The sequence below is a fragment of the Delphinus delphis genome, chromosome 5, assembly GCF_949987515.2.
Source record: "Delphinus delphis chromosome 5, mDelDel1.2, whole genome shotgun sequence".
NCBI classification, from domain to species: Eukaryota; Metazoa; Chordata; class Mammalia; order Artiodactyla; family Delphinidae; genus Delphinus; species Delphinus delphis.
This window is the reverse complement of record NC_082687.1, coordinates 134325839-134470017: the sequence shown is the minus strand read 5'-3', so window position 1 is coordinate 134470017 and position 144179 is coordinate 134325839. Positions and strand designations below refer to the sequence as shown.

Sequence of the window (144179 nt, the reverse complement as noted above, 5' to 3'; positions counted from 1 at the left end):
GACACAGGTTTGAGCCCTGGTCTAGGAAGATCCCACATGCCGTGGAGCAACTAAGCCCGTGCGCCACAACTACTGAAGCCCGAGCGCCTAGAGCCTGTGCTCCACAACAAGAGAAGCCACCACAGTGAGAAGCCCACGCACCGCAACTAAGAGAAAGACCACGTGCAGCAACAAAGACCCAACGCAGCCAAAAATAAATAAATAAATAAATAATTCATAGATGAGAAAAGCTGAATAGCTAATACATATATGAAAATATTCTCAGCTTTATTGGTAACCAATGAAAAGCAAACAAAAACAATAATATGCAAAAAATGCATACCTATCAGACTTGCAAAAATTTCAAAAATCTAATAACACCAAGTGATGTGTTTGTATATTCAATGTTTATTGGTAGATCCAATTCGAAAAGGAATTTGACAATAGCTAGTAAAGATGAATATACTCGTACCCTGTGACCCAACTATTCTATTTCTAGGTATATCTTTTAGAAATGGAAACCCTCACATGTGCTCTCGGTGATATGTACCAGAATGGTCACAGAAACACTGTAATAGTGAAAAAAGAGGAAAATAACCTAAATGAATCTCAATAGAAAATGGAAAAATAATTTATGGTTTGCTGGTAAAATTGTATCCTGGAAAATTGAGATTCTGCATGGATATTCATCTGTTTGAGTCCCTTATTATTTTTCTAGGAAAACAACTTAGTTATAAAGAGGGATACCCTTATCTATCATATATACTTTATATATCAATTATATATTCCACATTAATAAAAAGTTTAGGGAGTTCCCTGGTGGCCTAGCGATTAGGATTTCACTGGCGTGGCCTGGGTTCAATCCCTGGTCAGGGAACTGAGATCCCGCAAGCCACTCAGCGTGACCAGAAAAAAAAAGAAAAAGTTTAGTGTTTTACATTATCAGTCAGGTGATTGTGGTTAAATATGACAAAGTTATTGAGCAAAATTAACCTCCTATGCAAACATCATGTATAATTTAAGGTAAAGAAATAATTTTCTACAGCAAACATTTTAACCAATGTAATAATGACTCACTCAAGTAAACTTTTAAAGGTTTTTTTTTCTTTTTGCCATTTTTAGTAAACAAACTTAGAAAAGCAGTTTTCTGTTGATAAGATAGCAAAACTATATAGAGCTCACTTAAATTTTTGGTAACTGGTATGCAACTATAATATTAATCTTAACATTTCTTTCCAAAGAAAGAATAACTTGTTAATGTGGTGCTTGAAGTTCTCAAAATCTCTTGTTTCAGTAGCTTCTTAATATTTTTTACTAAATGCCATTAAAATTTAGGATCTATTATTTCAACTTCTCTTCTAATCAATAATGAATTTTTAAAATGGAGGATTATACATTTATATTTGTATAAGCAGAAAAGCAGTGGGGGGAAAAGATTGTGAATAGTATTATAGCAGTGAAAATGAAAGAAATAAAACTACACGTATCAACATGGATAAATCTCAAAAATATAATGTTGAATGGAAAAGGCAAGTTGTCTGTAGTGTATGATACCATATACTTAAAAATAAGAAAAATAGTCTATTGTTTATAGATGCCTATGTATATTATAAAAGTATAAATATAGGCATATATATTTCAGAAGAGTGGTTATCTCTGAGGAGGGAGGGAGAGGAATGAGGTAGGGGAAAGCTACATAGGGGAATTTTATATTTTTGTGGCTTTATTTCTTAGAAAAGATGTAAAGCAAAAATGGCAAAATGTTATGATATTTCAAAGCGAGATGGTGGGTAGCTATGTATTTATTATACTATTCTCCATCCTTTTCTGTGTGTTTGAAATATCTTGAAATTAAAATGTTAGGTAAGAGGCAGAAAAACCTCACTGTTTTACGCTTAACGTTGCACTGTATCCTTCTTTTCAAAGCTAGAAGAATATTAGCTAACTGGCCCTTCTGACACGGAAAGAGGATGCCTCTGGCCTATAGCACGGTGGCGAACTTAGAAGCCTGGGTTTTACTCTTCTTTGGCACTAAACTAACTGTGTGTCCTTGAACAAATCATATACCCTCTCTAGACCTCGCTCGATAAATGGGAAAATTGAACTAGAATGTCTTCTAAGTTTCCTCTGACACTAAAAATTTGGGATTATCACAGTACCTGTGAGACCAGATGGAAGAAAGAATCCTTGCTGTCCTAAGGACCTATTCTGAAATGAATGGCTGCCAGGAGACTGAAAACGCCTGTTGGCCTTAAAGGCAGACGCTGCATCTGATCTAAAAACTCTATAATGTGGGAATCCCCTGGCGATCCAGTGGTTAGGACTCTGCTCTTTCACTGCCCGGGGCCTGGGTTTGATCCCTGGTTGGGGAACTAGGATCCCACAGGCCTCGTCTGGCTTGGAAAACAAACAAACAAACAGAACTCTGCAATGCTACAATGCCCTCGAGTCCTACTGAAAAGGCTCGTTTACTTTCTCTGAACTTCTTGTAGCTCTTCTGCTATAAACAGTTACCCTTATTTACCAATCTAGTTGATTCTAGGTGGGCCCTTTTCTTACTAATCTTAAAAATCCTTCTCTCGGGCTTCCCTGGTGGTGCAGTGGTTGGGAGTCCGCCTGCCGATGCAGGGGACACGGGTTCGTGCCTCGGTCCGGAAGATCCCACATGCCGCGGAGAGGCTGGTCCTGTGAGCCATGGCCGCTGAGCCTGTGCGTCTGGAGCCTGTGCTCCGCAACGGGAGAGGCCACAGCGGTGAGAGGCCCGCGTACCGCGAAAAAAAAAAAAAAAAAAAAAAAAAATCCTTCTCTCAAATGCCACATCTATTGTCTTAGGCCTCAAAAATCCCACAGTGCCCTTCGAAATAAAGTTAAAGGTGTTGACTGCAAGCGCCCTCATTTTCCACCGGTAGACTCCAGCCTACTAGATAATGGCCTTCATTATTCGTCATTTCTTGCTGATTCAGTCTATGATTGCATCAGGTACTTTTCTTCCCTTATTTAAAAAAAATCATTCCCACAGTTTCCAGTCCCTTTCGGTCTCTTGGCCTTTTCAGGACATTCTGTATATTTAAAAACAAATTATTTTCTTCCTCTAATCTATTTCTGTTCTTCTTTTCAGTATTATCCCCCAAAGAAAATAAACTTGCATTATATGTTTATCGTATATCATCATATATTGCATTGTATATTTGTTGAGTTGACCTTTGTCAATTCATTAGAGCCTAGTGTCACACAGTGATATACAGTTGTCACAAAGAAAACTGGAAAACATGTTCGTCTCTGTACGTGACTCCCTTCTACATTTTCTGTGTAGATGTAATTACCGGGTAGAGAATGATGGAAATCAGGTGAGCCTTGTGAATCAGTTCCCCATGTATTCTAGTTACCTCTGCTCCGGTTCAAGAACAAAACCTAGATTCCCAGCTGTAAACGTTCAAGAAAATATACGCCATTAGTCAAAGAAAGGTTCACTTAGGAGAAGGTGGTTGGTGCAGCACAAACTACTGGGTAAACGTTACAAAGGTGATGCCTGACTTACAGTGGATTATCGTAAGTGATATCATAGGATATCACTCCTTATCCGAGTTTCTGGGTTACGGTCTACATGAGGACACAAAATACCTCATTAGCCTTCTTCCACAGTACACAGAACACTGCCAGGACACACACTCACTCAAAGTTAGTTCATGACGATTAAGGAAATGTAGTTGTATATTTGTTATTTACTTATAATATTTACCTACCTGGATTTCAAAGGTGTTTACAGTAACTTGCAACAAATCCCATTCATACTCTGTGAGAATTAATATAGAGAAATGTAAAAACAGGTAGAAAGAAGAGGCAATACTTATAGATTCATAAGTTTATTGAATACAAACTCTTCTAGTACTTTAAACTTTCCACTCAAAGTTAACCACTCACTACACTGACTTCATTTGTAATTTTAAAGGAGAATGAATATTACATTTCTTTAACATGGAAAAGAAATACAGTGATGAGAATACATTCAATTATGATGAGACTGAGTCCCACTTACAGAATCTTAGGACTTAGTAAAAGTCACAGAGAGAATCCTTTTCTGCCTCCCTGCAGGAGGCCCAGAAAACATGAATAAATGGCATTTCCCTATCGCATTCCCCACACTAAGAAAAGAAAAAACCAGCTAGGCACTTCCCCAGTGACTTCAGGCTTGGAAGCAGAGCTGCAAGTGACAGCCAAAACGTTCTCCACAGCCAAAGAAACATAGACAAGAAGTTGCCTTTTCCCCTCCTTCGGACTCCTGTAATGTAGGAGGTGAGAGAGAGTCCCGGTGGAGGCCCAGATACAAATGATAAAAAACTCAAAACGGAAGGGGTGCCTAACTATGGTGGCACAGATAGAGAGATAATAGTTTGTTTTTTTCCCCCATCTTTGGGATTTTAAGAATTAGATATTACTTGCTTTTTTTCCCCCTTTGGCAAGTTTTAATTTAAAAAAAATTCCTTTCCTCTGAATGGTTTGAAAATATTTTGATTTTCTTCCAGGCATTTTATTGGAGTAATTTCCTGCTTTATTTTTTAAAAATGTAAAATGTGGGTTGGGGATAAAGAAAGATCTACCAGACTTTAGAATAAATACTGCTTATATAAGGCCCTATCTAAAATATCCCGAGAAAAGTACACGCTTGCCGTTGTTTATAATTGGTTAAAAGAGACTGGACTGAAAAAAAAAAACACCTTAAAATCTGACACTTGATTGTCCTACAATTAATATGGAAAATGTTTCCAACTTCACTTTGAGGTTGCCCAGGCTATAGGACTGAATACTTTCCTATGGTTCCTTCCTGGGATCTGTTACAGGTTTCTGGAATTTGCTGACTGATCAAAGACCTGTGGTTATGCCCCTCTGCACTGTCAAATGGAAGTTTAAGAGCAATTTTTCTCCTTCACCATAGGTGTTGCAGATTTGAGGCTAGATTCCCATCTTTTGTTGTCAGCAGGGAATTGGGAATGTACCATCCTGAACTTGGAAGAGGAAGAAAGGGTCCAGATTCTCCAGAGCAATACTTGGTTATAATTTTTTTTTTTTTTTTTTTTTTTGCGGTACGCGGGCCTCTCACTGTTGTGGCCTCTCCCGTTGCGGAGCACAGGCTCCGGACGCGCAGGCCCAGCGGCCATGGCTCACGGGCCCAGCCGCTCCGCGGCATGTGGGATCTTCCCGGACCGGGGCACGAACCCACGTCCCCTGCATCGGCAGGCGGACTCTCAACCACTGCGCCACCAGGGAAGCCCGGTTATAATTTCTTGACAGTCATTTTCCCCATCATATAGCAAAAACCCTTACTGAAAATGGAAAGAAAGGTGATTATCCTCATTCTTAGATTTTTCTGAGCGTAAGAAGAGAGCCATAGAGAATTCATAGTGTCGTCTGGGAGAGAAGAAACTGAAAGAAAACCGCACAGTGCTTGTCAAGTTTTTCTTCTTTTGATGACCAGTGGAAAACTTTGCAGGATCAAGGCTTGTTGTTAGTAGAGTTTCCTAAGTGTAACCTCTTTTATTTGGTCAGATCAATTCACTGCTTTTCAAGACTCTGAATAACATTTACTAATGGGCATTTATTGAACTGCCGACGATGGTACAGGCATCGTACTAGGTGCGTGGATACTGAGAAGTTTACATTCTGGTCGGGGAGAAAGACAAAATGGGCTCTAAAATCTGTTGTGACACAGAAATGTGAACGTAGCTCTGGGAGCCTATAGGAGGGGTGGGGAAGTGAATCATGGTCACAGAAGGCTTCCTGGCGAAGATGATTTCTCACCTGAGCTTTGAAGGATGAGTAGGGTTAGCCAGATGAACCAGTGGAGACTTGGGTCAGCGGGCATTCCAGGAGAAGGGTGAACGTTCAGTCTAAAATGTTTGGGGAGCTTCCCTGGTGGCGCAGTGGTTGAGAGTCCGCCTGCCGATGCAGGGGACACGGGTTCGTGCCCCGGTCCGGGAAGATCCCACATGCCGCGGAGCGGCTGGGCCCGTGAGCCATGGCCGCTGAGCCTGCGCGTCCGGAGCCTGTGCTCCGCAGCGGGAGAAGCCGCAACAGTGAGAGGCCCGCGTGCCGCAAAAAAATAAAAAAATTAAAAAAAAAATAAAATGTTTGGGATCTGCGTTTGATTCCTGTAGGGGGCACTGTTACTGTTCTATTTAGGGTGGATGCCAGTGCATGCTGCATGAGTCTCAGTGCTTCCGGGAACACTAACGTGGAGGAATATAACCCTGATCATCACAGAGCGGGCACCTGTTTGGACAGGACCATCGTCTTCCTGGTCCTTTTACACATTTAATGCTGCCTTCATGCCGAAAGCATTTCCATGCTTTCACATGAACTTAAAAAAAATTTAATGTGGGTGTTATATAATCAGAACACCAGTACTTAGAGGCAACTCTTTTTGCCAGTAGTCAAATATTTTATTGACTACTCTTTGTCTCAGTTAACCCATGTGGGCTGCATTGTACAACTTTTCAATCACGACAAGTTTCCCTTTATTTTAAGGCAATAGAACATATGACAATTATGACATTCTTGGGCATTTTCTTGGTTCAGAAGAGAGAAATATATAATAAGGCATTTTATTAGATGTTTTGAATGTAGATTTTCAGTTCTCAGGAGGAATAATACATACATATGTAGCCTAATCATTAAATTCTAAATATGACCCATTTAAGAGATAGGTTTTTTTTTTAATCATTATTTTAAAGGGTATTTCCTGACATTCTTCCCATCTCTCTCCACTCCACTTTAAAAAAAAAACCCAAAACTCTAAGCAAGATTACAGCTGTGTTTCTGGACCACGCAAAGGATCATTTCTCTTTCTGTTGAGAACCCTGTCTGAAAGGTCTCTCTCTTGGACTGGAGTCACAATTTACGAGGGCACACATTACCGGGGAGAGAGTTAAATCATTCCTCGGCACCAGTGGGATGACACGACACCCTCACTCTTGACTTTCTAGAAAGAGCTTGTAAAAAGCTTTCCTGTTAAGTGAAATCACCCTTGACTCAGAGATCGCTGACTTCCAGCCCTCACCTGCCCTTCGCCGTGCCCTCCAGGGCCCTTGTCGCCCTCCCAGGACAGCTGTTGTGGTGCTGAAACCCAGACAGCACCACAAACCAAGGGTCTGGCTGGGTGCCCACTCATACATTCATTCTTTCAATCATTCATCTTTCCATAAGTATTGACAGTTATTGAGTGCCTACTACAAGTCAGGCAGTGTTCTACACAGACACCAAAACGGACACAAACCCTAGTCTTCGAGAGACTGAACGTGCTAAGGTACATGTCTATTAGCTCTGGTGCACTGCTTTCTGTTTCCGTAGCTACTGATATAGGTATCTGCCAGTATGGCTGGGATTCAGTGTTTCTTCCAGGCACTTTGCTCCACTGTCACTCTTAGGAGTGGCCTTCTCAGTACGGTGCTTCTGACCGATTTACATGCATTTTTTCCCCCAAGGCATTCCGTAGTATTTAGTAAGGGAGAAGTTCCTGCCTCAGTTCACATTGTGCGGCAGGTCGACATCTACCTCGGATGATTCAGATGCTGCGGAAGAGTTTGGATCATCAGCTAGATTGTCCCCTCCCTATAGCAATTTCCTCCCAAGGATTTTCCTCTCCCACTGTCATTTTAAGTGTCTGACTCCTACCAGGCTGCCCACAGCCCTCTTTGCCATCAGATATGGGCTAACAAATGTGAACCTTTTTTAAAAGGGAGGCTCTACATCCCAATCTCTAATCTCACAAAGGTATTTTTTTCCTCCCATCCCTATATGAATTTGTAGATGCAAACAAAAATGAGAATGGAATACCTTCCAGCTTCTCTAGACAGCATCCAAGCTCAAATGCCAGTAGATGTTACCTCTCTTAACCTAAGTAAATAAGCACCAGACTTTGCTGAGCTAGAGAATCTCCTATTATATATGAAATACAATAAACACTTTACTAAAGGTGACTTTTTAAAAAGCTATTTGAATATTTCCTGTTTTTTTAATTTTAAATTAAGCTCTTCCCGTTTTTTACTGTAAAAGTAATATATAATCATTTTCAATTACAAAATAAACATAGAAAGACAGGAATATAAGCCATTATATTTTATACATTGTAACTTCTTTTTTTCTTTTTTTAATGTTCACTTTTTAAAAATTTTTATTATTATTATTATTATTATTTTGGCTGCGTTGGGTCTTCGTTGCTGCGCGCGGGCTTTCTCTAGTTGCGGCGAGCGGGGGCTGCTCTTTCTTGCGGTGCGTGGGCTTCTCATTGCGGTGGCTTCTCTTGTTGCGGAGCACGGGCTCTAGGCACATGGGCTTCAGTAGTTGTACCACGTGGGCTCAGTAGTTGTGGCTCGTGGGCTGTAGGGCACAGGCTCAGTAGTTGTGGCACACAGGCTTAGTTGCTCCGTGGCATGTGGGGATCTTCCCGGACCAGGGATCGAACCCATGTCCCCTGCATTGGCAGGCGGATTCCCAACCACTGTGCCACCAGGGAAGCCCCATTGTAACTTCTTATCTCTCAAAAACGTTTTAAAATAATTTCTAAGTCAATTATTTCCCCCCAAAATACAGAAAAACATAGAGTATTAAAAAGTTTCCAGTTTTCTCCCACAATAGAATTTCTTAGTGTTAATCACTAAACAGTGGCTATCCGCCTAGATATTTCTATGCATACATAAACTTATATTTTCAGTCTTTTTGAATGCACAGGGTTTTGGAGGGGGTTTAACTTACAAAATGTTACTTTTTTTTCAACCACTTTGTTGAGGTGTATTTTACATATCACATAATTCACTCAAATGTACAATTCAATGATTCTTAATACAATTATTTTACTATTTTACATGTGCAACTATCACCATATATGCATTTTGTGGGGGTTTTGTTTCTTTGTTTGTTTTTTAATTTTTGGCCGCACCTCGTGGCACGCGGGATCTTAGTTCCCCAACCAGGGATCGAACCCGAAGCCCCCTGCAGTGGAAGCACAGAGTCTTAACCACTGGACCACCAGGGAAGTCCCAATACATGCGTTTTTAAAACGTTTCCATCACTCAGTAAGATGGTTCACACACATTTACTGTCAACCCCTGTTCCTCTGAGCCCCAAACCAGGGAAATATATACTAATCTACTCTCTGTTTAGAGCTTTGCCTTTTCTGGACATTTTATATAAATGGAACCATACAATATGTGGTCTCTTGTGTCTACTTTCTTTCACTTAGCGTAGTACATTTATTTTCAGAAAGTGAAGAAAAATGTTTATGAATACTTAATGAGTTTTATTTGAAAATGATCTCTCTCAAGTAAAAAATACAAAGAAGTTTTATGTACCACCAATGTTAGGGAAAGAACTAACAGCATTGATCAGCCATTGAGAACCCCTGCAAGACATCTAAATTTTTTGACATTCCACTCTCCCCTCTAGTGGCCAGGATGAAAAAAGGATATTGTGTTTGTTGCTAGTCAGAGCACATCTCAGATTCTTCAACTGCTCCTGCCTCTCAAAGGTAATGAGAGGCATTACCTTTGGGGATTTCATGTGAGAGATATTTCCTTTTTGTTTATTAGGGACCCCTTATAAAGCAAATTTCCTGGGAGGCATAATTTATCATTCCCCGCAGTTCTTCCCGCCATCAAATCTACCAGCCTCCCCATGTGGAGGGATTTAGTATAGTATCAAGAGTTCAAACTGTGGTGCCCAATTGCCCAAGTTCAAATCTCAGGTCTGCCGCTTCCTAGTTATGGGACCTGGGGCAAGTTACCTGCTCAGTGGCTGAGTCTCTTTTTCTTCTGTAAGATAAGGATGATAATCATACCTGCCTCATGGGGTTGTTGTGAGGACTGAATGAATTAAGATGCGTGGGACTCCTTAGAACGTCCTGGCACACAGTAGGAGTTGAATAAATCTTATGCATCCTCCGTTCCATGTTTTCTGCCTTCGTTCCTACCACAATAAACGCCCAAGCCAGCCCTTCCCTGTGCTCTGCTGTTATCCCACCCTTCCTCCCAATGACGTTGCCTTGGTGATTTTCTCATCTTTCTCCTCTGCTCATCTTTCCCTTCTCGTAAGGAAGGAAGTCATCCCACTTCCTTCCTTCTCCAGTACTGCCTTTTCAGTTCATGACAAAGACTGTTGCTGAAGTCTTCCCATCAATCCCCTACTTCTATCCCTCCAACCAGAGTATTTAAAAAATATTAACCAGGGGACTTCCCTGGTGGTCCAGTGGTTAAGAATCAGCCTTCCAATGCGGGGCTTGAGGGTTCTATCCCTGGTCGGGGAGCTAGAATCCCACATGCCACGAGGCAGCTAAGCCCACGCACCCTAGAGCCCGTGCGCCACAACTGGAGAGCCTGCACACTGCAACTACTGAGCCTGTGTGCCACAACTAGAGAAAAGCCCAAGCACCGCAACGAAGAATCCCGCATGCCGCAAGCAAGACCTGATGCAGTCAAATAAATATTTTTTTAAAAAAATTAAAAATATGAACCAGAATTTATTTGTTTCTGCTCAGAACTAATGTTTTGAGGGAATGAGTAATTGGCATGTTGTATGCGATGGATGCTCAAAGACTTTGTAGTCAAAAATGGCTCCCCTGTGGCCAACTGTTGATGGGTCCAGCACCCGGGAAACCATGGACTTCTCAGTTTTGGAGACAATCCTGATCAAGGCAGGCAATATATCTAGAGCCCGTTTTCACACACAGATCGCGTCTGAGATTAATTCTGCTGTTATCAGCCCTGCCTTACTGTCACTTCTGCACTTCCTGGGTGAGCTCTGGAAGCCTAGTACTGCCCTCTACGCTGCACCCTTCCGAATCACCTGCTGTGTTTGCCTAGGGGGTGGGCGTCGAAACTCTTCCTGCGGTGTCTGCCTTAGACACCAGGACCCTCTGCCGGAAGTCAAATCCTTCCTGACCACTAACATTGGATGTGGATACTTGTAAGACGCTTAGGCTTTGCCATTTTTCTTTCCAAGCGATTAGACTGGGCCTCCATCCCCCATAGCTTATCTGAGGTCCTGCTGGAGTCTAGAAGAATCACCCAACGCTGCCATTCACCTCACTCGGCATAACATCCCTCACTAGGAGATGCCTGTTGACATGTCCTGCCTGCTAGATGAGAACTCCTTGGATATCGTAGGGTGTGGAGATGCTCTATTCCCTCGGTTCTGACACATGCAACTGGCCAAGTTCCATGTCGCACATGTTGTTTGTTTTGCCACAAAAGCTGGGAATAAGTCTGCTCCTCTAACAGCCCTGTCAGTCCCAAGGCACTCCCACATGGTAAACTCACCAGAACAGGCTCCCTCCCTGCATTTCTTGCTGCAACAGGGGCTGAAAGTCACTGAGGCTAAGTCAGTACTGAGGCTAAGTCAGGAAAGTAGTACAAGAATTCAAGTGGAGGCCCACATACCACATGTCCACAGAAATACAGATTGTCAATCAAGTGGACAAATTGTGTAATAAGACCTATTCCATCCTCTAACCTTGAGGAATACACCTTCAGAGTAATAAAATGGAAATGTGTAAATCTATTTAAAGCTAGGTCTTTTACTGTGACTAAAAATTGGCAAAATATTAAAGATAGATGATTTTAATTATCACTGCGTGTCTGGGTGTTCTATCGATGAGTACGAAATAAAGGCAATCATAATTCTTAAACTTTTATGTACTTATTTCTCTGGCCTTCATGTTAGCAGATCATCAGTTATGATGTTATCATCAAGATTTTTATAATGATTAACCTTGACGTTCACTGTTTCATACTGTTTTGGGGAATGGGAACCCTCCTTTGCTCTGACTTCATGTCTGACACACCTGGCCTTTCTCAGCCCCGTTCACTGCCTGGTCCCTAGGGGAGGAATGAGGTATTTGAATGGCGAGTTTGGGAGAAGCAGCTGAACATGGTCAAGCTCTTCCTCCTTCTCTTCTTTGAGTTTTGCCTGCTCACAGGGTGCACACTGTCTGCTCTGCCTTTCCAGGTGGTTATCCAGTACCATCTATGAGGAGGTAGGTAAGTTCAACTTAAGGGTGAGCTATTAGGTAAGCCACTTGGCCGATATACCTAATCTATATATAATGGCAACACAGGTGATCTTTCGCTCTCTTGCTCTCTTTCTCTCTCGGTTCCACATTTGGGCAGGAAACAGAGCTCTCATTCATTGGGTCCCATCAATTCTGACATGCGTGGTGGATGAAGTTCACAGGGGCACACAGCCTGGGCATTGCGCTTCTTTCATAGGTTTGCCCAAATGTTGACCCAAATTTTTTTTGTTGTTGTTGCCAGGCAGCTTACGGGATCTCAGTTCCCTGACCAGGGATTGAACCCGGGCCGCGGCAGTGAAAGCCTAGAATCCTAACCACTAGGCCACCAGGGAACTCCCCAGTGCGGGCCCAACTTTTAACCAATTCTCCAAAACACAATTTAAGTCACCGGAGGCTCAAGGAAGGAGTGCAACACAGAAAATGCCTCACTACTACAGCCCAATGCCGGATCTGCCCTGGGGTCTCCGGTCAGGTCAGCTCCATGCCTGGCTACTGTAATTGATCTCAGACAGCTTGCTCTGTCACCCCGAGACTTGCTCCATCACTCCAATCTCGCACCTCTGCCTCAGAAACCCAGACACAACAATCCGCCTGCCCCTGCTGAGTCTCAGAGAGAAGAGGAAGACCTTCTCTCCTCTGTGCCACAGCCCACTTCTCCTAAGTCCTCAGCTGCTTCTGCGCCTGAACCGACTTTCCCCCAAGTTGAGCAACAGTGGGAACATAGTAGTTTGTCAGAGAAAAATCCACCCTCCTATATAGGTGGGAATCCTGGCGCTATGGTTCTTACAGTGCAGTTCAAAAGTACATTTTCCAAAGTTTGGGTTATATACGTGGTGTTAAACAATATCATGATTACACAATTCACAGTGAACTATATCAAGCCTAGCCTAGTTCTTTTGATTGATTGATTGATTTTTAAAACTTATTTATTTTTGGCTGCGTTGTGTCTTTGTTGCTGCGCACGGGCTTTCTCTAGTTGCAGCGAGCGGGGGCTACTCTTGGTTGCGGTGCGCGGGCTTCTCACTGCGGTGGCTTCTCTTGTTGCAGAGCACAGGCTCTAGGCTCATGGGCTTCGGTAGTTGTGGCGTGCATTCTCAGTAGTTGTGGCTCGCAGGCTCTAGAGCGCAGGCTCAGTAGCTGTGATGCACGGGCTTAGCTGCTCCGCGGCATGTGGGATCTTCCCCCACCAGGGCTGGAACCCATGTCCCCTGCATTGGCAGGCAGATTCTTAACCACTGTGCCACCAGGGAAGCCCCTAAGTTAGTTCTTTGTAGAGTCTTTCCTTCTGTCTGAGAGAAGATTAGGCTTGTACCTTTCTTCTGTACTCTTCTCTGAATTCTGCATCTCCAAACAGCTACTGCAAAAAAATGCAGGACTCCTTGGAAGCATGGGCGAGTCTAGTTGCTTAACACTCTAAGAAACTTTAGCAGACACTTAGTGAATTACCGCCTAGCAGTTATGGCCTTTGTGGAGATAATGTCATGGTTGATCAGATATCCTTCATCAGATATCCCTAACCTCATTACTTGTCAGGTGCGTCAATAGGTCCTAAGGAAAGCAGATAATGAGACAGAGTTAGGAGATTTATTGGTGAATAAAACCTATGAAAGATAAAGGGAAAGGATACAGGATTGGGCAGAGAGAGCCTTCAGATCATGACGCAGATCTGACGCTTGTAAAAGGAAACGGAGGAGGAAGCAGGATGGGGCAGAGAGAGCCTCAGGCCGACACAGATCTGATAAAGTGTCAGCCGACCATCCAGAGCAGATTGCCTGTTAGAGGAGCTCAGCTTTGGGCAGAAATGATCAGACTTGGTTGCCCTGCCGTGCACAGTCATTGGATGGGGCTGCCCAGGAGGACCGTGGCGTAAGCCAGACAGCTGAGGTGGATAATTCCTTGCAGCTGAACAGGATGTTCTTCCCTGAAAAGAGATCTAAGTATGGAATCTCCTTGGCTTCCACAGCAGGGAAATTTCTATCTGTCAGCTGACTTTCCATCAGTTAGAAGACCAAGTGAACCCTCGAAAATGTTTCGCTCATCACTTTAGCAAGATCCATTTCCTAACTCTTCTCTTTCTCTTTTACTTCTCTCCATCACTGCTGCCAGCACTCCACTCCACACCATTATTTCTTGTTAGGACTATTGCAGTAACCTCTACTGGTCTTCCCGTACCTACTCTTGTGGGTTCCAGACTCTTCTTCCCACTACATTCAGAGACATCTTTTCAAATACAAGTGTAATTAAAACCCCTAGTAGCTTAGCATTTCTCTTAAAAGACAGTTAAATTGTGAGCATCATTTTCAAGGTCCTGAGGGTCACTCCCAACTACCTCTTCAGCCTAATCTCATACTCTTCATCTGTTATGCTCTAATACAGTAGCCATCTTTCTGTTCCTAGGAAATGCGCCTTCTTTCTTTCACAGGGCTTTTGCATGTGCAAGTTCCTCTGTCTGGGATGCTTCTTGCATCCTTTCCATGTCTGAGAAATACAGCACGGTGCAGCCGGCGTTTGTTTATTTTCTCCCTGTTCAACATACTCTAGATTTCGTTTTAAAATTAAGCAAAATGTAGGTCAGAGGGCAGCATTTTTTATAAAAATAAAATGAAATATAGAGGGAGAGCATAAGTAGACATGTAAAATATTGAAGGACAGTATTACCACACAAGTCACATGTGGAAAAATTTGAATACAATGATTTAAAAGGATAATTTTCAATTATTTAAAATTATTTTTCAGATCACTGTAAAGAATAAATTTGCAGCCAATTATTTCTGTGGAACCATGAAAAAATTATGTAGTGTTCTGTGAGAAAAGCAAAATACAAACTGATAAAATACAGGACTTCCGTTTCTGGCAGTTCAGACAACCAGATAACGAAAAACTTCTTGCTGTGTAATACCCAGAAATTTTGAATAAAATAGAATAAATATTCCTTTAAATGCATAGCTGAGAAATATCTCCAAGGGAAAGAGAGAGAGTGAGAGACAGAAAGTAGAGAGAGAATATAGTAAAAATTGATCAAATTAGGTGAGTTGTATACGGGTGTTCTTTGAATTATATTTTTACTTTTCTGTGCACTTGAAATTTTTCAATTAAAATAATTAAAGTAAAACAATAACAAGATAGGCCCCAAATTCTGAACACAATATCAGGTGATAAAGGGGACAGGATGGGGGTGGGTGATCAAAATTATAGCATTTTAAGGTCATTGTGTTCTACAGAAGGGTAGAGACAACTACTTTCTTTTTTTAAAATTTATTTTATTTTATTTTAATTTTTTTGACAGTTTTTTGTTTTATTTTTTACTTTCATCACTTTGAATATTTTGTCCCACTACTTCCTGGAATCTCTTGTTTCTGATAATAAGTCATATCATTTCTTACTGGAACCCCCATATACATAATGACTTGTTTTTCTTTTGCTGCTTTCAGGATTTTCTCTTTGCCTTTGACTTTTTAATACATTAACAATAGTGTGTCTGAGGGTATATCTTTTTTATTTTTTATTCAAACAGAAAGTCACAAAAATTATAATCATCCTCATCAGTTCCCTCAGTCCCATGTAATTAATTTTTTTTTCATCTTGATCTTTTGTTAGCACTTTTATGAATTCATCAGTTTTCCATTAGAGTTCTGAAAATGCTTATTCACTCAGTTCAGCAGTATAGTCAGTCACCAGAAACCTGTACTTGTCAGAGTCTTTTCCATGAATTCCTTGAAGATGAAACTCTTTTATAGGAACATTTTTGCAAAAGCATCAGAGTACACCCAGAACTGTCTGTAAATGACAAAAGACTTAAAAAGAGACAACTGAAAGCATTGAAAGATATGCACAAGGGCGTTTATCTCAGCACTGCTTACATAGCTTCACAAATTGGAAACTGGTACGTGAATTATGACATATATACATTCAGGGTAATACTGTGCAATCATTAATAATGATGGTGATCCCCCATGTTTACTGACTTGAAAAGATTTCAGGCTTACGGCTGAGCAAAATAGGTCACAGAATACATGTAGAAGCTTGTTTACATAAAATCATTTTTAGGGCTCCCCTGGTGGTGCAGTGGTTGAGAGTCCGCCTGCCGATGCAGGGGACACGGGTTCGTGCCCCGGTCCGGGAAGATCCCACCTGCCGCGGAGCAGCTGGGCCCGTGAGCCATGGCCGCTAAGCCTGCACGTCCGGAGCCTGTGCGCCGCAACGGGAGAGGCCACAACAGCGAGAGGCCCGCGTACCGCAAAAAAAAAAAAAAATCATTTTTATACATCTATGATTATGACAATGGCTTTCTCAGTAATAAGTGACTAGATTATTTCACTTTGTGCTTTACACTTTTCTGCATTTGAATTTGTTAAAATGGGCATAAAAAATAAAAACAGTAAAGCTTTTCTTAAATGTAAATGATCCAATAAATTCCAAGTACTTTTTGCTCTGCCATTTCCACCTGGGCTCTGTTGGCAAAGACGTCTGAAATCACTGTACCCAGAAATGAAGAGAAAGCAGAGACTAGAGCACAGCTGCACTTTCTCCTCTCTTGTAAGCAGTTGAGTCTGCAGTCTATAATAGGACTTCAACATACACAAAAATGTGTCATGTATTCTTCTTGTCTGAAAGTTGGGAATATATGGCCTATTCCTGTCTGGCTAGGAGATACACACAGAGAAAGGGGTCATCATTTCCCTGGTCCAGTGAAAAAAGGGCTCCTTAAGGCTCACTGCCACTAGATTGGAAAAGCAGCTGTGATCAAATAAGTACCCTAAGGCTATGGAACTCAATATCAAAGAATTCTTCTCAATCCCATGACTCAAGATGACCCCTCCCTTCACATTCTTTCAATATTGCACCTAAGTCGTCTACCAGAAAACGTTCCAGCTCCTTCTCAGCAATTCGTTCCCATCTTTTCTAAACCTGGCACTAAGGCACTGCTTCCGTCAAGGATTTAGCAAAGCATATGCAGATTCACATGTGAGATTTGTTGAGTTTTGAGATCTGGTGCCTCTTGGCCCAAGATGGACCAAGGTTTGTAGGTGTCATAGGAAATGCATCTGAGAGTCTAAAAAGCATTTTTGATATCAAAACGTGTGTCCTGACCTAAGTGCCTTCGTTGAGCCTCCTGTTTGTACAGTTATGAACATTTATCCAACTCTGGAGGTTTGCAAAGTCCATTTTCAAAATAGAATATAGATTTGTAAACGTTAAACTCCTGGTGGGAGTGCCGGGTAGGTACTCTCAAGCACTGCAAGTGGGAGTATAAATTTGTACAATCTTTGTGAAAGACAGAAACATTGCTATGGAGTAAATCGTGTCTCCTGTTGAAGCCCTCACCTTCCCCCCACCCCCCAAGTGTGTCTGTATTTGGAGACGGGCCTATAAGGAGGTAATTAAGGTTAAATGAGGTCATAAGGGTGGGGTCCAATCCAATAAAGCTGGTGTCTTTACAAGAAGAGGAAGAGACAACAGAACTGGAAAGGCCATGTGAAGACACAGGGAGAAGGCAGCTATCTAAAAGCCAAGAAGAGCTCTCATCAGAAACCACATTTGCTGCCACCTTGGTGATGGACCTCTGACCTCCAGAATGTTCTGTTGCTTAAGCCACCCAGTCTGTGGTATTTTGTTATGGTAGCCTGAGCAAACTAATACAGGTACCAAAACTTAAAAAAAAATGCTTAATCTTTTACACAATTCTACTTCTAGGAATAATCTCTAAAGAAATCATCATGAATATACACAAAAATGTAAGTTCAAGGAGAGTCTATGCAGTCCTATTTATAATATGAAAAAAGTTAGAGGGCTTCCCTGGTGGCGCAGTGGTTGAGAGTCTGCCTGCCGATGCAGGGGACACGGGTTCGTGCCCCGGTCCGGGAGGATCCCACGTGCCGCAGAGCGGCTGGGCCCGTGAGCCATGGCCGCTGAGCCTGCGCGTCCGGAGCCTGTGCTCCGCAACGGGAGAGACCACAGCAGTGAGAGGCCCACGTACCGCAAAAAATAAATAAATAAATAAATAAAATTAGAAACAAATATCCAGGTTCATGTGATTGAATAAATAAAAGTAGATTGAACAAATAAATGATGAAACTCAGTCTTTTAATGTGCTGTGGAAAGATATTTAACATGAAAAGGAGTCATAAACATATTATTAGGTGAAAAAACAAGGTTATAAAATACTGACTACAATCCAATTATTAGGAAGAAATATTGTTATGCATAGAAAGAAGTGGAGGTGGATTTACTTATATAAATATTTATTTTTATACCAAAATATTAAGCATAATAAGGTCAGGATGATAAATTAACCAGCAATTTTTAGTTTCTTCTTTTTGTTTATACATATGGGTTTTCCAAAAAAATCACAGTGAATACGTATTAATAATTTTTGGAATAAGAAAGAAGCCTACAAAGTTCATTACATTCTTGCAGATATGAGTTTGATAGACTGAAACATCAAGCTGAAAAAATAGGTTGCATTTAGAGTCAAAACTGTAATTTTTCTGAAGGGAAACAAACTACTTGGATAGCAACCCTCAACTTTCAGGTGATGATAAACTCACTGAGAGCCAACAGGATGATATGACTGCTAAAAAGTTAATATAATCTTAGGTTGCACAATAGAAGTACGGTTTATCATACTTTGTTTAGTCCACACCTAGAGTATTACCACATCTAAAAAGAGTGCCACAATTAAAAACAGATAAACTGAGTCCATAGGAAAACAACTAAAACAGTGTAGGAGCACATGGCGGTTGAATGAGGATGCTTCCTGGGTTCCAGAAAGAGAAGAGGAAGGTTGGACATGGCAGCTGGCAAATAGAGGGCTAGCATATGGAAGATGGAATTGATTTTGTTTTCTATTATGCCCTTGAGAGAAGAACTAGAATAAATCATTATTGGTTATAAGGAGGTAGCTTTCATATTAAATACAAGAAAACTTTCTAGCAGTCATTGGTCTATGGTAACAGGATGGGCGGGGGTTGAGTAAGGGGTGAGATAAAGGAGATGTAGAAAGTTGTATATCCAGGTGGGAAATTAGACCAGGTAACCGGTCAGGTCCATTCTATACCCAGGGGTCCAGGTTATTTTTATTGTTTTAATTAATTTATTTTTTAATATTTATTTATTTAATATTTATTTATTTATTTGGTTGTGTCAGGTCTTTGTTGCAGCATGTGGGCTCCTTAGTTGTGGCAGGACGGCTCTTTAGTTGTGGCATGCATGTGGGATCTAGTTCCTGGGGATCGAACCCAGTCCCCCTGCATTGGGAGCACGGAGTCTTAACTACTGCACCACCACGGAAGTCCCCCAAGTTATTTTCAGAGCATGCCTCTGAACCCAGGGGATGGGTCTGTGCTCATAACAAAGAAACACATCTCATTGTGCTCAACAGTGACCTGTCAGGCAGCCCAACACCTGCAACTTCAGGCTCTCTCTCCCTCTCCAGACTGTCAGGCCTGTTTCTGATATATTTGTTTCCTCCTTTTTCCTTCCCCCATAGAAATAGTTTCACAAAAATGATTTTAAAAGTATATACATATCGGGCTTCCCTGGTGGCGCGGTGGTTGAGAGTCCGCCTGCCGATGCAGGGGACGCGGGTTCGTGCCCCGGTCCGGGAAGATCCCACATGCCGTGGAGCGGCTGGGCCCGTGAGCCATGGCCGCTGGGCCAGCGCGTCGGAGCCTGTGCTCCGCAGCGGGAGAGGCCACAGCAGTGAGAAGCCCGCGTAGCACACACACACAAAAAAGTACATATATGCTCACTGCAAAACCCCTGCAGGCTCCTTTCTACTCTCCATTTCAGTATTTTTATATATAAATGATACATCCTATCCCCAGTATGGGATAATTCTTCACTCAGTAATTATACTGGGTGCCTTTCAATGTTAGTACACATACTGGGTGTCTGAAAAGTTGGGAAGTCTAGGATAAATTTATTTTATTTTTTATTGTGCTAGATACACATAACAAAATTTACCATTTTAACCATTGTTAGGGGTACAAGTCAGTGGCATTAAGTACATTGACAATGTTGTGGAACTGCATTCATGAAGATACATTTATTCTTAAACGGTATGCTAGTTACAGTTTCAAAAAATATGCTCAGTGCGTTGTTTTCAACCTTCAGACACCTTTTCAGGTACATTTAAAGCAATGGGTCGAAATGTCAATGTGAACAAACTAACATGAATCTGCTGTTTTCCCTGTGTTTCCAAGCCTTGTAAACACTGTAGTGCCAGAGGCAGGCAGAAGGTAGAAAGGAGTGAACAAGGGTTCTGTAGTCTTGGCTCAAACACTACTGAATATATGACCTTGGGCACATTATTTAACCTATTACTCTGTCATCGTTTGACTCTTTTTTCTTCCGACATCCTAGTGACCTTCAGAGAGCTTTTCTCTTTTCTCTACTCCAGTAAATATAGCTTTACAAGTGGTTTCAACAGAGACTGGCCTGCGTGGCATAATTTGGAAGATAGCAAGAGAATCACCCGTCCAGACCATCTTCCCTAACGGCCTGCCGTGGTGCTTCACATTCCAACCTGGCATCACTGCTTTGCTGAGCTGGCCTCATGGGAGTGCAACCCGTGCGGCTGCAGGGTCCTCACAGTTAAAAGGGCCCTGTATTTGGTCTGATGGTCTGCTGTTCCTGTCTTGAAACTCTTAATTTTGAACAAGGTGCCCTGCATTTTCGTTTTGCCCCGAGACCCACAAATTACGGAGCAAGTCCTGTTCCTTTGGGTGAAAGTGCTGTCCTCAGAAGGGCTTTATTTTATTTATTTATTTTTTTGCGGTACGCGGGCCTCTCACTGTTGTGGCCTCTCCCGTTGCGGAGCACAGGCTCCGGACGCGCAGGCTCAGTGGCCATGGCTCACGGGCCCAGCCGCCCCACGGCATGTGGGATCCTCCCGGACCGGGGCACGAACCCGCGTCCCCTGCATCGGCAGGCGGACTCTCAACCACCGCGCCACCAGGGAAGCCCAGAAGGGCTTTATTTTAAGAGTGAGTAATTTACCTGAAATACATTAACACCAGTTAACACACATTTTGTCACTTTAATTAACATGTTAATTAATTAGTTAAGACAGCAGAGATCTGAAGGATTGAAGCATTGAGCCTCCAATTTTGGATGTGGAGAAGAAGCCTGCAGAGGTCCAGAGCATGAATACTGCCTGCACAGGATACCCTCAGGGCCTCTGAGAGGCGGGGTGGGAGGGGCAGATGAAGGCACTAGACACCAAGGACTTGATGCATTTTTGTTGAATGACAGTACAATTAAATGAGTGAATGAATGAATGAAGAAATGAAGAAATGAATGAATGAAAGGTGCTAAGGGAAAGAATGGAGGAGACACGGAACTCAAGTTTGGGTGTATGTATGTGCTCTATGAGGCATAGACTCAAACGCTGGCAGCTCCATCCCCAAGTCAGAGACTAAACGGTTGCCTTATCTCTGAGCTCTTCTGCCTGTGGTGTGAGCTTCGGGAGAAGCTAAGCGTGCTCTCCTAGTCACAGCAGACAACATCCAGGGCTGGAGAACAAGCTGGAGGAAGTGACCAAAGCCATGAGGAGGTGACCTGCCTCTGCGGCCACGTGGCCAGCACGCTGCCCCAGGATCATACTCCACCGTAAGTGGTGACAAACTGGCTCAAATAAAATCTCTCTTTGGGTAACTATAAATGCTAGATATCCCCAAAAGAAGGTGAGTCATTTTAGCGAAGGTCGCTGCTGTGGACACGAGTCCTGGTTCCTGTAGATCCTCTGACCCAGTCTCCCGAAGCAGAAGCAGCTGGGCGAGGCTGTATCTAGAGGGACCCTCCTTTCTTGTCCCCACAAGTTCCCACACATGCTTACACCAAGTCTTCTCGTTCGTTGAAGGTGGTCCATGTGTGGGTTCCTTCGATCTTAAACAAGCGAACCAATTCGGAGCACCCTACTGTTACAACAAACATCTTACATAGACGAGGTGGAAGCAAACTGAATGTCCATCGGCTGGTGAAAAGGATAAACCAAATGTGGTATACACATAGAGTGGAATACGATTCAGCCTTAAAAAGGAAGGAAACCTTGTCACAGGCTACAACGTGGATGAACCACGAGGACGTTACACCAAGTGAGATGAGCCAGTCACAAAAAGACAAGTACTGTAGGATTTCACTTACGTGAGGGACATAAAGTAGTCACGCGCACAGAAACACAAAGCAGGAGGTTGGTTGTCAGGGGCTGGTGGGGAGGGGAAGTTGTTGAATGGGTACAGAGTTTCAGTTTGGCTAGTTGAAAAAGTTCTGGAGGTCTGTGCACCACAATGTGAATGTATCAATACTTAACACTACTGAACTGTGCACTTAAAAATAGTTAAGATGGTAGATTTTCTATTATGTATTGATGACCACAATTTAAAAATTTAAACATTATTAGAACAAAATCTTACATAGACCGTTCAGATCCGGGGACCGTTTGATTTCACTGCAGCTGAAACTTTTCTCCTTATATGTCTCGATCATGATGGTTTATAAGGTGTCTGTCTCTAAGCCCTTGGGGACAGTTAGAGTGGTTACACTGCTGCTAAACTTTTATAACAAACAGAACCTTTTTACTATGTCAAACGTGAAATTGGGTTCCCAAATGGTTTCATTTTCAAATCCAGAAGGGATGGTTTAATTTTACATTGGTTAGTAACACCTTTGGCTTTCTAGGTTACAACCATTTTTATATGTTATCTCATTCAATCCTCATAACAACAAACTTCGGGGAAGATAAGGTAGATATTATAATTTTCATTTCACAGATGAGAAAACTAAGGCTTAGAGAGTATATGTGACTTGTCATAAGTCACAAATCCAGTTAGCAAATCTGAGTATGGAAACCTAGACCCCCAAACTCCCAGGACAGAGCTCTATGCTATGAAAGTAATGAACATAGTAGGTACCGGTTCACTTTCATTTTGGCGTCCTTAAAGTTGATATTTTGGTAAAAATCACAATTTCATGAGGAAGCAAATTTCCCTCTTCACCATGAGAATCATACCTCTGGAACTTATCAGTTTGGGGAACGTGAGAAATAACTAAGACACCTGTGTTCCACTGGTCGCAATATAATTTAATTGGGGTCAAGGTCAAGGACACTTTACAAACAAACTTTTGTAAAGTGATGGCGAATTTACCCTCACTTCTCACAGTACAGAAGGTCAGATCTGGGAGTCTGGGACTGGGCTTTGTCCATTTGGGTCTGGGTCACAGGGAACAGGGCTGAAGTTGAGGGTCAGCCTGGGAAAGAACCCTGAGTGGCCGTTCACAGTGTGGCCTTGATGTTACCCTCATTCTCCATTCTACGAGTGTCTCTGTCCCAAATGCTGCTTTTTTTTCTTTTTCTAAAAAATTTTATTGGAGTATAGTTGATTTACAGTGTTGTGTTAGTTTCAGGTGTACAGTGAAGTGACTCAGTTATACATATACGTATATATATTCATTCTTTTTCAGATTCTTTTCTCAGATATAGGTTATCAGAGAATATCGAGCAGACTTCCCTGTGTGCTACAGTAGGTCCTTGCTGGCTGTCTATCTTATATATAGTAGCGTGTGTATGTTCCTCCCACGCTTCTGATTTATCCCTCCCCCACTGCCCGCCCCGACGTTTCCCCTTTGGTAACAAGTTTGTTCGTGGTATCTGTAAGTCTGTTTCTGTTTTATATAAATAAGTTCGTTGGTGTCATTTTTTTTTTCCAATTAGATCCCACAGATGAGTGATATCATATGATATTTTTCTTTGTCTGACTTACTTCGCTTAGGATAATCTCCAGGTCCACCCAAATGCTTCTTAACTGGCATTTTCTCCCTTCCTACCCAGTTATAATCAGATTAGAATGCAGAAAGTTATCCTTGGTCCCTCTCTGCCCCTTCAGCAGCTAAAGAAGAAAGCAATGGAACTGTCATCAAGGACAGGGTACATATTTAAACAAACATTCCCTTCTGTTAAAACAACTTAAAAAAATGTCAACATTAGCGTAGCGACATGGATATACCCTGTCTACTGAGAAAGCAAGCGAACTTGGTTTTGTTGACTTTTAAAAGAGTGTTGATGTTCTCTAAATCAGAAATATTAGGAATTTAAAAGGTATTAGACATCGTTTGGGGAAAGGAAAGTGAGACAAATCTAATTTTCACAAAGTCCTTTAGAATTTGTTTGTTGACCCCGCATTTCTCAGAAGCTTCCGTTTACAAAATTTTCGACCTGCACACACACCTACTAGATTTGCTCCCAATAATGTCAAGCTCTTCCAGAGCTGGTTTTCTTTGAGAACTTGGTAAATTGTTCAGATGCGCACTGAAAGTTTTAAACAGAAGAGGGCACTAGGTCAGAGAGCATCCAACACCACGCTCACGAGAAATGCGAGAGAGCCGGAGAGGGAAGGAGGGGCGCGCGTGGAGGAGGGAGAGGGACAAAACCGAAGCGGAAGGATGGAAGGACAACTGATTGATGGGGATTCATAATCAAGCCCAATTGCAGCTGCAAGTCAGGAAGGAAGTGAATCTTCACGTGATTTCTCTTTCATGCTAGAAAGCAACAGGGATTTGGTGCAAGGCTTGGGGCTTGAGGTCTTGTGCGTGGTACTCAGAAGAGAAGAGGGTGGCTTGAGAGGACTGAAAGAGGTAGATAGCGTGCTGAACCTAAATGCTACCTGTGAACAAAGGGAACAAGTTATTGAAGAGATCCTGTCTGTGTATTCACTGTGTGTATAAGACAAAGGCTAGACTCTGATGAAACACATAGTTTTGGTCTTACTGCCAAATTAGCTCTATTTAAAAAATTTTTTTAACATGGAAGTGTTTCTGTAAATTTTGTAAAATTCTATCCTAGAAGGAAAAATACTATACTGTTTTTGTCCACGTTGGAACATTCCTTTTCAAGTATTTTGGGTAAATTATTGGGAGAAGTGTCAGAGGATTTAGCTTTTCTGGTTAAACCTAAAAAGGAAAACTTCATAAAATGATGGCTTTGGAACAGATATTGGAGTCATACAGTTCAAGATAAATATCCCAGTATCCCATCATAAGTATAATTTCTTGATTCTTAGGTTGGAGGTTTTCCTTTCCTGGGAAAATTGCCCACATTGTCCTTTACCCCCCTCTCCCCAGGATGTGCAGAAAAGGGTTAACTAACCTCTTCCTGCTGTAAGAAAGTCTGTCCAGAGCAGTACTGACCATCGATAATATAGTGCCAGTTATGAGTGTAATTTTCAATGTTTTAGTAGCCACATTAAAAAAAAAGGAAAAAGAAGCAGGTGAAATTAATTGTCTTAGTATATTTTATTTAATTCATTATATCCAAAATATTATCAAGTCAATAGGTCATCAGTAAACAAACCTATTACTGAGCTCTTTTACTGTTTTGGTGTAAGTCTTTGAAACCCAGAGTATTTTGCACTTACGGCATATGTCAGTGTGGACGAGCCACAGTGAAAGTGCTCACGAGCTGCGTGTGGCTAGAGGCTACTGTACTGAATAGTGCAGATCCGGAACATATTATTTTTTGGTCATGAAAAAATAAGCAACCAATCAGTGAAGTGGCAAATTTAATAATGTGTCTAAAAGATGCACTGCCAGGACTTCCCTGGGGGTGCAGTGGTTAAGAATCTGGGACACAGGTTTGATCCCTGGTCCAGGAAGATACCACATGCAGCGCAGCAACTAAGCCTGTGCGGCACAACTACTGAGCCTGTGCTCTAGAGCCCTGGAGCCACGACTGCTGAGCCTGTGTGCTGCAACTACTGAAGCCCGCACACCTAGAGCCCGTGCTCCACAGCAAGAGAAGCCACCGCGGTGAGAAGCCCGCGCACCGCAACAAAGAGTAGCCCCTGCTCGCTGCAACTAGAGAAAGCCCGAGCACAGCAACGAAGACCCAACGCAGCCAAAAGTAAATAAATATATAATTTTATATTAAAAAAAACACGCACTGCCTATCTATAAGTCTAATTCTACCTTAATGTTTTTCAATTTTTTTTTGTGGTAAAATAAACATAGTGTAAAATTTAACTAGTTTTAAACGTACAGTCTACCTCAACTTTTAAAATAATCTGTTGCACAGTTACTAGAATACCAAATATGTTTTTCACTCAGAACATTTACATAGGGAGCTTCCCTGGTGGTCCAGGGGTTAAGACTTCGCACTTTCCATACAGGGCGTGGGGTTCGATCCCTGGTGTGCCGCACCGTGCAGGCAAATAAACAGATATTTTTTTAAAAAAGAATGTTTACATAATTTTCCCCCTCCTGTGCATATAAGAACAAGAAAGTAAAGTTTCAGTGTGAAAGTAATATTTTTTTTCATTTTCAACAAAATTATTAAACTACTTTTGAAACACAAATTTGGGGAGTCATTTCCCCACTATCTAAGAATCTCGTAGACACCAAACTCAAAACCACTAAGGGAAAGAAGAAACTAACACACCATTGTAAAACAATTATACCCCAATAAAGATGTTAAAAAAAAATAAAATAAAGTAAATGAGAAAAACAAACCACTAAGGGAAAAGTCTAAGAGACTGGTATCTGAGGAACAATAGCTGCTTTCTAGACTAAAAACAGACATTAAGGAAAAAATTTATATTAGTTTTGTAAATATTGAAATAGTATTTTAATTATACTGATGATGCTATTATGGGTCTTACATTTCTCCATAAAGATCAACATTTCTCTCACTAATAGGGCTTCCTCTATTCTTCTTAAGTAATTAAATACAAATGAAACTAGAATATTCACAATAGTATAACTCAAACGATCCAGTGAACACAGTGTTTTAATTCTATTTTTCATTTCATCTACAATTTTACATTCAGAACGGAGTGAATTGTATATGAATAATGTGGTATTAACCCTTACTGGAAAAACTTAACTTTTATATTGTCTGAGTTGTATGAACTTAACTTTCCTAAAACGTTTGTATTTTTGAGCCCTCTCTCTGTAAGTTTTGCTACCTCATGTTGCTCTGTACAGATGACTACGGTTTTTATGGATTCTTTGAACTCAGAATGGTGAAGCAAAACAAGAAATGATTGAACATGCTTGTCTGCTGAGGACACTTTGGTGGTTGCCCCCGCCCCCCGCTCCCACCCCAGTCCTTTGGGCACACCTAGAAGTCAGGTCGCATCAGATTCTTCTGCCCTGGTTACTCCGCAGCCGGGGTCGCTGGGTTAAATACGTTCTCCCATTATCTCAGCTGGCTTGAAATAACCTACTGAACTTACACCTAAATACCAGAAAAGTCAGTCTAGAACCAGATCATTTCCTGCACGGCTGTTCATCTGCTTGGCTTTGCTGCCAAGTTACCACGTCTCCTTTTTTTCTAAGATGATCTTTAGACACTGGCCATTTCATGGATTTGCTCTCTTTGTCAATATTTATATTTACCAATGAGTTTTTATATTTGTTACTTCATAGAAATAAAGATTTTTAAAATTTTGGCTAAAGATTTCCCTCGGTAAAGAGAAGGGTATCCTACTCTCCCTTTAGGAGTTTCTTTACCCTCTACTCAGATGCACAGGCTCTGGACGCATAGGCTCAGCGACCATGGCTCACGGGCCCAGCCGCTCTGAGGCAGGTGGGACCTTCCCGGACCGGGGCACAAACCCGTGTCCCCTGTATCAGCAGGCAGACTCTCAACCACTGCGCCAGCAGGGAAGCCCTCCTTTCTTTTCTTTTTTAAAATTTATTTTTAATTTTATTTTTTCCAGTTTTATTGAAATATAATTGACATATAACATTGTATAATCTTAAGGTGTACTACATAATGATTTGATATATGTATATATTGCATCTTTCTTTTCCTACTCTCCATTCAATTTAAATGCCACTGAGTTCAATAATGTCCAAGCAGCCCTGGGAAAATTTTGGGCTCAGAAATTTACCACGTGGAAACAGCAGCAGTTGTACCCTATCTATAAACTTACAATTCTGCCCATTCAACTAGGATATTTGTAGACACAGAGAGCCTTAGTCATACCCTCTACAAAGCACCCTCCAAAGTTCAATGCTTTAAGTCTACAGACTTGCTATCCCTGTCCAGGAAGAAGCGGTCTGTGCTCTGAGTGTTGCTTTCTCAGTTTTCCCTCTTTTGAACATTCCTTCCTTTCGAAAGAATGTTTATCTTATTTTTTCCCCCACCCATGGTATATTTAGGTGCATTGAGGAGATCTAGGTTTATTGTTTATTTGTAAGTTATAAGGAAACGAGGCCCCCTCGTCCATCCTGATGGTGAATTGACATAACATAAAGATCCTGGAGCTGGGACAAGGATATGCGTGGCTACATAGTGGCTACACAAGGACATTTTTGGAATTGTACGTATGGGAAGAAGAGTATGTGTTTTAGTGTATGTGGTAGGGAAGGCAGCAAAGGATATACTGAAAAAGTTTTTTCTTCCAAAATTTTTCTATTCTTCTGGAAATAGCACTCGTGGTATTGGTAAGAATTCGTCCACTCTCTCATCTATGAGGCCCGTGCACACGGTGCAGATGTGAGCCTGAAGGCCACGGTATCTCTCATGCAGCAGCTGGCTTGAGAGAATAAAGTGAAACTGGCAAGAGAAGCAGAGAAGAAAGACGCAGAGGGAGCATGCTGAAAGTAAGAGGTCTTGATACAGTTGTCCTTCCCTGTCCTACAGTTCGACATGTGAGCCAATAAACTTATTGCCATATTTGGCTAAGCTGGCTCAAATCAGCTTCTGTCGTGTGTCACCAGGGGTCCAGCTAATTCAATGTGTAAAGTGAAAAGTTCTTTCTTCTTTTACCTTCTTTACCGAAGCTACAATGACAGTTCTATAACCTTCACCTCTAACTCACCCTCAGCATACGCTATTCCTACCATACTGAGAATGATCTTTGCATTTCATGGAGGCTGGAGATCAATTAACTTTATAATTTTAAAAAGGCGTGGACTTCCCTGGTGGTGCAGTGGTCAAGAATCCGCCTGCCAATGCAGGGGACACGGGTTCGAGCCCTGGTCTAGGAAGATCCCACATGCCGCGGAGCAACTAAGCCCATGTGCCACAGCTACTGAAGCCCGTGCACCTAGAGCCCGTGATCCGCAACAAGAGAAGCCACCACAGTGAGAAGCCTGCGCACCGCAACGAAGAGTAGTCCCCGCTCGCCGCGACTAGAGAAAGCCCGCACGCAGCAATGAAGACCCAACACAGCCCAAAACAAACAAACAACTAAATAATAAACAAATAACTTCCCTGAAAACCATGAGGGAGTTTGGGTTTTTTGTTTGTTTGTTAGTTTTTGTTTTGGGTTTTTAAATAAAATTTATTTATTTATGGCTGCGTTGGGTCTTCATCGTTGGGTCTTTGTTGTTGCTCACGGGCTTTCTCTAGTTGCGGCGAGCAGGGGCTCTTCATTGTGGTGCGCGGGTTTCTCAATGCGGTGGCTTGTCTTTGTTATGGAGTACGGGATCTAGGTGCACGGGCTTCAGTAGTTGTGGCACGTGGGCTCAGTAGTTGTGGCTCACGGGCTCTAGAGCGCAAGCTCAGTAGTTGTGGCGCATGGGCTAAGTTGCTCCGCAGCATGTGGGATCTTCCCCGACCAGGGATCAAACCCGTGTCCCCTGCGTTGGCAGGTGGATTCTTAACCACTGCGCCACCAGGGAAGTCCCAGGAGTTCGGGTTTTTAAAAAAATAATTTTAAAAGGTGTGGATTTATCCTCTTGTGTTTTAAAACTTTAAAAACAGCCATGTGTTATTTTTCTAATAAGAAAAAAGCTAACTTTATTCTAAAAAACTAAATCTTCAGATAAGAAAGGATAAAATTCAAATCTCTGTTTGAGGACCTTTGATTTCTGGATAGAATAAAACAAAACAATCTCTGCTTTAAAGTATTTTCCCACACTTTGCTCAAAATTGTTAACACGGCAAGGAAGTTCCCTTCTTATCATTTATTTCTGCTCTCATAGTAAAAGTGGTCTGCCTGGCTTTGTAGGCAAAGTGCTCTACTATTTGACTTAAAAGTACTTAAAAATGTTTTTCTCTTATTTTCCCTCCATTTTACTCAAAGATGCATAATGTTGTAAATAAGCTACCTTTATCTTACTATTACTACTAATGTAAACCAGATGGGATTGGGGCCTTGCCACCCTTCAGAGACTTAGGAAAACTTTGTGCTGGCACCCATGTAAATTGATGGACTGTCAGAGTCCGGATCCGGCTTTGAGATTTCTGTGAATCTCTGGAAGCTTGCTTCCTCAGGGCTCCCTGTGTCGCTGCCCTAGGCCAAGATGGACGTTAGGAGCACTGTCTTCACTGTTTCCACTGAATTCCTTATCTGCCAAGTACTGCGTGAGGTTAATAACTTTGCTAAGGGTTTGTGAGGTCGCTGGACGGATGCATCTCACAGGGCACAGCCAGCTTTCTGTCATCTCAACAGCTCAGCCTCCCCAAAGCCCTCTCCACTGCAGTCAACAAATCCCTCTCCTTGTTCTAGGCTGGGCAGTGCTTCCTCACACTTGGGTCTCAGCTTCCAAGCAGGCTCGCCATGGAATTTTCCCAACAGAGGTGGGTCTCATTCCTAAGAGAAAAGATCACACCAGTTGCTAGGAGAATAATGTTTTCCCATTTGTTAAACTAAGACAGAGGAGTATTTGACACCTACCTGGGTCCACAGAGCTCTATCTGGCTGACACCTCTGTCATCTATCTCATTCACCGGAAAGGTTATTTCGGTGATGCTGCCATCTGAGAGTCTCCCTTTCTCTCTCTCCACGTGGTCCCTTTGAAAGATGTGAGCTGTAAAAAGGGAAAAACCTTCCTAATAAGTACACGTATGGAAAGAATTATCTCTGATCATGGAGTCTTTTATTTTTAAATTAATTTTTACTGGAATGTAGTTGATTTACAACGTTGTGTTAGTTTCTGCTGTACAGCAAAGTGAATCAGCTACACATAAACACATATTGACAATGGAGTCTTTTAACTAATAGACTCTAGTCCTCTCGTCACGTTAACTTCCTAAGCATCAAGTTTATTATTCGTCACCAAGGTTTTGAGGTCAGTTGGTATTATTATCTTTAGTTAAAAGACAGGAGACCTAAGATAGAAAAAAAATTGTAATCAGTTACAAATCTAGGATTATATATTTCTTGGTGTCCTGGAATCATTTCCAAGGTGGTTTCAAACCACAGATCATGAATTACTAGCTTTAAAGATCAGTTTTTATGGCACAAATGTCCTCAGTAAAACTCAGAGAAGCCAAAGTCAACATTTGCCCCCCAGTAATTCACATTCCAACTCTGGTACGTGAATAAGTCCTTATTCAGGAAGTTCTTCAGCGCCCCCTGGGGGAGTTCTTGCGATGAAGCGTTGTGCTGCCCAAGATGGTAAAGACGGTTTCAGAGGGTAGGAGAGCCATTCAGGTATTCATGGATACACACTGCGTTTATTTCTTTATGAACTTGTAAAAATTAAATCCATGTAACAAGAATTTGGAGGGGGGAAACATTATCTGATTTTCGACTATCTTTTGAGTGACATATGCACCGGGCACTATTTTGAGTCACTGCAAGGACACAAAGCTGTGAAAGATAATGTCCCTGCCCCCAAGAAACTCACAATACGGAGGACACAGTAGTGAAATGATAATAACGATAATGATAATACCTAACCCTTACAGAGTACTTGCTCTGCGATACTAAGTGCTTCTCATCTAATCTTTTACAAGCAGCAGAAGAAAGTAAGACAGAGAGATAAGTAATAATAACAGGTAATATTTATAGAGAACAGACTTGTGGTTGCCAAAGGGCAGGAGAGTGGGGGAAGGAAGGACTGGGAGATTGGGATTAGCAGGTGCAAACTAGTATATAGAGGATGGATAAACAACAAGGTCCTACTGTAGAGCGCAGGGAACTATAGTCAATATCCTGTGACAAACCATAATGGAAAAGAATATGAAAAAGAATATATATGTATGTAAACTGAGTCACTTTGTTGTACAGCAGAAATTAAACACAACATTGTAAGTCAATTGTACCTCAATAAGATTTTTTTAAAACTTTTAAAAGTAGGTAATATTTATTGAGCACTAACATATGCCAAGACACTTTTCTAAGTGCTTTATATATGTGTAAGCGCATCTAATTTTCATGGAAAGCCTAGAAGGTAAATAGTATTATTTTACAGGTTAACTATCAACAATTTAACCCTTACAACAAGCTTATTAATGGGGCCTTATTACTGTTCCTTTTTGCAGATGTAAACCGAGGGGTAGAGAAAATAAGTGATTAAATAACTTGGCCATGGTTACATATCTAGTAAGTGGTGGGACCAGAAATCAGAATCCTATCACCTGTGCATTTAATTTACAGGAAGTCAACCATATGCACTGAGACTAAGGGAAGGATTTAAATGGGGAGTCACACGCTTCTCAGCTGCCACACGCTTTGGAGGGACTGTGTTATGGGAGATGAAGAGCTGTCCTGGGAACTGCCTGGCGGCCCAGGGGTTAAGACTCAGTGCTTTCACTGCTGCGGGCCTGGCTTGGGGAACTAAGATCCCACAAGCCTCGTGGCACCGCCAAAAAAAAAAAAAAAAAAGGAACTGTCCTGCTCAGTTCCTGTGTCTTTCACAGCTTGGACATTTCGCCAAGCCACGGCTGACTTTAGCTTTCTAGTGCTGAAGGAGAGTGCCCTTGACCTAGGGAGAGCAGTAATTGCTCTCTAAATTGGCACCTTCTTAGGAAATTTCGAGAGATCTTTTGCACGATAACATTTTTTGTCCTTGCTCGCTGACTTTGGAGCCTAACTCCTGTGTAAGATGTAAGGCTGCTGTATACAGTGATGATAAACCGAGGACAAATATAGCATCATTGACTCAGGAAAAACTTCATGGAGGGGCTTCCGTGGTGGCGCAATGGTTGAGAGTCCGCCTGCCGATGCAGGGGACGCGGGTTCATGCCCCGGTCTGGGAAGATCCCACATGCCACGGAGTGGCTGGGCCCGTGAGCCATGACTGCTGAGCCTGCGCGTCCGGAGCCTGCGCGTCCGGAGCCTGTGCTCCGCAACGGGAGAGGCCACAGCAGTGAGAGGCCCGCACACCGCAAAAAAAACCCCACAATAAAACAAAACAAAAAAACAACCAAATTTTAATATTCTAAGCTAGAGGAGAAAATTAATTCTTTGTATTCTCTCCATAAAAATAATATTGCAAAATCATCACATGAAGAAAAGAGGGAGTATGTGGCCAATGAACCTAAGAAAATTATTTTAGAGGCATGTCACGCAGTTGATTAATTAAAAATAGTACAGTATGTTTTAATTTTCTTTCTCCACTCAGGCAACCAAATAGAAGTGCAGCCTTTGTAAGTGGGCTCTGGGATTCTCTAGTAGAATATAAGCCACTTTCGGGCTTGTTGAATTGTGAACTGTGCTCCTTTGCCGACCTCGAATCACGGGAGAGCACAGAATAGGGAGAAGCCAGCCCGACCTCGCCCTCGGCCTTGGAGATGCTGTGGAGAAGGTACTATTTGTGAAAGCCAGCTTTCCTCCTTGAAAGGCGGATAGCAGTCCCTACTGCAAGGCCCAGACTGGGGGTTTCATGTGAGGGAGAGTTTATCTGGGCAGGCTGCGGAGTGTTGAGAGCAGGGAGTCTGGAGCCAGCCCGCTTAGGTTTCCTGCCTGGCTCCACTACTCACTTGCTGGTGGTCTTGGAAAAGTTGTTCTACCCTTTCAGTTGCCTCAGTTTCATAATCTGCAAAATGATGATAATACCTTCCTGACTGGGTTGTTATGATTAAAAAAAAAAGATTAAAAGGAAATACATGTTTGATCAACACTACCTATTAAGATGATGCCAGATTTCCCAAGCATTTTGTTGGTATTTAGGACTCTGATCTCATGTAAGTACAGATATTAGCAATTACTGTACTTATTCATAGACTCTTGAATATTAATTTGAACCACAGAACTATTTTTATTTCCCTCTCTCCTTTACGTTATGGGAGTTTCCAGTCTTTCCTATAGGTTCACAGTATTTTAAAACTCTCAATTCCTCTTCCCATCTATTCCATTCTTTCCTGTCTGGGATTCACATTTTAATTATGGTTCTCCTGTGACCTTTTATCCTCCATATTGATTGGCTTCTTGTCCTGGCCTTAAATTTCCCTCTTTCTTTTTGCTTAGCAGTCAGCGTCATCAGCAGATATGGAGAGCCTACTCAGACACAATGCGGCAGACAGGAAGAACAGGATACAGGAGCTACAGGGTGGAGTAGAGGGAACATGCCGGCAACCAGAGGAAAAGGGAGTGTCTGGAGAGGCAGATAGGGAGTGCGGCCAGAAACACTCAACCATCTGCAGCAGTGCCTTCTGTCACAGGCAGAACAGGGATGCCAAACAGAGGGGAATAGGGCTGCAAGGTGGCAGCAGTACCCGATGAATCTGGGGGGGAATGGGACATGAAGCTGGTGTCAAGGCTGAATCAGAGGGCAATACTTTTCATCCGTGATGTTTGGACATGAACAGTTGCAACAAGGCTGCATTTTAGATGTACGTGGTCAAGAGCACAGGCTCTGGAGAATTCAATCTCCAACTCCACTGTCTACTGTGTAACTTTGAACAAGTGGCTTAATCTCTCATAACTTCAGCATGAACTGTAGGATGGGATAATTATACAGAATTCATAAGATTTTTTTTTTTTTTGCGGTACGCGGGCCTCACTGTTGTGGCCTCTCCCGTTGCGGAGCACAGGCTCTGGACGCGCAGGCCCAGCGGCCATGGCTCACGGACCCAACCACTACGCGGCATGTGGGATCTTCCCGGACTGGGGCACGAACCTGTGTCCCCTGCATCGGCAGGTGGACTCTCAACCACTGTGCCACCAGGGAAGCCCAAGATTTTTTTTTAACATTTATTTATTTGGTTGTGCCGGGTCTTAGTTGCGGCTTGCGGGCTCCTTAGTTGTGGCAGGTGGGCTCCTTAGTTGTGGCACGTGAACTCTTAGGTGCGGCATGCATGTGGGACCTAGGTCCCTGACCAGGGATCGAACCCGGACCCCTGCATTGGGAGCTCGGGGTCTTAACCACTGCACCACCAGGGAAGTCCCAGAATTCATAAGATAAATGAACACAAAGTATCCAGTGGTATACTGATAGGGGCCAATATTATAGTCATTATTGCTGTTATTGTTTACTACTGCTAAAATAATGCTGCCCACTCTGATTAGCTGACCAGTAGGAAAAATCCCCAGAGAGGAAGGCAAATAAATAATGGGAAAAGCAAGGCTTTTGGTGTGCTTTTCTAATCTTTAGGGAAATGAACGGAAAGGAAAATTTCAATTAACTCATTTTGCCTTAGCAGCATGGAAGAAGCAGCTAAATGGCCTTGAAAACTAGTCAGCCTGCAGATATGGAAATTTATTTCGGATCTTTCTCCATGGAAGATATTTACCTTTGTGTTTTAATTAACTACTATAGCATTTATCCTGAATTTTATTAAGAAACCAATTTCATTCAGAAAATTTAAAGAGTAATGTAATCTTAAATCACTAATAAAATGTCTTCATGTACATTTCATTTGGACTTTTAATTTTTTTTTTTTTAGATGTTGGGGGTAGGAGTTTATTAATTTATGTATTTATTTTTGCTGTGTTGGGTCTTCATTTCTGTGCGAGGGCTTTCTCTAGTTGTGGCAAGCGGGGGCCATTCTTCATCGCGGTGCGCGGGCCTCTCACTATCACGGCCTCTCTTGTTGCGGAGCACAGGCTCCAGACACGCAGGCTCAGTAGTTGTGGCTCACGGGCCCAGTTGCTCCGCGTCATGTGGGATCTTCCCAGACCAGGGCTCGAACCCGTGTCCCCTGCATTAGCAGGCAGATTCTCAACCACTGCGCCACCAGGGAAGCCCCCTGGACTTTTAATTTTATAACAAAGATAAGGAGGCAAAATCTGCTTACAAAAATTGCTTTTGACATGGAACCTATTAGAAATCCTAACTAGAATAAAGTGTAATCCATCTTAAACACTTCAAATATTTTTAAAAAGCAATAAAATGTTCTTTTTTTAAAAAAATATTTTTGGCTGCACCGTGTGGCATGTGGGATTCTAGTTCCCCAACCAGGGATGGAAACTGTGCCCCCAGCATTCGAAGTACGGCGTTCTAACCACTGGACCGCCAGGGCAGTCCCCAAATGTTCTTTAAAAGTAACTTATTTGTGGGCTTCCCTGGTGGCGCAGTGGTCTTCCCTGGTGGCGCAGTGGTTGATAATCTGCCTGCCAATGCAGGGGACACGGGTTCGAGCCCTGGTCTGGGAAGATCCCACATGCCGCGGAGCAACTGGGCCCGTGAGCCACAATTACTGAGCCTGCGCGTCTGGAGCCTGTGCTTCGCAACGAGAGAGGCCGCGATAGTGAGAGGCCCGCGCACCGCGATGAAGAGTGGCCCCCGCTTGCCACAACTAGAGAAAGCCCTCGCACGGAAACGAAGACCCAACACAGCCATAAATAAATAAATAAAGCAAACTGTCAACAAGTAAAAATAAATAAACACTATTATATTTTTTAAAAAAGTAATTTATTTGTGGATGGAATTAATACAATGCTTCCAACTAAAGCACTATTCTAAAGAGACGACTGCTTTTAAAATATATCAAGAACTTAAATTATGAAATGACATTAAGTACTTATTTTACTAGAAAACATTACATGGTAAAATTACACCTGCAACTCATGATGATTTGGCTTCCCTTCTATATTAAAATCTTTATACTTTCTGCTTGTTTTACCTGATTGCATTTGACGGTACAAATGTCATTCTCAAGAATTGTTTCATTGGATTCTGGAAACTTCACACGTTCCTCCAAAATTATTTTGGTTTTCATCATTCTCTCAGGCAGGCCTCTTATAATTTGTTTAATATACAGTGTTTAAGAGATTCTGATTCGTAAAAGGCAAGATGGTACCTAAAACAAAACATGAGTTTGGGGACTGGGTTCTTTTGCAGACCCAGAATATGGGAGAGTTATGAATAATTATCTTTGGAGACGCCCAGAAAGGGGCCGTGAGAGGTGTGGATACAGTGGCTCACAAATAAGGTAGGTTAACACCGTAATAGAACTGGATAGTTGCCCAGAACCGCTTATTCTTTAAAGAGAGACAAAAGAAGAGATTTTTCTGGCTGTCCTTATAAAGTCTACATGGTTGTTGGTAATCTGGGATTTGCCCACCTGCAATGAGGGAATCCAACAAGTTTTTTTTTTTTTTTTTACGCGGGCCTCTCACTGTTGTGGCTTCTCCCGTTGCGGAGCACAGGCTCCGGACGCGCACGCTCAGCGGCCATGGCTCACGGGCCCAGCCGCTCCGCGGCATGTGGGATCTTCCCGGACCGGGGCACGAACCCGTGTCCCCTGCATCGGCAGGCGGACTCTCAACCACTGTGCCACCAGGGAAGCCCAGGGAATCCAACAAGTTTAAAGCCTGTGTCAGTCACTCAAAATTCACAGCTGCAGCAGCTCGTGTGACACACGGCTTCCGACGCGGCCCTACTGATCCTCCTCCTCAGGTGTCCGTGTCTTTGTGCAGTGCCCTCCCACGCTGAGTTACGAATGGTTTGTATGACCAGTAGAACAGGGCATGAGTCATGGTGCATGACTCCCGAGGCTGGTCAGAAAAGACAGCATGGCATTTCTTTGTTCTCTTGGGTTACCCGCTTTGAAATGTTTTAAGGGAATACAGCCTTATTTAATCAGCTATAACTCAAAGTGCTCAAGGATTTGCCCAGAAAGAGAATTTCCAGTTTGGGAGGGACAAATGATTTATTGGCTACCACTCAGAAAATTTAGTCTTCTCCTTCATTCCTCGTGTTGAGTATCACTCCTCCCCGTAAGGCAGGTGCTAAGGAGTCCTTCTTCCACTTAACGTTCTGATATAAAAGTGGGGACAACCTCTTCCCTTGGTTAGCCTATCATACTGAAGACAGGCTGAGTAGTCCTAGAAAGATCTTAAAAAGAGACTTTCTTAGATAATTAGAGAAAACAAAAGGGAAATAAACAGAGAAAAGTACAAAATTACTGTACTTAGTACATGTATTATATAATCTTACTAATATTTGGTCTCTATATATATGCATGTATATGTACATAAATGCACAGAAAAAAGTCTGGAAGCTTAAATGCTAAACTATCATTTATGGTTACCCGTGGAACAGTGGCGGTATGGGATGGCTGGGTATGTGTGGAGGGTGAGGCATGGAAAGGAAAGCAGAGAAGGAAAGGAGACTTAGCTTTTTTAAAAGTCTATTTTGTATTATCTGAAAATTGATGATGAGAATGTATCAATGAATCACTTGTATAATTAAAAAATGAACTGTGTAATATAAAAAACAGAAGCAACAGCAATCTAGTTACCACATAGAGCTCTCCTATTCTGTGATTATTCTAGGACTACTGGCCACATCAGCCCTTTCCTACTGAATTCTTTAGAATGCTTTGCTACAAACTTTCTGGGTTTCTTTCTTCACTGGCTTCCACAAGGGATGTGTCTTTCCAAGACCCACTGTCAAAGAGACATCAAATTTGGCACCTTCAAGGTCAAGAGAGCAGATTGTGGGACTTCCCTGGTGGCGCCGTGGTTAAGAATCCGCCTGCTAAGGCAGGGGACATGGGTTCGAGCCCTGGTCCGGGAAGATCCCACATGCTGCAGAGCAACTAAGCCCGTGCGCCACAAGTACTGAGCCTGCGCTCTAGAGCCCGTGAGCCACAAGTACTGAGCCTGCGCTCTAGAGCCCGCGAGCCACAAGTACTGAGCCCGCACCTGGAGCCCATGCTCCGCAACAGGAGAAGCCACCGCAATGAGAAGCCCACGCACCGCAACAAAGAGTAGCCCCCTGCTCGCCGCAACTAGAGAAAGCCCGCGCGCAGCAACGAAGACCCAACGCAGCCAAAAATAAATTAAAAAAAAAAAGCAGCAGATTGCTCCATTTCCTATTGTACCGGTCAGTGAGAGCAACACTAATTCCGGGTAGCAAAACACCCCAAAACACAGTGCTTAAAATAACAATCTTTTTTTTTTTTTTTTTTTTTTTTTTGCAGGTCACTGGCTTCAAGCTGGGGGTGGTTCTAGACCCCCCCCCACCATGTCTCTCATTCTTCTTGTACTAGCAGACTTCCCAGGCATGTTCTTCATATTGTGAAAGGCACATGTGAGAGAGGCAAGCAGCAACATGCAATACCTCCTAAGGTCAGGCTCAGAACTGTCACACTATCACCCATATTCCTTTGGCCAAAAGCAAGTGGAACGGTCTAAGCCCAACGTCTGTGGAGTGCAGAAACAGTCTGTCTTCTAATGAGAGGAGCTACAAAACCACATTTCAAAGGGTGCGCATGGAGCAGTGAAAAATCGGGAACACTAATGTTATTTACCACTGTTTCTTCCTGGGACTTTCCAGCTTACTTCCAACTGACGGTAGAGGAGATACATTTCTTCTCATGTTAGCTGCAAACAGGAATGATTTGCCCCAGCAGGTGAGATCTGTTCCTAACTATAGAAATCAGGCGTTGTTGTTGCATGCTCCTTAATATGCCATGCTAGGGTCATGGAGATGCAGTAGTGCTGATTATTAAGTCCTTACAAATATCAAAGTGGACAATGGTTCCCTTAAATGATAGGTTTTTTGTTTGTTTGTTTCTTAGCAGGAAATAGGGGATTAGGAATACTGCCCTAGAAAGGGTGCTGTTTGTAGTGTTCTGTTTAATGTGCATAAAAGGTTTCAATGTTATAAGGCTTTATAAATCTTTTAGTTCAAAAGAGTGGCAAGAATCGCTATGTTTTACATACAACTCAGGAATCCATAAAACTTCATCTGAGTTCAGGGGATCTCTCTGACTAACCCTATTTGCTATCCAGATTTCCCCTACGTTTAAAAGTAAAAATCTCTTAAGAAGTACCCAGAGTTGCTTTTTAGGATAGGAGAGAAAGAATGCCCCTCTTCCCCCCCTCCCCCGCCCCCGCCTCCGCTCCCTGGTAAATAAACAGGCATTATTAGCTTAAAAAAAGAAAGAGATCATTAAATTCTTCGGCTCTTCAGGGACTTCAATCAGTAGGGCCTTTGACGTTTGAGCCCTACTCTAGGGTTATCTCCATGGTTCCCACGTCACTTTCAAGAACAGATACCACTTGTATTCCTCTGGGTTTCTTCTACGCTCAGGACTGGCTGTGGAGCCGCAAAAGGAGTGAGTCTGGAGCCGGGAAACGAACCTGGCGAATCAGTACTGCGCCAGGTCCACCGGAGGGCGGCTGCAGGAGCCCGAGAGGGGACCAGAGTCGGTCCCCACGCGCACCGGGACAGTCACTGTTCTTTGTTAAACAAATACAAGCCAATGCGGCGCCGGCCAACTGTAGTGGTGGGGGAAGAGATTGAGGCGTTTGTGTGCAGAACTGGGCGTAAGAAAGATCATTAATGAGGCGCTCCAAATGCAGGACAATCCCGGGCACCGTGTCATTGGCTTTTGTGCACTTGAAGGCGCGTGAGTGCCCTGCTCAGAGGTTCCCCTTTGTGTGAAAGTGGGGAAACCAGAAGCATGCGGCTACAGCTGGGTTTTCATTTTCGAATTCGCAGGCACCAAAATCCTCCCGCGCTCACCCACTCCCTCATTCTCGCGCCGACGATCCTCGGACTTAGGGTACTTCTCCGTCCGTCGCCGACCGAGCGAGCAGCGACAATGGCCCGGGGCGGGCGCCCGCAGCTTTCGGGGCTGAGCCAAGGGACCGCCCGCCGCGCTCCGCAGCTGCGCGCTGAGCCCCGCCGCCCGCCCGTCAGTTAAAGCGGGCACCAACCGCCGCGCGGCCCGGCCGTTGGGCGGGTGGTAATTTCTGGGAATGGGGCGGGGTCCGCGGGGGTACTAGGCCGGGCGTTTGCAAGCGAGCAGGAGGAGCAGGAGGAGGAGGAGGAGGAGGAGCCGGCGGCCCGGAGGGGCGCTAGGCGGCCGGGGCGGGGCTCCACGAACGTCACGGGCCGGGGCGGGGCCGGGGGCGCGCTCCGGACCGCCCGCGGCCCCACCTTCTACTTAGCCCAGGCTTTGGAGTCCAGACGGGAGGGACCCGGGCTAGGAGTTTCAACGACCTCCGGCCCCCACTGACTGTCAGGCTGCCTGAGTGCAGAGCAATCCCTTGAGGAGAAGGGCGGGAGTCCGGAGCTGGGGATGGGGTGACAGCCGGCGCCCGCGTGGGACCTCAGAGAGTGGCGAGGGTGTGTGCGTGCGCTCCGGGCCGGCGGCCGCTGCAGGTGCACGCGCGCCCCTACACGCCTGCCCGCGCTTGGGAGCCCCCGCGCCAGTCCCGGGCCGGGGCCGGAGTCGGGAGCAGGATGGGGGAGCCCCGAGCAGGGAGCGGGAGAAGTGGCGAGAGTCTTTACCTGAGAAGGCGTGCTTGGGAGAAGTTGGGGGCTACAGGGCGGGCGAGATTCGAGAGAGCCATCGAGGCCTGGTGGGCCGGCTGGTGGGGGCCGAGGGCGGCGGGTCCCCGCGGGGTATAAATAGCCGGCCCGGGTTTGACAGGCGCGGCGGTGACTGGCGGTGCCGCCCCCCCTCGCCGCGTGGGGAGGGGAGGAGCGCTCTGAGCGGGCGGGGTGGGGGAGGCGGACTCGACTGTCCTGTTGGCGGCGGCTGGAGGCCGAGGGGGAGGAGCCGAGGCGGGGGGTGGAGGGAGGGAGGGGGCCGGGAGCGGGGCGAGGGCGGGGGCCACCATTGCTCCCCGCGCCGGGCTCAGTGTCGCCGCCGTCGCCTCGGCGGTTGGGGGGGCTCGGCGGGGCGGCGCGGGCGGGGGGCTCTGCGCGGGGCGGCGCGCCGCTGTTTTGTCTCCTCCTCTCCCAGTGGAGCGGCTCGGGCAGCCGGGGAGGCCCCGGCTCCCTCCGGACGCCCGGCCAACGGCGGCGGCGGCGGCGGCTAGTCCGCGGCCCTGCCGGGAGGGAAGGCGACGCGGCGGTCTTCCCGGGCGACGCGGAGAACAGGTAAGAGCGCGCGGGCCGCCGAGGCTGGTGCGAGGGAGCGCGGAGGGTGCGGCGAGAAAGGCTCGCCGTCCCGAGTGCCACCGCCTCCCTCCGCGCCCCCGCCCCGCGCCTGTGTTGTTGGCTCCGGGGTTTGCGGAGGGTTTTCCAGAGGCTGTGGCGGTGACACCGGCCGGGAGCTGGGGAAGGAGGCTGAGTGCCCCCGGGCAGCGGTCGGGGAGCGGGACTTGGAGAAAGGGGAAGGCGGGCGGCGCGCCCGCCCGCGGAGAGCGCGGGGCGCCGGGCAGGGCTGCGCGAAGAGGTTACGGACCCCGGCGGGGGGGATGGGCCGCGCGCAGCTGGTCTCGCAGTGTTTACACCGCCGCGCGAGTCACCTCTGCCGAGAAGCGGACTGAACTGACCCGCCTTATCCCGCGAGGAGGCCAGGGCGGGGGTCCGGCTCCGGAGGAAGCGCGTCCTGGGAGGGTCGGGGAGGGCGGGAGGCTGCGGCCGGCGCCGGGGCAGGGCGGCGAGCCCGGGGCGGGACCTGGGAGGCTCCGGCCGCGTGGGGTGGCGTGGAGGACTGGAGACCAGTTTCCTTCCCCTTCGGGCCTCATCGCCGCCTCTTACCTTTCCTGCCCTCCGGTGTTAGCTGGCACGGCAGGTTGTAGTCGGTCATTCTTTTATTCTCGCTCTGCACGCCGGCCCCCTGCTGCCACTTCCCCCTATCCCCCCGGGAGTGGGGAGGCTGGGCTCTGATAGGAATCTGCTTTTTAAACAAAACAAAAACGGGCTCTGTAACACGCGCGCCCAGTGACCGCCTTCTGGATCCTCTCTTCGCGAAGCTGGCCCTCAGGGACCTTGCTCCTGGATGCTGGCGGGGTGGGGGGGCGGGGAGGACGCGGGAGGGGGACGGTAAGGGCTCGGCCAGGGCTGGTACTGACTGCCCGAGCAGCTTTGCGAGCTTTGCGAGCAGGGCAGCCGAGTCCCCTCTTGCTCTACTTGGGCATTTTTATTCCATGTCAATAAAGGAAAATATTCCAGTACCCCAGGAGTAATCCAGGTTGCATAGTTCCTAGTGTTTCCCATGTGCCAGCGTCCCGGGCATTCTTTTTTCTAGGAGCTGGCTACGGTGCAGAATAGCCTTTCTTTACGTTCTTAGTACTTCATTAAAGGAGTAAGAGGGGAACACTTTATTGTAAAACTGAATTTCACCCCCTTTTTTGTCTTCATGAACATTTATTTCAGCCGTGTGGTTTAAATTTTAATCCGGTGACGATAGAACAGTAATCTGGTGTTTGGTAATCAGATTTGCTTTTTCTTTTTATCTGTGGGTCTATATCGAGAGGTAAATGATGTACTTTGTCTAGTGCCATAATCACAGAATAGTGACAGAATGCACAGAAGAATGTATGCTTTACTAAGATAGGTTTGGATATTTGAGCTTCAGAGTTTCTTCCTTTCTTCCAAAGGTAGAATGACTTTATATAAGACTGGAAACTATTGAATTACATTTAAAGGGGTTTAGGAATAAAGTTTAAATATGATGTAATACAGTTTACACAGTGAGCTCATATGAATATTGATATCTCCTAGTAAACACACGAAGTAGAAAATGATATATCTTGGGCATTTGAAATTTGAAAATTTAATATCAATCTGTTTTTTAAGCTTAGTGACTGAACTAATTGCTTTGATGAATCATTGCTTTTAATTTCAGACACATAAATTCATTTACAAAATAATCACAGTAGGTTGGAAAGAATTTGTAACTTTGAGATTCTTCTGTCCTAAGTAGATAGGTGGGTAACTGCAGCTGTGGTAGGGCCTTACCAGCGCTGATGGCTTCACCTGCTCACAGATCGTACACCGAGGTTTATTGCTGTTGTTGTTGATAACAGCTTTATTGGGATATAATTCACCTACCATTCGATTCACCAATTTAAAGTGTACAGTTCAGTGGTTTTTAATATATTCACAGAGTTGTGAAACTATCACCATCATCCATTTTAAAACATTTTCATCACCCCCCAAAAAGGAGCCTCATACCCATTAGCTGTCATTCTCAATTTCCCCCCAGAACCCCCAGCCCTAGGCAGCCGCTAACTACTTTCTGTCTCTGTAGATTTGCCTACTCTGAACATTTTCTATAAATGGAATCCTACAATGCGTGATCTTCATAATTGCATTCTTTGATTTAGCGTAATGTGTTCAGAGTTCATCCACATTGTAACGTGTCATTATTTCATTTCTTTTTACTGCTGAGTAATATTCCATTGTATGGATATACCACATACTATGTATCCATTAATTAGTTGATGGACATTTGAGTTTCTACTCTTTAGCTATTACAAGTAATGCTGCTACGCACACTTGTGTACAAGTTTTTGTGTGGATATGTTTTCATTTCTCTTGGATATATACACTTTTTTTAAAAATTAGCTTTTTGAGTTATCATTTAATACCAAAAAATTAATCCTGAGTGAAAATTCAATGATTTTTAATAAATATATTGAGTTCTTAAATTATCACCACAAGCCAATTTTAGAACGTGTTATCACTTCTGAAGATTCTCTCTAGCCTGTTTGCTGTTAACCCTTATTCTCACTCCTGGCCCCAGGCAACCACTGATTTGTGTTTCGTTTCTGTAGATTTGCCTTTATCTTACGCATAAATGGAAACGTACAGTATGTAGTCTTCTGCGTCCGGCTCCTTTCACTTAGCATAGTGTTTTGGAGAGTCATCCATATTGTAGCATGTGTCAGTATTTTGTTCCTTTTTATTACTGAATAGTATTTTAATGTGTGGTTATACCATATTTTGTTTATCTGTTGACCAGTTGATGGGCATTTGGATTGTTTCCAGTTTTTTGACTGTTGCAAATAATGAAGCTTGAAAGTTTGAGTGTGAGTCTTTATGTGGACATATGGTTTCATTCTCTTGGGTAGATGCCTAGGAATAGAATTGCTGGGTCATCTGTTTAACTTTTGAAGAAGCTGCCAAACTGTTTTTGAAAGTGGGCTTACATTTTATATTCCTGACAGCGATGTGTGAGAGTTAGTTTTTTCACACCTTTGTCAACACTTGTTATTGTCTGTCTGTTTTATTTTAGCCATTGTACTGGGTGTGAAGTGTTTAAGTCATTGTGATTTTAATTTGCATTTTTCCTAAAGATGTAAGGTGTTAAGCATTTTTTCATATGATATTCATTCATATATCCTTTTGGGTGAAATAGCTATTCAAATCTTTTGCCAGTTGTCTTACTATAATTGAGTTATAAGAGTTTTTTATACATTCTGGATGTAAGTCCTTTCTTAGATACATGATTTACAAATATTTTCTCCCAGTTTGTGGCTTTTTTCTTTTCTTCATTTTTACTGGAGTCTTTTGAAGCACAAAAGTTTTAATTTTGATGGAGCTTAATTTCCCAATTTTTCTTTTATGGATCATGCTTTTGTTGTTTAAGAACTCTCCCTCATCCAAGATCTTGAGGATTTTCTCCTTTGTTTTCTTCTAGATGTTTTATAGATTTTGCTATTATATGTAGATTTGTGATCTATTTTGAGTTAATTTTTGAGTATGGTGTGAAATAAGGGTCTAAATTCACCTGTTATATATGGGTTGTCTTAGCACCGTTTGTTGAAAAGACTGTCATTTCTCCATTGATTGTAATTGTAAATATTTAATTCTGGACTTTCAGTTCTGTTTCGTTATCTGTATGTCTGTCCTTTGGCTAGTACCACCCTGTCTTGATTACTGTGCATTATGGTAATTTATGAAAACAGGTAGTGTAAGCTCTTAAATTTTGTTCTTACCTTTGAAAATTGTGGCTATTGTGGGTTATATATAAAAATTTTAAAATCGACTTGTCAGTATCTGCGAAAAAAGTTTTGGAATTTTGATGGGGAATGCATTGAATCTGTAGATCAGTTTGGGATGAATTACCATCTTACAATATTGAGTCTCCTAATACATGAACATGAAATTTTTAAAAAATGTATTGATCTTTAATTTTTCGAAGTGATGTTTTAAACTTTTCAGTGTATAAATCTTTTACTTAAAAATTAAAAAAAAATGTTATTGTGGTAAGAAAACTTAACATGAGATCTACCCTCTTAACTTTTTAAGAATACAGTACAGTGTTGCTAACTATAAACAGAGTGTTGTATAGCAGATTTCTATACATGGTAGAAGTGTCCTTTTTAATTCTGTTTTGTTCAGAGTTTTTATCATGAATGGGTATTGGATTTTATCAGATGCTTTTTCTGCATCTCTTAGCAAGACCAGCTGTTGCGGTTTGCTCACGACTGTCCTGGTTTTAGTGCTGGAAGACCTGCATCTTGGGAAACCCTTCAGTCCCAGACAAACCAGAATGGTTGGTCACCTTAATGTCTGAGATGATCATGTGGTTTCTGTCCTTTATTCCGCTAATATAGTGTATAATATTAATTGATTTTTAGCAACTAAACCAGCCTTATATTCCTGGGATAAATCCCACTTGGTCATGGTATATAATTCTTATTATATGTTGCTGGATTTAGTTTGCTAATGTTTAATTGAACATTTTTGTGTCTATATTTATGGAAGATACTGGTCTGTAGTTTTCTTGTGATGTCTTTGGATTTTGTAATATAGTAATACATATTAATCCCAGAATAAATTCGGAAATGTTCCCTCTTCTATTTTCTGTAAGAGTTTGTGAAGGATTGGTATTGCTGCCTCTTTGAATATATTTGATAGAAGTCGCCAGTAAGGCATCTGGGCCTCGATTTTTCTTTTTGGGAAATTTTTAAACTACTAATTCAGTTTCTTTACTTGTTATAGATCTATTCAGATTTTTTGCTAAGTTTTAAATTATTAGTTTTGGTAGTTGTGTCTCTAGGGATTTGTCTATTTCATCTACGCTGTTTAATATTTTTGGCATACACTTTATAATATTCCTATATATGCTTTTAAGTTTGCAAGCACAGGTAGTATCTTTTGCTTTTTCATTCCTAATTTTGGCAGCATGTGTCTTCTCTCTTTTTTACTTGGTCATTTTAGCTAAAGGTTTGTCAGTTTTGTTGCTCTTTTCAAAGTAAAAAGTTATGGTTTAATTGTTTTTTTCTCAGTTGTTTTTCTGTTTTCTACTTCACTGATTTCCATTTTAATCTTTATAATTTCCTCCCTTCTTGCTTGAGATTTTGTTTGCTTTTCTCTTTCTGGTTTCTTAAGGTAGAAGCTTAGGTTGTTGATTTGAGATCTTTCTTCTTTTCTGATATAGGCCTACGTTTCCTTCCAAACGTTGTTAGCTGCCATATGTTTTTATATGTTCTGCTTTTTAAAATTTTCATTCATATTTCCTAATTTCCTCTGTGATTTCTTCTTTGACCCATGGGTTATTTAGAAATGTATTGTTTAATTTCCAATTATTTGGGGATTCCCTAAATTTCATTGTTGCTGATTTCTAATTTAATTCCCCTGTAGTAAGAGAATATACTTTGTATTTTTCTCATTTTAAATTTATTGAGACATTCTTATGGCCTAGTATGTAATCTATTATGAAGAATGTTCTGGACTTCCCTGGTAGTCCAGTGGTAAAGAATCCGCCTTCCAATGCAGGGGATACAGGTTCAATCCCTGGTCGTGGAACTAAGATCCCACATGCCGTGGGGCAACTAAGCCCGCAGGGCAACTAAGCCCCTGTGCCTCAACAAGAGAGGCTGTGTGCCGCAAACTATGGAGCCGATGCGCCCTGGAGCCCATGCACCACAACTAGAGAAAAAAACCCACATGCCGCACTAGAGAGAAGCCCGCGCACCACAGCTAGAGAAGCCTGTGCACGGCAACGAAAGATCCCTCATGCTGCAACTAAGACCCGATGCAGCCAAAATAAATAAATAAATAAATAAAATGAAAAGAAAAAAAAAAGAATGTTCTATGTGTGCTAGAAAGGTTTTGTTGGGTGGAATGTTTCATAGGTGTCAGGTCAAGTTGGTTCTTTGTGCTTATTTTCTGTCTAGCTATTCTATTAATTACTGAGAGTGAGATTCTAAAATCTCTATTATTATTGAAGTGTCTATTTTTCCTTTCAGTTCTAATTTTTTTATAAAGTTATTTATTTATTTATCTTTGGCTGCATTGGGTCTTCGTTGCTGCGTGCAGGGTTTCTCTAGTTGTGGTGAGTGGGGGCTACTCTTCCTTGTGGTGCGTGGGCTTCTCATTGTGGTGGCTTCTCTTATGGCGGAGCATGGGCTCTAGGCGTGCGGGCTTCAGTAGTTGCAGCACGTGGGCTCAGTAGTTGTGGCCCACGGGCTCTAGAGCGCAGGCTCAGTAGCTGTGGCTCACGGGCTCTAGAGCACAGGCTCAGTAGTTGTAGTGCACGGGGCTTAGTTGCTCCGCAGCATGTGGGATCTTCCCGGACCAGGGCTGGAACCCGTGTCCCCTGCATTGGCAGCCGGGTTCTCAACCACTCCACCACCAGGGGAGGCCTGTTCTGTCAATTTTTGCTTCATATTTTTGGGGCACTGGTGTTAGGTATGATATACATATATAATAATACACATACATACACCTTATAGTAGTATTTCGTCTGGTGTTAGTGTGGCTAATCCAGGTCTCTTGTGCTTACTGTTTGCATTCTGTATCTTTTTCTGTCTTTTTACTTTCAACTTATTTGTTTTCGAATCTAAAGTGTATCTTACAGTATATAGTTCAAATGCCTATTTAAAAAAATAGTTTGACCACTTCTGCCTTTTGATTGGAAGGTTTAATCTGTTCACGTTTAATGTAATAGTTGATATTCAGATTTATGCAGTTTTGCTAGTTACTTTCCATACATCTCATTTCTTTTTTATTTTTTTGATTGTCTTCTACTCCCTGTTCTGGAGTTACTAGATATTTTCCAGGGTATCATTTTAATTCCTTTGTTAGTTTCTTAACTGGATTTTTTAGTTATTTTCTTAGGTTGCTTTAGGGATTACAGTGTGTGTCTTAATTTATCACAGTTTACTTCAGAATTGACTAATTTAATTGTAGTAAAATATAGAAAATTTGCTCCATTTTCTCCCCCCCTCCTGTCTGTTAGTATTGTCACGCATATTAAATTTTTATGTTCTAGAAGCCCAACAATACAGTTTTATAATATTTTAATGCAACTGTATGTCTTAAAGATAGTTAAGGGAAGAACAAGTATTTTAAAAGGTTTTTTTAAAAAAAATATTTACCATGTATTTACCGTTTATGTGATTTTTATTTCTTTTTATGTATTTGAGTTATGGGCTGGTTATTCCTTTCAGTCTGGTGGACTTCCTTTTGGATTTCTTGTAAGGAAAGTCTGTTATTAATGAATTATCTCAGTCTTTGTTTTTTGGGATTGTTTTTATTTTGCCTTTATTTTTGAAGAATAGTTTTGCTGGATATAGAATACTTTGTTACATTTGTTTACTTTTAGCATTTTGAATATGTCGTCTCCTGCTTTCTGGCCTTCATTGTTTCTGATGAGTTATTTTTCTTTTTGTGCATTCAAGATTTCCTGTCTTTAGTCAACAATTTTTTTTTTTTTTTTTTTTGCTGTATGCGGGCCTCTCACTGCTGTGGCCTCTCCCGTTGCGGAGCACAGGCTCCGGACGCGCAGGCTCAGCGGCCATGGCTCACGGGCCTAGCTGCTCCGCGGCATGTGGGATCTTCCTGGACCAGGGCACGAACCCCTGTCCCCTGCATCGGCAGGTGGACTCTCAACCACTGCGCCACCAGGGAAGCCCCTAGTCAAGAATTTTACTGTGGTATGTCTAGGTGTGGATCTCTGTGTGTTAATCCTACTTTGGATTCAGTAAACTTAAATGTAGAGAGAACCATATTTTAAACATTTGGTAAGTTCTAACTATAGTTTCTTCAAGTATTTTTTCTATCCTTTTCTCTCTTTCCTTTTCTTCTGGGACTCTCATTACATGTAAGTTGGCATGCTTGATGGTATTCCTAAGTCTCTGAGGCTCTGTTCATTGAAAGGTTTTTTTAAAAAATTCTTTTCTGATTTTCAGAATTGGTAATTTCTATTGATATATCTTCAAGTGCATTGGCTCTTTCCTCTGTCATCTCCAATCTGCTTTTTGAACTCTGCTAGTGAATTTAAAATTTTGGTTCTTAATACTTTTCAGCTCTAGAATTGTTATACTTTTCAACTCCAGGATTTCCATTTTATTCTTTTTTAAAATAATATCTGTATCTTTATTGATAAGAGTTATATGAGTTACAGTTATCATACTTTCCTTTAATTCTTTAAACGTGGTTTCTGTATTTGGAGATAAAATTAAATTTTAGATAGAAAATGATATCTAAACTATGTGTTAAATCCTAAAATGGAGTTTGCTTTATTTCTAAATTATATTCAATATTTTCATCTGTATTTCATGATATGCATGAAAGTATATTACTCATAAATGCTAAATTTCATCTGATAGTTTCTTTTCAAACACAATTAACAATTTATTTATAATTATTAGTGTTTATTGGAAAGTAGGATCAGTGTACAATTTGAAAGACATGCCATTAATTCTGAAACCTTAGTTCATTCCCTGAACTGATCATACAGTATAAAGTCTACTTGTTTGTCCATATTTCTTGCTGCTTAATTCTCTCATGGTGGGTGCTAATTGGTAGGAAAAAATGGAAGAAGCCTAAGAGAGCAATATAATGAGTTAGAATGGTTATAAGATGTCAAAATCTTCATATGAGCCTGTACATTTAGTAGTATAGTATTATTCATTTTAGGTCCTTGAGAGATTGTAGTAAATAAGGTAAATGCAGTACTTGTTCTCATGGAACCTTATATTCTGTTAGAGGAGACATGCATTAAACATATAAACAAGATAATTTTAGAGAATGATAAATATAGTGAACAAATAAAAAAGGGTAATGCGATCTCAAATAGAGAACGATGGGGCAGCTACCTGGAAATGTGATATAATTTGGGGGAGGGGAGCCATGAAGGAAATGTCTCTCTGAAGAGGTGGTGTTTGAAGTGAGATCTGCATGATGTGTGAGGAGCATTCAATCTGTGGGTGATCTGGAAGACCCTGTAGCCTAGAGAAAAGGAGGTGCAGAATGAGCTTGGTGTGTTGTAGGAATAGGGCCAGTGTGGCTGGAGCTCAGCAAGCCAGTGAAAGAGAAATGAGGGATGAATGAGGTCAGAGAGGTGGGGTGGGCTACCCCTGGGTTGATCTTTATAAAGACCATGTTAAAGAGTTTAGATTTTTTTCTAAGTGTGGTGGGAAAACAGTGGAAAAATATTGCAGCGACCTTCATTCTTGACGCAAGAGTTAATTTACAGCCCAGTATATAATTTTATTCTTTTTTTTATTTTCACTTTTGGCTGCGTTGGGTCTTCGTTGCTGCGTGTGGGCTTTCTCTAGTTGCGGCGAGCGGGGGCTACTCTTTCTTGCAGCGTGAAGGCTTCTCATTGTGGTAGCTTCTCATGTTGCGGAGCATGGGCTCTAGGCGTGCAGGCTTTAGTAGTTGCAGCACTCAGGCTCAGTAGTTGCAGCGTGTGGGCTCTGGAGCACAGGCTCAGTAGTTGCGGCACATGGGCTTGGTTGATCTGTGGCATGTGGGATCTTCTCAGACCAGGGATCGAACCCGTGTCCCCTGCATTGGCAGACGGATTCTTAAGCACTGCGCCACCAGAGAAGTCCTATAATTTTATTGTTTAACAGCTTCTGAGTGTGAATAAATATTTCTAGGATTTTCTATGAATGATTTTAACTTTGTAAAGAATAGAAGGGAAAGTAACTTCTTCCTTGAAATTTAACTATCTAAAAATAAGACAAAAACCCATTATCTGTAAAACTTTGAATTTGTAGTACAGTTATAGCAGTGGCAGAGATTCTTGCCCAGTGATTAGAGCCGCAGGTACAATGGCAAAGATGATATTTAGTCCTTCAAATAAAAATAAGCATGCGTTTGTTCATTGATCTATTCATTATACATTCTACAGGCCCTGTAAGCACCCATGATCCGGAGCCTGTGGGGAAGGTATAAACCTTGGCTTAATTAGGCAAAGGGAGATAATCTCGGAAATAGTTATAGTTTAGGCCTCAGAGTGAGAGACTGGGTGCACATTTTCCCCTAGTTGCTTCTGCAGGGACCTTTTTATTTAACATTATGAGAAAGTTTATATTTTGGTTCCAGGTAAATATGGGTAAATCTTAATTAGCATATAAAGTCTATACCTGAGAATCTTTGTTTCTTGCTAATATAGAATTACAGGCCAACATTTCTTTCTAAAAAACAAATAAAAAATAAGCTCTGAAGTAAGTCAGAAAGAGAAAAACAAATACCGTATGCTAACACATATATATATGGAATCTAAAAAAATGGTTCCGATGAACCCTAGAGGCAGGACAGGAATAAAGACGCAGACATAGAGAAAGGACTTGAGGACACGGGGAGGGGGAAGGGTAAACTGGGACAAAGTGAGAGAGTGGCATGGACATATATACACTACTAAATGTAAAACAGATAGCTAGTGGGGAGCATCCTGTAGCACAGGGAAATCAGCTCGGTGCTTTGTGACCACCTAGAGGGGTGGGAGAGGGAGGGTGGGAGGGAGGGAGATGCAAGAGGGAGGGGATATGGGGATATATGTATATGTATAGCTGATTCACTTTGTTATAAAGCAGAAACTAAAACACCCTTATAAAGCAATTATACTCCAATAAAGATGTTAAAAAAAAAAAAGCTCAACCCTAAAGAGGCCAAAGGAGAAAGAATTTCTGATGCTGTCACTTTCTCCCTAAGGGCTACAGAACTTATATGAGAGAATTTGTGAGTTAAATAATTAATTCCCTCCTCCCGCCACCCCCTTTTTTTGGAAAGGGAAAAAAAATATGTATGCTTATGTAGATAAGGTAGATGTAATTCCCATTTAGCATATTTTAAGCCTTCTAATCAGCTCATGTTATGAGTCAATAAAGGAAGTAGGTAGAAAAATCTCCCAGGGGTGGGGTGGGAGAGGTTCTATATGATTCATTCACAGTTTCAATGTTAAAAACACTTGTATAATCATGAGGCAGAAAAACTTTAAGAGCACAGAGTCTGGAGCCAGACGGCTTAGGTTGAAATTCTGACTTTCTCATTTGTTTGTTTGACCTTGAGTAAGTTACTTAAAAAAAAAAAAAAAAAAAAAAAAAAATCGCCTGGTGCCTCAGTTTCCCCAAATGTAAAATGGGGAGTTATACCTGTTTTGTAGGATTGTGTAGATTGAATAGGTTAATACATGTAGTGAGTTTAGAATAATGTTGGCATAGAGTAAGTGCTCTATAAATGTTAACTACTGTTATCCCTTCATTGTTTGGAAGAAGAAGAAAATATACTCTAAGCTGAGCTAGTTATCCAGTTACCTCTAGGATAAATTCACATTAATGAATTCATATCCTGTCAAACCAGAATATTTAAAAAGGTTGTTGTGAAGAGCAGTTCTTTGCTTCCTTTTAAGTCACGGTAGTGAAGAAGTTGGCGAAGGTTTTAGAATTATCTGCACTAGGGTCTTTTTTTTAAAAAATAAATTTATTTATTTATTTATGTCTGCGTTGGGTCTTCGTTGCTGCGCGCGGGCTTTCTCTAGTTGCGGAGAGCGGGGGCTACTCTTCGTTGCGGTGTGCGGGCTTCTCATTGCGGTGGCTTCTCTTGTTGCAGAGCACGGGCTCTAGGCGCGCGGGCTCAGTAGTTGTAGCTCACGGGCTCTAGAGCGCAGGCTCAGTAGTTGTGGCACATGGGCTTAGTTGCTCCACAGCATGTGGCATCTTCCCGGAGCAGGGATTGAACCCGTGTCCCCTGCATTGGCAGGCGGATTCTTAACCACTGCGCCACCAGGGAAGTCGTGCACTAGGGTCTTGAGGATGGCAGTTGCTGCATTGGCAATTTATCTCTCCTTCAAAAAGAAAACTTTCCCCAGTTTGCTTTGCTGAATAGAACCTAAGTAGATTTTAGGCTTCCTGATGACTGGGAATCTGCCATATACCCTGATCACCTGTAGCTTCAGCTTCCTGTAAAGCAGTTGCTTGACTACCTTAAGCCAGTTGAAACAAGCCTTTTAAGTCTTTTATGTGTCTCTCTTTGCATGTACAAGAGGCTATTGTGACCATATTTGAGACTTCTTAAACGTCTGTGCAATGGTCAGGGGATAAGCCGGTGGCTTTGATCGCTACTTTTTGCCTAACCGAGCCTCCTAGTACATATTCTCCTGTCTGGTTCTTACTTGATTTGGAAGTGTGCTTATTCACAGAACATACAGGCTAAACATTTATTTCCACCATTTAGTATTTCTTACAAATAGTTCATAGAATAAGTCTAGAAATGAATATTCATATAAGTTTAGGGTTACTGATTAATAATGAGACCTTTGGGGACTTCCCTGGTGGTCCAGTAGTTAAGGCTCTGCTTCCGCTACAGGGGGCGCGGGTTTGATGCATGCTGTGCAGTGTGGCCAAAAAAAAAAAAAAAATCAAATCAGACCTTCGTTGCTTATCTTCATCCTCAAGATAGGTTAGATTCTAGGATGTGCTTAATGTGATCTCTTCCTCCATATACTTATTATGGCCTTTATTATTACGGCCCTACAATTTGAGCCAGTGTGAAATGGTAACCGAGTTCAGGAGGATCAAAATATTAAAGGAGTACAGATAGCTAGGCAGCAGTATCATTTTTAGCTCCAGAGGTAATTGTGGGTAGCGCAGTCAGGTTGATTTTGTCTTGCCATCTCTTTGCTCATCAGTTCTTTAAATAACTCTAATGTTTGATTATTCAGAGTATTTTAAGATGATAATTCCCTCTTAGATTTTCACCATCACAAAATAAATTGAACAAACCAGCATTTGTGAGGTTACGCCCAGGAACCTGGCCATTGTAGTTCTTTGGATGATGAAGAAAACTTTAACCAAAACATGCCTGGCAAGAAAAGCATCAAAATACCTTAAACAGAACTTAGATGAAATCACAGATTATCTAAGTTCATTTCTTATCTATGTGTTATTCTGTGACTTTGTGTGTCAGAACTCAGGGCCGTGAGTAAATAAGGATTTTAAGATATTATTATCCATGGTATGGGACTCTTGAAATGCAGAATTGTTTTATGGTTGGCAAGTTATCGATATTTTACTTAATTTTCCAATTAGCCTCTTCAATCTATTTCTTCTATAAAATGAGCTCTAAGATCTCTTCCAGTAATTTCATGTAATTTCTCTTATACTGTAAATTTCTAGCACGCAGTTGAAAATATCTAGATCAGTCACCTTGCCCTAAAGTAAGTCCTATGACATGACCACTTGCTGCCCAAATAATTTCCAGCCCTGACCTGTGGGCCCAAATATTTGTCAACTGTATACTGCTCAGACTTAGTTCCATTTTCAGAGGGGGATTCTTCTTTCTTTAAAAGATTCATTAGTTTACTTTTTATCCCTTTAAAATGTACTAATTTTTGTTTTAACAAGTTAGAAGAATGAACATCTCAGTTTTGCATGAGGAGCAGCTAGGTTTTAGGTATAATCATCTGTTACTGCTTTATTCTTAATAGGAAGGTTTGGCAATATGATACAGCTCTGATTGATGCTATAAAAGACATAATAATAATAAAGTTACATTCATTCAATACTCACAGTGTGCCAGGCACTTTATGTAAAGGATTAAAAGAACTAAACACACTGACTTCATAGAGTTGTTTTACTATCTTATTATGGGTGAGGATATTGAAGTTTAAAGAGATAAATAACTGCCCAAGATTATGTAGTTACAGGTAAAGCCAACATTCAACAAATATTTATTGAGTACCTACTGTATTCTGGGGATACAGTGGTCAGTAGGCTCTTAACTGTTAGTCGTACTAGCTCTTAAATGTAAAGCACACTGTTAAAATAGTACTCGTGTAACGGGGAATAATTATACCTATGTCACAGGGTTATTTTAAGGGTGAAAGGACAATGTATAAAAATGCTTGATTCAGTAACGTAGAAATAGAAGAATACATGGTTGAGACTATTATTATATTAGCATTATAAACTACATATATAATTCCTGTCAGACTTGGTAGATAATTAAAAAAATAGAACAATGAAAATATGAATCGGAAGTATTTCAGGAATTGAGTTCCAAATTTAAAAGCTTTAATTTTACCAATAAAGTGGCTAAGAATAATAAGGCTTTTTAGGGGGAGAATTTTCTGATTCCATAGGCAGGTACTAGTTGTGAGTCAAACTGTACATAAGTTTAGATTACAAGCTACAGTTCTTCTTAGTATGATGATAATGTTAATATTGAATAAGAATCTCTTTAATAGGTTAAATTCTAATTTGCAGCATTGTCCTCTCCTTCTTTTAAAGTCAAATTTATTTAAGTTTAGTTCACATGTAGTAAAATTCATCCTTACACTTCCATGATTTTTTTTTTTTTTTTGCGGTACGCGGGCCTCTCACTGCTGTGGCCTCTCCCGTTGTGGAGCACAGGCTCCGGACGCGCAGGCCCAGCGGCCATGGCTCACGGGCCCAGCCTCTCCGCGGCATGTGGGATCCTCCCGGACCGGGGCAGGAACCCGCGTCCCCTGCATCGGCAGGCGGACTCTCAACCACTGCGCCACCAGGGAAGCCCACTTCCATGATTTTGAGAAATTCATATCATTATGCAGTTACCACCACAGTCAAGATATAGAACATTGCTATCACCCCCCAAAAGTTCCTTGTGCCCTTTGAGATAACGCCTTCCCACTGACCTGTTTTCTGTTCCTATAGTTTTACTTTTTCTTGAAATGTCCTGTGAATGGAATTGCCGTTCCTCTTTCTGATCCATTAGGTTGTTTAGATATATTTGCTGCAATAGCAGGTAAGGTAACTGTGACCCCCTATGCTGACACAGCTTTCTTACAAATTAAGAATTGCATTAAGAAGAAATTAAGTCAAAAAATGAACACAGCCTGTTGGAAAATTGTAAATAAGTTTGTCAAAGGATTAGTAAATATTATTCAATTTACACAACATATTTAAAAAGAACCAATGCATGTGAATGGATTTCACACTTTAGATGGGAAACTAATAAAATCAGTTTTCAACCTCTCCTTGGACCCCAGTTGTAAAAATTAGATGAATCATAATCCTTGATTCATGACACAAATAATTTGCCCAGTAATGGCTGTTGTTTGTTTATTTTTAATAATATGATAAACACACATGAGTGCATCATTCAGCATGAGAACTAGAGCTGTTTTTTTTTTTTTTTTTTTTTTTTTGCCCGCGCCTCTCGGTTTGCAGGAGGGGTCTTAGTTTCCTAACCAGGGATTGGACTCTGGCCCAGGCAGTGAAAGCGCTGAGTCCTAATAACTACTGGACCACCAGGGAACTCCCGAGAACTAGAACCTTGACAAGAATTTATATCACATTTAGCCATGCATGACTTAATATAATTTATTTTAAAATCCTTAATAGATTTTGGTTGTGTATATTTCTTATTAATTAGTAGGAGTTCTTTTTTCCCCCTGTTTTGGAGGGAGGGGAATTACTTTTCCTAGTGTCTTGTCTTTTGGTTTTGTTTTTGGTTTGCATTGTTAGGAATTTTTTTTTAAAAATTGGTGTAGTCAACTTTAGTAATGTATTAAGTAATTAAGTAATGTATTAAGTAATTTTTCCTTAACTATGAGTTCATGAAGATATTCTATATTTCCTTCTAATTTTGAAAAAAATGTGTATATTTGGGTCTTTAGTACACCTGTAATTTACTTTGTGAATGGTGAGAGATGGTGATTTAATTTTTGTCTTGTATGGATAATCACTTGTCTCAGCATCATTTAATAGTCTTTTTCTCCCATTGATGTTAACACTGCCTCTTCCTACATTAAGTTTCCAATATGCATGGGTCTTTTTCTGGCCTCTATATTCTGTTCCATTGGTATATTTGGTTATGTCTACACCATTACTTACTGTCTAATTACCATATACTAGACTAGGTAGGGCAGTTCTTCTCCAGAGGGTTTTGGCTCACTTTTGCCCTTTGTTCTTGTACATCCCCCCCCTGCTTTTTTTCCTTAACTATCTTTGTCAAGGTTTTTGTAAAACCGTTGTGGGATTTTTGACTGGACATATATTGAATTTCTTAGATGAATTTGTTGAGCATTGACATCTGTAAGATACTGAGCTTTCCTATCCAAGACTGCCAGGGAATTCCCAAGATTTCTTTAATTTCTTTCAATACATTTATTTATTTTCTCCGTAGAGGTCTTTGTTAGATTGAGTCTTAGGTGTCTCCACGTGGCTTGCGGGATTTTTTTTCCCTGACCAGGGATTGAACCCAGGCCACGGCAGTGAAAGCGCTGAGTCCTCACCACAGCAGTTCCCTAACTGCCGGGGAATTCCCAAGTCTTAGGAGTCTTATATTTTTGTGGTTATTGTAAACGATATCCTTTTAAAAAATTACATTTTCTGTTTGTTGCGGGTACATAGAGAAACAGTTGATTTTTATATATGGTAAGTCCCCTACATACGAACGAGTTCCGTTCCGAGCGCACGTTTGTAAGTCCATTTTTTTCGTTAGTCCAGCAAAGTTAGCCTAGGAACTCAGCTAACACAATCGGCTGTATAGTACTTTCCTGTAATAGGTTTATAATACTTTTCATATAAATAATACATAAAAAACAAACACAAAAAATAAAACATTTTTTAATCTTACGGTACAGTACCCTGAAAAGTACAGTAGTACAGTACAACAGCTGGCATCCAGGGGCTGGCATCGAGTGAACAGGCCAGGAGAGCTCCAGACTGGAGGAGGGAGAGGAGGTGGGAGATGGTAGAGCTGAATCAGGATCGTCCGCAATAGGAGACGGAGGGCGAGCTGCAATTCCACTCACACCTGACGCTGATGGCCCAGGTTCTGGTTCATTGCTAGATTCAATTCTATCTACCCTCTTGAAAAAATGATCCAGTGATGTCTGGGTGGTAGCTCTTTTTTCCTCGTCATAGATGACACGGTAGCACTGGATTGCGTTCTGAACGGCTGCTGCAACCTTTGTGTACCGTTCTACATTTGGGTCCTGGGCTTGAAATAAAGATACCGTACTACTGTACTCTGTGCAGTACTGTACAGTAAAGTACACAAAAGCACAACCACTTGTAGAGGATGCACGCATGTGACAGTGTATGCCAGACATGTGAACTAACTTATGTGGTTGGACATGTGAACACACTTTCTCATCTTTGAAAGTTCACAGCTTGAAGTTTCGTATGTGGGGGACTTACTGCATTCATCTGTATCCACACATCTTGCAAACCCTCTTCTTCTAATATCTGAAGATTCTTTTGGGTTTTCTATGTAGAGAGTCTTAATATCTACAAACAATGGTAGCTTCATTTCTTCCTTTACATTTCTTTCTTCTTTTTAAATTTTACTTATTTTTTGGCTGCGTTGCGTCTTCGTTGCTGCACGCGGGCTTTCTCTAGTTGCAGTGAGCAGGGGCTGCTCTTCGTTGTGGTGCGCGGGCTTCTCACTGCGGTGGCTTCTCTTGTTGCGGAGCACAGGCTCCAGGCGCGTGGGCTTCAGTAGTTGCAGCACGTGGGCTCAGTAGTTGTGGCATGTGAGCCCTAGAGAGCGTGGGCTTCAGTAGTTGCAGAGCATGGGCTCAGTAGTTGTGGCTCATGGGCTCTAGAGCACAGGCTCAGTAGTTGTGGTGCACGGGCTTAGTTGCTCTGCGGCATGTGGGAATCTTCCCGGACCAGAGATCGAACCCCTGCCCCCTGCATTGGCAGGCGGATTCTTAAGCACTGAGCTGCCAGGGAAGTCCCTCTTCCTTTCCATTGCTTACGCCTTTTAATTTTTCCTTATCAAACTCTGCTGGTCAGGATTGCCAGTGTGGTTTTGAATTGAAGTGGCAATTGTAGGTATATTTGCTCTGTTCCCAGTATTGGGGAAAAGTTTTAAATATTTTGCCATTGAGTCTTGGCTGCTTTTTCCTTTCTTTTTTTTTTTTTTTTTTTTAGCGGTACGTGGGCCTCTCACTGCTGTGGCCTCTCCCATTGTGGAGCACAGGCTCCGGACGCACAGGCGCAGCGGCCATGGCTCACGGGCCCAGCCGCTCCGTGGCATGTGGGATCTTCCCGGACTGGGGCACGAACCCGTGTCCCCTGCATCGGCAGGTGGACTCTCAACCACTGTGCCACCAGGGAAGCTCTGCTTTTTTCTTTTAACTATAAAATTTATCAAGTGATTTTTATTGCATATACCAAGATGATGTGTTAATAATTATCTATTGCTGCATAACAGATTACCTACAACATGGGTTGATGGGGATGTCGAGAAATTAGGACCTTCATACACTGCTGATGACAATATAAAATGATGTAGTTTGGCATTTTCTCAAAATATTAAGCACAGAGTTACTATGTGTTCTAGCAATTCCATTACTAAGTATATACTAAGAGAAAAGAAAACATATGTCTACACAAAAACTTGTACATGAATTTTTATAGCAGCATATATATATATATATTTTTTGGCGGTACACGGGCCTCTCACTGTTGTGGCCTCTCCCGTTGCGGAGCACAGGCTCCGGACGCGCAGGCTGAGCGGCCATGGCTCACGGGCCCAGCCGCTCCGCGGCATGTGGGATCTTCCCGGACCGGGGCAGGAACCCGTGTCCCCTGCATCGGCAGGTGGACTCTCAACCACGGCGCCACCAGGGAAGCCCCAGCAGCATGATTTTATAATAGGCAAAAAGTGGAAACAACTTTGCACCGACTGATGAATGGATAAATAAAATGTGATATATCTAGGCAATGGAATATTATTCAGCAATAACAGAATTGAAATACTAATACATGTTACACATAGATGAATACTGAAAACGTACTGAGTGAAAGACACCCGTCACAAAAGTCCACATATTTAAAATTCTGTTTATATGAAATGGCCGGAACAGCAAATCTCTAGAGGTAGGAAGTAGATTAGCATCGCCCAGGACGTGAGGGTGGGGGAGGGTGGGGAGTGACTGCTGATGGACGTGAGGGTTTTTGGGGGGTGACGTGCTGAGAATGTTGTAAACTTAGATTGTGGTGATGATGGTACTTCATTCATATACTAAACCCTTTAAGTTATATGCGTTTGGTGGACTGTGTGATATGTGAATTACATCTCAATAAAGCTGTTTTAAGAGGTAAGTACATGTGTAGTTTTGTTAGATATTGCCAAATTCTCCTCCCAAAGTGTTGGGTCACCTTGCTTCCCACCAGCAGTGTATAAATGGACACAGTTTTACCAACAGAATATAATGTTATATGCATTTTAATTTTCACCAATCTGATAGATGAGAGAAATGGTATTGCAATTTTTAAAAACTTGCCGTTCTCTACGAGTGAATTTGAACATCTTTTCTTATGTTTAAGGGCTACTTTTGTATCTGGTTTTGTGAATTGTGTGTTCGTGTTTGTCACATTTTCATATTTTTTATACCACAGTTTTTTGTACCACAGTTTTTCATATTTTTCTCTTGTTTTCCTTTTTGGTCCCTTATTCTCTATTTTAAGCATTCCTTATGTATTAGTGATAGTAGCCTTTTGTAATGTAGTATCATATTTCGAGTATCATAGATTGAGTTTTCCTTGTTTTTGTACTTTATGTAAATAAAGTCGTACACGTAAGCTGTTTCTGATGAGAGTGTGGTCTGTATTCTAAGCAACTAAGTTATAATCTGAGCTGCATTTGCTTCTGACTGCTACTTAGGTTTGCTCTCATTTCTCAGTTTTTTTCAGTCCTGACAGTTCACTTAGTATTCATGATTCAGAATTGTTTCTCTTATTGTTATGCCGGTTTCCACCCCTTCTTCTAACCCCAGACCAAGCGGTGGCTCCTTTCTGAAGTCTTTTCTAGAATCTTCCCCTAGAATCCCCCCCCACCCCCGGGCCGACTGGGTGTTCCCTTTTTTAATGTTTCCACTGTACTTTGTAGTTTCCTTTATGGCGTTTACATTATGGTAATTGCTTCGAGTGCCTCTCCTTACTAGACTCTAAGCTGTTTGCAGGCTGAGTCCTAACTTTGTTTTTGTGTTCTTGGCATAGTGCTGTATTTGGTGTACAGTTAAGTGCTTAATAAATGTTATTGAAAGAACTGGTATAGTAAGAGAGAGGAAACAGGTGATGTTATTATAGGGGAAAAGTTGTCCATGAGGGGCAGGTAGAATCTGAATAATCAAAGAAGAGGGCACTCCTGATGAGAGAAGGGAACCAGCAAAGGGATAGGGATGGGAATGAGCATTGGTCTGTGCAGTGAAGAGTGAAGACATTTGTCTGATTGGAACATGTTTGTTTATCCGCGTATTCATCACATCTTTACTGTTTATCTGCTATATGAAAGGCAGTGGTTTAGGTGGTATCAACCACAGATTTTTAAAACCTGCATACACAGATGTTTAAAACTTGGTGCTTTGAGAAAGTGGTAAGAAGGTGAGAATATTAAGAAGGTAAAGTGAAGCAGGATTTTAGGGAGCACCAAAGAAAGGCATAGGTGTTGGGCTTGCTGTGGTTGATGGGAGGGGGCACCTGGAAGCTGTTATTTCCCTGATGTTTTTGTGAGGGAAGTATATAATGTGGATTGGGGGAAGAGAATTACAGAAAATGATATTGAGCCCTTCAGTGATGAGGTTGCTTTAGAGCTGAGACCTGTAAGACAGCTAGGAATTGGCCAAATGGGCAAACAGGGGAAGGGTGTCAAGACAAGAGAGAGAAGAATGTAGAGAACTGTAAACAGCTGTGGTGCAAACAACCAGGATGCAGGGAGTAAAGGAGAACGAGGCTGGGCCAGTGAGCGTGGATTAGATTTGTGGCTTCCATACCGGGGCATATCAGAATGAACATTTCATAACTTCTGAAAAAGAGACCTAGACCCCTTGCTCGTTTCTACTAAATCAGTATGCTTGCAAAGAGGTTGAAATTTCATCTTGCAGGTGATGATGAACTGCTGAAGAATTTTGAGAGGGGCCTGACATTATCCCATCTTGGATCACCCTGACAGTGCAGTTAGACGGACTGGAAGGGAGGGAAGATTAAAGGCCAGGAGGCGAAATCTGAGGCTCTTACAACTATAGAAAAGTGAGAATAAGGGCCTCAACTAAGGCAGAGGATATGAGATTACTGAGCAGGAGTCACGAGTGAGAGGGGATGATGGTGTTGATGGGGAAGGAGCCACAGACGACTGCAGCCTCTGCGGCTTTAGGCAACTTGTGTAGGTGGCAGGGCAGCTTACGGGGCTAATTCAGCACAGTAGGCGAGCTCATGCCTTGGGGGAGGTAGCAGAGAAACAGTTGAGTTTGGGACATGTTGGACTTGTTTCACACCGTCATTCATCCCATTTCATGGCTAGTCCAGGTGCGCTGACTGATTTCTCTGAATTCATTCTTGACTCTTCTCTTTCATTCACACCCCGCGTCCAGTTTGCTATCAAACTTTGTCCATTTTACCTACAAAAATTTCTAAAAAAAAAAAAAAAAAAAAAAAATTTCTAAAAGTTGACCACTGTTCGCTCTCTCCAGAACCCACCACTCAGTCCTAGCCAGTGTCATTTCTCACCTACTTATCCTAGTGGCTTCCAAATTGATCTCCCTGCTTCTGGCCTTGTCCCCTTGTCTGTTCTCAACCCAGCAGCTGAATGACCGTTAGAATAATCAGGTCATCTCTCTGCACAAAACCCTCCTTCTCCCGGGGTCAAGGTCAGAGTCCTCATCGAGGGCTTATGTGACCCCTTTCCTTACCCCTTGGTCATCGCGTCTGTTCTTCCTTCCTCTAGCTCACTTCGCTCCAGCCGTATTGGCCTCCTTGCTGATCTTTGAACTTTCAGGCTTATTCCCTCTTGAAGATCTTGAATGTTCTCTTTCCTTTCACGAGGGAGCTCTCCCCGTGCCCCCCGTCACTGGCACAGCTCCTTCCTACTTCCGAGTTTTCACTCATATGTCACTTTTTCAGTGAATTCTTCTCTGATTACCCAGTTTGAAATTGCAGCCCTCTTCCTTGCCGAATATTTTCTCCTTTTGGTTCATTTGCCTCCTTGGCCTTTATCGCCGTCTACATGGGTGGTAAACATATTTTGCTATTTTCATCTCTCCCCACTGGGATTTAAGATACATAAGAACAAGGACTTCTGCTTTTTTCACCATTGTACCTCTAGCGACCGAAAACTACTCGTATATAAAAGGTGCTCAATTAGTGTTTGTTGAATGACTGAATTAATTAATGGAGTCCTTGGGATATCCTGGAATAGATGCTTGCTATTTATTTATACCCTATTTAATTTCACAAGGAAGTACAGGAGCCCATACAATGGTTTAGACTGGAAGACAGACTTGAGTGAAGCCGTGGCAGTGCGTGAGACGGTTTAGACAGAGTGAAGAATCAGAAGAGGACTGTGGATGGGGTCCTGGAAACACCTACCAGGATTGACCAGAGAGTTGCACTGTCCTTAGTTATCCAAGCGGGAACGCTGCTCTGGGTTCCCTCATCTGGCCTTCCTGCAGCTAACCCCTGCTGATAGGATAGGTTGAGGATTTTGAGGGGCCAGTCCATCTGGTACCCATTTCTAGGTCAAGCTAAGAGTATTTGAATCCCAGAATTCCCTGCCCATGTAACCCTTCACAGGTCTCTTCCCTGATTCTCTCCTCTGTTAACTATACCACATGTATGGACTTCCCTCGGCCTAAGGGATGGCCAAGTGGCAGCTGTTTGCAGGCGTGTGGCCAGAGCTTAGACGTGTTGTCTGGGATGTCCACGTGTGTGCATGTGACGCTCCTTGTAGGCTGGAGGGGAGCCAAAGGTGGCATGAGAAAAAGGGGCAGGCTGCAGGGAGATGGGGGAGCACGGGCCTCCCATCCCCCCCCCCCCCAGCCGCCATAGATGTTGAGTCTGAGAATGCCAAATCAGAACTTAGCCTTTAGGTTGTTATAAAAGTGTATGTGTCAAGGTAGGAGAGTAAAATAAAATTCACTAGCTTGTTAGTTTGGTCTGTAACTTTAAAATACTTAGGCATGTGGTATACGGGCTGACATTTGTACTCTTCAAGCTCCTTGAAAACTAGGGGTGGGCCTGCAAGAGGGAATTGAAAAGGAATAGCTAGAGAGGGAGAAGATAAATTCAAGATAGAGTTTCAAGGAGGGAATGATCAACAGTGTCAAATGCTTCAGAGACATTAAGTCCTGTGAAGACAGAAATGGAGCCATTGGATTCGATAACCAGAATTTAGTAAAAATTTCAGTTGGTGATGATGGCTGCCAAACTCCCATAGAAGGAGTACCTGAGAAATCCGGAAGTGGAGACAGCGTATAAAAGATTTTTTAGGTAGAGCCTTATCTGAGAAAGGAAGGAACTAGAGTGGTAGCTGGAGGGGTATGCAGGGTCATGGAGGAGTCATGTTTACGATGAGAGAGTCTTGGGGCTTCCCTGGTGGTCCGGTGGTTAAGACTCCAGTTTCCACTGCAGGGGGCACGGGTTCCATCCCTGGTCCGGGAATTAGGATCCCTCATGCTGCACGCAGCACGGCCAAGAAATTAAAAAAAAAAAAGAAAAATGTTGAGAGAGTCTTATAAATGTTTAGATGTTGAGGGACAGAACCCAATGTTCAGGAAGAGAAGGTTAAGGAAAAAGAGGGAATAGTTGATGGAACAAGGCCTAAGCCGCAGTGCGCAGGTGAGCTTCAGAGAGGAGGAGGGCTGCTTGAGGAGGCTCGGGGTGTTAGGTTTGTGTGGGTGCAAAGTTTGGAGGGTGAGGCAGCAAGAAAGTGAATAGCGGGAAAGTTATCAGCAATAATATATCATTAGCGTCGTTCAACAGTAGTTTTCTGGGTTAGTCATTTTTTTCTAAACTTTAAAATTTTTTAGGTCTTTAAAATTAATTAACTAACGTATTTGTTTTTTATTGAAGTATAGTTGATTGGGTTAGTCTTCTTAAACTTGGTTTTATACTCCTGGGGATCTGGGGTTATACCTGCAGCCATGTGTTCAAATCCTGTTGGTTGATTGAAATATAGCCCATGATGTGGGGTATAGGCTATGTATGTTGGAATCTGTCGTTACTCAATACTTGGTATCTAGTGGTGACTTAAAATTTTAAGTTTGATAAAAACTTTTGATTCCTTAATAGCCCAGGAGTAATTTCTTTATTATGTTCATTATAAAACGTGTACCATCAGGCTTTGGAGATGGTTTGTTGTAATAAGTACCTACTGTCAGAATCACACCTATTTTGGGCAAAATATTTTTTAATAGAATTATATTAATACTGTCTTTTTCCCCCCACTAGTAGTTCCAGAGAACTGCTGGTTTATATTTTAACTCTTGCTACCTTGTGAAAATAGTGAAGGATGCTTAGACTACTTAACATTCAAATTGTAAGTAAAAGTTATTTCTGCTATTACTATCTATATGATTAGAAAACAGAAATTGAAAATAGTTGTCACCTTGTATGATAATAGTAAGCTTTAGTGTGATGGGATTGTGGATTTTTCTTAATTTTTATTCTTAAGATACAAATACTTGCTATCCCATTTTCTGTTGATAAGATCAAAAAGGAGACTAATAGTACTGAATGGGTCTCAAGTAGTGAGGTGAAATTTCTGCTTTTTTTTCAGGTATTTCTTTTTATTGTATAAGTTTATGGAAATTCTTTAATATTTTATTTCCATATCTGTATGGTACCAGTGTTCAAATTTAATATAGGCCACATATTAATGGAATGATTAATTAGAAACGGTTATTCTTTTCTCTTTAAATATGCTTAATTTTTCTGCATTCTTAAACTTTTGTGGGAAAAAATCCTGTCAGAAAGAAATTCTGTAATTTCTCTATGAAATATTTAACATACACAAAATCAAATGTAACTTTTTAGAATTATTAGAATAATCTAATGCATAAATCTAGGCGATGTACATACCGATATTCATCTCTAGTAGGGGAAAAAAGCTTTAATTATGTTTTCTTGAAACCCTTTGCTATACTGCATTTTAACCAATAGCAAAAAAATTATTGAGGAAAGAATGATAAAGTATATTAAAGTCATTCCAAGTCATTTCACTACCTTATTTTCAAACTACTTTGTTTGAAAGTATAAGTTACTCAAATTAATCTATTTTATAGACCTTGTATGAGTATTCAAAATGTGAACACAAAATGAGATTGCTACCATAGCAAAAAAAAGATAATTCTAATTAATTATTCATATAAACAAACCAAATGAGCCAAAGACGAATGAAACATTTACAAACCAGGGACTTCCCTGGTGGTCCAGTGGTTCAGACTCCGTGCTTTTGAACGGCGGGGCGGGGCGGGGTGGGGGGGCACAGATTCGATCCCTGGTCGGGGAACTAAGATCCTACATGCTGCGCGGCGTGCGGCGCGGTCAAAAAAAAGAAATATTTACAAGCCAATAAATCTTTTAATTTGTTAAATAGGTGAATAATTTTGGAAGTTGTCTCGGTCCAGCACGTTTTATGTTTTCAGTGCATAAATTTTTTTTTTAATTTCAGGAATTTTTACCGGAATATTTCAGGAATAATAGTACATCTTCATAAGGGGAGAAAGTTATAACATTTTATCTCTTAGAATGTAAATGTCATCAGGTCACCAATGTGCAATAGCTTGGTAAGAACTTATTTCAGATTGTTCACGAACTTGACAACTGTAAGCAGAATGTTCATTACTGCCCTCTTTTGACACAGGGCTGTATAAGCCTATCTCCTTTTAGTTTACAAAAGTGTTAAAAATTAGATGCAAAATAGGTTGTGCTTTGTATCCATTTTGTATATTTTTAATAATTTTTCAATTCTTCCTCTTTTTAGGCTCTCTGGTTATTCATCTTTAGAAGACGGGATTTCTGGATATCTACTCCACTCCTTCTCTATTGACTTTTAAAACATGATAGTGCAAACCTGTAACACTGGCAATCACCCATGAACCTTTAATTACGTCGACTGATTGCGTTTGAAGCTTCCTCAGGGAATAAACAATGACATCAGCAGTAGTTGACAGTGGAGGTTCTGTTTTGGAGCTTTCCAGCAGTGGAGTAGAAAATCAAGAGGTTAGGCATCCAATGTATTACATTTCTGTTTTGTTCATAGAAATCAATGCATGAACTGATTTTGAATTTAATGGGGAACAGGTATTTGAGAGGAGAAACGTACAATGCATGCGACTCTGTATGTTTGTCATGTGTCCTCATGTAATTAGGCAATAGAAGGTTGAGGAAGGGACTGCTGGGCCTGAGTTGTTGAAACATTGCATATATTGGAATGAACTGGGAGAAAAAATTGAAAGAAAGAACACTGTAGTACTAGTCGAGAGATTTAAATTCCTAACAAAATCCATTGTTTTGGATTTGAGAGTGTGTAGGCATACACTGTACCTAAACACCTAAGTTACATTCATCTTAATTTAGAATTTTGTATCTCCTTTAGCTGTTACCTTTGTCCTTTGGTTATTACATCTAATTCAGTAATTAGTAATTACATCTAATGGGAATCCATCATGTTTTAATCATGTTATTTATACTTAAGAATTTAGATAATTGGTAAATGAGAAAGGAAGTTCAGCATTTGAAATTTTATACTTGAAGAATTTTGCAGCTTTCGCATATTTGGTTATTTTTTTTGTTATTGATAACATTAAAGAATAAGAGATGGGAGTAGAAAAGTAACAGTACCAGAAATATATGGACTTCCAGGGCCTGGCTTCTGTTCCCACGATTCAGTAAAGACCGACTGTTGGGAAGTATCTAAATTAAAATGGAATAATGCCGTAACAATAATGGACAAATATTTGGTCAGAGATAAGATGAGAAAATGGAGAGCTTACTGTATTTAAAAAATCTGTTTTTTCTGTGTTCTGTGAAAGATACTGCTCTTACTGGTACTTAGTACCATGACTGAGAAACAAGTTAGGATGTCAGGCTGTGTGTTCTGGAATCTGGATTTTTCTTCTAGCTTGCTTGGTGTCTGTGCAGTCTTCCAGGATAGCTGTGGGCAAATTCAGTGGGTTTGTTTTCAGTGGACTTGGTAACTGAAAGGTTCCTGTTGTATTTGAATCTAAAACTGGTTCAAAGTCTTTAGCCACAGCTAAAGAACATGTTTTATTCTCATAATCAATTTCTACTTCTTTCTTAAAGATTCACTTTCTGTATGATTACTTCCAGGTATGATTCTCCAAAGAAATGAGGGACTCGGGATTTCTGTCCCCTCCTTTATCACCCAGACTAATTATTGCTTCTTCAAGTACTTTCTCTTTGCCCCATAGTTTTACTCCGTTGGTATTTAATTCTATGGGGGGAGCTGCTAAGAACAGTAGGCAGAATATATTTACCATATGCTGACTGGGTACTGCTATTATGAGAAAAAGAGTACGAGCTTGTTTCTGGAAGACTCTATACTTTTCTTCATTTACATGGAACCCCAGGTGTTCAAGGCTTGAAGAACTGATTATTATGGAAGAAAGAGTCTGATAAATGAAATAATTTTACCAGGGCATTATTGATTAATGATTTATGCAGTAGCCTTATAAGGTTGTCATAGGCATTTTAGGAAGTGTGGCACCAGAAAGGAGGAAACTATTCTTGGGGACTTTTTCTTCAAATTATAGCCAAGTAAGTGGGTGCCCACTTACTTTCATTCATTTGTTCCTTCAACAAACATTAGTTGACCACTTACTGAATGTCAGTTACTTTTCTGGGCACTGGGGATAAAGTATTTCAGAGTGGTTATGAAGAATAAATCAGGGCTAGAGAGAGATGGAAAGTTGGTAGCGGTATTTTAATTAGATGGACAAGGAAGGCTTCTCTGAAGAGGTGGCATTTTAGTTTAGACCTAAATAGCCTAAGGGATTGGGCTGTAGAAACACTTGGGGAAGAGAATTCCTGCAAGAAAGAAAAGCCACTAGTATCTAAAACATCTCCTGATTTTACAAAGTGAGTTTTGGGGATAGTGGTATTTGAAAGATAGAATTTTGTCTTACAAGCAGCTATTCAGGAATGTATGTATAATATATATCTAAACTGTACTCTAAAGTGTAGGGTGGGGTGGAAAAATGACCTGTCAAGATTTTATTACGACAGCTCCAGAATCTGAAGAAAAAATAAATGTTTAAAAAGTGGTGGCAACACATTTCAAATCAACTATACCCCATTAAAAAACATTTTTTTTAATTAAAAGAGAAGTGGTGGGCATTTGGAGAGTTGTTAGTGATTTTTAGGCTTTATTTTTTATAACTTTATTACTGTTTATAAAAGTAATACATTTTATTAAATTAGGATAATTCTATTTCTGACAAAGATACCAAAAGAAAGTAAATTATAATCTTACTAATGAGTATAGATACAAAAATCATAAATAAAATCATAATAAATTTATAAAATGCAGTCATATATTAAAAAATCCAATTACCAAATAGGATTTACGTACATAGGGGTAATTCAATTTTAAGAAAACCATTAATATAATATATACGCCTACTAATATGCCATATGATATGTTAGGATAAAATACTTGATGAAATAGGATTTTATGAAATTCAGTATTCATCCTGATAAAGCCTCTTAATAATACAGATGTATATTTCCTTAACATTATTAAAAAAACTTAAAATCAAGAGTTAGAATCCTATTTAATGGTGAAGTACTGGAGTATTTTCTCTAAAGTTGGAGAGAAAGTATGTGCACTACCATTACTATTATTTAACATTTTCCTGTAATCAGACCAGATAATGAAAAAATATATAAATATTATAAAGGAGACCAAATTATTATTTGCAGATAATATGATTTGCCACCTGGGAAAACCAAAGGGAATCCACGAAAACACATTAGAACTAATAAGAGTGCCCAGTAGTTTGGTGGGTACAAAATTAACATAAAAATATCTAGCTTTCTTTTGTAAGGACTGTAATTAGTTAGAAGAGATCATGGAAAATAAGATCCCTTTCAGAAAATAAACAAAAAAATGTAAAATGTTGAGGAATAAATGTAAAAGATATATGGGACTTGTTTGAAGAAAACTGATTAATGATACTTAAGTAGACTTCAGTAAACAGAGAGATATACTTCGTATTTGGGTAAGAGAAACGAGAAGGGTCAGTATTAGGCAGGATGTCAGTTTCCTCCAATTAATCTATATATTTAATTCCATCTCTATCAGATGCTAGGGCAAGTTTGGGGGAAGTTGGTCATATGGACCTAAAGATTATGTGGAAGAGCAAACATAAAGGAGGAGCCAGAGCAGTTTTTGCAAAGGAAATATATAGCAGGTAGGTCTCGTAGAAATGGGGAATTAATGCAGAAAAAATAAAAAAGGATTTAAGTATCTTTTTAAAAACACAATGAGTGCAAGTTTTAGAGGGCGTCTGCTTCCAAACAAGATTGGGAGTTCTTCCGCTTCACACTGTGATGGAATAACTGAGACCAGATTTATACTCCCACCATAAACAACTAGGAAAGTGAACAAAACATATGAAACCATGGTTCTGAGACATTCGGCTACGGTCTGAATGTTTGTGACCCCCACGAAATTCATATGTTGAATCCAGACTTCCAAAGATGATGATTATTAGGAGGTATTCGGAAGTAGGGCTTTAGGGAGGTGATTAGGTCACGAGGGGGGCACCCTTATGGGTGGGGTTAGAGCTTTTACAAAAGGCTCCAGAGAGATCTTTTGCCCCTCCTGTCACGTGAGGGTACACCAAGAAGTCTACGACCTGGAAGAAGGCCCCCACCTGGTCACGCTGCTGCCCTGATCTCGGGCTCCCAGCTTCCAGACCGTGAGCGATAAACTTCTGCTGTTGCTCAGTCACCTAGCCCGGCCTTTTGTTATCGTAGCACGAATGGACTAAGACAGCTGGACGACAGGCAGTGCGAGGCTGTGCCTCCTGAGAAGAGAGAAGTGGTTGCGCTGACTTACTGCTTGGAGCCACTTTCTGGACCACAGCGTGGGGAGGAGGAATCCAAGCAGGGTGTGACGGTGTCGCTGAGTTGAGGAAACAAAATTTGGAATTTGGAGAGGCTAATGCAACTAATTTGAGGGGCAGAGTATCTGAAAGGAAGAAGCTGCCCAGAGGAAGAATGTCGGAACTCAGCCTTGGGTTCCCCTAGTCTTTAGCTGAATGAGCCCCCAGGTGTAGTATGACACTCTGTGAAGCCAGGCAAAGAATGATCAGAATGGTGTAAACTCAGTAATTTACTGAAAAAACCTGCAGAATTCACTCAGGGCTGGGAGATCCTAGAGTTCCAGTCAGCTGGAGTGGAGGGTCCTTGTTAACTGCCCAGGGCATTCATGGGAGACTCTGGAAGAGTCATGCCTTACAGCAGAGCTGAACTAGCCCTAGAATAAAGGGGAGTCCAGACTTGCCCTCAAAAGGGTTAAAAACAGGCCTTGAAAGTTGATCCATAAGTAACGTAACTATCTGTCATAGTAAACGTTATTAAAATAAAACAATGTAAATTATACCCAACAATGTAAATTTTACATATGAAATACCCAATCATGTTAAATGCAAGGAAGCAGGAATAATATAACTTGGAGAAAAAATTATCAATGAAAACAGATACAAATGGTAGATATGATGAAATTAGCAGATAAGATTTCAAAACAGCTATTATAAATACGCTCAAGAAATGTAAAGAAAACATGAATCTCAGAGGAGAGGTGTAAATGACATAGAAGAACCAAATGAAACTTCTAGAAATGAAATATATACTATATGAAGAGAAAAATTACTGTATAAGATTAAAAATAAATTTGGTACTGTGTAAGAAAAGACCAGTGAATTTGAAGAGGGCAATAAAAACTACTTTATGAAGCGCTGAGAGAAAAACTGAAAAAAGAAAAAAAAAAAGAACAATGACTTGGTTACCTGTGGGACAATATCAAGTTGTCTAACATAATGTGATTGGAGTACCAGAATGAGAGAACAGAAAAGACATGTGAAGAAATAATGGCTATAAAAATTTCCAAGTTTGATGAAAAATACAAACCCATAGATCTGAGAAACTTAAACCCTAAACAGGATAAAGCAGAGAGCGAATAGACTGGTACATCTGTATCAGATACACTGGTACGTTATTAGGTACATCGTAATGAAACTGCTGAGAGCCAATTTCAGAAAGAAAATCTTAAAAGCTTCCAGAGAGCTTTTCCTTTGGGAGCCGCTGGGTTGAGAGGAGCGTGGCCGCCTCCTCTCCCCGCCGTGGCGTGTGCTCACCCACTGATATCCGTGTACTGCGAAAACGGGGAGCCATCTGGCACAAGTGTCACTTTGCCTGCTGTGTTCAAGCTCTGATTTGACCAGATATTGTGAACTTTGCACCAACTTGTGGAAAAACAGCACAGACCTGTGCTGTCGGTGAATTAGCAGGTCATCGAACCCGTGCTGAATCTTGGGATACTGGCAGAGCTGTGGCTCGAATTCCCAGAGTTCGAAGTGGCGGGACTCACCACTCTGGCCAGGGTGCTCTTGAAAATATGTGTCGTGGGGGCCACGTGTTTGCGCCCGCTGGCGACGCTGGCACCGCAGAGTGAACGTAATGCAGAAGCGAGACGCCATCTGCTCTGCACTGGCTGCCTCAGCGTTACCAGCGCTGGCTGTGTCTAAAGGTCATCGTATTGAGGAAGTTCCTGAATTTCCTTTGGTGGTTGAAGACAAAGTTGAAGGCTTCAAGAAGACCAAGCAGGCTGTTTTGCTTCTGAAGAAGCTTAAGGCTTGGAATGATATCAGAAAGGTCTACGCCTCTCAGAGAATGAGAGCTGGCAAAAGCAAAATGAGAAACCGTCACCGTATCCAGTGCAGGAGACCCTGCGTCGTCTGTACTGAGTGCATCATCAAGGCCTTCAGAAACATCCCTGGAATTACTCTGCCTAATGTGAGCAAACCAAACCTTTTGAAACTTGCTCCTGGTGGGCATGTGCTACGTTCCTGCATTTGGACTGAAAGTGCTTTCTGCAAGTTAGATGAGCTGCATGGCACTTGGTGTAAAGCTGCTCCCCTCAAGAGTAGCTACAGGGGGGCTTCCCTGGTGGCGCAGTGGTTGAGAGTCCGCCTGCCGATGCAGGGGACACGGGTTCGTGCCCCGGTCTGGGAAGATCCCACATGCCGCGGAGCGGCTGGGCCCGTGAGCCATGGCCGCTGAGCCTGCGCGTCCGGAGCCTGTGCTCCGCAACGGGAGAGGCCGCAGCGGTGAGAGGCCCGCGTACCGCAAAAAAAAAAAAAAGTAGCTACAACCTCCCCATGCACAAGATGCTCAGTACAGACCTTAGCAGAATCTTGAAAAGCCCAGAGATCCAAAGAGCCCTCCATGCACCACGCGAGAAGATTCATCACAGAGCCCCAAAGAAGAGTCCACTGAAAAACCTGAGAACCACTGAAGCTCAGAACCCGTTTGCAAAGACCATGCGCCGGAACGCCATTCTTTGCCAGGCCAAGAACCACACAACCCGGATGGATAGGGCAGCAGCAGCACTAGAAGCCAAATCAGATGAGAAGGGGCTTCCAGGCAGGACGCCTGTGGTGGGGAAGAAAGGAAAGAAAGCTGTTGGCATTAAGAAGCAGAAGAAGCCTTTGGTGGGAAAAAAGGCTGCAGTGACCAAGAAACGAGCAGTTGAAAAGAAGCCTGCAGGAAAGAAACCCACCACAGAAGAAAAGAAGGCTGCTGCATAAACTTAAATTTGTTTAATCTGTAATGGTCAAATCATTTTGGACAGCTAATTTTGAATAAAGACCTGATCAAAGAGGCACTGAGAAATATGGGGGGAGGGGAAGAAAAAAGCTTCCAGAGGAAAAAACTCATTACATACAGAAGAACAAAGATAATGACTACAGACATCTTTATTAAAACTATGCAAGTCAGAAGATAATGACTTTCTTAAATTGCTGAAAAAATAAAACTTGTCAGCCTACAATTATACATCCAGTGAAAATATCCTTCAAAGTGAAGCTTTTCTCAGACCCAAAGCTGAATTTATCACCAGCAGACGTGTGTTGTGAGAAATGTTCAAAGAAGTTCTTTAGGCAGAAGGTAAATGATACCAAATTAAAAGTTATATACACATAAAGCATTGAAAAGTGCTGGAGAAGTGGTTAATGTGTGGGTGAAAATAAAATACTTCTTAAAATCAGTTTTAAATTGTTTGAAAAGATAATTGTTTAAGACAAAAATAATAACAGTGAATTGTGGGGTTTACAATGTGAAGAAGTAAAAGAAGTAAATGTATGACAGCAGTAGAACAAAGGATGAGGGGCAGGACATGACAGAATACTGCTGTAAACTTTCTACATTATGTAACACTTTACAAAAATACTTCTGTGGGCTTCCCTGGTGGCACAGGGGTTGGGAGTCCGCCTGCCGATGCAGGGGACACGGGTTCGTGCCCCGGTCCGGGAAGATCCCACATACTGGCGGAGTGGCTAGGCCTGTGAGCCATGGCCGCTGAGCCTGCGCGTCCGGAGCCTGTGCTCTGCAATGGGAGAGGCCACAGCAGTGAGAGGCCCACGTACTGCCAAAAAAAAACAGAAAGCAAAACATAAAGTAACATTATTTGAATATAAACTGTGGTACGTTAAGAAACATATTTTAAGTTCTAGAGTACCACTAAAAAATAAAGCAAAGAAGTATAGATAGTAAGCCATTAATATCTATAAATTAAATGGAATTAAAATGGTTACTAAAAAATACTCAATTCAAAAGAAGACAGAGTAAAAGGAACAAGTAATAAATGAAACAAATAACAAAGAGCAGTTAGGTAGATTTAAACCCTGTTTTAGTGATAATATTAAATATAAATATTCCAAACAGTCCAATTAAAAGGCAGATATTAAAAAAAAAAGCAGATATTGTTTAAAATGCAGATTGGGTTTTAAAAAACTAAACCTATTTATGTTTCATAAAAGAAATTCATTTTAAGTATAACCACAGTTTAAAAGTGAAAGTATAGATATAGATAAGACCATGCAAATATTAATCATAAAAAAGTTTGAAGTGGTTTTGGGACGAGACTGTTACCAGGGATAACGGTAGACATTTCATAAATTATAGAAGGACCATCTTCTCAAGAAGAGTTAACAACCCTAAATGTCTATGCACTCAAGATTAGAGCTTCAAAATACATAAAGCATAAGCTGAGAGAACTGAAAGAAGAAATGGATAAATCCCCAGTATTAGAGTTTGCAGCATGCCTCTTTCAGTAATTGATAGATCAATTAGAAGATCAATGAGGATATCAAAAACCTGAATAACATTATCAACTAACTTCACCTAATGGACATTTATGGAACAGTGGGCCTAATGGCATGTATTCATTTCAAGTGCCCATGGACAGTAAGCCAAGATCATATGCTGGGCTACACATCTCAGTAATTTAACAAACTTTTAAAGGATTGAAATCGTATAGAGAAAGTTGTGTGACCAAAGCAGGATATATTAGAAATTAACAAAAATATGCTTGCAGTGTTTTTTTTTTTTTTTTTGGCCATACCACGCAGCATGTGGGATCTCAGTTCCCTGACCAGCGATCAAACCTTGGCCCCTTGTAGCGGAAGCGCAGAGTCTTAACCACTGGACCACCAGGGAAGTCCCTGCTTGCAAAATTTGTGAATATTTGCGTATTAAACAGCCCACTTTTATATAACCCGTGGATTAAAGAATAAATCACAAGAGAAATTAGAAAATATTCAAACTGAATGAAAATGAAAACGCATTTGAGGAACGCAGCTAAAGCAGTGCTTAGAGGGAAATTTGTAGCTTCAAATATTTATATTTGAAGGAAAATCAATCTTAAGGTTTCACCTCAGCAAGCTAGAATATGAAGATAAAATCAAACCCAAAGTAAGTAGAAAGAAGAGAAAAATAAATCAATGAAGTAGAAAGTGGGCAAACAATAGAGAAATTAAACCAGAAGCTCATCCTTTGAAAAGATCAATAAAATTAATAAATCTCTAAGTAGACTGCACAAGAAAAAAAACAGAAGGCAAAATTTACTAATATCAGGAATGAAAGATACATTACTATAGATACTAAATATTATGAACAACTTTATGCCAGTAAGTTGCCAACTTAGATGATATGGTGCAGTTCCTCGAAAGTCATTCCAAAAGGAAAAGCAAGCCTGAATAGCCCTCTATCCTTTTCTTTTTTTGTTTTGTTTTGTTTTGTTTTGTTTTTGGTGGCCATGCCAGTGCAGCATGCAGGATCTTCGTTCTCTGACCAGCGATCAAACCTGTGCCTCCTGCATTGGGAGCATGGAGTCTTAACCACTGGACTACCAGGGAAGTCCTAGCCCTCTATCTTTTAAATAAGTTGAATTTCTAGTCAAGATCTTTCCTGCGAAGAAAATTACAGAGCTAAATGGCTTTCTTGGTCTGCCAAGTGTTTAGGGAATATAAGTCCTTTTATATAAGGACTTATAAAAGGACTTATAAAAGAACATATAATAATAAGTTGGAGATAATACATTAAACTGGGGAAAAGATTTGAACAGATAATTATATGAGTGGCCAATAAGCACACTTTATTTTATTTTTTAAATATTTATTTATTTTATTTTTGGTTATGTTGGGTCTTAGTTGCCGCTCGCGGTCTCCAGAGCGCGTGGGCTCTGTAGTTGCAGCGTGTGGGCTTAGTTGCCCGGCAGCATGTGGGCTCTTAGTTCCCTGACCAGGGATCGAGCCCACATCCCCTGCATTGGAAGGCGGATTCTTAACCACTGGACCACCAGGGAAGTCCCAAGCACGCTTTAAAATGCCAGTATTATTAGCCATCAGGGAAACACAAAGTGAAAACGCAAGGAGATACTGCTACATGCTTATCATAGAGCGGTGAAAATTCCGGAGCGGTGGCATGTTTGGAGAGGATGTAGAGCAGCTGGAACTCTCATGCATTGCTAGTGGGGATGTGAAACAATATACCTGCTTTGGAAAATAATTCGACAGTCATTTTAAAACTACATGTACTATTACCATATGATGTGGTAATTTCATTTGTAAGTAGATATGGAATGGAAAGGAAGGGGGGGGATAGCAAGCATTAATAGGAGCATTACAGCCATACGAAGAGAGGTCTGTCAGCACAGTGGGATTCTCAGCAGTAAAAAGAAATGATCTACTGATACATGCAATGACATGTATAAATCTTAGCATTATGCTAATTTAAAGAACTCAGATACAAAAGAGCCCAAACCGTTCATTCCATACATACGAAATTATAGAAAAGGAAAATTTATAGGGATAGAAAGATTGGCGGTTGCCCATGTGGGTGGGTGGTTGGATGGGGGAGTAGGTGGTGGGTGGTGGTAGTTGTGAGAGTTTGACTGGTACGGGGGATGCAAGGGAGCCTTCTGGGGTGATAGAAGTATTCTGTTTCTTGATTGTGTTGGTAGTTACAGGGAAGTCCATACAGGGATTTCCATAAATCCTACATTTATGGAAATCCATAGAACTGTGTACTTAAAATGGCTGCAGTTTACTTACATAAAAATGCCTAAGTATTTTTGATTAAAAATAGGCGAAGTTGATTGAAAATAAATGACTTACTAGTTGAGATAGACTATCTCGCGAGTTTTATATTATGCAAATGTTATTTCTTTTTAAATTACCCGTGTAGACTTTAAGGTTTTTTTTTTGTCATTGTTATTTTATTATTATTTTTTCATTTATTCTCTTTTTTGTCACTGTTAGTTTTATTTTTATTTTTTTGCGGTACGAGGGCCTCTCACTGTTGCAGCCTTTCCCATTGCGGAGCACAGGCTCCGGACGCGCAGGCTCAGCGGCCATGGCTCACGGGCCCAGCCGCTCCGCGGCATGTGGGATCTTCCCGGACCGGGGCACGAACCCGTGTCCCCTGCATCGGCAGGCGGACTCTCAACCACTGCGCCACCAGGGAAGCCCTAACTTTTTACTTTAAGTATGTTCCAAATATTGCATGGGGCATTCTTGACGTATTATTCGTTTATCCGAAATTCACATTTAAAGGGGCGTCTTGTGTCTGTAGTTGCTAATTCTGACAGTCTTGGCTTATGGAGAGCTATGGGAGCTGTGCCAACACCTGCTGAAGCAGCGCTCACGCGTTTTAATCATTGCATATTTTGGTGACTTGAGCAAGTGTGGTGACCCTAAATAAAATAACCTGGTGGATGTAGGTTTTTAATATATTATTGTAAAACAAAGACCCCCCCCGCCGATTCGTTTCTTTTCCACCCTTCTTCCCCAGTAAAAATAGCTAACTCCGCCCTACAGTGCAAAGCAGTAATTACCTGCATATCTCTGTGCAGTGGCCACTGGCCCCTATCATTTGGCAGAAATAAGCTCATGAAGTTACTCGCCATCATAGATCAGCAGATGTTGAATCTATGAGTAACTGTTAATATTAAAATTTATTGAGCTTTACCTTTCTTTGAACCAAGCTACAAATACTTAAATGCCAGTTTAGTTTATATGAGGTGTGTATTGTTGAAGAGGATATAGAAGTTGACTTGATATAAAAATGGATTTGATATAAAAGTGGACTCTTGCTCTCCATCATCTTATTATCTTGTCAAGGAGTTGGATCTGTAAACAGGTAATTATAATACAGGGTAATGCAGAGTGGTAATAATAGGTAAACGACTTGTCATGGAAGTACTTGGTAGGGAAAAATTGATTCAGATTAGGGGATTGTAGAAGACTCCCTGGAACTGTGTGCTGAGTGGATGAAAAGGAGTTGGACAGATAATGGGAGGTAATTTCAGCAAAAATCATGGACACTTTCACTTTTGGGGACAGTAGATATTTGCTGTCTCGCAGTTCTGGAGGCTAGAAGTTTGAAAACAAGGTTTGGCAGAGCTGGTTCTTTTTGAGGGCTGTGAGAGAGACTTCCTTCCATGCCTCTCTCCTAGCTTTTGGTAGCTCCAGGTGTTCCTTGGTTTGTAGATGATGTTCTCCCTGTGACATTGTCTCCTCTCTGTATGTATCTCTCTGTGTTCAAATTGCCCCTTGTTATAAAGACGCAGTCATGTTGGATTAGGGCTCATCCTATGATCCCATCTTAACTGGATCATCTGCAAAGACCCTATTTTCAAATCGTCTCAGATTCACTGATTTGAATCAGTGAATCAGTATTTGGGGGTTAGGATTTCAGCATCTTTTAGGAGACACAGATCAACCCTTAACAGGTAGGTTGAGGGTTATATTTCACAGAATGTTAAAAACCGTTGTTTCGTATGTTCAACTTTCCTTTTAGACAAAAGGGTATTCATGAAAACTTTTTGTATAAAGAAGTAATACAAAAAATTCTGATTGTAATGTGAAAAGATGCCCTCCAAAGTTGAGAGCAAGTAGTGGGTTTAAATACTATTACTATGGTTACAGTGTAATGATGGACATCACTAATTGAGTTCTTACTTTGTGCTAGACACTGTGCTGAGCACTGTGTGGTATTTAATTTTCAAGGGACTTTGTGAGGTGTGAGTTATTATTGTAACCTCTTTTTTTAAATATGAAGAAACTGAGGTTTAGAGAAGAACACAGGGTGGGGGAACAGGGAGAGATGTTGATAATTTGTTCCATTTAGACATGTTAAGTTTGAAGTATTGGCTGAACATTCCTATAATGATGTTAGGTTGGTAGTTTAAAATTTGGTTCTGGAGTTCAGGAGATGGGCCAGAGTAGAAAATAGATATTTAGTAATTGTTAGTACAGACGTGCTCTTTGAAACCGGAAGAACGGGTGGACTTGCCTGGGAAGGTAATACAGAGTAAAGAGAAAGGAGGTGCTGAGGACAGAACCTTGGCAATGTGGCTACATTTGAGTCACTGGGAATGGAAGAAGAGTCAAGAGGAGAGGCTTAAAAGCAGCATGGTAGAAAGAGAACAAAAACGGTGCAAGAAAGAATTTTTAAAATGTGGTGCTGGTTGGACCTTCCCTGGTGGTGCGGTGGTTAAGAATCCGCCTGCTAATGCAGGGGACATGGGTTCGAGCCCTGGTCCAGGAAGATCCCACATGCCGCGGAGCAGCTAAGCCCGTGCGCCACAACTACTGAGCCTGCGCTCTAGAGCCCGCAAGCCACAACTACAGAGCCTGCATGCTACAACTACTGAAGCCCACGCACCTAGTGCCCGTGCTCCGCAACAAGAGAAGCCACTGCAATGAGAAGCCCACGCACCGCAACGACGAGTAGCCCCCGCTCGCCGCGACTAGAAAAAGCCTGCGCGCAGCAACGAAGACCCAACACAGCCCAAAATAAAATTAATTAATTAATTAATTTTTAAAAAATGAGGAGCTGGTCAGTGTATAAGAGTCTGCAGAAAAATGTAAAGGAGGATGAAAACTGAAATAGAGTGTGGTCCTTACCTTTTGAGAGAGTAGCATCAGTGAGGTGCTAGACTCTAGAATACAGGTACATGTAGATAAGGAGTCAAGGAGTCAGACTGTTTTTTTCAGAGGCGTGTACGGGAATAAGAGGCAAAGATCTGGAGTGCATTTAAAAGAGAGAAGAGTTGAACACTTTTAATAGAGATGTTTGCTTTTTTTATGGTTAAAGGCAAGGAACCATAGAAATATTGAAACAAGACAAAACCCAACTAAGGAATGGGTCCACAATCCTAGTTGGTGGGGAAGAGAGTATAGATAGAGGGATTGGCCTGTACAGAATTCTAGTCCTCAAGTATTTCACGGTTTAGAAAATTTATTTCCTACCAGTTGGGTATGGGTGGGGGAGTTCACAATAGAAGATAATCTGAGATTAATGTTACTATTAAAAATACTATTAGATTTTGGAAGAATGAAAGAAGTTATAAGTCCCTTGCACTATATATAAATATTCATTGCTTGGGTCAATACTAGTTTAAACGCTGCTTATGATGTTGCCTCCTGAGTTTCTGATGAGTGGAGACCTCGTCAGTTTTTACCTATCCCATGCTTCTCTTTGATAGCTGTTGTTTAGCTGGGTGGTACTGACTGTGGGCTGTGATTGTAAAGCTGATCGAGGAGCATGAATGAAGATTCAGCTGTCAGTGTACCCCATTTGTGAAAAAGAATTTTTTTCTAATGTTCGCAAGTTGGACTCATCTTTTGCCTTATACAGAGTAGGAAATTCAAGGTTAATATTCAGTGCGTACTGGCTTTTTTAAAAGTCACTGTATCTTTGTTTTGTAGTTTATTTAAAAATTTTGTGCAATGTGTTATACAAAACAAGAGTGTATCAAATATGTATGTTTCAACTTAAGAATAACAAAAAGAGGACATATTACCTATTGCTTAGGTTAAAAAGTAGAAATTATTAGTATTTTAGATTATTAGTATTTAGTATTTTAGTATTAGTAATACTAGTAATTATTAGTATTTTAGAAAACTAAGTGTGCCCCAGCTCCTATCCCCATCCCTGTTCCCAGAGGTGCCATTATCCTGACTTAATATGTTTATATTCTTTTACTTTTCTTTACAGTTTTATTGTCTGTGGATATTTCCTAAGCAATGTATCGTTTACTTTGAAAAAATGAATAGTGTACTAAGCTAACTGAGTTAGGAAGGGGCAGCATTACCATAGTTAGACGAAAGCTTCCAGGAAACAAGCTGACTAGTCAGCGTCAGGTTCACTGAGCTTGAAGAGTTTCTGCTCAGGTAATCATTAAGCAGTGTAATGAGTTAATTTTGGAAACATAGGCCGCCATCTTGGTCAGGTATCTGTCATTGCTCTAGTATGGGCCGGGTATTGCAGGCTTGTTCAGCAAGTATATGGTCACACGGGAAGAGTGCTGTTCTTTATTTTTGAATTCTGAGCCCTTTGTGGTCTTCCAACACTTAGCAGTTGATTAAAGCAGAATCTTTACCTCATCTGGGAGGTGAAAATGAGTGGTCTCAGCTGATCCAGGAAGTAAGGCAAGGTGGAGTGAGTAGGTACATCAAGACAAGCCAGATATAAATAAAAATCTGGAGCAGGCCTATCTGGGCATCCTGTCCTTAGGAACAATGTCAGTGGTTGTCTTGGTGATGACAGTTTCAGGAGTCACGTCACTACAACTGAAGTAGTGGCCCTTTAAATCCAGTGCACAGCTGGCATCCTGGAACTTCTCTTCACAATCCAGTCCTCAGAAAGATTACTATCGTCTCCTCCCATATTGGATCTTCTATATTCTGTACCCTAAGTTATTGTCTTTACTAAAAATTTACTTTTTTGGTGGAATACTCTCTCCAGTTGCTTCTTGAGAAAAGATGCATGGAAGGTAACCATTTTGAGGTCTTTTATGTCTGAGAAAATATCTTTATGTTACTTTCATAAGATGGTTTGGGTGAAGAATTCTTGGTTGGAAATAATTTTCCTTCATAATTTTGAAGAAATGTCTCCATTGTCATCTTCCTTCCAATATGACTGTTGAGAAGACTGAAGTCTGAGTCCTGATTCTTTGTATGTGACCTGTATTTTCTTTCAAGAGTCTTGTGGAATCTTCTTTTTGTTCCCTGATTGTGATATTTCACAATGGTGTGCCTCAGCGTAGGTCTCATTCTTTATTTGTTTATACTAAACACTTGGTAGACCCGTTCAAATGGGCAGCTCACATCCTTCAGCTCTAGGAAAATTTCTGCAATTCTTTCATTTCCTTCCAACCTCCCCCGCCCCCGTCTCTGGAACTCCTGTTATTCAGATATCGGTCCGCCTGGACTGGTCCTCTAATAGTGTTCCTGTTTCTCTCCCTGTGACTTTTTGGTTTTTTTTGCCCCGAGGCATGTGGGATCCTAGTTCCCTGACCAGGAATTGAACCGACACCCCCTGCATTTGAAGAGCAGTCTTTTTTTGTTTTTTAATGTATTTATTTTTGGCTGCGTCAGGTCTTAGTTGAGGCACGCGGGATCTTTCACTGTGGTCCGCAGGCTCTTCATTGTGCCGTGTGGGCTTCTCTCTAGTTGTGGCACACGGGCTCAGTAGTTGCTGAGTGCGGGCTCTCTCCTTGTGGGGCGTGGGCTCAGTAGTTGCGGCGCGGGCTTAGTCGCCCCGCGGCACGTGGGATCTTAGTTCCCCGACCAGGGATTGAGCCTGTGTCCCTGGCATTGGAAGGCAGATTCTTAACCACTGGACTGCCAGGGAAGCCCCCAGCTTCTCTCCTATATCTTTTTTGCTCTGGTTCCTGGAAGACTTGCCTCAATTTTATTCTCCATGCCTCTTTTTTCATTTCAGCTATTGTGTTTTTAATTTCTAAGAACTCTTAATTTTTTTAATGTTCTTTATTAAATTGTATTCTGTTCCTGTTTTATGGATATAGCTTCTCTTACCTCTGTGAAAAATATGAATATATAAATGTATATGTACGTAAATGATATGTTTTGTGTTAGAGGCGTTGCCTTGGAGGTTTCCTTGGGTGACAGTAATACTTGGCTGTCTGCTCATGATTAAAGGTGGAGGACGAAAAAGCTGATTGGGAACTCTATTTTTGGTACAGCACTGATACTAGCAAAGATGCTCTTGTTTTTCTCTCTCCAGAAAGTAACTCTCCAGTCTTCTGCTGAGGTGGGGAAGGGCCCGTTGCCTAGCATCATGGAGGAGGGAGCAGGTCTAGGAATCAAAGTGCTTTTCAGACAACTTTCCTGGAATCTTCCTTGCTTTAACCCCCCTCTTCTTTGTCCGTTACCTCCTGCTCCTCTGTTTCCAGAAGGAAGTGGCACTGCCTTCTGTGGATTCTCCAGTGTAAAGTGTGTTGTGTCTCATTTAGTTTTTGCTGCCAGGCTATGATTTGGCTTTCCTGGGTCTGCTAAACCACTTAACAATATTCATCCATCCACTCTCAGTCTTTCAAGATTTTGTTGCTCTTATCCCTTCTTACGAGTTTATGTCTGAAAAAGTCTTTTATAGCATTTTAGTGGGCTTTCATGAGAGAGTGAAATTATATGCATGTTTTTAATTTGCCATCTTAATCCTAAAGCCCTGATTATTTAAAATGTTTAATATATGTCTCACCTCTTGAGACGTGAAAAGATTATTAAAATTAGCCCTTCTCATCTCTCGCTTTGGTTTTTACATTCATATTTATAATACGTGACACTCGTTTGAACTCCTTGAGACTATATGAACTCAAGGATTTATAAGTGAATCCAGAATTTGTGAATAAAGAGGTTGATTGTTTTTTAAATTTGCTCTTGTAGGAGAGTGGAAAGGTTTCTGAATATCCAGCAGTGATTGTGGAGCCAGTTCCAAGTGCCAGATTAGAGCAGGGCTATGCAGCCCAGGTTCTGGTTTATGATGACGAGACTTATATGATGCAAGATGTGGCAGAAGAACAAGAAGTTGAGACCGAGAATGTGGAAACAGGTAGACATCTCATTAAATGTTCATTATTTATAACTTTCTCATTTTGTAAGTGTCAACATTACTATTGCCAATTGAGTAATATACCGAAAAACCTCTTTTTAATGCTATTTAGTATAGCTTGGAAACAAGTGAAATATCTCTTGTTTAAGGGAATTTATATATATAAAGTTCTACATTATAATTCTTTGAAGTCCAACAGAGTCTCATATCACGGACCCTAAGGACAAAATTACAGACCCATAATAATAAAACTATTTTTGTCATTTTTTTTTTCTGGGAGTGGAAATACTGACTAGTTGTTATTTATTTGTAGAAGTCAATAGACTAGTATACTAGATTTCTTTTAATTCAAAAAATAAGTACAGTATTCTCATTCCATAGTAGATTAGAGTTTCTTTTAACCAATATCGGAGCAGTATGATTTCTTTTTTCCTAGGTCAGAAGCATCTTTGTAGTAGTCTATCAGATTCCTCTTCCCTTTTTGTCTTCTTAGAAATTTTGGTATTTCAATATGTCTGTGGTGAGATAACTGTTTGTTTAATTGGGCATTAGTATGTATAATTCTTGGAGAAACCTTTTCATTTTTGCCATTGACCATAAAGAAAAAAGAGTTTTTTACCAGAAGGATTATAGTGACAATTTTATAATAATAAACATTAAATTTATCTTTATCAGTTAATAGAGAAAAAGAATCCTTATATTTGGTTTACAATCCTAATAAAAATTCTTAATACTTTAGATAAATTTCTTTAAATGTAGCAAAGTCTCATGATTAAAAATTTTGTGTATTTGATGTCTTTCTGCTTGTTGAGGCCCAGTAGCACTCCCTAGTTCTTTTTTTTTTTTTGGTTGAGCTGCGGGGTTGGAAGTTACCTTGCTCTTTGGAGCAGTGATGACAACAGTGCCAGCAAACCCCACGTGCAGTGGTAATCAAGTCATTTTTATCGAAACAGGTAGCTAAACACATCATAAAGTCTTTGTGACTGTAGTCTGGAGTGGTACTTGATTTCCAGTGCAAGTGGCAGGAAGATAACGTATGTTTTCTTTTGAGAGTTTGGACAGCTTTCCAGTCCGAAGCTAGAAGGTTAGTGGTAGAGATGAATTTTCTTCTTGAGGAAAAGAATAAGAAGAACTCACAAAAGTATTACGCAGGATGATATCTTGAAGTAGATATTGTAACTGATTTTATTATAGGAGCATAACTGAATAGAAAACTAATGGGACAAGAAAAAAGTATGATAGCTTAAGCTGAATGAAGAAAGTAGAACTGATTGAAATTTCTGGAAAATGTTTTGATCAAAAAAAAAAAAAAGGGAAGACTGATTTTGGTAGCAAATTGGAAGCTTTGAAAACTGAAAACTACAGTGCCACGTTTGTGTCAGTAGAAATTTAAATTCACATTAAAATACCAGAGCATGTTGACCAAATCTTACTCGTTGTACACTTGATGGTCAGCAGTTCATTCATTTAAATTAATCTGGTAAAAACAATTCCAAATAGGAAGCGAATAGAATCCATTTAAGGGATTTTATTTTCTTCGTCTTCTTGAACTCTCTGAAGGTGATGATATCATTTGCAGGGCAAAGATATGAGTGATTATAATCTTGAAAAAGAGGATGTACAAAGTCTGGATAAAAGAACAATTACTTTTGTGGTATTTTAAAAGTAGTTTTCGAATACTTGATAATGTTTTTTAGGTTTATTTTTCTTCAACACTAAAAGGAAATTTTGGTAAATAACTTACCTTATTCTAAAATAGTCTAAAAGTAACCTGAGAAGTTCATCTTACATTTTCTTTTTAATTCCATTCTGGCTCACGAATTTTTTAAAACCCACTTTACCTCTAAAATCCATATTACTTCTAAAAATAAGACTAGTATAGTGTAGCTATTCTTGGCTCTCCTTATAGAAGAACACTGTAAAATGCAGAATTCAGATACAGCTCTTTTAAAGGCAACGCCAAATTCAGACTGAAAACTACTTGCCCGTACATCCGTAATCAGAACAGTTTAATACACTCACACTTATTCATCATAAGGCCTGCAGAACTTGGAGACTACAATATACTAATTTATTTTAAAATAGCATGGCTCATAGTAACTTAGTAAGATTGTTAATATACGTAGTTTAGTTTAGAATCAGTTAATCTGAGCTTAATTTTGTTTCTACTTAAAGATTAAAATGCATTTTTAAATGAGTTGAAATATAAATAAATTTTCATTCTCCTGATAGCTAGAACCTATGTAGATGAAGAAAGATTGTTATGACTTAATGTAATGCATATTTCCTTTTAGGTAGTGGATTAGGATTGGGTTCATTTCTTGTGGTGATAATAAAATTTTAAGTTAAATCCCAGATATATGTAGGTTTTGGAGAGGAAGATGACTGGGAAGTAAAGGAAAGGAATATTTATAAGATGGCTACAGCAGTTTCTGTTTGGTGAATTGGTGGAAGTGAGATCTGTAGAGAATAAGATTTCCTTTTGTACGTCTAGGAAATACTTCCTGGAATGCTCCTACATTATGATTTAGATTATATTAGTCTAAAAAGTGTTCATAATTATATTTATTGATCTGTTATATCAGTGCTCTGCATGTTCTCATTGAAGTTTTTTTTCTTTTATTCCTGTATACCCATGCATATATATCCATACCAGAAGCAGTATTCATGGTGTCATCCAGGCAGGAGTACTAATGTCATATAATGACGTACATCTAGCTGTCTTCATTATTTTGTGTATAAAATGATTTCCCGTTTTGTTAGTAGTAATTATAGGCTATCTTGCTTCACTTTTTTATAGACTGAACATCTACATTTCCCTCACAGGGCTCGTGTGTAATAGTAATCCTCTCTTAAATTATATGGGAAAAACCAAGTATATTTTAAAACTTTAAAAATAGACATATTCATCTAAACCTGTGAATTGCTTTTTGATAATAACTGAAGTTTAGTAATCATCAAGAGCCTTTGAGGAGTAGTAACGAAGTGTGCATGAAGGGTGGTCTCAACTCCGGCAGGCCGAAGTACCTCTGCCAGTGGCTGCAGAGTCCAGCAGTTTCTGGAGGCCTCTGGAGTCTCTTGGATTCCCTACTAAGATGTGGAAATTCAGTTTTTATGTTCACTCCTTAAATATATATATATATATATATATAATATTCATATTATATATATATAAATTTTAATGAGTTATTACAGAGTACCATGTAAAAAGTAACAAGTTTATACCAATGCAATCAATAATAGGTAAGTTTTGCTGGAAATCTTTTAAGACTTGGCTGCAAAGATTGAGCTGTTGAGAATCTGCTTCTTCATCTTGCACCTTAACTTAAACTATATTTATCCTCATCACCTTCCACTTTAATTTATGAGACTATATCAATAAATACTTTGTATCTGTTATGTGCTGGGGCACTGTGTTCAACATGCTTTTTTCCCTCAAGGTGGTAGTAATTTATATTTTGTGGAGATAAAATATATATATTATAATCAAAATGTAAAGCAGTGTAGAATCAGTTGAGCACTACTTACAAATTCAAAGAAATTTTCAGAAGAGGAAAGTTCAACTTACAGCATTAGGGAGTGTTTTAGAGAAAGGAGGAGGACAAACGGTAGGATTTGTTTGGGCAGATAGCAGGTAGGCGAAAGGCACGTAGACTGAGGGAAATATAGTTAACAAATGGGTAGGGTGTAGAAATTTGAGATATGTTTAGAAGATACTGAGTAAATAAGATATTAATAGGAGGTTCCGTTAAGAACTGTGACTAGATTGTGATTTGAATCTAAGAGTTAGTAATTAGCCATATAAGAGACAAAGATTTGGAAGGTTTTGAGTAGAAAGTACTAAGTGATCAGTATCTCAGTAGATAGAGAATGAATTGTAGGGAAAAGATGTGGCAGAAAGACTAGCTCTTGTAGTATGTATGACTCAGGGATGGCTTGAGAAGTATTAAAACAAGGTAGAAGCAATAGGAACAGAAGGGGCTTATATAAGCACTTCTACTGTGTATGATCTAATAAGACTAGGCATGATAGATTAGGGGGAGAAACATAGATAGGTAAGGTATTACTCAGTTTTTTGACCCTAATAATGGCAAAAGTATCATAAAGGGTTTTGAGGAAGGCAAGACTGGGGAAGCAGATAAGTTTGATAATAAGCATGTTGATTTTGATTTGAAGCAGAGCATCTAAGGGGAAATAATTAGGTATTTAAAGATGTACAAATGTATGTTCAGTGCCCCATCACAAGAGAGGGCATATTCAAATTAGGATAATTTAAGGAATGTTTTAATAAATGGCTAGTTACAAATGTGTCGGCAAGTGTAGGGTAACCATAAGTGATGGGGGTGGTACTCCAGAACTAGCAGTAGCAGAGCTGTTTCTGTCCTTTGGCCCAAGGGCCAAACAGAGGGAAGGGTTACTGGAACCCAGAAGGAGAGCCCTGGAGAGAGGGTTACCTTGAGAGAATCTGGGACCTTTGGTCAAAGGACATAGCTGACTTGAGGGCAGTGCCACAGAGAGGGAGCCAGGGAAGTCAGCCTCCTGGGAGAGAGTGAAGGGTGGCGTATAGGTCCGTAGGGGCAAATGGAAGGTTATCTAGTACAACTGAAGCTTAGTACAGAAAGGTCAAGCAGAGACCAATTTGGGATCATCCTCACTGAAGCCATGGAAATAAATGAAAACTCCAAGGGGAAAGGAACTTGAGAGATTTCCCCAAGGGGAAGATTTTTAAATTCTATATTTGTCACTCCGTGATAGAGAACAAAGGACACAGAATTAAGAAATTAACTTTAGGGAGTGTTTACAGTTTGAAGACAAGAAGAGCCAAAGAGTAGTCAAATATAATAAAAAATCCTGGGTGACTAATCCTGAGCTTAAATTTTTTCTTTTTTCTTTCGCGCCTTTTAAGTGGCTCTCTTTACTTAGGAAAGGGAAGAATATTGATTGGGTTAGTTAGTCGTGGTTTCAGGTTCCCACTTTATCACTTACTTGGCAGTATTTAACTGTTTCAGAGTCTATCTCACTGTCGTAAAATAGGAATTCAGTGTTGTGAGGATTATATAAAATAAACCTATAAAGCACAGCGCTTGTGATGTAAGTGCTCTGTAAGTGTTCCTTAACTTCATTAAGACCTTTCCTTGTGCCTTGAGATATGGAGAAGGTCTTTTATACATTAAAACAACATTTGTTTAATACTTCTCTGTTGTAGTTTTCTCTTTCCGTTCACTTTGGCTTTTTAAAACGACAAATGTTTTATACCTTAAGTCTGTTCTTTTTCCTCCTCATTCCTTCCTTAACTTACTGTGCTCTGGGATCTGCATTTATCATTCTCCTGAAGCTCTTTGTCTATCAGATTTCTAAGTCCACTCCTCTACCAAATTCATTGACTCGCGGAATCATCCAGAAGTAGAGCCTTTTAAATCTGGCCTTCTTACCTACAGAAACTCTGTATTCTAGCAGTCTTCCTTTCTGCCCTTCTCATGGCTGTGCTATTTATGCTTCTGAGCTTTTGCTCAAATATAGTTTCCTATCAAGGATGTCTTTAAGTATTATCCATTCCTTCGGGCCCAACCACATGAAGCTGTCCACAGCAATTGTGGCCTATGTGAAACACTCCCTTTCCTGATCTTCTGTGAGACCATCTGGATTTAGACACATGATCATTGACTTTCTTACACTGTTCTTGTGTGTATACTCCTTTTGTTTTCAAAGTGAGCATACAAGCCCCTGAGTACAGAGCCCATGTTTTTATTTTGTTGAATATAGCGTATAATACAGAGTTTAACACATAGCTGTTAAGAAATACAGACTGAAGCAAATTGAGTTTTGACTTAGAATTGCAGTATAATGAAGAACCATCTATGTAAAATCTTAAATATGTTTTCTTTTTTGTTTATATGCTAAATATTGAATACCGTAGGGTTATTTAAAATATTAAAAGGTAGTCATCCAAAAAACGTAAATATGGTCATCCAAAATATATCAAGGCCATAATGTTGTCATGCTTAGATTAACTTCATCTTAAAATCACAGTAAGTTTTAGTCATTCTTGCTTACACCTAAATTTGATTTTTTAAAAAATAATAAAAGCAATACGTGTTCATTGGAAAAACTGGAAAGTATTACAAAGAATAAACAGTGAAAATCACCCATAATCTTACCAGTGAGGGCACAGTAACTACCACTTTTCTAAATTTCCCGCTGGTCTTTTTTAATGTACGTTTTAAGCATAATTCACATCATGTTATGTAATACACGTAGACTTATTTATTAACCTTTACTAACAAACATTGGCTCAAAGGGATCTGGTAGCTTCCTACTTCTCTCTTCTGCTCACTGGGAACAGGACTTTGGTTTTTAACCAAGTATCAAAACATAAAAGGTTGGTCTTATTAGATAAGTAATTATCAAGAGAACTCAGAAAACTTTTTTTTTTTGTGATCAACAAAATTGTGTTTAGAGGTTAGTTGAAAAGATAGATGAATGATAAGAGTTTTTATATACTTCAACAAGAAAGTAGTGCTTTTTTTTAAATAAATGAAAGTTCAGGTTTTTGAAATGCAGTTTTAAAAAATAAAACCAGATTTCTATTGAAAAATAAGATAAGGAACCAGATTTCTTTCTTGAAGACTCTCAAGACTAGGTTGACCTCATGATGAGCTGTGATAACTTTTGTATGTGTTATACCATCAGAAATCCTCCCTGTGGCACAAAAGGACTCTTTTAATTAGAAAATATTGTTGCCACAGGGAGGTAGAAGATCGACATGAAAAACTGGGGATCTGAAAAGGAGCCCCTACCCTAGGATTACCTGAAGGTGAAACAGATTGAGCCAGAAGGAAGACAATGCTGGTAGGTTGGTCTTTAATTTATTAAGAATGTTTGCAATTTTACATTTAACTACAATGATTTCAGCTATGTTTCCGTATTTTTTGTTTAAAGGGTGACAAGGATCCCTCCTTGTGGAGGGAGAAAGATTATAATAGTATTTTTCCCTCTAAGGAATCTGCCTTCTAAGTTAATCTCCTGCCGTGTCCCTAATATCTGTTTCTTCTAGACAGAACTTTAAGTCTGTCTCCCGCCTTCACTTCCTTCGAAGTTACCACTGACTGAACATCTTCAAGTCTTTCTTTTTTTCATTTGTGTTATTTCTGCCTCTAATCTATACTTTTTCCTAAAATAATTTTTTAAGAAGTGTTTTCCTTCAATTATCTATTTTCTTGAATTTAGCCTGGTCACTAGTTTTCTAAAAAGGTAAAATGTGAATCTTAAGTTTATTTAGTTTTGATTCTAGAATTGTGTGAATTATAATTATACTATTATTTAGATTAGTTAGAAAGCCTTATTAGAGAGAAGTTTTTAATATTTTATTAACAGTATTTCATTTAAGATGCCATCAGTTGTACGAAACGTTATTTTTAGACCACTAAAAGAAAAACGTGCTGGCAACTACAAATTTTAGGATATCGTCAATTGTAAAATACATCCTGATTTCAGAGATGTCAAAATTGGAAAAAATGTATGTCTTAGAATTAATGAAATATGTTATCATGTAATTCTGAATCGTCCTGAAATTCCCATTATCTGGGAATTGGATATTAAAATATCAGGTTCATGAAAAATGGAGGTGAGTTGCAGTTGTGGAAGTCCCTGCATGTGCTGAGTATGATCTCTAAACTCTTTACTGTCATTTAAGAGAGGGTATTTAAAAAACCATCTAACTATACTGCTTAACAGTATACAGAGTAGCCATATAAGGTATTAAATCACGGAGCGTATAGAAGATGAAAAAGTATTTTAATAAGATGCTTTTACTTAGTCAGTAGGTAGAGCTTGGGAATTACCTCGTGGTCCAGTGGTTAGGACTCGGTGCTTTCTTGGGCCCTGGTCAGGGAACTAAGATCCCACAAGCAGCACGGCCAAAAAAAAAAAAAAAAAAAGAGTTTTATCATAATTGTCAGTTTTTAATTGGATTTTGTGATCTAGAAAGAAAATGAAATGAAGCTTCTTCTGCTTTCATTTTAAAACAGGATCCTTCAAGGGCTCTTTAAAGTAGCCACTGATTTTTAGTGAGCCTTGAATATATGTTTTACAGATTATTGATTATGTGAAGGAGAGTGGCCAAAAGCCAAGAACCACCCTGTCAATTAATAAAACAAATGAAAAGGAATGATTTTAAATGGTATTTGTATACTTCTCAGGAGACATCTATTTTATATAAAAGGAAAGATAAGTATATCCAGACAGTCGATCATTAGAGGATATTTGTTTAATTGGGGAAACTAGTAGCATTCATTCCTTTGTACTCAGACTTGTTTTTTTAAATACTAATTAACTTCCAATTTTATAAATAACAAACAATGTGTCTAAGTAATACAGTTTTGTTAATTCAGACTGAGGACAGGGCTGAATACAGATTATATGGAATTTTAAATGAGTAACACACAAGGTTGTAAGTGTTGCCAAGTCGGGATAGCTCAGACTTCTTAGATATATGAACAGGAATGCTTTAAAACATGTCTCTAGGCAAATCCATACATTCATTCCTCAGCCAGCTCTTACTGAGGACCAGCATGTCAGGCTCAGCTGAATATTTCTTGTGGTGAACCCTGGCTTTGCCCCCACCAGGCTCTCAGCTTTGTGGAGAAGATGAACAGTTAAACACGTTGTTACAATAAAATGTGATGAGTTAGCGTTGTGAAAAGATTAATGAAAGGTTTAGAGAGTATACAGTAGGGGAATGGCTAGGAGGTCAGAGAATGCCTCCCTGAGGAAGTGACATTTAAACAGGTTTGAAGGGTCTGAAGCAATTAGCCAAGCAGAGAGTAGCGTGTCTGAAAGGAGGAGGAGAGCATGGAGGAAGGAGAGCATGGCCTATTTGGTTTGCAGAAAGGAATTCAACATGGCTAGAATATGGACTATGAGAAGGAAAGGGGATGAAAATGAGGCTAAAGAGGTAAAATCTTAACTGGTGAGGACTCTGAGAGCTTTGTACCTGTTTTTTGGGCCTTATCTAAAGGGCAGTGGGAAGCCTTTTAAGAGTTTTAAACAAAGTATTTTTTTAATACAAATTTTGTTGTTTCCAAAATACTGAGTACTGTAAAATGAAAAGTAAAGGAAGACAATCAAAGCATTACCTAAAATAAAGACTGAACTCCTTAGCTCCTCATTCACAGTTCCCTAATTTTAAGCTAGTTGACTGTTCTTACTCACTTTCCCCTGAATTGTCTGTCTGCCTCTGCAGATGTGGGCTATAGATGTGCTCATTGCCCATACTAAGCTAAAAGTTACAGAGATTAAGGTATTTGCACAACTGGCGTTTCTTTTTGGAATCAAAAGGTGGGTGCTTTGGTATAATGCTGTTTCAGGAGAAGGAATCATTGTCCCAAATGCGTCCCCCATGCCCCTTTGTAAACTTGGAAAAGGGTCTATACGTTTTCTCAGATTTGTGAAGGGGCCCATAACTTAGAGGAGGTCAGGAACACTTTTAACACGGCTATTAACTGCTAACTTTTGTGTGTTTTTTAAATCTTTTTATATTGTGGGCCTCTTTGGCCATATGGTGAAGCCTGTGGACCTTCTCTCAGAACAATGTTTTTAAATATATGAAATACCTAGGATTGCCAAGGAACCAAATATATTGAAATGTAGCTTTCAGACTATTTTTAATTGTGACATATTAATACATGTTTCTTTAATAATGCATTAAATAATGAAATCTAGTGGCAGATCTGATTTACTGCTGTAATTTCAAAGTAGTGACCGTAAAGTATATTTTGAGATGTATGTAACAACTATAATATGATATGAAAATATTTTATGATTTCTGTCGGTCGTGAGTCACAGATACTGTGAAAACTACTGTGGTTCGTACTTTTATATAAAATTAAAGTGCTAAATTTCAGTTGGAATCTAAAAAACAGTTTTCCCAGATCTTATCCATGTCTTATTTTACCTGTCCTCCATATTCTGCCTTATTTCTGCTTTCTTTCCTTAATAACTCGTAGTAGGGATCTGAATACAGTTTTATGATCTCTCATAAGGAAAAAAAACCTCTCAACTATACTGGTAGTTTTTCATGTCACTTAATGGATTGACTTAATTTAACTTCTTCTAAAAACATTCTAATGTTTGAACATTAAGTACATTTCTTTAAAGCCTCATCTAGTATTTTATGACCTTTTTGTTGGCTTGAGATCCCTTCTATTTCCATCAGAAAAATTTCTCTGGCCAGTGGCTCTCAGACTTGAGCGTACGTCAGAATCATCTGGAGTGCTTGTTAAAACACAGATCGCTAGCCCCACCTCCAGGATTTGTGACTTAGTGAGCTGGAATTAAAGAATTTGCTTTTTTTTTTTTTTGCGGTATTCGGGCCTCTCACTATTGTGGCCTCTCCCGTTGCGGAGCACAGGCTCCGGACGCGCAGGCTCAGCGGCCATGGCTCACGGGCCCAGCCCGCTCCGCGGCATGTGGGATCTTCCCGGGCGCGGGGCACGAACCCGTGTCCCCTGCATCGGCAGGCGGACTCTCAACCACTGCGCCACCAGGGAAACCCAAAAATTTGCATTTTTTTAAATATAAATTTATTTATTTATTTATTTTTGGCTGCGTTGGGTCTTTGTTGCCGCACACGGGCTTTCTCGAAGCGAGCGGGGGCTACTCTTCGTTGCGGTGCGCGGGCTTCTCATTGCGGTGGCTTCTCTTGTTGTGGAGCACGGGCTCTAGGTGTGCGGGCCTCAGTAGTTGTGGCACACGGTCTTAGTAGTTGTGGCGCACGGGCTTAGTTGCTCTGCGGCATGTGGGATCTTCCCGGACCAGGGCTCGAACCCGTGTCTTCTGCACTGGCAGGTGGTGGATTCTTAACCACTGGGCCACCAGGGAAGTCCGGAGAATTTGCATTTTTAACAAGTTCCCAGGTGATGCTGATGTCAGTACTGCTGGCCCAGGGATCATACTTTGAGAACCATTACCTCGGCTGTTGGGAATGATAGCACCAAAAGAGAGCTTCTGCCATCGTGAGAACTCAGTTAATCCTGTGGTTTCTTACTGTGTATAGTATACCCATCACAAAGATTGCTGTTGTGGGTGAAGAGATACTAAAGTTCCTTCAGGCTTATACGAGGTGATGTAATGCATTGCTGCTGTTAATTAATTCACCAGTAAACATTCATTGAGCATCTGCTATATACCAGGCACTATTTAGAGCATGGGACTAGAGCAGTGGACAAGAGGGGCAATGTCTGCATTCATGCAATACTTAGACTCTAGTGAAGAAAACATGTAAATTCACCATAGTGTAAAATTGCTTTGTCACAAATCAGAATACATAAATTAACAACTCCTGAGATTGTTGTTTAGCGTTAATATTAGCAATTAAGTTAAAATAATAAATTCGTGAATCATTTCTTTTCAAGCAGTTGAAGCAGCAGATAAATTCTCCCTTCTCCTCCATATGTCAGTCTTTAAGTACAGTTGAGATAATGGTAAACTTAATATTTATCATGTACAAAGTACCTATTCTATGCACACAGTACTGCTCCTAGGGAGTAAGTGATTCATAGTTGAATAAAACATGGTGGCTGGCCTCGAAGAAGGTTGCCAACTAAGATGAGAAAAACAAGCATTTGAGGAAATAATAGTATGAAGTAGATAGGGTTGGGGAAAGGTGAGGAAAGACAAAGAATTCCCAGGTATAGTAGTTAGTTTATAAGTTCCAGATTGCATTATTGCTATTGTAATGGGTCATATTTAAATTTTATCATAAGGGCATAGTTGACTGTTAAGGCAGAGGGGTTTAGGGACAGAGAAGCAAGTCAAATGGAATTAAGCATTCCTAAATCTCACCTTTTTTGTGTGTGTGTGTGTGTACAGTACCATCAAAAACATGAGTGACTTTCCCATTCACAAAAAATAAGGGGACAGTGCTGAGAACTAACAGTGTTTGCAGTGGTTAGTTACAATTTGGGAGTGGGATTAGGAGATGAGGTAGGACTAATTTTTATTTAAAAATTTTTCTCCATTTCTGTAATTTTTTTTTCCATTGAGTATATATCAAGGGAAGAAGGAATGTAGCCGGTTTCCTCTCTTTCCATTAGACATTTTTAAGGTGTAGAGTACCAGTTTTTATAATAGATATCCCATATTCTCCAAGTTTACGTTCAGCATTTGGTCATAACTGGACGTTTGATTTCTTTTTACTTTGTAGATCAGCCAAAATACATATATTACTTAAAAGGAATGAACAATTAAATCTTTAAATTTAATGAAAAATGCTTTCATATGTTTTCTATAAGACTGAGTCATGATAATAAGTAGTTATCCTCCAGGACTTACTTAAGAATATATTTGAACAATATGAATTATTTGTTAACTAGAACCTAGAGATTTTCTTATCGCTAGATGAGCTTGCAAAAGATGACCCTAGAAAGTTTTACGTCAAAAAAAAAAGGAGTTATGTCTCTAAACTGGTTAGCAAAATGGGACTTCTTGGTGCGCATGGTGTTTGACAAGACTTTTAGGAGAATCTGAATCCTGTTTGTTTGTTTTTTTAAAATATATATATATATATATATATATATATATCTCACCTTTTTTCCCCTCTGCAACTTAATCCTCATAAAATAAAGATTTAGAATAATAACTTACAATGAAAACATTCTTTTGAAGAGGGAATCAAGGATTTGGTTCAAGAGGAGAAAGAACTCAAACAGGTAGCATCTATTACTATTTGGATTTACAACAGTAAACTTTAGCCGTTTGGTTTGGAAAAAACAAGGCTGGCAGAATCACATTTGTTTTTAATTCCATTGCTACATTACAGGCCTGCTTAGGAGGCCCTCAGAAGTGCCAGTTATCTATTTGAGGTAAGAAGACACCGATTATTATGTCTAGGCTTCACCTGCAGGCTATGTTCTGGGAAGAGAGGCCTCCACACACAAAACAGGAAGTCCTTTTGGTGAACCTCATCCATGGGAATAAAAGTAAGGGGCAGAAGCCAGTGCCTTCAGTTTACCAACTCACAAAGGGAGTCAGGAGTTTTTCAGTAGAATTAGTAGCAAGCACTTTAACAAAAAGAATCCCTATATACTTGGTTTTGGCAGCTGCAAGAAATGGGGAGGCTAATGAAAGACTAGTTAATTCTACAGTTAATCTTAGGGGAAACAGAATCCCCAGAGATAGAATGGTTGAAAGGAGAAGAAAGCAGACTGAATTTCCTTCCAAGGAAAGAAAAGAGCTTGAGGAGTTGCCCTGGCTTTGAGGCCATTTGCGAGGTTATCTGAGGCTGCCCTTGGTGCGTGTCGCGCTTTTTTTGTGTGGGCTAGAACAAGAAATTAGATGTAGCCTTGACTGTAAAGGAGCTTGTCTCTATTGGGGAAAATATATAAGAAAACAACTCTTTATAACCTAAAGACTGTTGTGAGAGTGCGGAGGAGAGATCTGTTAGCTCCTGTAACGGAAAGTGCAGATTTTAGCTGAGCCTGGAAAGATAAACTTTCATTTGGGAAGTGTTAAAGAAAAAAAATTCAATGACAGTCATTAAAGTCCAGTAAGGAAGACTTTATTCAAGGTTGGGGGGTGCGGGTATTGTGAGAAGTCATCATTTCCACCCTTTTGTCCCTTACCTCTTAGTACATTACCAAATCATGTCAGTTTTACCTTCAAATATATCGTAAGTCTACCAATTTCTTTCCAACTTTATTGCTACTAGCCTAGTCCAACCTGTAGTTATTTTTTATATGAGCTACTGCTTTGGCCTTTGGCCTTCTAATAGGTCTTGTGTTCATTCCTGCCCACCACCCCCGGAACCCCAAGCAATCCGTTCTTCACATTGTAGGCCAGGTGATTTAAAAAATATATTGGGTTGGCCAAAAATGTCCTTTGGTTTTTAAGTAAAAAGACATTTTTCGTTTTCACCAGGAACTTTATTGAACACATGTGTTCACCTCCACTACCTTCTGCCATTTTTCAGGTAACTTCATAATTCCATCTTCCCAAAACTTTTTATCTTTTTGAGCAAAGAACTGTTCCAGGTGCCTTTTACAGTCTTCCAGGGAATCAAAATTTTTTCCATTAGGAGAATTTTCTGAAGACCGAAATAAATGGAAATCTGTAGGTGCAATGTCTAGTGACTATGGCGGATGCATCAGGACTTCCCAGCCAAGCTGTAACAGTTTTTGCCTGGTCATCAAAGAAACATGCGGCCTTGCATTATCCTGATGGAAGATTATGGGTTTTCTGTTGACTAATTCCGGACGCTTTTCGTAGAGTGCTGCTTTCGGTTGGTGTAATTGGGAGCAGTACTTGTTGGATTGAGTCGTTTAGTTTTGCGGAAGGAGCTCATAGTAGAGGACTCCCTTCCAATCCCACCATATACAGAACATCACCTTCTTTGGATGAAGACCGGCCTTTGGTGTGGTTGGTGGTGGTTCATTTCGCTTGCCCCACGATCTCTTCCGTTCTACATTATTGCACGGTATCCACTTTTCATCGCCCATCACAATTTGTTTTAAAAACGGAACGTTTTCGTTACGTTATCGCATGCGGCAAGATGGTCAAGAAGGTTTTTTCCGCTTAATTTATGTGGAACCCAAACATCAAAGCGATGAACATAACCAAGCTGGTGCAGATGATTTTCAGCGCTTGATTTGGATATTTTGAGTATGTCAGCCGTCTCCCGCGTGGTATAATGTTGATTGTTCTGTGTTTCGATTTGATCGCTGTCAACTTCAACTGGTCTACCCGACCATGGAGCATCGTCCAGCGAGAAATCTCCAGCACGAAACTTCACAGACCACTTTTGACACGTTCCATCAATCACGGCACCTTCTCCATACACTGCACAAATCTTGTTTTTTGAGTTTCAGTTGCGTTTTTACCTTTCTTGAAATAATAAAGCATAATATGCCGAAAATGTTGCTTTTTTCCCTTCCATCTTCAGTATTAAAATCGCTACACAAAAATTCACCAATTTTGTTAATTTTTTTTTTAAAAAATGCGTGCTGATATGAGAACTGTCACAATACAGTCTAACAGAATTGTTTTGAATGAAGTTAAAGACAACTAAGCGCTACTAGAGCCATCTTATGGAAAAAACCGAACGAACTTTTTGACCAACCCAATATTTATAAATTGAATCATGATATTCCCTTCCATAAAACCTTCTATTGGTTCTAATTGTGCCCAGTATACTAGTCAGGATTTTTAACATGGCCTTCAAGACACTGAATAATTGGGCTCTCCTCTCATCCATCTAGAGACAGCAACAACAATAATAGCAACAAAAAACAGAACCCTAACATTAATATTTCTTTATTGCCAGGAATAGTTCTTAGAGCTTTATACAATAATAGATTTAATACTTTCAGCAATCCTAGGCTGAATAGCCGTTCTAAGGCTAGACATCTATTAAGTGGTGGAGCAAGGACTTCAAGTCAGCTAGGGCTCCAGAGCCCAAGCTCTTAAGCATTATACTCTGATGAATTACACAGTACCCTCACCCCAGACATACACACGCACTGTTGTCTTTTCGCCTTTCCATTAATCCAGACTTTACCTTCCCAGGGTGCTCTTGTATGCTGTTTTCTTTCTGGAACATACTGCTTTTCATTTTTCAGCTTTTCGTTCCTGGTCATCTTTTGGATCAACTAGGGCTGTTCTGTTATTTTCGTCAGAGACTTGCATTCCCTTTTCTTTTTTGGTTAGCACCTACCACTTGTGATACAGTAAACTCCCACGATGAAGTAGTAAGTAGTTCTAAAAAATTCAAATCACATAAAAATGGCATTCTTGTGAGTTTAATAAAACGACCCGAGTCAGTCTTTGCGGAGGAGGAAGTGCGTGTGTGGAATGGGTTCCAGGATTCAGAATAAGGTATCCAAGTCAGTCTGAGGTCAGACTTTGGTGGTTTGGTGCCACCTGCTGGTAGCTGTGTAGTCCAGTGAGTGCTGTGGGCGATGGGAGCCAATTCCCAGTTAAAATTTATCAGAATTCATGTATTCATGAAGTTTTACTTTATTCTATTTGTGTTTATTGTTTAGTCTTTCCACTCAATGCTTCGTAAGTCCAGAGACCATATGCATTGTGTTTACTGGTATTGCTCAAAGCCAGGCACCAAGTAGGTTTGAATAACGTATTTGTTGAATGAGTGAGTGAATCAGAAAACAGCATGAACTGGAACAGAATTTCAGAAATTTTGTATTTTATTTAGAAACTGACAAGTAGTGTAGTTTAACTGGAGATAAGGCTCTCTAGAGTCATATGGTTGAGAAAAGTGAGCCTAGAAAGATAGAGTGGAACCAGATTTTGGTGGCCTTTGAGTTAAATAGTTAGGAACTGTGTGAAACATGATCTGGAGAAGATGAGAAGTGAAAAAAGGACATTTATTTTAAGCAACTAGAGCATACTAAAATAATAGAAGGTCTGGCTTCCGAAATACTAAGTTGGGGGGTAGGTTAGGGAGTAAACTAAACTTGCAACCAATCTAACAGAAAGGCAACAAAGAGCAGAAAAAAACTATGGAAATACAAATCATAAATCAAGACAGTAGGGACTTCCCTGGTGGCTCGGTGGTTAAGAATCCGCCTGCCAATGCAGGGGATGCGGGTTTGAGCCCTGGTCCGGGAAGATCCCACATGCCAAGGAGCAACTAAGCCCGCGAGCCACAACTACTGAGCCCGCGAGCCACAACTACTGAAGCCCACGCACCTAGAGCCTGTGTTCTGCAACAGGAGAAGCCACCGCAATGAGAAGCCCGCGCACCACAACGAAGAGTAGCCCCCGCTTGCGGCGACTAGAGAAAGCCCACGTGCATCAGTGAAGACCCAACGCAGCCATAAATAAATAAAGCATTTATTTAAAAAATCAAGACTGTAGAAATAGTCCAAAACATCAGTTATATTAAAATTACCAATTGTGATCTTAACACAAGTCTGTGCTGTTTTTAACAGATACACAAAACAAAATTAAAAGAATGGAAAAATATATTTATCCGAGAAATACCAGATAAATCTGCTGTAATAAAATAGAATTCAGGGTGCAGATCTTTAATTGGGACAAAGAGAGGCTCTTCAAACTGCTAAAAGCAGCAGTCCAGAAAATATAATCATCATAAACTTATATGCATCTAACAACATAGCCTTGAAATAGCATTTAAAGTAAAAACTTTCAGGAATTCCCTGGCTGTCCAGTGGTTAGGACTCTGTGCTTCCACTTCAGGAAGATCCACTAAGATACCGTAAGCCACATGGTGCGGCAAAGTAAATAAATAAATAAATAAATAAAAAGCTTTCAGAATTGCAAGGCGAAGTGGACATGTCTACAAAACTGGGACTTCAAAACACCTCTGTCGGGAAACAGTAGTCTGCCATCTCCATGGTCTGCTGGCTTTCTGAATAAAGTTGTATTCCTTGCCTCAAAAAAACCCCAAAAAACAAAAACTCTGTCAAAATTGAAAAATCAGGCAGACACAAAATTGAAAATGACATCAAAGAATTGAACCACAGGATTAACAAATTTTATAAGCTGGAGATCTATAGAACACTGTAGTTAATTGAATAAAATACAACTTTGTACATTTTCTTTTTCCAGTTATATACAGGTCAGCTTTTAACTGTGTACTGTGTCATAGAAGAATCTCAACAATGTCTGGAAAATCAGTGTCATTCAAAATATACTATTTCATCATAATGCAATAAAGTTAGAAATCAACAATGAAAAGACAACCAAAACACTTATAATATTGGCAACTAAAAACTCACCAATTGGAAATTCCCTGGTGGTCCAGTGGTTAGGACTCGGTGATTTCACTGCTGTGGGCTGTGGGCCTGGGTTCAATCCCTGGTCAGGGAACTAAGATCCCGCAAGCCGTGCAGTGTGTCCAAAGTAAAAATAAAATAAAATAATAAAAACTCACTAATTAGGGCTTCGCTGGTGGCACAGTGGTTGAGAGTCCGCCTGCCGATGCAGGGGACGTGGGTTCGTGCCCCGGTCCGGGAAGATCTCACATGCCGCGGAGCGGCTGGGCCCGCGAACCATGGCCTCTGAGCCTGCGCGTCCGGAGCCTGTGCTCTGGCAACGGGAGAGGCCACAACAGTGAGAGGCCCGTGTACCGCCAAAAAAAAAAAAAGAAACCCAAAAAACAACAAAAAAAACGCTCACTAATTAATGGATGAAAGAGGAAATGAAATTTATAAAATATTTGTAGCTAAAAATAACAGAGCATTGCATGCAAAAATTTTAGATGTGACTTAAGCAGAACTCACTGAGAAATTTTTTTGTGTGTTTTTCTTTTGCGGTACACGGGCCTCTCACTGCTGTGGCCTCTCCCGTTGCGGAGCACAGGCTCCGGACGCGCAGGCTCAGCGGCCATGGCTCACGGGCCCAGCCGCTCCGCGACATGTGGGCTTTTCTCGGACAGGGGCACGAACCCGTGTCCCCTGCATCGGCAGGCGGATTCTCAACCACTGCGCCACCAGGGAAGCTCCTCACTGAGAAATTTAATAGCTCTAAGTGGGTTAATTGGAAAATAAGAAAGGTTGATAAAATGAGTATCAGCTCAACTCTAGATGTTAATAAAGAACCAACAGAATAAATCCAAATTGAGTAGAAGAAATACTTAGTCTATATTAATTAAATAGGAAATAGAACAGAATAGATTATTCATACCATAAAATTAATAAAAAAGGATGAATCTCTATAAAGACAGATAAGGAAAAATGAGTACTATTAAAAATATGACCAACAGAATAGAGAGTTTAAAAACCATAAGAAAATACTATAAACAACCTATTGCCAGAAAATTTGAAAACCTACAAAGTGAGCAGCTAAAAAAAAAAGAAATATATATATATATATATATATATATAAAAATTACAGCTGACTCAAAAGGAAATAGAAAACCTAGGCAAATCAATAACCATTTAAGGTCTTTAATTTTCCATATGCATCCCCTCATTCAAATAAAATCTATCAGACCCAGTTCTATTTCTAAAATTTCAAGGGATGCATAATCCCTATCATGTACAAACTGTCATAGAAAACAGTAAAAGAGGGAAAGCTTTTCAACTCATTTTATGAAGCTAGTATAACCTTAACCTTAACACTGACTTAGTATAGAAAAAGAAAATTTCCTGCTGAATTTATGTATGATCATAGCTACAAATGTTCTAAATTAAGAATAGCAAATTAGGACTTACCTGGTGGCTCAGTGGTTAAGAATCCGCCTGGCAATGCAGGGGACACGGATTTGAGCCCTGGTCCGGGAAGATCCCACATGCCACGGAGCAGCTAAGGCTGTGTGCCACAACTACTGAGCATGTGCTCTAGAGCCCGCGAGCCAGAATTACTGAGCCCACGTGCCGCAGCTAGTGAGGCCCGCGCGCCTAGAGCCCATGCTCCGCAACAAGAGAAGTCACCGCAATGAGAAGTCCGCGCACCACAACGAAGAGTAGCCCCGCTCACCGCCAACTAGAGAGAACCTGCGCACAGCAACGAAGACCCAATGCAGCCAAAAAATAAATATATTAAAAAAAAAAAAGAAAGTAAGTTATTTCATGGATGGAAAAGCGTTAAAAAACAAAAACAAATCAAATCCAGCACTCATTAAAAAATACGTAATGACTAAACGCATACTAGAAAGGCAAGGAAGGCTAAATATTAGAAAATTTATTAATGTAATTTACCACATATGAATAGATTAAAGGAGAAAGCCCATATTATCATCTCAGTAGATGCAAAGACATTTGCTAAAATTCATCATCTTCTGAAGATAAAGACTCTTAATCTGGGCTTCCTTGGTGGCTCAGTGGTTAAGAATCCGTCTGCCAGTGCAGGGGACACGGGTTCAAGCCCTGGTCCGGGAAGATCCCACATGCCGCGTAGCAGCTAAGTCCGTGCGCCATGACTACTGAGCCTGTGCTCTAGAGCCCGTGAGCCACAACTACTGAGCCCATGTGCCACGACTACTGAAGCCCGTGCGCCTACAGCCCGTGCTCCACAACAAGAGAAGCTGCTGCAATGAGCAGCCCGCGTAGCGCAACAAAGAGTAGCCCCTGATCGCCGCAACTAGAGAAAGCCCATGCACAGCAACGAAGACCCAAGGCAGCCCCCCCCCCAAAAAAAAGACTCAGTCTGGATTGGGACTTGATAAGGAATATATATTAAAAATCTATAGCAAATTTCATAATTAATTGGGAAACTATTCCATTTACCATGTTTATTAACTAGCGTTATACTGGCAGGTCTAGCAAATGCAAATAAGGCAAGAAAAATAAATAAAAGACAAAGATCAGAAGGGAAGAAACAACAGAAACACTGTTATTTGCGAGGTTTACACACAAAATTTAAAAGAGTGTATAGACTTTAAAACGTAGAAGGTTCATCAGTGTTGCTGTATACAAGACTAGCAATCAGAAAATGAAACAAAAAAGATCCCATTCATAATAGTTTTAAAAACTTAATTAGGTATCTGGGAGTAAATCTAACAATAATATGCAATACCTATAAAAATAAGAATTTTGCTTTATGGAGGGACATAAATAAGTGAAGAGATACACAGCTTCCTTAAGAGGAAATAGAAAACCTAAAGAGACCAAAACCATTTCATTGACTTTATTCTTTAACCTGCAAACACATGGAAAACTGGACATGGTAAAGCTGTTAATTCTTCCCCTATTAATCTATAAATTCAATACAGTTCCAGTCAAAATTCCAAGAGGACTTGTTTTTGGTGGAATCTGACAAACTCTTACGTAGAGGTCCAAAAATAATCTAGATAATTCTGCAAAAGAACAAAGTGTGTGGTACTTGCCCTCCTATTCATAAAGAATGATTCTAAAACTACAGTATTTTTAAATGTGTTATTGGCCCACAGATGAATAGTTGAGTAGGATAGACTAGAGAGCCCGGAAAGAGTAAGCATGTATTTATGCCTAGTATATAATAGACACGGATTTATAGAAAGGAAGGACTATTCGGTAGATTATATTAGGATAGCTAGTTTTTTATAAAGAGAAAAGTAAAGCTAGAGCCCTGTTTCATACCCTCTTTTATTTTTTTTCAATTGATTTATTTATTCCTCTTTATCCTTTTTATTTATATAAAAATCCAGTCTCCCTCATAAGCATCAAATTTAATTTGATTAATAGGTTTTTTTTTAGTGTATTAAGTGTGTATATTTTGTTGTATAAGTTTAAAGTTTATAGAAATGGTACTATGTATCTTGCTCTGCTTCCTACTTTTTTTAAGTAAATACTATTCTTCATATCCATGCATGTTGCTTTGTATGTATGTAATCTGTTGTTTCTGACTGCTGCATAATTCTCCCTGATTGACATCCACCACGTTTTACTCTCCTGTTTGCGGTTGCCTGTGGATCAGCTGGGAGCTTACCGGTCTAGGATGGCCTGAGCTGAGGCAACTCAGCCCTCCTTCTCTCCAGTCTCCAGTCATCTTCTTTCTTTTTTATTCCTTATGTTGTTCGTCCAGAACTCCAGTATGTTTAAGAATAGTTATATTAATTGGCATTCCTGGTTATTTTTTTTTTGGTGGTGGATTTTCTCTTAAATTTTTTTTTAATTAGAAATTTTTTTTAATGAGATATAGTTGATTTATAATATTATATGTTTCAGGTATACAACATAGTGATTCACAATTTTTTTTTTTTTTTTTTTTGTCTGCATTGGGTCTTCGTTGCTGTGCTCGGGCTTTAGTTGCGGTGAGGGGGGGCTACTCTTCGTTGTGGTGCACGGGTTTCTCATTGCGGTGGCTTCTCTTGTTGTGGAGCATGGGCTCTAGTCATGTAGGCTTCAGTAGTTGCAACACACGGGCTCAGTAGTTGCAGCACACGGGCTCAGTAGTTGCAGCATGCAGGCTCCATAGTTGTGGCACGTGGGCTCAGTAGTTGTGGCTTGCAGGCTCAGTAGTTGTGGCACACGGGCTTAGTTGCTCTGTGGCATGTGGGATCTTCCCAGACCAGGGATCGAACCCGTGTCCCTTGCATTGGCAGGTGAATTCTTAACTACTGCGCCACCAGGGAAGTCCCGTGATTCACAATTATTAAAGGTTATACTCTTATTTATAGTCATTATAAATGATTGGCTATATTTCCTATGCTTTATAATATATCCTTGTAGCTTATTTATCTTATACATAATAGTTTGTACCTGTTAATCCCCTACTCCTGTCTTGTCCCTCCCCCTTCCCACTCCCCACTGGTATGTTTTCTGTATCTGTGAGTCTGTTTCTTTTTTGTTATATTCACTAGTTTAATTTTTTTAGATTCCTTATATAAGTAATATTATACAGTATTTTTCTTTCTCTGTCTTACTTACTCCACCAAGTATAATACCCTCCAAGTCCATCCATGTTGTTGCAAATGGCAAAATTTCATTCTTTTTTTATGACTGAGTAGTATTCCATTGTGTGTGTGTGTGTGCATAAACACACACCACATCTTCTTTATCCATTCATCTGTTAATGGACACTTTGGCTGCTTCTGTTTCTTGGGTGTTGTGAATAATGCTGCTGTGAACATTGGGGAGTATATATCATTTTAATTAATGTTTTTGTTTTCTTTGAATATATACCCAAGAGTGGGATTGCTGGGTCATATGGCAGTTCTATTTTTAGTTTTTTGAGGAACCTCCATGCTGTTTTCCACAGTGGCTGCACCAGTTTACATTCCCATTGGCAGTCCTGTTTTTTTCCTAATCTTGAGGGGACTGTATCTGAAGTTTCAACTTGAAGTTTAATGTTTGTTGTAGGTTTTAGTATATAACATGTACCAGGTTAAGGAATTTCCGTGTAGTCCTTTGGTTTTGTTTTTGTGTTGGTTATACATGGAATCCTGTCAGATGCTTTTTCAGCATTCTTTGATACGTCATGATTTTTCTTCTGGAATATATTAATGTGATCAATTCTCAGGCATTGAATTCTCCTTGCGTTTGAGGATACATGTTACTCATCATTTTGCTCTGTTTTGCTTTAAGTTAAGGACCTTTCATAAGTAATATGGAACTATAATTTCTTGTATTTTCCTTATCTAATCTTGGAATCAAGATTACAGTAGGCTCATAAAATAATCTAGGCTGCTTTCACTTTTTTTTCTCCTATTTTCTGTAACAATTTCTGTAAGATAAGAATTAATTTAAAAATTTGCTAGAATTTTCCTAAAAGTACATTTAAGCCTGTGATTTTTTTTTTTTTTTTTTTTTTTTTTTGTAGAGAGGAGGTTTTGGGCTACATTTTTATTTCTTTGCTACTTACTATTCTATTCAGTTTTTCTTTTTATAGTTTATACAGCTTCTTTATACAGTCCATCCAGATTTCAACTTTATTAGTGTATAATTGTTCATAATACTGATTTATTATTTTTATATGTATTGTATCTGTGGTTATTTCTCCCCTTTTGTTCTGTATCTTATTTGTACCTTCTTTTCTTGGTTATCCTTGCAGAGGTCTATCTATTTTATTAATCTTTCCAAAATCAACTTTTGGTTTTGTGAATCTTTTCTAGTTTTAAAAATTATTGCTCTCTATTTCATTTTTCCTGCTCTTTATTATTTCTTTCCTTCTTTTTTCTTTGGGTTTGTTCTGTTGATTTTTCCATCTTTATCAACTGAATGTTTAGCTTATATATTTTTAAACCTTTTCATTTCCTGGCATTGAGTACAGTTTTAGCTGTGTCACATATAGTTTGACATGTTGTATTTTTATTGTAATTCATTTCTAAATATTTCTCAATTCCTTTATGATTTCCTTTTTATTCCATGGGCTATTTAACATACACTGTAAGGGAAAGCACATATTAATTTGGCTGGATCAAAACTTAAAAATTTTTGTAGGATAGAGGATACCGTAGACCAACCAAAGTAGAAGTCAAACAGCAGGCTGACAGAAGATAGTTGGAACACATATCTGAATTACTGTCTAGTGTATGTTAACATTCTACACATAAGTAAGACAAAGAAGTGTCATAGAAAAATGACAAAGGATATGAATAGGAAATTCATAGGGGAAATGTTAATGGCCAATAAGTATATGAAAAAAATGTTTATCCTCAGTACATACTAAGTACGTGCAAATTAATACAACAGTGAAAAATTTCCTGCCGTCCAACAGATGGCAAACATTTTTAAAGTTTGATTATATCTTGTATTGACAAGAACGTAAGAAAAATGGGAGCACTAACACATCACTAGTGGGGTTTTAGACCTACATAGCTACTTTGGAAAGAGTAACATATAAATTTAAAATGCACTTATTCTATGACCTAAGAATTCTCTCTGTAGGTGTATGCTGTGGAGAGACTCTGGCATATATGCTTAAGAAAAAATAGATAAGAATTTTTTTCAGCATTGTTTATAAAAGTGAAAAATGGAAACAACTTTATTTGCCTATCAGTAGATAAGTTTTTGAACAAAATGGGGTGTATGTGTGCACTGGGATAATTTGAAGTATGTAAAAAGCAAAGCTATATTTACTTATACCAACATGGATAGAATATGAATCTTGAATGAAAAAAATAAATTTTAGAATGGCATATGTAGTATAATGTCATTTATGTACCCAAAGCATGCAGAGTACTACTGTATGTCATTCTGGGATACATGCACACACACACATGCATAAATGTACACAGATGTGAAAACATAAAAGTGTAAAACATAGTGTGGAAGAATATACACAAAGCTCATGATAGTGGTTTCTTTGGAGAGATAGAATGGTGGATGAGGACTGTTGGTAGTTCTCAACGATGTTATTATCTCCACATGTAATGTGTTATTTCTTAGGGAAGAACAGCACCTTCAAGTATAGATGACAAAATGATAACAGTTGTTTGTTCTGGATACGGGGGTCGTGACTGTTTGTTATATATATATATATATATTTTGGTAATTTTACATACGTTTAAAATCCTCCTCAAAAATTGTACAAGAGATGACTTCCTAAACAAGGAACACAGATGACTCAAGATTTCTAGCTTGGGATGAAGGTGATGTTATTGATAGAGGAAAGGAGATTTGTAGATAACGGACCTTTAGGTACCAGTGGGTCATCCAAATAAAGACGTTTACCGTACAATTAGAAATTAGAATGTAGCACTAAAAAAAAAAAAAAATAAGTCAAGCCTAGAGATGCAGTTCAGAAGTCATATTGAAAGCCCTGGTGGTGAATGGATACTAACTACCATTCTTGAGAGAGTGGAGAATGAAGAGAGAAAGTGGCCAAGGCTCCTGCTTTGGAAGAACAGTCACATTTGAGGGTTGTGCTGAAGTAGGCGAAGTCAATGGAAAAAAACAAATAGGAACAAAACAAAGCCAGACAGTTTATTGTCATGAAAATCATATGAAGGGAAGGAGTTTAATAAGGGGTGGCCAATAATTTCATTTGTTTGGAGAGGTAGAGTCAGGCGAAAACTAGGAAGAGATCGCTGGGCTTGGCAATTAGAAGCTGATGTTGGGCTTCCCTGGTGGCGCAGTGGTTGAGAGTCCGCCTGCCGATGCAGGGGACACGGTTTCGTGCCCCGGTCCAGGAAGATTCCACAGGCCACGGAGCAGCTGGGCCCGTGAGCCATGGCCACTGAGCCTGCGCGTCCAGAGCCTGTGCTCCGCAACGGGAGAGGCCACAACAGTGAGAGACCCGTGTACCGCCAAAAAAAAAAAAAAAAAAAAAGCTGATGTTGACCTTTGAAGAACTTTTCAGTGGATAGGTGCAGAAGCTATATTGTAAGAGGGGAAGAAATTAGTTAATTTGAATATTCCTTTTAGAATCAATCAAAATAGAATTTGACTTACTGTTGCAATGTGTTTTAGTTAAGAACTCCATTGTAAATCTTTTCATAAACATGCTAAATAAGAATCATGCATTAGCCCTTGTAAAGTTTCACAGGAATTGAAAAAAATTTCCAGAATATTTAAGATACTGTACATTCCCTAATGATAATAAAGAACCCAAGCCCTTGAAATCACTTGTTATAAATGTTATTTAAAATAGATCATTAACCATTTTAATTCACTTTGTATGGTGTCATACACATATGGTACTTAATAAATGCTTTTTGAATCTGACATCCAGGGCTTCCCTGGTGGCGCAGTGGTTGGGAGTCCGCCTGCCGATGCAGGGGACAAGGGTTCGTGCCCCGGTCCGGGAGGATCCCACGTGTCGCGGAGCGGCTGGGCCCGTGAGCCATGGCCCCTGAGGCTGTGCGTCCGGGGCCTGCGCTCCGCAGCAGGGGAGGCCACAGCAGTGAGAGGCCCGCGTACCACAAAAAAAAAAAAAAAAAAAAAAAAAAAAATGAATCTGACATCCATTTAGAAAAGACTAGCTGCAAGACTCAGTCGACAGATAGTCTTCTAGGAGTGGCTGCTTTTGTTCAGTGTAAACCGTAAAGTGAAGAATCAACAAGCTCAAGGAGAATTTGACCCAGGGATAAGTTAAGTAAAATGCGGAAAACATGTGAACCTAAGCCAAACTATCAGTTTCAAAAATGGTACATGCTGGATCCTTACTCATCATAGGGTTTTTTTTTTTTTTTTTTTTTTTGCATACATTTTTTTTGTTGTTGTGGGCTCTCCCGTTGCGGAGCACAGGCTCCAGACGCGCAGGCTCAGCGGCCATGGCTCACGGGCCCAGCCGCTCCGCGGCATGTGGGATCCTCCCGGACCGGAGCACGAACCCGCATCTCCTGCATCGGCAGGCGGACTCTCAACCACTGAGCCACCAGGGAAGCCCCAGTCATCATCGGGCTTTTATGGTCAACAAATGCATATGGCCAGATAATTTATGATGAAATGACTTTGGGGGTCATAGACCTCTTTGAGAATCTGAGAATAGTCATGATCCTCTTTCTCAGAAAAAATGCATTTGGTAACAAAATTTTGCCTTTGTGAACCCCCTGTTAAAAATCCATGCCTTATGAAGGCTTTTATACATGTAAATATTTAACTCTGCTGGGTGGTGGTCCAAAATGTAGCACGTACCCACTGCTACTCTAATTTCATGTATAAGCAATTTTGTATATCATGCTGAGAATTTCACACTTGGTGTGGGTTCTGTCTGAATTGAGAAGGCTTAATTTTTTCCTTTTACGTAATTCAGTGCCACCAGGTGTAGTAATAGGTGCCTACAACAGAAACTTGCTCAAAGTAAGTGCTGGGTAATTATTTATGGAATAAATGAATGAATATGTGACCATGGATTCAAACATCTTCACTTTAATAACATTTTATAAAACCTAACTATTAAATAAAATGAATCAGTAGTATAAAAAACTGAAAAGAGTGAGTTAAACATATAGTAGTATAAAACATAGGAAATAGTCCATCTTTTCTCTTTGTAAAGCTGTAGACTTGCGCTCCTGCATCTGTCGTCTGTCTTCCAGTATCGATGAACCAGGCTTTACTTAATGGCCCTAAATCTCTTGATTCCAGCTTGTTGTCCTTGACAGACATATTTGTTCTTAGACCTTAGTTTTCCTACCTTTTCTTTCCTTCTAAACATGCCCAACACACCATACCCCAGCTTTGAGTTTCACTGTTAGTTCAGCTGCATCAGACTGTTTGACCCCCTCTTATTGTTCTCCTACCATTCACTGCTCAAAGTTTTTTTTCCATTTTTTTCTTAATTTCTCAGAAAGACTCTTGACCATTGCTCTAGCTTTGACATTAAAAAGCAAAACATCAACCACTTTATAATTTATATAAATATAGTAATAGTAAAATGGATTTAAGTTTTCATCCATTTTTAACTTCTAAGTTTTATAGAAGATTGTTTTGTAGAATTTTTAACCTTGAAATAGTGGGATATATACTATGTGACTTTGGTTAAATTATTTAACTTCTTGGAGCCTCAGTTTCCTGATGTGTAAAATTAGGGCATTGGATTAAATCGGTGATTCTCAGATAACTCTACCATTGGTGGTTAAAGAGTTGTCATTACTAAAATAGGAAATTGGCATCCTTCTCCCAAACTATAGGAAAATAACATTAAATGGGTAGAATGTCTGCTCCCTTTGATTCCTACCTGTAATTTTTTTTAAACTTTGAAGCCTGTTGACCTTGGTAATTTTATCTGATAGAGCACACAGTTATATATTTGGTTTTAAAGTTTAATATATTTAATTCATGGTAGTCAGGAAAAGAGATGATGATGTTCAGGTCCTTCCTTATTTTTTTGAAAACCTCTAGGTGATGTTGTGTGTAGGCATCTCTTCAACCATAACCTTTTATGATTCTGTTTACTAGATAAAGGAAAAATACAAAGGAAATAACCAGAGTAAGCTATAAGTCAAAACATTTAAAACCTATATGGTGTTGGAAACAATTGGACATTTACATATCTCTCAAAATTTTTTTCCATCTTGGTTACTACAGGACCATGAAATCATTCAAATAGCCAAGGGTATCTAATTATTTTTGGTTATATTAGACTTTAATGATAATGATTATATTCTGAAAACTTACTTATTTTTAAAACGGAGAGGCTGGAGGATGAAAGAATTGATGCTCAGACTATGAAGAAAGACATGGAAAAAACTGCTCAGGACTTTGTAGTTTAAAGAGGTCATTTTTAAACTCTACCCTTCTTTCTTTATCTAAGCTGTGAAATGTGACAAGTTGGGAGTTTAAACTGCTCCTTTCTTCTATATTAATTATCTTTTGCTGATTAACAGATCATCCCAGATTTAGCAGTTGAAGACAATAAACATTATATCAGTATTACATCGTTTTTGAGATTAAGGATTGGGGATCGGCTTACTTGCATGGCTCGTAACTCAGGATCTTTCACGAAGCTGGAATCATCTGAAGGCTTGATGAGGGCTGGAGGGTTTGTGTCCTAGAGAGTTCGGTCGCATGACTGTTGGCAGGATGCCACTGTTCCTTGCCTAATGGGCAGTTGGCTTCCTCTGAGTGACCCAAAGCAAGAGATCAAGCAGACAGTTTCTGAAGTCACACACCATCACTTCAGCTCTATTCTCTTTGTTAGAAGTGAGTCATTAAGTTCAGCCTACACTCAAAGGGAGAGAGGGGAATTAGATTCCACCTCTTGAAGGGAGGAATATAAAAGAATTTTCAGAAAAGAAAATCAGTAGGTACTAAGTGCATCATAGCAGATACACAGGCCTTGTTACTTTGGTGCTTGGGGAGTGTTTGAGAGGAAGGGCTCTAGAGTTAGAGTTCGTGGGTTCAAATCCTGGCTCTGCTTCTCCTGAACACCATGACCTTTGTCAAGATTCCTCATCTATAAAGTGAGCACAATAGTAATATCTATTACAGGAATGTAGAGAGGAATAAGTGAAAAAAATGAAGGTAAAGCACTTATCTTGGTGGCTTTTATTTCAATAAAGTTAGCTGTTATTTACCTACTAGATCACAGCAATAACTTTGATGTAGAGTCTGCCTTTCTGTAATGTTATTAGCAGAATATGCTCTAAGGTATCCACCAGGCGAACCTACCTAGTCTTATTCAATTTTTAAAATTCTGCTCATTAGTACTTGAGAAAATTCTGCTTACCCTTGAAGACTTGAGAAATGCTGATGTGTGTGTGTGTATATATATATATACACACATATACATGTTATGTACACATATATTCACATATACTACATGGCTTGAGTCATATTGTGTGGAAGAAATGCATATACAGTAAGTCCCCTATATACGAACCTTCAAGTTGTGAACTTTCAAAAATGCGAACATGCATTGCATCAGCGTCAGACGTGAGTGAAATTGCAGCTTGCCCTCTGATTGTGTTAGTTGGGTACCTAGGCTAACTTTGTTGGACTTAGAAACAAATTGGACTTACAAACACGCTTTCGGGACGGAACTCATTTGTATGTAGGGGACATACTGTATATTTTAATCCTGCCACATTTATATTTTTAATATTTTACCATGTTAAAAATTCTTCAAACATGTTTTTATTAAAACAATCCATTGCATTTTTTGATTATTTCCTCAGGCTAGGCCCTGGAAATGAAATTCCTAGATCAGTATATATTGATATTTACCTCTTTAGACTCTTGATCTATAATGCTCATTGCTTTCTTGAAAGTTTGTACCAGTTTATATTTCCAGCAGCAGCCTCACCTTGCTTGCTAGCCTCTAAAAAGTATTGGTGGCTTTTGAAAGCCTAGTTATAGTAGCAAGACAGAATTGCATTAAACCCCAGGGAATTGTGTTTTTATAAGAGCTTTAAATATATAGGAATATTTCCCAGCCTTTCTGCATTAATTTCTGTAAATATATATATATATATATATACACACACATATGCATAAATACTATATATGTGTATATACTAACTGTGAAGTATTATGCAGGAATAGATACAGCTTCTGTTCACTTGGAACTTAAAATAGAAGGCTGATATGAGTCCATATAATTAAGATGTACCGAGAGTGAAATACACAGACACACACCGCTATCTTTCTTTAAAAGCTAACCCTCAAGAAGCAAAGAGTGAGGTAAAGGTTATGTGTCAGGCTTCAAACTGACTCCCACAGTGAGAAGAGTGCTTCTTTTTGAGCCAGGTCAAGCTGTCGCCTCCAGAAGAAACACACCTTTGGCTTACATTGCTCTCTTCCTTTCTAAATACACGAATATCTATGATTGATAAGAGGGGACATTCAGATTTGCTGTCAATTTCAGTGTTCTGCCTAAAGCTAGCAGTTAGCCCCGTAGCGTGCCTCACCATCCTCTCACCTGGAAGCCATCTCAGGTTATGATGCTGCGGGTCAGTGGATGGTCCTTATTTTAAATTGACTAGAAATAAAAAATAAAAGCTACCAGTCATACAGTTTCTTTTGTCTAATAGGTGGCAAGTTTACCTAACACAAGGAAGAGATCCCTGTTTGGTTTCAGGGGGGCTGTACTTTGGAAATGGCATACGGGTTCTTTTTTGGGAAGGTGGGGATCATGGTGGTAGGGCTAGGGGAAGGGCCCAAAAGAATAAATGAGTATTTAGAAGAAATGAAAAAAGCAAAGTCATGGGCTGTGGAATCAACTCTGAAGTTGCACATGTTGGGGAAACATTTGTAAAACGATATAGTATTGATATTACCCCTGGAATACATTTTTTCTCTAGTTATCATCACAGTTCATTCAAGTTAAGTCATAAAAATTACACCTTGTTATTTAAAATTTGTAACGACCAAATCTTTTTTGTGTTTATTCAGCAAATAACTTTTTGAACACTTACTCTGTAGGAGGCACTGTTTTACGTTGTGTGGAGAAACAACTATAGGCAACCTTTTGTTTCAGTTTTTTTTATATTATGAAATTTTGAACCCAGGGAAGCATTTTTTGTGTTTGTTTTAATGAAGCTTCATCTGGGTCATTTCATAGGCTTGGTTTCCTGTGTTGTCAGTAAGTCTATAGTCACTAAACGGCAATCTAGCTCCCGCGTCTACTGTATTTAATATGTACGTTATTTGTAATAAGGTTAGTTTTATCAAAAAGATCTTTAAAAGTAGATGATATAAGTGAATACGTTCGTTTGTTTCCGAGCGAACCAAATAGAAATGTAGGAGGGTACATACATTTCATGGCTAGCCAACTGGGGGAGGATAATCTCATCTCTCAGAGGTTGGCATGTGCTGTTTGCTAATAAACACCTGTCTAGTGTGCTTTTCCATACCTCTGTAGAGGGAAGAGGTTGAAGTCGGTCCCTGAGAGTGGTTGGAAGCCCCTTACTTTGTCCCATAAAGCCTTGGTAACATTTCGTAGGTATGACTTTTGGGGTTGGTATGCCTGTTTTACAGCGCAGCGCTTTCAAGTGAACGGCTTACACGCAGCCTTACACTTTGACACGGCCCAACAAGTTAATTAATTAGCCACCTTTCCGTCCCAGCTGCGGGACTGGGCATTAGAGCTCTTCCAGAAAGAAAATTTGATTAATGGCTCTCTTCTAGCGTGGGGACGACTGCAGACTTCTCTTCCGCAGAGCGTGAAACGTGCGTCTTCCTGCCGAGGGGCCTCGTCCCAGCCGCGGCCCCCGGGACGACTCCCTGCCTCAGGTGTCCTGCGCGCCGCGGGCCGCGTCCGCTCTCTGGGGCGGGCGTCCGGGACTTCCTGTCTGGGCGCGGGGCGGAAGGATCGCGTTGCCAGCCGAGGCGGCCGCCGCCGCCGCCCCTGCCGTTAGGTGGTGGGGTTTCTCAGCCCGGCGGCGGGAGGCGGGCCGGCCTCGGCTTCCTGTCGGAGGACGCGCAAGGATCCGGGCGTCGGAGTGTGTGCGAGTGCGTGAGTGTGTGTCGGCCGCACGGCGTGTGTCTCCGGCCGCGGGTTCCGCCTCCTCCCCTGCCGCCGCTGCTCACGGTGTAAGTCAATGTGAAGCAGCAGCTCCAGCCCCGGGATAAACATGGCGACGTCTCTGCATGAGGGACCCACGAACCAGCTGGATCTGCTCATCCGGGCTGGTAAGGACAGGGGAACTTTCCTCCCGTGCATCGGTGCAGCAGGAGAAGGGGTGCACAGGGGGCGGGGTGGCTCCCCTGTGGCGGTCAGTGCAGGGGGTCCGGTGTCCCCTTCGGTCACCGGGGCGGCCGGGGGAAAGGGGGGTTGTGAATGAAGTAATGGAGGCGACGAATCAGGAAGTGATCACCTTGGAGAGTAACCTGCCTCAAATCCGGCGCTGTCGCTTCAGGGTGGGTTTGTGGAGCAGCGGCGGCGGCTGCCGGGCGGAGCGCTGGCAGCGGGTGCCGGGCAGCCGAGCCGCAGTTAAGTTGGGGACTCGGGGGCGGACGAGTTGTGCGCTTCACCCCAGTTGCCGAGGAACCAGGAAGTGAGTGAGGCTGTTGTCTCCCGGCTGCGCCTGCCACGCTGTCTGGCCGCAGAGGCCGCTGCTGCCCGCGGTCGGGGGCGGCGGGCTTCTCCGGTGGACGCTCGCCACCCCCGCCCCGTTCTCCTTTCAGACTTGGTCCGCAAGTCCTGGACTTCCGCGCGGACGAGGCAGCGCCGGGCCACGTCCGGTAGACCGATACCCGCCAAAAAATTGCTCTGACCCACCTCCTCACATCCCCACCTTGTGCGGGCTCGGGAGTAACGGTTCTCGAGAGGGTCCCTTAATAACGTGGAGTGGCCTGGGGGGGGTGTTGCTCTCGGGGGCCCGCCTCCCTTTCCTGGTTCAGTGGGCGGCTGTGGAGAAGTAGGCTTATGCCCCTTGCCTCGTGGGTGGGTTTTTCAGGGGGGAGGATGGGAAAGACACGGAGTATGTTTTGTACCCCTGCGCTGGAGCGTTGGGGCGTCAGAGAGGAACGTTTATTTTTGTAAACAGCGGGTGAAGGTGGAGGAGCGGGGCGGGCGGGAGGGAGTCTTGGCCCCAGGGAAGTCTCCTCACGGAATTGCCCCCTTTCCCCCTCCCCCCCAAGCCTCCCACCACAGCGGAAGCGCCTCGGAGAGGACAGAACGGCTGGGATTGACAGGCCTCGGGTTCCTATCCGCTCGCTGCGATGTTCCGAATAAGAGCGTTGGTTTCTGGGGGCGGGACTCCTGGCCCGCGGCGGGCCAATGAAGATTGGGCGGGAGTGAAGCTGACAATGTACGCATGGAATTGGAGGGAAGAGGAGTGTAAACACGGAAGTGGCCGCGGCGGTGGGGGATGTGCGGCGCCACTGCTGCAGCGGAAGGGCACGGACTTAAGTTACATAGAGAAAGCGGCTTTACTTAATAGCAGACAGCGCAGCGAGGGCCCTGAGTCGGCGTAGCGGAGCTTGAGTACGGTTTACCTACTGCAGTGAGCGTCAGTGTTCCTTTCCCTGGCTTCTCTTTCATATCGCCATCGATGGGAATTGGAAGATGGGGAAGAGTCACCGACGAGGATTGCTGTAAAGGATCTTACCGGCTGTTTTCCATCCACTGTTTTTAGGTTGGGGAGTTAGTCGTTTAGTTGGTGAAACTCTTGTGATTCAGTTCGTTTGGGAGAAATCATAAACTTACATGTACCCTTAACAGAACTTAATCTGTAAAATAGAACGCTACACGGTCCCGAAGAAAAAAAATCACAGTTCACTGAGTAGTGATTAAAATGCATTTGACAGTTATTTTCTGATTAGAGCAAGAACTTAAATATTAGGGAAAAGGAGGCAGAGCACAATGAGAACTTGGTCTCTTTGTGTACGTTCAGTCCGTTAATACTGTATGAATTAAGAGATGGAATTTTGGGCTTTATATTATTGGTACTAACAACACTTTATGGATTGTTTGGGTCAGTAGTGCTGAACATGGACCTTTCCGGAAATGTTCCCAGTGGTTGTGAGAACCTTAGACTACTCCACGCAGTTAGAATTTTGTAAAGGTAAAGGTAAGAGGGCTTAATTTTGCCAAGAGAAGGTATTTTTGTCATATAAGCTTTCGCAATCATCGTCACAACTGAACGTTACCTGTAGATATTTTGCTTGGAGTGGATGCATATACCCAGTTTAACATATGTAGACAGCCTACGGTTCAAAAATACAAACGTTTTATCTTCTTTTCATCAGGGTTTTGTTTTTTAAGTTTTCCCGTTCTACTGCATTTCCTTAGTACATAGAAACCTTACAGTTGAAATTTCCTTTGTGATTATAATGTTCTGTAAAGAATACATATTACATATAATTGTTTTCACATTATTTTCTCAAGTCATATTCGTGTAATCTGAAGTTCCTTTATAAACCCTATTTTAGAAGGAAATTTGAGACAGGTTTGCTGGTTTATCCAAGGTTTATTCAGTGAGTTAAAAGTGGAGGAGGAAAGGTGGCCCAGAAAATGAAGAATCATGGATCTAAATTTTTATTGCTGCCAATTGCCAATGATGTTGGGAGGGTAATGTTTGTAAGGTTTGTATTTGTATATGGACTTAATGGTATCTTTTCATTCCCTTGAGGGAAGTCATCAAGTGTTAGACGTAATTCTTGCTCACGAAGATTTAGTCTAATTGAGGAGACAGATGAAAATCTGTATCATATATAAATGTTAATATAACTACAGGGATTGCTGTATGGGTTCCTGGTAAGTGTAGAATGCTATTAAGGAAAACTTCTAGAGGAGATAAGCTTTAAATTGAATATTGTTAGCATAACTGTTGTTTCTAAGTAAGTATAAAGCGCTTAGAATTCCATTACTGTTAGACGTTAAGATGCTAGAGGATATAGTTTTGCTTTTATTTTCCTCCCTTCAGAGACTTAACTATCAACTTTAGCCATCAGCTTTCGCTTTAGTTATCAACATGTATGCTGTCAGAGGCGTTTGAATAAAGAATGAAATACATAAGGTTATTTACTAAAAATCATTTTCACATACAAAATATTTTTTGTGGTAAAGACTTGATATACTTTATAAAACTTTCACTGACAACATGGTGTCCGACCGAGAAAGAGCCTTGGAAGAGCCTTGACCCTGAAGTCAGGAGATAAGGATCTTCATCTAGCTGTCACTAAACTAGCTCTTTAAGGCTTCGTTTTCTGTAAGAGAACAGCATTGACTAGGTGATCCCTAATAACTTTTAAAACTCTGAAACTATAGGTGGCTCAGAAATATTTAATGGAAAGCGAAGGTCCTCTTTTTGCTTGGATTTCTTTACATTACACTCTATGAATTTGTCTGTAAGGTCGTTATGTAATGGGGAGGGGTTAATTTCTTCTGCCAATCTTTGGACCAAATTGGAGTTTGAGGCCATGTCTGTACGTTGAATAAGACTATGATATAGTTTATTTAGTAAATTAAGCTCATTTCTAGTCTCTAGGAAAATATGAATGTTACTTTATTAATACTTATGCGAAAGCGTTGTGTACACGTGGCCTGACTTTTCTGGAAGATTGTCAATTTAAAATATTCTGCCTTCGTATTCTCAAGTGTACATTCCTTGACTTTTTTTCTTCCTTTTTTTGAGAAATTGAAAATTGAGAAAGTGGAGAATTTGAGAATTGAGAAATAGCGTAACTCTTAGGAAAGAAGTATTGTTCTACTTTAACACGGTTATTGAATGGAAGGGGGAAATTCTTCTGGAAATGCAGCCTTAAGTATTTTTACGGACAGAACAAATCTGTCTAGTTTGTCAAAATTCATCATGAAATTTGAACTAGAAAATCTTCTAATTTACTATAAACTGGAATATATGGTATCAATCTTGAAAAGACCATCAATTTGAAAAAAAAATTTATCAGGCTATGAAAAGATGAAGGATGCGTTGAAATAAAATTGGAAGAATGGCATAAATTTTTTAAAACTTTATTTGGAAATGTGTTTAAGAAATTACTCTTTAGAATTCATTGCAGCATTAGTACTAAAATTCATACAGAAATTGAGTGAAAGAGTAACATCAGTGTGTAAAGAGTCATTCAGGGTAATCCAACATCAGTTTCCTTTAGGGACAAATTTAATTGGTAGAGAGGCAGGCAGGAGAGTGTTTTTGATTTATGAAGAGTTTAAAAAAAAAATCCTTCATGTGTAAGTCGACAAAGTACTGTTGTACTTATGGAAATGGAATCATAATTGTTCACCTACACAGTGATTTTATGTTTAGAAGCTAAAACTTACAGAAACATGAGGATGGAATTTGGGTGTTGTTGATTACATTAGATAATAAATTACAGCTGCAGTTCTTTAATACTAAAATCTCTGGTATGAGGGATTCTGGGAGTTCCCCAGACTCTTTCAGGGGGTCCGTGAAGTCAGATTGTTTTCATGGTAACGCTAAGACATTATTTGCCTTTTCACTTTCACAAGTGTTCACAGAAGTTTTCTAGAGGCTGCATGGCTTGATAGAACAGATCGGATGAAAAAGCAAGTATGAGAATCCAACTGTTTTCTACCATGTATTAAAAAAGATTTGCAAAAATGTAAAATAAAGCTACTCTCTAAATTGTTCTTTGTTTTAGAAAAGTTATTTTTCATAAACATATTACTTAAAGTTTTCTTAGCTTTAATTTCAAATAGGATAAGTATCTAAACATAGGACTTACATAAGCAAAATCTCTTTGTGGTCCTCAGTAATATGAGTGTAAAAGGGTCCTTTGACTAGAAAAGTTTGAGAATAGCTGAGTTACAGTTTTATTTAGTCTGTACTTTTCAGTACCATAGCCACTAGCCTCATGTGGCGATTGAGTATTTGAAATGTGGCCGATTAACCAAATTTTTAATTTAATTTGAACATAAAAACTGAAGCAGTGAAAAACTTCTTTACATGTTCTTCACATGTAAACCTCTTTTACATGTTGAAATGCCAGTGTTTTGGATATACTGGGTTAAATGAAAGGTATTAATTTCCCCTTCTGCTTATTTTCTTAACGTGGCTACTGGACCTTTAAAAATTACACGTGGCTCTCGTTATATTTTTATCAGACAGCGCTACTGTAGAAAATGATTTTATTCTCTTTCCCCTTTTAACCTTATAATGCAGCTGTATAGATTAGAAAAGTCAAAGGGGAACGGATACAGATGGAGTGCCCCAGACCTTTTACCTTTCTGTTTGTTTGTGTTCTTCACTCACCTATTAACTGTGAGTCCTGGGGCGTTAGAGAATAAGCTGTGGTGAGTCAGGTGTGGTAGCTGCGTGATGCCCTTGTAAATATTAGTTTATGGTCTTGCTTGTAGGGGAATACCACTATCACCTAATGAAGTGTTTTCTAATATTTTCCTATTGCTCTCAAATTAAATTGCTGTTAATTTTTATTTTTGACTTTTAAGAACGTTGTTATGAACTAGATCCATTGCCAGCATTCTCTTCTGCAAAGCTGAGAGGTATGTCTCTTGTCAGACTTAATTACCAAGTTTGGTATTTAGTAACAGCTGTCGAGTGAGTCTGGAATAGTCTCCATACAAACACCAGTTGATTAGAAAGCTAGAAATGGAACAATAAGACTCTGAACCAACGGTAAAGGAGGGCATAAGCAAATGTAATTTTTGACACTGATTAAAATTAAAATAGTTTGGAAATTTATTTGGTATATTTATTTCTTCAAGGAATATTGACCAGACCAGTGCCACCGACTGGGGGCAACTAGAAGATGATACCTGCCAGATTACTTTTAGCTGCATTGTTTGTTTTTTAAATGAGTTGCTTATTTTTTTAAACTCCCATAAATTTCATAAGCAGGCCTAGAAAGACACCAGAAAATCAAGCTTTAAGTAAGAGATAAGTAAGGAATTCTCAGCCCTCACTTGTAAGTTTGCTTACTTCGATGGCACAACAATGTTATGTTCCTATTTATCCTTAGGAGTTGTCCAGAATTTTAGTTTAAATTGTATTTGAATTATTGATCTGAATAAAATAATATTGAAAAGTTTTTAAAAATTATGGGAACTTGAATAGGAAAAGTATTTCTTAAATTTCTGTTACCAAAAACTGCTTGTTGACTTACGTCAACAAAAGACAAGTAAAAAGAGACAGAGCTCGCTTTTAACAAATTGGGTTAAGTATTCTTGGAAACTGTCAAATTATTTTGCATCTTTATTTTGTTTTGAAATATTTTACGTCCAGTTATGTTTTTGATACTCTGAACTATTCGTATAAGCTTCATGAGGCCAGAGCTCTGTTCACACTTGTGTCTCAGGTTTATAACAATCCTTTGTTGACTGTACATAGAACATTAGATCCGACTGATAGTTCGTAGGGAGTTGATGCATTTTTAATATATTCTCGTCCTGGATTTAAAGTGTAAAGGAGTGATTCTCTGCTGAAGTTTGTGTGGATTCTCTTTGTTTTACTCTGGATGTAAAATATTTCAGGGAAACAGCATTTTGAACTTAGGGAGAAAGGGGAGGTTGAGGTCGGAAATCATAGCAAGAACATTTTCACTGACATAACTAACATGAAGTCATGGTTTTGAAAACATACCTCAAACTACCTCAAACTAAGAGCTCAGGGCAGCACAACATATAGCTGTTGGCAAATTTCATTTTGTTTATAACTTAAAACATTAAAATATCTGGCAAAATTCTATTGCTGTATTATTATCAAATACTCAAAGCTCTTTAGTATGGTAGAGTTTTTAGGGTGTGTCTTAGTACAATTACGTAAGGAATTAGTTTACCCAGGATGGTTTATTAATAGTACCTAAGACAACAGCTAAATTGCAACACAAGCAGACTTTAAAGAGAATGAAGTTCCTAGAATAAACTTTTAAAAACCTGAGAATCTGCTTCCCAAGGTTCTTTAGTGCACGTGAGTACTGCAGGGGGAGGTACTTTGAAGAAAATACTTGAGAATGGTAATATATTTTATACTTACTAATAGTAAATTTCTTAAAGTTGAGCTAGAAGGACTGATTGAATCCTGTGCTTCAGTGAAGCTGCAGATAAGAGTAAGCAGGGTCACCTAAAGATAGATTTACTTAGAGGTTTGGCTGCCTCTCTGGAACTGTTTAGCTTTGAGCAGATTTCCATAAATGGAAAGAGCAACTGGAGAGACCGGGTACCTTGGTTGAGAGTGTGGATGACGTGCAGCAGGTGGTGAAGCAGTCGCTGGATTTTCTGTGAACGCTCTCCAAATGGCTGGTGTGTGAGGCCGAGGCCTTAGCACTCGGTGACTTTTGAGACTAAGTGAAAAAGTTGTTTTCAATTAAAAGTTTACTGGAAACAATTTTAAAAGATTCATATCTTTAGTGTTGTAGAACCTGTGAATTTATAATATGCTTCTATGAAATTTGTATAAGTATTTTCTTTTAGTCCTTTAGAGGACACCTTGAGAAAAATTTATCAAATTAGACACCGTTCACATATTCATGTTTCAGAACCTCTTACCAAGCAGAATATTTCAAGTCAGGATGTGAAATTAATTATATCATTAGGATAATGAATTTGTGCTTGAATTGCTATTTTTCCTGTAAGGTCTGTGGGTTGTCCTTAACTTCAAAACATAAAAGAAACACTTGCATGCCTCCTATATGAAAGGTCTGTGTTAGGAACCATAACAGATGTAAAGATGAATTAAGATAGGCCCTCCCTGATCTCACGGAGCTTAAATGGTGATAAGAAATTATCACCATTTATTGAGTTCTTATCTATATGTGAGATATTGTACGTGTTTTTTAAGGCAATCGCTGCATTTAATTCTCACAACTGTATGAGGTAAGTAATATTCCTGTTTGGTGAAAGAGGAAACTGAGCCTTACAAGAAATTAAATTGCTGGCCTAAGGTAACAGAAATTGTAAGTGGCAGAGACTAGAGCCCAAGCTTTCGAGGCTGGAAAACCAAACCACTGCTGTACACTTTACTGTTTCACAAATAATTTAATCAGCAAAGCATAAAGTAAGTGTTAGAAGAGAGTTACAAGAGGTGGTAGAACTAGAAAAGGCTTCATGGAGAGGAAAAGAAACACAGGCGCGCTCGCTCGCTCTCTCTCTTTTTTTTTTCTTTCTTTCTTTCTAAATTTCTTGGGTAAAACCCAGCAAAGTCCAGAGAGATCTTGAAGAAGAAAGCAGTTACTGTGAAGAAAATTCCCAAGTTCTCTGGTGCACTCACCAGGAGGGTCTGTAAGAATTGAACTGATTGATTAAACTAATTTAGAAATACGAGTTTCTGACTGATTCTGCTAGGTGTTTACTTAGCAGTATATTAAAATTGCAATTGACCTCATAGGACTGTTAATCTACAACCATTCTCCCTCCCCTACCCCGCAAGTTAGTTTTGGCCTAAGATTGATACAGGATTCAAATTTCAAGGGTCTTTGTTTTCCTTTGGATAAGATTCAGAAATTTCTAATCAATCTCAATACTTGCTTTATAATCAACATTCATTTTACAAAGTATAGATACTAGGTTGTTTTGGTTTTAAAGTTATTTCTGTAAGTAATTTATATGGGCTAATATGTATTAATGACTCATTTAGAGTTATTAACGTGAGAGTTTAATTTAATAACGTACGTGTTCAGTGCATTTTTATTGAGTAGAGCTTATTTTCCCCCCAGTGGAAGCATCAGTTCATAGCAGTAATGCACACTGTACAGATAAGACAATTGAAGCTGCTGAAGCCCTGCTTCATATGGAATCTCCTACCTGCTTGAGAGATTCGAGAAGTCCTGGTATGTGAACTGTTCTTTTTTATATTAAACATATCACGTCACTTTACGTATCTAGAAAGAAAGTTTTTGTTTTTGTCTTTGGTAATCCAAGGGGATTGTTGGTGTTCTCAAAGTCTATAATACATAAATACCTGTGACAGCAGTAATTGATTTTTATTTGTCAATGTTCCCAAATCTTAAATACTTAATTTTCAAAATAAATGAAACAGAAACGCCCACTATAGACAGACAGATGGCTGCTACATAGCTGTTTATACCATCATGTCTTATTTCCTTAACTCTGGGTAAATTATAAACCTTAAGAGAATGGCAGATGGGAGCATTTGCCACCTATGACCACGTTCAGTCCTTCCTTCAGTGATAGATGGGCAGTGACCCCAGGGAGCGCTCCCTGAGGGAGGGCGGAGGTAGCTTCCAGTGTTTCCTCACACTCCCTTCAGGCTGCACGTTTTCCTTTTTTTGTTTTTTGTTTTTTTTGGCCCCCTTTTTAGAGACTGCCTTTGAGAGTCTTTCTGTCCTAATTTTAATGCCCAAATGTTAATTTGACTTAATACAGTTAAGATTGGCCCTTCTTTTAGGGATTTTCAACATATGTTAAAGATCAACCGTACTTTTTAGTTAGAGTAGGAATCCTGTGTATTATTCAGGGATATGAGAAGAAGATTAGGGCATACTGGTCAGTATATTAATCCATGATAGTATGTATTAATTGAAATAGAAATGTCATATCCTGGTTATTCATGCACATTGAAAGGAAGCCAGAGCAACATTATTGTATGTACTAGAAAATCTGTATGGACCATTTTAGTGACCCAAAATATCAGGGACTGCTCCAGTAAATAAAATTTTAAATATTGAAAGATGATATTCATTTGGCTGTAACGAGCAGGTTTTCTTTTCACATCTTGAAATGAACTGTGCTTGCTTTTCCCTAAACGTACGTTTATTACTCTAATGTTACACCAGGTGCATGTTCTTCCTAGTTAGAGAATAATGATGAGTGAGTGGAAGGAAAGTAATTATTAACTCACTATTATACTCTTTTATTTTCAAATGTTTTCCCAATTGTCAAAATAATCCAAAGTCTTCTACAGTGAACTTGAAAGTATCTAAAAGTGTGAAGCAGGGGGGTTGACTACTTATGATCTCCCCCTTTACCCAGAAGATTAACGTTTCCTTCAAGTCGATTTTCTTTGCATTTATTTACTTACATACTTTAGACCATATTGTATATTCAATAAGCCTTAACTTCCAAGTTTTTATCCTGCTTTGATGAATTCTTAATAACCTCACCCTACTAAATATTGAATTGTCCGTATTGAGAGGCATTAATGGGGGTGGGAAATTTTAATTTTTCAACTTTTTTTTATAGTGGAAGTGTTTGTCCCTCCTTGTGTATCAACTCCAGAATTTATCCATGCTGCTATGAGGCCGGATGTCATTACAGAAACTGTAGTGGAGGTGTCAACTGAAGAATCTGAACCAATGGATACCTCTCCTCTTCCTACGTCACCAGATAGCCATGAACCAATGAAAAAGAAGAAAGGTAGAGTGTATTTATACATTTCTGGGAAGTTGGGTGAAATTTTTTCTGGTATCTTTCTCCCCCCATCACAGGACGTAGGAAATATATGTGTAGATTTATGACTGATGTTATCTTAATTAGATATTCTCAAAGAATTAAGATTTTGTCTTTTAACATGTTCCTACTGTTTAAAGGAGTTAGTGTTTGAGCTTTAAAAGTAGTTGCCTGCAGAGTGAGATTATAATAGGTGCTTGATACACAGAAGGAAGGCCAGAGATTCACTGCCCATTTTTCTGCTTTCTGATCCTTTTAGGTACTTGGTTACCTTAAAAAAAAAAAAAAACAAAATTATTCCTGACTTTATGTTTCGTAATCTTACCTTCCTACTCTTTTTGTGGGCATTAAAGTAAAAAGCCCAGTTTTCTCCCCCTTCTCTTCGGCCTTAAAACACCAAGGTTGCACGTAGGGACTTGTGAGGGGAAATCAGCTCACCTCTGGGTAAAGAGCGTTTCCACTTGTTATTTGACGCCTGCTGAAGCTTGTGCTCCTCTGGTCCCAGTGGGTGAGGCACAAGGCTCCAGTCCATCTTCAGCATCCTGAGTGGGTTCTTTTTCTGTTTGAATCAAAGGTAAAACTTGAAAGAAATGAAATTCTGTATAAATGGGTATTCATCTAATTCCACTTTCTTCCCTGTCTCTTTCTTCACATTTTAGAATGGGGGAAAAGAAAAATCAAAGGCAACAATAAGGGAAAACTTGCTTCAGAAATAATGGTATTATCTTTGATTTATTAGGTAGCAGTGTTTCAAATTGCTGTGATGGTCACAGGACTGTGCCTCATTTGCCGTGAGGTACCCAGTGGAGAATAAGACAGAGCACCTTCCCTCTTACAATATAGATAATATGTATTTGAGAAAGGCATGAATGAGAGAGTTTAGAAGGAAGAATTACTTCCTGCTGTAAATGTTTAGAAACAAAAGGAATACATATAAATAGCCCTGTTTACCCACTGCCCTCTATAGCCTTCGGCTGGTTGTATCTTATGGAAGCTATTACAAAATACTTCAGAAAATTTTAGATTTAAATGAAGAGGGAAAAGACTATGAAAAGCTGAGATCATTTAGGGAACCAAGACCTCTAGATAAACAGGTTGATCTGCCTATGTGGTGGTACGGTATAAACCAGGAAATAATTGGCCAATTTAATACTAATCTTATTACGTATTTGAAAATAGGTGGTCTTAATGAATGACAATTTAAAAATGACATGCAACATCGTTAATTATTCATTTGTGGTTAAGTACCTTTGGGACATACAAAGTTAGGTAGGTATTTTTTAATAGTAGAGGCTTCTTTTTATTTCCAGAGCCTTTAATATACTAACGTGCATTGTAAATCTCCAAGAGAAGACAGCATGCAGTTCTAAAAGTTAATTTGACTGTAAACCGTTTTTCCTACTGATGAATAACCTATTTCTCATGTAATACCATTTGGGAAATGCTGCTTTATAAGAAAATGGGCCTTTTGGGGCTAACCTTTCCTTTAAGGAAGTTGGGCTTTTGTGATTGAATTTAGGAGACAGTGAAGACGTCAGTCTTATTAACTGACTGATTCGTACATATAAGTATTATTTAAATTGAGAAATTAAGCTCTGTTTTAACAAGGGAGACCAGTAAACTTTGTTTTAATTTTTGCCAAAGCATACGTCTTAATGAAATCCTATTCTAATCCTAGAATATAATAACTATGCTTTTTGACGTATAAATTAAGGCACTTTAATTTAGCTCTAGATAATCCTTGCTAATGAAGAGCAGAGACATCAGAAATCCCAGATGTTAGGACAGATCACCAAATCAGTAATAGTATATGTAATATTCCCAGTCTCTTTCTTGAGGCTTCCCCTCACCTGCCAGCATTCATCCGTCAGGGCTGAGGGTTGAATACAACACATTTCAGGCTTAAGCTTTCTTTACTGTAGAGAAGTATAGCTCTTGCTTTTCTGTTCATTGTGGATGCTAATCTCTCTGAGAGAGCCTTACGGCAGAAGTGAGGGGAGACAAAAGGAAGGGCGCAGACATCTACTAGACCTACGAAGTAATCTCTTGGAAGATTTTTTTATCCTTATAATGTACCTGCACGTTGAGGTGGGGAAACTTATGCTGAAATTCTGGTGAATTGATTGGCTCAGAGCAGTAGAGAGTGTTTAAAATAATATTTTTTACTTTTCCTCATTTGAGCTCAAAGGGCTTCGCAGATTATCAGATCCTCTGCAATCGGTAGGTAAAGCTTTTTCTAACAATTCTGTAGAACAGAAAACAAAAGTTTGTACTAGAATTTGTTTCCATTGCTACATTATTGGAAAAGGTTAGCAAATTGAGGCTCTGACCATGTAAATAATGGGTTAGTAGTGCCTGACTTGCCATGTACATTGACATTACTGTCCACTAACTGCTGTAATCTAAAATTGCAGAAGTGCTTTTCATGTTCTTTTAAAAGCAACTTTTATATACACTGAATATATTAATCCATAGATTAGTATCCAGTTTCATGAATAATATGTTATCAGAAAGCCTGCTATCATGCTTCTTTTTCCTGTTTTCAACGTGTGGTTTCAATATCTTTTATTTCCAGTTGGCCGTAAACCAAAGACCCAGCAGTCGCCAATTTCCAATGGGTCTCCTGAGTTAGGCATAAAGAAGAAGCCCAGAGAAGGAAAAGGTAATTTGGGGAGGTCTGTTTTGTAGGTGAGATGCTGTTTTTCTTAGTCAAGTACATTTGTAGGAAAATCACTTCTAGTACCTGCACACGTGAGAGTACTGTCTTTGGTAGCAGTTCTTAGTCAGGGCTGTATGAGCATCACACGTGGAGCTTTTTCAAACTATCTATGCGTGGTCCTTACCCCACTGAGATAAAACTGCAGGGAGTGGAGGTGGGCAAGCGCTTGAATTTGGAAAAGGCCCTACCTGCAATCTGATACACAGCTGTATGAAGAGCTGTGGTTCTGGAGGATAACGGCAGGCATCCTCATGGAGAGTCACTTAGAATTGAAGAAGGTTTACAAAACTAAGACTTCGTTTCTCCATCCTCTCTTAACTGATAGAAGCAAGGTGAATTTAGCGTTTCTTAACTGATTCAATGCAAGGTGAATTTAGTTTTCCAACCAGCAGATTTCAGTCATGTCAGTAAGGATCTTAGAACAAAAATTTAACATGTTTGCTTTAGAGTTTGTATATTCTCATTAAGCACAAAAATAGCATAAGCCTTCTGCATTCTCTGCTGTCATAATTTGTTGTGTAAGTTGATTTCAAGTGATCTTAGTAAGGGTTTTAGGTGTGTTCTGATAATCTGATAACCAAAATTTTATCACTTCCATGAATGTTTTCAATAGTTGGATACATTTTGGATTTGCATATTCAAATTTATTCCATCCTCAACGGGTAGTCCGATATATCTCATTGTAAATAATTAAAGCAAAAATTAAATCTCTAGTAAAAAAAAAATTAAGTCTAGTAAGCCTACCAAGAAATTTAGACAAAAAAAGAAAAAAAGAAAAATCCAGTTACAGTAAACCCTTATTTATTTAGGAACTGTTTATTCAATTTGGGACAGATTTAGGATACTTTTATTTTCTTCTGTGTCTTTGGTGGTTTTACATTTCTGGTATCTTAGGTTTTATCTTTTAATTTATATTGAAAACTTTAAAACTTACATAATAGTAGTATTACAAAGTTGAACTGTAAACATACAATTATTACTTTAAAAAATTATTTACTTATTTTATTTATTTTTGGCTGCATTGGGTCTTCGTTGCTGTGCGGGGGCTTTCTCTAGTTGCGGCGCGTGGGCTTCTCATTGCGGTGGCTTCTCTTGTTGCGGAGCACCGGCTCTAGGTGTGCGGGCCTCAGTAGTTGTGGCTCGCAGGCTCTAGAGTGCAGGCTCAGTAGTTGTGGCGCACGGGCTTAGTTGCTCCACGGCGTGTGGGATCTTCCCAGACCAGGGTTCGAACCTGTGTCCCTTGCATTGGCAGGGGGATTCTTAACCACTGCGCCACCAGGGAGGTCCCAGTTACTACTTTTTAAAAAATTATTCCCATCATCAGTGGTGTCTCTTGTATTCAAAGACCTTATGTTTAAAACTGGAAAAAAGTTTTGTGATAACCTATTTTTACCAGTCAAAAATCACCTTTCATTAAAATTTCAGTTTTGTATGATTAAACTTGAGGCAGCCTGGCAGCATGTGGAAATGTGAAGATTAAAGTGATTACAGTCATCCCTGGATTAAAAATCCAGTCAGTGTTTCCTCTTCTGCAAAATTATGACGATAATGTCTGCATAGACTTAGTAAACTACCTTGTCTGATAAAGAAGGCTTCCCTTTCGAATTCTGTTTTCCTTAAAACTAGAAATAGGATTGTTAATTTTAACTTGGGGATGGGAACTGGGGCGAAGCATTTAAAGACAACCTAAAGAATGTTGATGAGTCTGATTAATTCAGTAGACACAGAAGTACTCAGATCCCTACTGTGTGCAAGGCATTGTCTGTTGTACAAAAATTTCTTCCAGAATAAGTTCTTATAATCTTTAGGTCATAAAATAAAAATGCCCCAGATACATATCTTGATTCAGTTGAGAGTTATGTAGTTGAAAGTTATGCACGGTTTAATACTAAGAGTTTTTAGGTATGGATGCTGATGTACAAATGTAACATAGGAAAGTTGAAGAGATACAAATAGCATTGTAAAGTTGAAGGTTAATTTTTTAAAGTCAAGAGATGCACACGGGGCTCAACTATGGGTTAATGGATTGACTGAATTTTCAGGGAAATACAGGATGAAAATGAAAAGCTAGAGGAGAAAAACATCAGCGTTTCGATTGACTAGTAGCAGTGGCTTGATGTGGAAGCCTCCCACCTTCGAGGTTCTTCTCATGTAGCCCGTAACTTGGATCTGGATTTGAGGCTAGTAAAGGGTTATTGAGTAGGAGCCTGGAGATGACCTGGTGGCTCCCTGGTGGCATATGTATTCTGATCCTCTTCTCGGGACTCTCTTCTTCTTTCATCAATTTAAGAACCTCTGCACCTAGAGGCTTACAAAGGGAATAAAAGGAAAACAGCAGCCTGGTTTTAGTCTTCTGGTCTTCTCGTAACCACTGCCCACTACTCTTCCCCAGCCTTCCAAGAAAAGAAAAGAGTGATGCTCTCTTCTCTTTGGGACTAAGTTTCTTCTTTTACCTACCCAGAGTCCTTCCTTTCCTTCTATGCAAATCTTAGCCATCTTCCAAGACTTGATAATGCCTTAACAATCCGCTTTATTTTCACTCCTGAAATCTCAGACATTATTTTCTATCATTCATTTGAAATATAACTGTGCCTGGCCTTGTGTTATAGCTTATATTGTTTCAAACTGTTGTTTATTTCTTGAATTGTTGTTATTTACTAGACAACACAATTTGACACTGTACAAATGATTGCCGATCTAGTCAAGTATTTCATGACAGACTCTCAGTACACTTGTGCTTCACCAGTGGTAAATTAATTGATTTTTTATCCAGCATAAGTAAATATTTGCTTTTAATTATGTTAATGAATCGTTAATCAATGTCTATGATTGTTTTCAAAGGAAACACAACCTATTTGTGGGAGTTTCTTTTAGATCTACTTCAAGATAAAAATACTTGTCCCCGGTATATTAAGTGGACTCAGAGAGAAAAAGGCATATTCAAGCTTGTGGATTCAAAGGCTGTCTCTAAGCTTTGGGGAAAGCATAAGAACAAGCCAGACATGAACTATGAAACTATGGGACGAGCTCTGAGGTAAGAACCCAAAAGAAAGAGTTTTCAAACAAAACTTACATGTCTCTTAATATTGTCTATTAACTATTTAAAGAGAAGCTGTTAAAATCCCTTATTTGTTACAGCTTGTAATTTGGGGGGGATTTTCTAGAGGAGCGTCTTGTATTTGGAGGCAGGTGGGGAGACAGGAGTTTGGTCTAGACGGCTAAAATTTCAACACCATTGGAAAATCCATTTTTGTGGGAAATGTGCACCTTTCAGAAAATTAAACCCAAACAAAATACAGTTTCCAAATTGTGAATTTGCTCTTTAGTTCCTGCAAACTTATTATCATGGATTTATCTTGATATGAAACTTTCTCTTAAGTTTTGTCAGGTGGAGGAACCCACATAACTCTGTTATGCACGTGGCTTATTCTAATGAAGGGTATTTTGTAAATGAACATAGTTTAGTGACAGTATTCATATACGCCACAGATTCACTTCTACGAAGCATGGCTTAGGTAATTTTTCCACGTAACATCAGATTGTTTTTATAACCTATGTAAATCAGAACTAAAGTTTTACCAGTGTCTGTAAAATACAGTCGTCCCTCAGTATCTGAGGGGGATTGGTTCCAGGACCCCCCGCAGATACCAAACTCCATGGATGCCCAAATCCCTTTGGAAGTGGGGATAGTGCTTGCCTGTAACCCACTGCATCCCCTGTGTACTTGAAATCATCTCTAGATGACACGGAATACCTGACACAGGGTAAATGCTGTGGAAATAGTTGCTGTCACGTGGCAAATTCAAGTTTTGCTGTTTGGTGGAATTCTTTTTTCCCCGAGTATTTCTGATCCATGGGTTAGTTAATAAATCCATGGATGAGGAACCCAGGGATGTGGAGGGCCAGCTGTACAGTAGTATATTCTGTATTTAGGTTAAATTACTTCCTTTAAGAATGAGCTTTTAGCTACTTTACAGATCTCAAGGTTATATAAGACCGGTGGCACCAGGTTCTAATTTCATTCCTACTTCAAATTCTTAGCCTTTTGAACAATCCAGGCAGTGTGAGTTCCTCCTTATCTCTTACTAGAATCAGTGAATGTTTCTGTTAGCATCTCTTCTACATGGTGTTTTTGTTGGGGGGTAGGGAGGTGGGGAGAACAAATGTAATATACTTGATTTATTTAGTACTTTTTCCTGGCAGATATTATTACCAAAGGGGTATTCTCGCAAAGGTTGAAGGACAGAGGCTTGTATATCAGTTCAAGGATATGCCCAAGAACATAGTGGTCATAGACGATGACAAAAGTGAAACCTGCAATGAGGATTTAGCAGGAGCTGCTGATGAAAAGTCATTAGAACGAGTGTCACTGTCTGCAGAAAGTCTCTTGAAAGCAGCAGCTTCTGTGCGTGGTGGGAAAAACTCATCTCCTCTAAACTGCTCCAAAGCAGAGAAGGGTGTAGCTAGAGTTGTGAACATCACTCCCCCTGGTCATGATGCTTCGTCCAGGTCTCCTACTACTACCGCATCTGTATCAGCAACAGCAGCTCCAAGGTAAGTGAGGGAAACCATTAGTTGCAACGGGTTTAATTTTTAGAAAACTCTTTGGCAGAAATGATATGTTCCTTTTTTTAATATTTGCATTCTAAGAACTCACTGTTGTCAGGACTTTGAAAAGCGCTTGGCATTTTTAAATGTATTTTGTTGTTGTTGTCGAAGTAGATGTCTCCTCTAACCTGAATGGATTTTTAGGGTCTTACGGATGGAATTTAACGTAGGCTTTAGTTTGTTTGTTTGTTCGTTTATTTATTTTTGGCTGTGTTGGGTCTTCGTTTCTGTGCGAGGGCTTTCTCTAGTTGCGGCGAGCGGGGGCCACTCTTCATCGCGGTGCGGGGGCCTCTCACTGTTGTGGCCTCTCCCGTTGCAGAGCACAGGCTCTAAACACGCAGGCTCAGTAGCTGTGGCTCACGGGCTCAGCCGCTCCGCGGCATGTGGGATCCTCCCGGACCGGGGCATGAACCCGTGTCCCCTGCCTCGGCAGGCGGACTCTCAACCACTGCGCCACCAGGGAAGCCCTAGGCTTTAGTTTTTAAAATATATTCGTATCATGGTATTTCATACTCTAAACTTAAGGGGTTTTCGGTACATTTGTAAAATTTGGGAGCACTAGTTTTATATGTTTGGGATTTGCATTCATCTTTTTGCTCAAGAGACCTATTTTATAGTTTAACATGAAATATAATCAACTTTATTTTTCACCTCTACTAGGACAGTTCGTGTGGCAATGCAAGTGCCTGTTGTAATGACATCGTTGGGGCAGAAAATCTCAACTGTGGCCGTTCAGTCAGTTAATGCAGGTGCACCACTGATAACCAGCAGTAGCCCAACAACAGCGGCCTCTCCGAAGGTAGTGATTCAGACGATCCCTACTGTGATGCCAGCCTCCACTGAAAATGCAGACAAAATCACCATGCAGCCTGCCAAAATCATTACCATCCCAGCCACACAGCTCGCACAGTGTCAGCTGCAGACAAAATCAAACCTGCCTGGGTCAGGAAGCATTAACATTGTTGGAACGCCACTGGCGGTGAGAGCGCTCACCCCGGTTTCAATAGCCCACGGCGCGCCTGTCATGAGGCTGGCAGTGCCGCCTCAGCAGGCATCTGGCCAGACTCCTCCCCGAGTTATCAGCGCCGTCATAAAAGGGCCAGAGATTAAATCGGAAGCAGTGGCCAAAAAGCAGGAACATGATGTGAAAACTTTGCAGCTGGTACAGGAAGAAAAACCGGCAGATGGAAATAAGACAGTGACCCACGTAGTGGTTGTCAGTGCGCCTTCAGCTCTTGCCCTTCCCGTAACTATGAAAACGGAGGGACTGGTGACATGTGAGAAATAAAAGAGCAGCTCTCCCATGGGCGCTAGAATGTTAGTGCTAGTCCTGACATTAAGCATTTGCAAGGATGTCATCAAGAGAAGTCAGAAGACTTTAAAACATTTGTAATGCATATAAGAAAACAATCAAACTTACTGGAAGTAAATTACCTATCCCATGTTTCAGTGGGAAGTGAACTACATGTTGAGACGCTGACAGAAAACTGCCTCTTACAGTAGGAAACAACTGAACCCGTCAATAAGAAGAAGGATTGAAAGGGACCAAGCAACTCACTACAATATCAAGTTACACTAAGACTTGGAACACTAACATTCTGTAAGAGGTTATATAGTTTTCAGTGGGGAGGGATTGGGATGGGTGATCTCATTGTTACATATAGCAATTTTTGATGCATTTTATATGCATACCAGCAATTATTACTGTGTTCACACAGAACTCACTTAACTGGTGCTATGTGAAGACTGCTAATATAGGTATTTTAGAATGTGAATTGAAGAATGGATCCAAAAGCTTCAGAAAGAGAGCAAAAACGATCTAGTGCGATTTTTTTTTTTTTTTTTATCATATAGCTTAAGCTGAAAACAAAGGCCTTAGACTAATTTTCGGTTTTCTTTATTAAAATAAGCTAATGGCTTGTTTGTGTAAAGCTTTTTTATTAAAAGAAAAATTTTAAAAATCTTGTACCTAGCACAGTATTGTTATAGAATATACATGTAACATTTTATATGGTAGTTTAAGTCTGTCAGTTTCTTAATTGTGGACAAATTAACAGTTGGCTCTGGCCTTCCTTTTGCTGTAAACGTGCCTGTGTCACTCACTTCGCCCTGGCATCTGCGCAGACATAATCCGTTTCAGTTCTACTGTCACTTGGAAGTTAAGGCTCAGCATGAATTTTTGTCAGGTAGCTCTAATGCCTGGCGTTTTCTTTCTTCCTTTCTTTTTTTTTTTTTTTTTAGTTGAAGTTTAAGGGGAAAGTACCAGTGTTCAGATTTGAACTATAATAGTTTGTATATTCAACATTTGAAGTATATTCTATTTTGTTGTACTCTTGTTTCAAAGTGTATTCAAGTAGGTTTTCTGAAATATAGAAATGAAATTTATCTCGTCTCTGGTGATATTTATAACAATATTCAAAAGCTACTATAAGCATACTGTTTTAGTTACGAAGTAACAGAAGTCCTATTTCTCCTTCCCAACTACTGCGTGAAGAAATTCTACTTCTGTTTTGTTCCATTACATTAATATTTAGCAAGTCATCTGCATGTTTCCACTTCCTTTCTAATTACTATCATGTAATTATTATAATGTTCTACTTACATAATGAATTTATTATTTTAATGTTGGCCACACTTAATTTATATTTCAAATCAGACCATTTGTTTCTCATTCAGACCTTTTGAGGGTGAGGAAGAACGAATAATACTCGCGCCCTTGTACAAATTAGGAAGTGGAGGGACCAGAGGAACGTAATTTCACACCAAACTAGGTCCTGTGACTCCACACTTTAATGCTCTTTCTACTACAAAGAAAAGTTGTCTATTTTTACATCTTTTAGAAATTTAAGTAAACCGACACTTAATATTTTGTGGCCTTTAATTGCGCTTTTGGTCAGACACTACTTAGGTCGACAGAGATTTTTATAACAGCTCCCTTCGTAACCTTTTATCTTTTCCATACACATACCTGATGGTACCTTTTAATAAAAGCTCAGAGAAGAACTCACTTGATTCTTATCCCGTCTGGGGGTTAATCTCAAATTCTACCTCCTTTAAAAACATTTCCTAAATATTTCAGCTTTCAAAATCTGTATCACATGCCTTGACGCTTAACTGTATTGTCTTCATTGCACTGACGTTTCATTGAGTTACGTCCCCCATAATCCTCTTCTAGGGCAAAGGTTGTAACTTGTGTCCTGCCTACACCCCTCCCCAAATGCCGAGCATTTTAGGCACCTGGACATTTATGGATTTGGGTAATAACGTATTTGCTACGAATCTAAATCACGTGGAGGATAACTAACGAAACATTTTACATGAGCAGTTCTTTCTGCCTGTGCTGTACTACTGACTGGTTTTAATTAGGTTAAGTCAAGGCTACTTACCTACCTCCACCACTCTAACCTGAAAAATTTCTGTGTGTCTCTTTCAGCGTAAGTTCACCTAAGGTCTAGATTTAGAAACACATGTTGACAGTATATACCGATCAGTGTTTCTTCTGATTGGACTTAGCAGCGGTATGGCAGGCATTTAATCGGAACCCTTCCAACTGTGAGTCATTGTAACTTACATTTGCTTTTTGTGTCCAGCGTATCAGAGAAGAACCACATAACAATGACTTGATGCGGCTGCATTTTCCAGTCTGGGCAGGCTTTTGAACAGTGATCAGCAGTCAGCCTGTTTATTCCTTGGGTCGCCTTCCAGCAGCAGTCCCAGCCTTTTCGCCACCACCCTGCTTACCAAATGGCCAGTATACCTCTACAGAGAGAACACTGAGGTCACGAGCTGTGAACTCCGTTTCTGGAGCCCTTGCTGCAAGAGCATCTGCGTATTCCAGCCTCCATCCTTAACAAACGGCCGTCTCGGGAAGGAGGCAGGTGTGCCTCCCTCCTGTACTCACCATCTTCTCCCCTTTCACACCTCCTTGGTTGCCTTGTTCCAACAGCCCATATTCTTCAGAAGCTTGCAGTCAGTTCTGCTTAGAAACAATTCCCACTGGGGTCTCCAGCAACCCAACAGTCACATCAAACAGATGCTTCCTTTTTTCATGTGATCAGCCTACGTCTTAAAATTCCCCTTTGATTTCCCGTGACACCCTCCTTTCTGGTTTACTTCCTGCCTGACCAACTCTACTTTCTTAGTCCACTTCGTTTTCCTTCAGCTTTCCCATTCAAAGGTAGTACTTACCATGGGGCTCTTTTCCTCGTAGAGTAGTTATATTTACTATTACGATTTTGCTTCAACATAACTGTTAGATAACCTCATCCACGCACGTGGTTTTTACTACCAAATCTATTGTTCTAGGCTAGACTGAAAGATGGGCTTAATTACCTGCCGGCTATTTCCTCCTGAGTGTCCAATGGAACTCTCCTCTCTCGAAAATCTATTCCTCTGAGCTTAACAAATGACACCGCGTGAAGGCTGTTCTAGACCCTTTGCTTCCTATATCCAGTCTCTTACCAAGTCCTGTTGATGGTACCTTCTAAACAGCTTCCTTTCCCATCCTCCCTACCTTACTGCTTTGTCTTCTCAAGCCTCTCTGTAGTCCGTCTCCCGTGCTACCAGATGAGAGCTTTCTAAAGTGTGTACTTCCGTCACTTCCTTGCGACTGCTTTAAATGCTTCAGCGGCATCTCTTGCTAAAAGATAAATATCCAAAGCATAAAACTCTTTATTAATAAAGTCCTTTGACCTAGCACCTGCCTACGTTCCCAAGCCTTACTCTCTGGCCACCCCCGTTTTGGGCATCTCCGGGCCACGGACATATTGACATGTATTTTTCCCAAATATTTTAGGCACCCATACCTCGTTGGGCCATGCCACTGATGGCTTCTCTCTGGACCGCTTTTCCTTCCTTCACCTAGATTTCAGTTGGAGGTGACAGACATCAAAATATCTCTGAAATAAATAGGCTTGGAAACCATTCAGGGTGGGGAGTGGTCTTAACTCTGAGTGAATTCTGAGGAAAACATTGAAAAGCATCAAGTATATAAAGACGACAACGGGCTAGGGGAGAGGAAGAGTAACCCAGCAATGGAGACCAGGGACTATTCATGGTTAACAGGACAGCTGAGGTCAAGATAACGGTGGGCAACGGTATCACGTGTACCAGGAAGGGCCAAGCAAGTAAGAAGCCACCAACATTGATACAGCGACAAGAGAGGGGCAGCTCCAGTAAGGGGTTGGCCGTGAAACCAGGATGTAAGGGACAACGGCGCCTGGTTCGTTACCAGCCACTCGCCTCTGACGCCTGGCATGCTTCAGAGAGTGCGTCTCTGACCACTGTATACGAACAAGTCATGTTTAACGATAACAGAAACAAAATTCGGGCTTTTATGCACAAAGCATCCCGTGATCCTTTCAGCCCCCTGGTCTATCTTATGGGAGGGCATTACAGAGCATATTTTTGGGAGGCAAGAGGAACCCTACTTTTAGTTCCACAGCCAACACTGCAAGTTCACAGTGCAGGTCCTTTGTGGGTGTGGTTCATCTGTCCTTTAGTCCCTCGGTTATATCGTTGTCCTCCACAGTTGTAACTATTCTGTGCGGACTCGGTGCACAGTGCCGCCAGTCCTTATGAGAATAAGATACGCTTCCCCGTTTGCAAGTGCACTGACTCGCCTCCTGCATCACACCAGAAACCTCTGAAAAACAAGTGCAGCGGGGAGACTCATGGGCACACTTCCTTTTACTGTGCTGCACTCTGCAGATGCTGCGCTTTATACAGATGGAAGGTCTGCGGCAACACTGCTGTCGAGCAAGTCTATCGGCGCCCTTATTCCAACAGCATTTGCTCACTTCGTGTCTGTGTCTTTGGCAACGCTCACGGTATTTCAAACCCTCCAAAAAAGATTATGGCTTACTGAAGGGTCAGAGGATGGCTAGATTTTTTTAGCAATAAAGTATTTTTCAATTAAGGTATATACACTGCTTTTTTTGGGACATAATGTTATCGCACACTTAGTAGACTATAGTATCGTCACTTTTATATGCACTGGGACACCAAAAATTCATGTCTTGCTTTATTGCGATACTCGTTCTGGTGGTCTGGAGCTGAACCCCCAGTGTCTCCGAGGTATGCTGCATCTGACTGGACAAGAATCTACTTCACTTTTTACGCATCCATAACTATCTTTTTTAACACTGCACCTCAGCAGTTATGCTGGGGGTTCAGGACTCATAAATGATACATTACAACTTCCCAAGTGAGAACGTACAAACAAAACATGAGTATTTAATGCAAAATACTCCATGTCAAAACCAAACTGTAAATAGACTGTAAACTAAGGGCAGAGTTGTCTTCTCCCAGAATATCGTTTCCTCCCATCCCATTGTATGCTTAACTTTTAGAAAATTTTGTCTAAAAGATTTTAATGACGTGATACTGTCGTAAAAGGTGGATACTAAACTGTTTTACAGAATCTGCAAATTATTTGGATTGTAGGACATGAAATCACTGGAATACTGTGGTAACTTCGCTGCACATTAGATCACCTGGGAAGATTTTAAAATCCTGTTGCGCAGGTCACATCCCATACCAGTTAAATTACAACGTGTGGGGCTTCCCTGGTGGCACAGTGGTTAAGAATCCGCCTGCCAATGCCGGGGACACGGGTTCGAGCCCTGGTCCGGGAAGATCCCACATGCCACGGAGCAGCTAAGCCTGGGCGCCACAACTACTGAGCCTGTGCTCTAGAGCCCGTGCGCCACAACTACGGAGGCTGCGTGCTATAACTACTGAAGCCTGCGCGCCTAGAGCCCGTGCTCCGCAACAAGAGAAGCCACCGCAATGAGAAGCCCGCGCACTGCAACGAAGAGTAGCCCCCACTCGCTGTAACTAGAGAAAAGCCCGCGCGCAGCAACAAAGACCCAACGCAGCCAAAAATAAATAATTAATTAAAAAGAAAATTACAATGTGTGGGAATGGGAGCCGGGCATCAGTATTTTAAAAAATATCTCAGTGTGATTTCACCACGCAGCCAGGTTTGGGAACCACTGCCATCCAGATGCAGTAAGCAAAGTTTTACACTTAGAGATCTGTCTTAATCTAAGCTTTTCTAAAATGTTCAATAGAAAAAAGGTAGTTTGAACTACACCTATTAACTATTACACATGGCTTTTAAAAAACCTACATACTGGGCTTCCCTGGTGGCACAGTGGTTGAGAGTCCGCCTGCCGATGCAGGGGACATGGGTTCGTGCCCCGGTCCGGGAAGATCCCACATGCCGCGGAGCGGCTGGGCCCGTGAGCCATGGCCGCTGAGCCTGCGTGTCCGGAGCCTGTGCTCCGCAACGGGAGAGGCCACAACAGTGAGAGGCCCGCGTACCGCAAAAAAAAAAAGAAAAACCTACATACTGTATATTTCATTGATTCTAAAGCCTTTTTCTCATATTTAGTATCTCTTTAATTAGGATGAATCTTTTAAAGTCTTATGAAACAGTACACTGTGTTAATGTGCCTTGTCCCTTAAAATTTCGGGAAGCTATATATTAATGCCACCAATGCTACATCGTTCAAAAAATAGTTTTGAATTGCTTCTTGGAGCAGAACCTAAAAGTTTAAAACATGTTTAATAGAGACAGGTTTCCTGCCGAGGAAGATTTTAGTTTTAGAAATAGCCAAGTCACTTGAGGTTAAGAAACTGACACGAATTAAGTTAGGTACTGTCATACCTGTTTCAAAACGAAATGTGGCTCTGAAGTTCACACTTTTTTTTTTTCTTGAAACCTTCATAAAACTGGATAGGGAAGCTGTTCCCCAAAGTTTCAAAAACATTTTTGACCAGTGGCAGCAGTAACTCAAATTGTTTTGAAGTGCAAACCAGTTTTAAGAGATTTCCTGGTCTATCCCCTGTATTATAAATAAACTAAGGTTCAGAAAAACTTAACTCGTCAGTTTCAGTTCAGCTTGTCAGTGGCAGACCTAGATTCAGAACTTCTTCTCTGGCCTCAACCTCCTTTCCCTCCCATCCAAAAAAGGGGAGGGGGACTTCCCTGGTGGCACAGTGGTTAAGAATCCGCCTGCCAACGCAGGGGACACGGGTTCGAGCCCTCATCCGGGAAGATCCCACACGCCGCGAAGCAACGAAGCCCGTGCACCACAACTACTGAGCCTGCGCTCTAGAGCCCGCGAGCCCCAACTACTGAGCCCACGTGCCACAACTACTGAAGCCCAAGCGCCTAAAGCCCGTGCTCCGCAACGAGAAGCCACCGCAATGAGAAGCCCGCGCACCGCAACGAAGAGTAGCCCCTGCTTGCTGCAACCAGAGAAAGCCCGCGCACAGCAACGAAGACCCAATGCAGCCAAAAATAAACAACAAAAAAAGGCAGGGCTTGGGGTGGAACAAGGTTAGTGCCTGAATAAGTCTATCCCACCATGCAATGATCTTACTTTCTCACAAAGTAAACTGTGAAATGTTGCAGAATTTTGCTGGGTGTTCCCTTCAGGTTTACCAATGGAAGGCAGATGTCGCGGTATCCCATGTCCAGCTTCCCATCGTATCTCCTGACTGGTGTTTCCTCCCTATGATTCAGAACTCTGTAATCATATTTCAGTACATACGCAAGTGGTCTACATCTAGAAGCCTGAATCTGTTCAGTGTGGCAATTTAACTCATACTCAAAAGAATTTCAGATAGTTTACGTATTGTAAGAATAAATGAAAGTTAACAAAAACAAGCAGGTACGAGACAATGATGCAAGGGAAAAAAAGGCAGGATGGCAAAAGAGAATAGAATACATGCTATAGAATGTTACACAGCAATTAAAATGCAGCTATAAGGTTTGGTTTTGAATGTCTCGGCAGCCAAAGCAAAAAAGAATTCAACGTACCGAGATTCATGTCTCAGTTTACCAGCTGCTTAGAAGAAGCAAAGCTTTCCCTAACATTCTGTCAAGAGGAATGGGTCTGTCTACATGCCTAATAAATGTTTTCTTAGAAGTGAGCTTTCCACAGAAATCTGGGGAGCTAGGGCCCCAAAGGCAGGCAGATATTTCTATTTTACAAATCAAAGTAGGGTTGAAATCCTCTCCTGA

The 144179-nt window shown here is 40.5% G+C and overlaps 1 protein-coding gene and 1 pseudogene across 13 annotated transcripts; both read left to right on the top strand.

The window, feature by feature from the left end:
* Window positions 1-41829: 41829 nt before the first annotated feature.
* On the top strand, window positions 41830-137530 carry ELF2 (E74 like ETS transcription factor 2). Of its 13 annotated transcripts, none has more exons than XM_060012996.1 (11): window positions 41830-41995; window positions 66256-66340; window positions 67787-68025; window positions 85083-85248; window positions 126126-126239; window positions 127612-127785; window positions 130000-130038; window positions 130394-130480; window positions 133379-133571; window positions 134741-135091; window positions 135806-137530. In XM_060012996.1, the coding sequence occupies exons 3-11, from the start codon at window positions 67954-67956 to the stop codon at window positions 136431-136433; spliced, it is 1824 nt and encodes a 607-aa protein (XP_059868979.1). In that variant the 5' UTR covers window positions 41830-41995; window positions 66256-66340; window positions 67787-67953; the 3' UTR covers window positions 136434-137530. The 13 variants fall into 13 exon arrangements, with proteins under 13 accessions (XP_059868979.1, XP_059868982.1, XP_059868981.1 ...); XM_060012999.1 differs by having other exon boundaries at window positions 66253-66340; window positions 127648-127785; XM_060012998.1 differs by having other exon boundaries at window positions 66253-66340; window positions 133412-133571.
* Window positions 71448-74639, top strand: LOC132425664 (large ribosomal subunit protein uL4 pseudogene; annotated as a pseudogene).
* Window positions 137531-144179: the final 6649 nt, after the last annotated feature.

Excerpts from the sequence above, each read along its gene's own strand:
- ELF2 (XM_060012996.1), top strand. The coding sequence starts at position 67,954 with ATGACATCAGCAGTAGTTGACAGTGGAGGTTCTGTTTTGGAGCTTTCC. Across the intron at positions 68,026-85,082 it reads GTGGAGTAGAAAATCAAGAG|GAGAGTGGAAAGGTTTCTGA; the intron begins GTTAGGCATCCA and ends TTGCTCTTGTAG. Across the intron at positions 130,039-130,393 it reads TATCAGATCCTCTGCAATCG|TTGGCCGTAAACCAAAGACC; the intron begins GTAGGTAAAGCT and ends TTTTATTTCCAG.